Here is a 142,778-nt window from a genome sequence, read left to right as displayed (position 1 = left end):
GGTGGCTGGGCGCTCCCTTAGAGATAGGGTGAGGAGTTCAGTCACCAGGGAGGAGCTCGGAGTAGAGCCGCTACTCCTCCACATCGACAGGGGCCAGCTGAACTGGCTCGGGCATCTGTTCAGGATGCCTCCTGGACGCCTCCCTAGGGAGGTGTTCCGGGCATGTTCACCGGGAGGAGACCCCGGGGAAGACCCAGGACACACTGGAGAGACTATGTCTCGCAGCTGGCTTGGGAACGTCTTGGGATCCTCCCAGAGGAGCTGGAGGAAGTGTCTGGGGACAGGGAAGTCTGGGCACCCCCACTGAGACTGCTGCCCCCGTGACCCAGCCCCAGATAAGCAGTAGAAAATGGATGGATGGATGGATGGATGGACTTGCTCATGTGATGACAGTACTGCCATATTTCCTCTAGAAAAATAGTTTCATCATGTTTTCTGATGATGTATTGTGTAAATACAATTCTCAGAAGAACAATGTGTGGCAGGATGGGTGTGTTTGTGGTTGTTCTCAGCCTATTGGCTGGGGGTGCTATAAAAACCCCTCCCACGTCTGCGTCGGCCTCTGGTTCTTGCACTTCCGGGTTGGTGCTGGCTGGTAGCGGTGGTTCGTGAGAGCAGGTAAAGGCTAACATCCCTCATGAAATGTATCGTATTGGTTTTGATGAAAGTTACGCCCTGCAGTGTCGCGATGGCTCCGGGGGGAGCGCGTCAAGCGCATGCCGCAGCAGCTGTAGATCGGGCGCGTGGGTCCCGATGGTCCGGTGCTGGTCTGAGCATTTGCCCCGCTAACGGAAGTAGGAAGCGGTATGTTGTTGTGTAACTTTCTGGTAATCAACAGGTGTGCAGGCTGTAACAAATCCTTTTCTTATTAGGTTCTGCCCTGTTCGAGCCCCGTTTCCAGCGCAGACACACCACGGCTGTCTTTGTCCTTGTGTTTGTCCGTCCTGGAGCTGCTGTCATATGAACTGTTGATCCTGAATGGTGTCCTTGATATGGTGGCGTGTTGGTGTGGGCCAGCCCAACCGCGTCCGGGACTTTTTGACTGAAATGAAGCACTCGTCTGTAAATTAAAGCTAGGGTTGGCGATTTGAATGAGATACATTTTTTTAAATACTGGTTAAAATGATCTTAATGACCCGATGGGAAACAATTCATAGCGTGTTCTTAAAGTAGTTTCGAAAATATCCGCTATCTACAGCAGGAGTGTTCTTTAAGTTTGTTAAATGGCTGTCCTAATTGTTTTATCTGTCACTTCCTCTGCAAATCCATTAATCTGTTTCAAGCTGTAATTCCACTGCGTGCGGTCCGCTCAGCTGCGCTCTGCTCCGCTCCGGTCCGACCGCCGCAGCAAATACATTGCTATTTTAATGACTGTAGCTGATTCCACAGCCTGCGATCGGCTCCGTCTGGGTCCGCCCCGCTCCGCTCCGTCAGTCCAAAATAGAGCCAAGGTCTATTTTTCTCTCCGGTCCGGTCCGTCCAGGTCTCCGTACGCATAAATTTCCATAACAAATTTTCTTTGTTAAAAACTTTAAACTGTTTAAAGACGTTTTATTTGTCCTCACATTAATTTTCAGATATATCACGAATAGACATACCATACTGATTAAAATGTACACTTTAAAAAGCGGGCAAACAAAAACTGAAACACACTTTCAAGTTTTATATGACAAACTTCTATTTTGTCTGTAATCAAGTTGAACGTTTCTAAATGTTTACACAGTTGCATATATGGCCCATTTGCAGGCTATTGTCCATAAATTTCGTATTTTCTACAAAATACATATTCAGGACCATGTATGCATTTTATTCTGAATGGCCCGAATGTCAGCATCCTGTCGCACGAAATTCAGCGTGTTGAAGCACAACAGCCAGGATGAAGAGACACTGATTTTGGAAGTGTAGAATCATAAAATTTTATATGACCTCAGTCATCCTTTCTACAAGGATGTACAGAGAAAGATGCCAGTGTGGCCCAGATTGCTCAACTTTTGGAGGTCGATGGTAAGTAGCACATGGGCTTCTCTGCTTCTCCAGCTGCGCGGAACAGAGACGCAGCGGAGCAAAGCGCACGCTGTGGGTTTTGACAAAATGGAGCAGAGCTGAGCGGAGTGGTCCGGAGCAGAGCGGAGCGCCGCACAAACGCACGCAGTGGAATTTAGGGGTCATGGTCAGTTTAGGAAGAAAATGTCTTCTCAAAAATTCTTCCATTTTTGTCCTATCAAACATTGAGACATTGAGAGTGTAGTTTTTGCTATGTCTCTGAGCTCTCATCATTTTAGTGCTTACTGCACCACAAATTGCTCCTCGGAATAATAAAGTTTAATTTGACCTTGAAAAATAGGTTTGGGATGCACCACAATATCTTTTCTTTTTGATAAAAATTTATTTAGTCTCTGCCAGTACATTACTTTGGTTTTTCCCATGCCCCGTTTAGAACCTGTCTCTAGATTCAGTGAAACTTTACAAACCCTGTTTTTCAAAACACTTTTTACTTTGGAGATTGAGAAGCCGTTTTTTAATCCATCCTGAGAACTTCATCGTGGGGTTGAAATTTTCAGTTACCAAGTATTTAAGGAGTGCCTCCTTAGGCATGACAGGATTTGACTCTAATCATTACTCCATATATAGTCAGACTGTGTCGTAAGAATCCTGCCTCACATTGTACCTGTATGTTTGAAAACGACTTGGATTCACTCACATCAGGGGTTAACCGTGTATTTAATGGTCTGATTGCAGAGGAAACTTTCAAAAAACACAGTTTATGCTAAAAGTCAAACACTATGTGCTTCAAAGGGACTCTCTGTTGGGAAAAGAAATATTAAAGGGAGGACGGGCAAAAACAAAAATAGGTGGTGGCATTAGATACTTCTCTCTTTTTCTCTGTGGAGTCAGCATGTGAAAGTCAAACAACAAGAGCCGCACAGCAGACTGGAGCTGGAACCAGATATTTTGGCTTTTTACATCTGCAACAATGGCTGTCTTGCCAACAAGGTATGCCTGTTTTTCTTTGCTGTCCCCTTATTTTACATTTGCAAAGGACATCTAGTGCTGAGCCAAAGTTTTATGATTTATGACTGTCTGGGAATGACATTACGCACATGTGGCATAAAGAAATAACCTTAAAACTCATAAAAAAAGCATCTTATGGTTAAAAAAATGTGCAGGATTTAATTCAAGCACATGTATTCATTTAACTTGTGGTATGTCTGAACTTCAGATATAGAAAAATATCTAAAAAGGAGGGTCAGTTTAGAAGGCAAATGTGGATGTATCTGGGGGTTGGATGTTCTTATTGTTACTACTTCAACTTCTATCACTAAAACTACTGGTAATAGTAATTGTGATAGAGTGAGACACTCTGGGTGACTTGCTGATTTGATAGATTCATTTGACGGAGCTCCGGTCAGAGAGAAGGGCACGGAAAGTGGGATTCCCGCCAAAACTTCATTCCAAATTTGGTATACAGGTGACTGTGTGTGTGTGTGTGTGTGTGTGTGTGTGTGTGTGTGTGTGTGTGTGTGTGTGTGTGTGTGTGTGTGTGTCCTGATCTGAGGAAGTCATTTGACAGTCAGGCATCCTGTCTAGGTGAAGAAAGTAGAGGAAGGTGTCTGAACAAAAGGATGAAACCATAAAAAACGGGGGTAACTTACACAAACAGGCCTACTATAAAGCCTTTAACAGATAGCAGACGGAGACAGCTTTGATTTATCAGACACTAACAGAACCAGTTCTTTGTCCAAGTGATGTCCTGCACATCTATGCTACAAACAAACAGGTAGATGCACACAACTCTGCAGGGCTGGCTGACCTGTTTGACCATATAATCACCATTGCTGTGGTAAGTGTCATCATAGTTTTTTACTAAGTCTGGCAGCACTTCCACGTATCGACGGGTGTTCTTAGCAGATCACTGGCTGTGGCAAAATGTATGATGTTGTGTTTCCTCATCAGAATCTCAAAACTTTTGTTGAAAAATTCTCTTCCCGCATTAGTCTGCAGTTTTTCAGGCGTCTGGCTCTCGCGAAAGACGGATTCAAAGACAGACACCACCTCCACCGCAGTCTTCTTTCTCAAAGCTCGCACATACGTAAATTTCGTAAAAACATCGATGACCGTGAGTAAATAACTATATCCATCATTTTCGTCGGCTAATGCTCGCATATCGCAAAGGTCTGCATGAAATTGTTTGAGAGGTCTTGTAACTGTTCCTTGGAAAATGTACCCTCGCCGGTTTATGCAGAGTATAGGTGTCTTGAGACGATAAAAAATCTTTCACATCTTCCACCCTAACTTTCTTTCCCGTCTCATCTTGAACCGCTTTATGAAGCCGCTCTACCCTGCCGAAACTACCAGGATGACTCGGCTTGTAATATAATCTCTTCATAACACGCTTCTCCACCATCTCTAGGTACAATATAAATTCACCCCCCTCTATCCGTCTGTCTTGCTCCTAGTCATCTCCTCAACACCTGACCCATCATAAAAACTTCAAAAGACCTTAGAAGGAAGGAAGTGTGGGGGGGGGTGGGGGGGTGTGGACAAACGGTGGACAAATGGTGGACAAATGGCGAGGGTCGGAAGTAGGGGAGGGGTTTATTGGGGGTCATAAATCTTTCAGTTTGATATATAACATCGTATAAGGTTTTTTGAGATTTAATGCTTACTGCACCACAAATTGCTCCTGGGGATAATAAAGTTTAATTTGACCTTGAAAAACAGGTTTGGGAAGCGCCACTCTATAGTTTCTTTTCATAAAAGTTTATTTAGTCTCTGCCAGCACATTACATGTGTTTTTCCTGAGCTCCTGTTGGAACCTGTCTCTCGATTCGATCATAGTTTAGAAACCCTGTATGTCAAAACAATTTTTACTTTGGAAATTGGGAAACCGTTTTTGACTCCTTCCTGAGAATTTCATCATGGGATTGAAATTTTCTGTTACCAAGTATTTAAGGAGTGCCTCCTTAGGCATGACGGGATTTGATTCTAATCACTTCTCCATATATAGTCAGACCGTGGCGTAAGAATTCTGCCTCACAGTGTACCTGTTTCTATGAAAACTACTTGGATTCACACACATCAGAGGTTAACTACATATTTCATGGTCTGATTGCAGAGGAAACTTTCAATGAACACAGTTTATGCCAAAAGTCAAACACTCTATGCTTCACAGGGACGCTCTATTGGGAAAGAAATACTAAAGGAAGGAGGAGCCAAGAGAAAAAGGGGCGGTGACATTACATATTCCCCTCTTTTTCTCTGTGGAGTCGGCGAGTGAGAGTCAAACAACAACAGCCACACCACAGACTGGAGCTGGAACCAGATATTTTGGCTTTTTACATCTGCAACAATGACTGTCTTGCCGACAAGGTATGCCTGTTTTTCTTTGCTCTCCCCTTAGTTTACATTTGCAAAGGACATCTAGTGCGAAGCCAGTGTTTTATGATTTATGACTGTCTGAGAATGACATTATGCACACCTGGCGTAAAGAAATAAAATCCTTAAAACTCAGGGAAAAAAAAAACATCAGATAGGTTATCAAATGTGCAAGATTTAACTCAAGTAGATTTTATTCATTTAACTTGTGGCATGTTTGAAGTTTAGATCCACAAAAATATCTGGAATCACCTGGAGGCACAGTTTAGAATGCAGGTGGGGATATGTCTGGAGTTTGACTGTTCTCCCTGTGCATGTTCAGGTTTTCAGAATTAGATTTATACAGAATGAAAACCATGAATTGGACATTTTTAAGAAATGGAATAGGAACCATGTGATGAGGATAAAAAATATAATTCTAAAAGAAGGCCAGATTTTAGTACATTATTGCATCACATCATGCATGTTTAAAAAAAAAAAATTAAATAATTGTAAATTGAATTTATTGAATCCAACTGGACACATTTGATCATTTTCAATTTGAAAAATATTTAGTTTTCCAAATTTTTGAGAACACCTGCAATTTTGAGATTTTGAGCTTAGAGTAAACATGAAGAAAGTGGTCTTCGTGTCCATTTTTAAGATTTCTGCTTTAGTATGTTGGTTGGACTGGATGTGTCCAACTGCATTTGCCTTCACTATAATACACTACAATTGTTTGGCAAATAGAAACTGAGACACAAGTCCACAGACTTTCATTGAGGCAACACCAGGTGTTCCAGGGAAGAAAGGTTTGGGAATATCGTTTTTATTACTCTATGGGCTCTAAATTGGTGAACTGCGCCCGGTCTATGCGCGGTCTAGGCGGGCTGTGGCGAGCTTTCGGCGCAAGAAGTCAACGGGGCGTGTCCACAACATTTTGCTAATTTCGTGAACGGGTGCAGAGCAGGCGTGTCCACAACATTTTGCTAATTTCGTGAACGGGTGCAGAGCAGGGGCAGTCACGCCTCCGTCCCGCCCACCGGCGCAGGTGGCGCAAGAGGGAGGAGAGAAAGTGGGTTTAACCCAGCTGAGCACAATTTGACCAATCAAATGAAAACCTCTCCTCATTTTTGATTGCACTGCAGCAAAGCTCACTGCTAAATTAACATGATGAAATACATTTTATTTCCTGGCTGCTCTGCTACATCCCAGACCATCTGAGAGGAATTAAACTTATTTCTGCTTCTTTGTGTCACAAGTCAGGTTCAGATGCACATAAATATTAAATGAATCTGTCTTGTACCTCTAAAGACTTACCGACTTTATTGTATGCACATGTGTATACAGATTACTTATTGATTAAATATGAATATGAACCCCCGAACCCCAGCAGAACAGAATGCCTTCTCTGTAATGCACGACATCCCTTCACCAACATGAACAGTCCGCCAGCTCTGCCAGAAGAGTGTCAACCTTTGTGATTTGAAAATTGAAGTTTGAGGCTATGAGTCACAGACAACTGACTCTCAACACACTTACTGTAGTTCCTTTATTTTATTCTATTTATTTATTTATTTATTTATTTATTGTCTGGAGAAGACCAACAGCGGTCAAAACGTAGTGCTACAGAACGTTTTTGGGTTACTTTATTTGTTTTTCAGTTGGCCTCCTTTTCGTCGTTTCTTTCGTTTCCTTATTATTTTATTTTCCCTTGATTTCGGCTTAGGTCATGGGCGAAAATGGTTAGAAGTGCAGCCCTCTCTGTGTAACGCTGTCTGTAAACACTAGAACAGCCAGCATTCTTAAACCCCCTCCAAAGGCCGCAACGCTCAGCCAGACCGTCACACATTTTGCAGTGTTTTTGCGCAGGAGCATACCAACAGGTTGTTTTTCTGTTATCTAATGTATTAGAAATTAAGATAAATAATCAAAATATTAAGTCAAGAGAATCAGCAAACCTTTTAATGCCTCATTTCTGCTTTATTAATGCCTCAAATCAGGTTTTAAAATGTTTTTAAAACTTTCTACACCACTCACTCACACTCTGTGCAGTCCTTTCCCTGATAAACACACACACACACACACCAACACACACAAAACGGTTGTATTATTAACCGTCAATAATAATCAAGAACATATTAAAATTAGTAAAATAAGTCTCCCCGGCTGCGCATCAGGACGGAAACCTTCCCACACGGTCCGTCCTCACCCTGCTCATTTGATTCTGGGACTCATTTGCCCACCTGCACACACTTAGAAATCTTTGTTAAATTAAAACAAAAAAAAAGTTGAACCCATCACCAACAGCTGAAAAAAAAAGTATTAAATAAATAAAGAAGCCAAATGGGATGGAGAAGGACTGACGGCTAAATGTTTGAACACTGGGAGATTGTGTTGGGTCTGAGTTGCCCTTGCAGGTGTGGGTGGGGCTGGAGCACACATCTGCTTATGCTTTTTCATCATATGCTTCCTCACCACAGGTGACCACATGAATTCACCTGGGCAAGTAATGCAGTGCCCACGACTCCCTGTGTCATTTGAACCCCACATGATATTAGGATTTGTGAAAAACTGCAGCAAAGACTCACTGCAATCACTTCCTCCTTGTGCCCCGGGTCTGACTGTTCTCTGCAGAGGGCGTGCTGCTGCAGGAGCAGAGCTTTACCTGTCTGAAGGTAGAGGAGACATTCCACAATATGTAGAAAGGGGGGAACTGTTTGTATAACCTATCTAGCTACATTTTCGGTAACCGGTGGTGGGTGAATGTATATATTGTACATATTTGAAACAATATGATCATTTTGCCTTCATTCATACCAAGTTCTTCTCTTAAAATTTAATGAAGAATAATTTATGGTATTATAGCCACCCCTTGGTTTTTGGTACAGTCCGGCCAGTCCTGATTGGTTGATTTTGGTCTAACAGTCTGACTGGCAGGAGAAAGAAAGGCAGAGAGTGTGATTCTGCCATTCTGTTGTGAGGCTGAACTGAATGGTTTTTGGTGGATTTGGGAAATGGGAAATGCCCAATAAATGTATGTTGTTTCTGAGAAACTTGAAACATCCACCTTCATTTTCCATTCGGATCCCTCCAAGGTCTGTGTGCAGAACTGAAGCATGTCCAGGGAAGGAACAGACAGTCACATGGTCACATGAAACAGCTTACTGATCGCTATTTACGAGTTTTTCAAACTGCTTTTGCAGCTTTCTGTGTTTGAATGTGCTCTTAGCAGGGCGGAGAGTGGATTTGTGAGTGTCGGCCAATGGCCTGTATGGGTTCGGTAGGCAGCACTTACAGAGTACTTCTCCTTGGCTGGTCTGTCCGAGCAAACGTCTGGTTTAATAAATGGAGAGGAAAAACTTTCTGAGAAAAAATGTTCGGGCTCAGAGGTGCAGCTTTCTGCACACACTGCAAGTGTGCAGTAAATACAAGTAAATCCAATCGACTAGAAAGACATTTATCCATTCACATTTAATTTATTTCAAGGAATACTAATGCATTAGTTAATAATCGATGGGCCACATGGTGGTGCAGTGGTTAGCGCTTGTGCCTCACAGCAAGAAGGTCCTGGGTTCAAATACCGGCCGGGGCTCAGGGCCTTTCTGCGTGGAATTCGCATGTTCTCCCCATGTGTGCGTGGGTACTCCAGCTTCCTCCCACGGTCCAAAAACATGCATGTCAGGTTAATTGAGTCACCCTAAATTGTCCCTAGGTATGAATGTGTGAGTGAATGGTTGTATGTCTGGGGGGTACCCAAAAGAAACCGGAATTAGGTCATGAAATACTAATAATAAGGAGTTTCGACTTCTGGCCTTGTGCATATCTGTGAAAAAGCTGAGCTCCCAGAGTTACACTGACGCCTGTCAGGCGCTATTTATAGTAACAGAGTGCAGCAGCGGTCTGTGATTTTTTTCCAAAATGGCGACATTGGAAGCCAGAGCAGCGCGCATTAAATTCTGCTTTTTGCTGGGAAAAAACAGCAGCGGAAACACTCACCTTGCAAGCCTACAAGGATGATGCTCTGGGGAAGAGTCAGGTCCATGAGTGGTTCGGGCGGTTTAAAAAGGGCCAGATGTCCGCGCGTCAGGTCCGCTCAGCCATGAAAACAATGCTGAGCTGCTTTTCCGCTGTCCAGGGTATCGTCCACAGCAAGTTTGTCCCTCCAGGTCAAACTGTAAATCAGGACTACTGCATCGAAGTCCTCAGACTGCTCCGTGAGGATGTGAGGAGGAAGCGGCCCGCGTAGTGGCAGAGAGGAGCCCGGTTGATCCACCACCACAGAGCGCCAGCGGACACAGCGCCGCGCTTCATGCAGTTTCTGGCGAAGAATGAAATGAATCTCCTCTCCCATCCGCCTTATTCGCCAGAATGAATGAATGAATGAATGAATGAATGAATAGTTAATAATCAGTAGCCTAGAGTGACTTTTTCTTGTTTCCCAAGTTGAAGAAAGAGCTGAAGGGACAGCGGTTTGCAGATGTGGAGGAGGTGACAGAAAAATCGCAGCCGGCCCAAAATGGTACAATTACGCACGGGTGTCACGACACATTGGTGAAGTGGGAGACACGGCTGGAGCGCTGCATTAATGCGGATGGAGATTATTTTGAAGGTGACGGTGATGTTTTATTTTGAAATGTCAGAAATAAAAAGTTACAGTCGAATTCCGGGAACTTTTGGGTACGCCCTCGTATATGACAGCCCTGCGACAAACTGCCGACCTGTCCAGGGTCTACCCCGCCTTCGCCCACAGCAGCTGGGATCGGCTCCAGCCACCCGCGACCCCGAAAGTTAGAAGCGGTAGAAAATGAATGAATGAATGAATGAATGAATAGTTAATAATCAATAATTAATCCCAGAGGGAAATTCTTTGTAATGTTGCTCAAAACAGAATAAATAGAAGTTAAAATATTGACAGGAAAACATACAGATCAAGTATCATTCCATTAATGTATACAGGGCTAAGTGGAGACACTTTTCAGGATGGCGCTCAGTTTGAACCAGATTCTCCTTCCAGACAGCACATGAACAGAGTCCATCTCCAGCCCCACCATGTCACTGGTGTTACTGATGAGTGTGTTCAGTCAGTTGGTCATGGGTTGGCCAAACTTAGCAAAAGGATGACAATCACTGCCACAGGCTTGTAAAACACCTGCATAGTGTGGAGGACATCAGCCACCTAAAAAAACAGAGCCGGCTTTGGCTCGTTATGCAAAGGGCTTTAGTGTTCCTAAACCAGTTCAGTTTAATGTTTGTCTCTTCCTCAGATATTTGTATTTGTACCACAAAGTTCACTGAGACTTTCTGTATGGAAATCGGGTACACGGACACCCTGTTTCTCCTCAGGTTCAACACCTCTTTCGTCTTTGTCACATTGAACTATAGATATGTCTGCTCACACCAAGTGACACAGTTATCACCTGTTGCCCTGTATGTGGTCTCACACCCCTGCTGATACACCCCTACTACTGCAGATTGATCAAAGAACTTCTGGAGCGGACAGGTCTCAGCACAATAGCTGAAGTTTGCTTTTGATTTATAGGAAATATTTATTTCTATATATTTCTTTATAAAGAAAAGAAAGAAACAGATCATTCAATTACATAGACATAGTTACTCCAACAGCACCACAATAATCACCATCAAACCGTGTTGTGAGGAAAAAGGGAGAGAGGACGGTTCCCTGAGTGGGTCCTAAATATTAATCACTCTTCCTGACACACAAAGAATATTTTAACTCGACAAGACATATCTGGATTGATTAAAAGAAAAAAGACATCATTAAGCTAAAATTCTGTTTCACTTTTTTATGAGTACTACAAATATCTTGTTTGTTAAAAAAGTGTTGATTGTCTGATTCACCTTTTCTCTATTTTCTCTGCAGCGATCCTGGGAACTTCAGCAGTGAGACAACAAATAACTCTTCCTGTTATTACAATGACCCCATGATTTTCACTGTGTTTCAAGTGCATGTCATGGTCATCAGTGTGCTGGGAATAATCATGAATGTGTTTGTGCTGCTGGTTTTCTGGCTCCACAAGAAGGCCTGCACCGTGCCTGAGATATACCTGTGCAACCTGGCTGCTGCAGACCTCCTCCTGACCGCCTTCTTGTCCTTCTGGGCAAAGATTATAGCAAATCAATACAAATGGCAATTCAGTGATCACCTGTGCAAAGTTTTCCATGCTGCCATCGTGATGAATGCTTTCAGTAGTATCTACTTCCTTGTCATGATCAGCATCGACCGTTACCTGGCGCTGGTGCACCCGCTTTCTCATCAAAGTCTGCGTAGGCCGCGTACCGCAAAGCTTGTGTGTTTTGTGGTCTGGAGTCTGGCCCTGGTTTTCACCTGTCCTACGATCATCTATAGGGAAGTGGAACATTACCACCAGACAAGTATATGTGTGTTAAACATCCCACATTCTCTTCTTTACAGTGGAATAATGATCATTTTCACCTTCATCATCCCCACTGGCTTCATTTTATACTTCACTGTAAAAATCCTGAAGGCTTTGAGGAACAGGTTATCAACGAAAATGAACTCAAACTCTCAGGCACAGGAGCAGAAGGCCACCACACTGGTCCTATCCGTCCTTCTGGCATTTTTGATTTGCTGGGTGCCATACCACGTCGTTAATATAATAACCATGCTTGTCAAACTTTATAAAGTGGAAGGATGTCGGTTTGTCATCAACCTGAGCATCTGCATAAACATGTTCACCTATTTAGCCTTCTTTAATAGTGTATTGAACCCTATTCTCTATGTCATTGTAGGCAAAAAATTCCAGAAGAAAGCTAAGGAACTTTTCACACTTCGGTGTGACAATAAATACCCAGTGAGCTTTAGTCTCATTTCTCAATGCCAATCAAGAAGTGATACCACAAGAGTTACTCCAGACTGATCAGATCTGATCAAATGTTTAGGATTTGTCGCTGTTGAGTACCGCGGCAATGATGAACAACTAACTCACGAAAAGTTAGGGACAGTGAGCTTTTGGCTGAAATTTCACGATCTGTCACAGTGTTTCCTTTCTGTCTCTGAACTTTTGAATGCACTTGTCAAATTATTGACTGTTTTAATACTGTATGATTCATGGACCAACAAATTTCCTACTTCAATTAGAATTGGCATTGAAACAGTGTTTCTCATCATGCCGTTCATATTTTTTACACCATGAGACCACGACCACACTTTACATTTGATCAACAGTACCTCGTCGAAGCAGGGCTTCAAACAAAATGTTGTCAAAAAGAAGAGAGCACTATTCATCAGCCACTGTAGTCACTAGACGAGGGTTTGGTGATGCTGGTGTAGAGATGTGAACAAGTGTGTGTAATCCAGCGATGTCAAACCCATTTTAGTTCAGTGGCCAAATTCAGTCCAGTATCATCTTGAGTCTGCTGAACAGGAAAACTAGTGGCATGATAACCTGAAAATGTAAAGTTTTCTTTGTTGTTCAAATGTTAAAAAGTCACAAAACAAAACAATTACTGTGAAAATTACTACAATTTGAACATGCAGACAATTTTAATATCTTCTGGTGCAAAACACTGTGTAATTACAGATAGAGTTCTTCTGTTACATTCTCCTTTTATATTTGGTAGCTGGGCATCAAGGCAGCATCACTGATATCTCAGCTCCCAACAAAACTGTCCAAAGTGGATGGTTTCTTTGGAATTTTTTTCATTTTTATTTTTTATTTGGAGCCTCTTCCATACTGGCTCTGACCCATGGGCCTTATGTTAAGTTCATCTTTAAGAAGGACAATGGCCCGGCCCTCGGCTCATCGGGATGAAATCATTAGGGAAATGCTGCTGGAAACTGGGAGTGCCATAGAAAATCTCTGAGAACTGCTGAGTCTCCATGTCGAGGCTCGTACCCCTGTACCCCAGAACCTCAAAGACCTGGGGGCCAGCTGTACAAGAAGATTAGGACGCCACGCCTCAGAAGACAATAAGTCGACTTGGGAACAGCAGGAGACGTCATCATCAAGCGGTAACTGAGGCACAAGACACAAAAACTGACTGAATAAAACGTGGACTGATAGACCCTTTTCCACATGCTTCCTGTTATGATGATGCTGCATATTTATACTGCACTGATGTTGAGTTTCATGTTACAGGTTTAATGGGCACAATCACAGTGGCATTAATGTACAAAAAACCTGAATGTAAAATCTGTGTTTCAGTTAGGTCAGTCTTAATGAATCATTTTGTGAGATATCGCACATGTCTATTTGTGCATTTCTGTGGATCTCCATCTGTGTTGTTGTCAGTTTTACACACATTAGACTTCTAGTTATTCTTTTTTTTTTTCTCCATCATAGTAGAATGTTCGATGAAATGTGTTCTGATTTTTCCTGGCGCCGACAGATTGCCTTTAAACAATATTATAAGAAACATATTAAACATTGGCTCTGGTCTCTGGTCCATCTCTATTCATTTCTATCCAGGTCTCCCTGCTGCACTCAGCATCAATTCAGTGTAGTGCTGTATCCTACTTTGCCATTAGGGGGCACTACAAGCTTCAGGACTGTGTGAGATGCAGACATGTTTCACAATCAGGGGCCAACATCGCCCTCACTTGGAAACTCATGGGACACATTTTCTTCATCAAGGCATGTTTCCAGTCACTCAGAGCACTTCCTTTTTTTTTCCTTTTTTCTCCACCACACTGTTTTTCCGCTGAGGACTTTACTGGAGACTGAGCTCAACTTGAGGCTAAATAATGCAATGGAGGAAAGATGCAGTGATGGATTATGGAAAGCAAGATCATCTGTAGAAGATTCATTGTTCTACTTGCAACTTAAAATAGCAAACATTTATTTTACTGTCTCACATTAGATATATATAATCTCCACTGGTTTATACTCAGCTCCAAAAATGGATTATTAATACTTGTTGTAACCTTTACACCGTTCATATACAGGACTGGACTGGGATAAAAATGGGACGGCATTTTGAGCCGTGACTGATCCACCAGGTATTGATGGAAAGATGAAGCCTATGGATGCTAACAAACTGTCTTGTGACAGAGCTTGTGCACGCTCTTGTTAGTGTATCTGTATTTGTCTAATAAACTTAAACCTACACCATCTCCCCTGTCTCATTTTTTAAGTACTGGGCAGAAACAAAAAGGCTGCTTGGTAAAGAAATAATTCATTTACCACTTTAATAAACTTCCCAGCATCACAAAATATTTCTAAAAATGTGACCTTTAAAAGGTGAAATGAGAAAGGAAAATAAAGATGGGAAAGAATGACACTTAATGCACTCAATTTTATGATCAAAGTTCTGCTAGCTGTAAAAACGTGGGGAAAATAGTTGCATCGGCTACGCTGTGCAGTACTTACTGAGAGGAAACTCCTGAACAAACACTGAACAATGATGGGATCTGAAAAAATAAGAGACAGAGGAACAGAGATGAGGCAAATATTAAAATATATAAATGACAGATTGTGACTGACTGGTATTTCCACAATCTTTGCACTCACCACAACAATAAAAAAAAGTTACCCATGACCAGTGTTGAATAAAGGATTTGAAAGTCATATTTGAGTAAAAGTACAGATATTTTGCTTGAAATTTTTTTTGGTAAAAGTGAAAGCCACCTTTCAAATAACGATTTCAGTAAAAGTCCTAAAGTACCTAATATGAAATTTACTTAACTATCAAAAGGAAAAGTACACACATAAATAAATTGCAGATATATTTCTTTTCTCTCAAAGGCTTTAATGAGCTTATTTCTCCCTCCATTCATCATTCCCCTTCACTTTATTCTCCCTCTCCCCCTTCCTCCCTTAAAGTCTACAAATGTGCTGTTCATCTTCAGTATGACAACACATCATCAGTTGGGTTAAACCAACCTGTGTCACGTTCCCATTAGTAGGTAAACAACCCAACACTTTGTGAATTCAGCTTCACAGACAGGAAGAGTACATATTGAAGATGATATGAACGTTTGGCTACCACAAACTATCTTGTGGTTTCTTGAACTCTTCCCTTCGTAACACCAAACGCAGATTCTTTGTAAACACTGTCCACCACATAGTAACTTTCATGTTTTGGAGGTGAACATCTCTTTCTCAGTCACTTCTTAGAGCAGCCGTCATATTTTTTACTCAAGTGAAGTACTGATTCGTTAAAAAAATATACTTAAGTGCAGTAACAAACTATTTGCATTTAGTGACTTTAGTGACACCACAGACGATGACCTGCACAGCAGCAACACATTTCCTCAAACATGGAAATCTTTAAGAAGTAAAAAGAGACAGAGGACAGAGGGAGGTGAGAAATATCACTTGATGGACTTGCTCACAGTACTGCCATATTTCCTCTAGAAAAATAGTTTCATCATGTTTTCTGATGACGTATTGTGTAAATACAATTTTCAGAAGAACAATGGCTCAAAAAAGTTACACCAATGCAATTTATTTTGTATCCAAATGTAGATACAAGCTGAAAAGACACACAAGAGGAGGCAGAGTGGTCATATAATGAAATTTTACTTAATTGCAACTAAAAATGTTTTTATTCTGATTCTATTCCACTTTTTACCCACCTGACGATGTGTTTTTTTCTGTTTTTATAGTCTTATGAGAGAAACAAAAAGGCCTTGGCATCCGGTTTGGTTCAGTTATTTCCCAGTTTAAAAAACTCATCAAGCAGTGACAAGCTTGAAAGGTCATTAAGATATTTACTTGGAGGTGTCGTGACTCTCAAGCCAGGTAATTTTGATTTTTAAGGCCACAATCCAATTCGATTTTTAATTTAAATTTCAATTAAGGCACGTTTACATGGGCCCAAAATTCCTCTTTATAATTGGTTTCTAAGGTAAAGCGGATTATAAATGTGCCATTTAAACACCTGAATGGATCCGCTTCACACAGAGAATAAATTCCTCTTGAATGCTAAAAGTCAGTTAACAGACCTCATACAGCTCACTCCTCCCAGAACACTTCCGTGCTGTTTGATGCCAGGTGCCACGCAAAAAGCAGCAAGACCAAGAATCTGTCGACTTTTGAGGACATACGTACAAACAAACCCTGTTCAAATTGTAATTGGAACAGGATTAGAACAGGGTCTAACCATAGAACAGTCCCAATGGGACAATGGCCAGTTTAACGGAGAACACAGCCCCTGTTTCCATCTGTGCTGCATTAACCCTGCCCTTCCCGGTGGTAAATATGAAGAAAACCTGTCTGGGCCTGGGACCTTTCTTGATTTAAGATGGACAATGGCTGTCCTAATTGTTTTATCTGTCACTTCCTCTGCAAATCCATTAATCTGTTTCATGTTTAGGAGGAAAAAGTCTTCTCAAAAATTCTTCCATTTTTGTCCTGTCAACATGACATTGAGAGCGTAGTTTCTGATGTGTCTCTGAGCTCTCATCATTTTAGTGTTTACTGCACCACAAATTGCTCCTGGGGGTAATATAGTTTAATTTGACCTTGAAAAATAGGTTTGGGAAGCACCACAATATCAGTTCTTTCTGATAAAAGTTTATTTAGTCTCTGCCAGTACATTACTTTGGTTTTTCCCATGCCCCGTTTGGAACCTGTCTCTAGATTCAGTGAAACTTTACAAACCCTGTTTTTCAAAATACTTTTTACTTTGGAGATTGAGAAGCCGTTTTTTAATCCATCCTGAGAACTTCATTGTGGGATTGAAATTTTCTGTTACCAAGTATTTAAGGAGTGCCTCCTTAGGCATGACAGGATTTGACTCTAATCTAACTCCATATATAGCCAGACTGTGTCGTAAGAATCCTGCCTCACAGTGTACCTGTATGTTTGAAAACGACTTGGATTCACACACATCAGGGGTTAACCATGTATTTAATGGTCTGATTGCAGAGGAAACTTTCAAAAAACACAGTTTATGCTAAAAGTCAAACACTATGTGCTTCAAAGGGACTCTCTGTTGGGAAAAGAAATATTAAAGGGAGGAGGGGCAAAGACAAAAATAGGTGGTGGCATTAGATATTTCTCTCTTTTTCTCTGTGGAGTCAGCATGTGAAAGTCAAACAACAAGAGCCGCACAGCAGACTGGAGCTGGAACCAGATATTTTGGCTTTTCACATCTGCAACAATGACTGTCTTGCCGACAAGGTATGCCTGTTTTTCTTTGCTCTCCCCTTATTTTACACTTGCAAAGGACATCTAGTGCTGAGCCAATGTTTTATAATTTATGACTGTCTGGGAATGACATTATGCACATGTGGCATAAAGAAATAACCTTAAAACTCATAAAAAAGCATCTGATGGTTAAAAAAATATGCAGGATTTAATTCAAGCACATCTATTCATTTAACTTGTGGTATGTCTGAACTTCAGATATAGAAAAATATCTGAAATCTAAAAAGGAGGGTCGGTTTAGAAGGCAGATGTGGATGTATCTGGGGGTTGGATGTTCTTATTGTTACTACTTCAACTTCTATCACTAAAACTACTGGTAATAGTAATTGTGATAGAGTGAGACACTCTGGGTGACTTGCTGATTTGATAGATTCATTTGACGGAGCTCCGGTCAGAGAGAAGGGCACGGAGAGTGGGATTCCCGCCAAAACTTCATTCCAAATTTGGTATACAGGTGACTGTGTGTGTGTGTGTGTGTGTGTGTGTGTGTGTGTGTGTGTGTGGTCAAGAATGGAAACGAATTACAAATATTACTGTCAAATTAAGTGGAAAGGCATCACATAATAAACATGGAAAATATACCACTATAAGTAAGAATTTTAGTCATAAACGCCACATACAGGATAAATTACACAAGTGCAGTCATGCAAAGGGTGACATGAAGCAAAAAGCAAATATGAATGAAAGACGGACACAAGACACTTAACCCACTGCCCTGGAGATGGCGATTTTCAAGGGTTACAAGCCACCCTTCCCTCTTCCTTCAACCAATCAAAACTATGGCAGACACAAAGCCTGCCCCCCCCAACCAATCACAAACACACAAACCTGGCCATTACCTTGACTGACAGCCAGGCATCCAATTACTGTTCAGTTGATTTTAGGTTCCCTCAATAAGTTTTTTTTTCACTGTATATTTCTCTTTTTGGGGGCTGCGCCAACTCGAATGGAAGGTTTAAGTTCAAGTGTGCAGGTTGAACATGCTCCACCGAAAGGGGCCGTCGTAGGGGGGCTGTAGGGGACCGCAATGTGTGTCATGGTGAATAAACATATGACGTGCTGAGTAACGGTCTGCTGGCACTCTGGACACAGGTGTGCCATGTTGATTCGTGGGCACCGGGGCGAAAGCTCGGGCGTTATCCTGTAGTGAGGCATGCTGAACAGACACTGACCAGGGGGCAGCAGTGTGAGGCAGGAAATCCCTGGAGACCCGCAGTGGCTGACCGTACACTAACTCAGCCGAGGAGGACTGGAGGTCTTCTTTGGGAGCCATTCTGAGGCCCAGCATGACCCATGGGAGTTTGTTGACCCAGTTACTGTCAGTTAGCGCAGCTGGGAGGGCGGCTTTGAGGGAGCGATGAAACCTCTTGCAGAGGCCGTTGGCCTGGAGGTGGTACGCTGTGGTATGATGGAGTTTGACCCCTAAACTCTCTGCCACGGTATTCCAGAGGTTGGACTTGAACTGCGAACTAGGCCTGTGCGGTATACCGGTTCGTACCGAAAATCGGTCTTTATTTTCGTTATGATATGAATTTTTTATATACCGCAATACCGGTCAATAGCCCAAACAACGTCCGGAACGTGCGTGGTGGTAAAGTGTTTCAGCGGAGACCCATTTCACTGCTGCACAACCAACAACAGCGTGTATTTTGAGCCGAGAATGGCTGCCGACGAGAGCCCTCAAAGTGAAGCACACGTTGTATCAACCGTGATATGAAATTTTTGCCATACCGGCCAGCCCTACTGCGAACTGCGGTCAGAGAAAAGGTCGAGCTACGTCAGCTGCAGATGTGGACGTGAAGGGGACGGCCTCGGGCCAGCGTTGTGGTTCTGTTCGCCACGGTGAAGAGGTGCGTGAAACCATGCAACTGACGCAGGGGACCCATCGAGTCCATGTTCACATAATCAAAACGTCTCTCAGGAACAGAGAAACACCCCGGGGAAGTCATTGTGTGTCAGTGCACTTTAGCGCGCTGGCAGGCTACGCACGTATCTGACCAGGCTCTCACATCCTTTTTCAGCCCCTGCTGGAACTTAGGCCCAGTCCCATTTCTCTTTCTGGCCCTCCCCCTTGGCCCTACCCCTTAGCCCTGCCCCTATGAAATGGAGTGCTAAGGGGTAGGGCTGAAAGTAAATCCCTCTGAATTGGTACACCCCTCCGACAATCGCGTACGTCATCAGTAGTCGCCGCTGCCGATGACGTAGATAGATGCGACAATTGTTTGCTGAAGAAGAATTTTTTTCTTACATTTTAAAACTTTATTAATTGACAAAATACTGACATTTATGAACTTCTTTCATTGTGGACGCCGCCATCTTGCTGATCTTGGAAGGCTTTGTGAGAAATCTGTCATCCAGTGGCGGCCGGTGGCGAGGGGCGCTTGTTTTGTTCGTCTGGACCGTGACTGGCGGGCGGGGTTAGTTCACTTCCGCATTGGCGGGGGCGCTCATTTCCCCACCTGCGCATTCCAGGCGGGCAGTGTTGAAGAAACCAGTTTATTGAAAATAATCGTCTATCTGTTGTGTTTGGAATGCGCCTGGAATGCACGGGTGTGGAAACGATCGCTCCCACCAATGCGGAAGAGAATTAACCCCACCCGCCAGTCATGGTCTAGGCTGACAGAACAAGAAGAGCTGACAGTAAAAATAAAGGAAATCTGGGCTTCTATAACTCCCAGACAATGCCATAGACTGATCGTTTTAATGCCACAGTGTATCGAGGCAGTGATTAAGGCAAAGAGATTGACGTATCCTTTTGAAAATACGATGTTTTGATGATTTTGAGGTGAGGTAATATTTTTTCTTGGTTTGTTTGTTTTTTAAATTATGTAGAAATAAACAAATAAATACTTAAAGCTAGGGTAGACGATGTTGTCCAAAAGCACTTTTTATCATACTGAGTGAAATGCTCCTTGCCCCCTTGAAGAAGTCAATGCATTATGTGTACGGAAAAAGGTGCGGAAAAAATCTGACAACTGTAGCGGCCACAGGACAGTAAAAACTCCGACCAATCGGAAGGCGCGGACCGCTCTTAAGAAACCAATCAAATCCCTTCGCCATTCTACCAGCCCCCTGCGCCTACATTTCAATGGCGTGCACTGACCCTGGTTCAGTGCACGCGCGTTGCCAAGGTGCTGTCGGCCCTCGCGGCTCGCGTGAAAAATAGAACGAAGCGGAGCGTGCGCGCTGCGCTCCTATGCGCCTTTGTGTGGGCAGTTACAAAGGTTCATAACACTGGAGGCGATCACAAACTCCACGCACGCGGCGCTTCCGTCCAGTTTGGTCCCAACGAGAGCTCCTCCAATGGGGTGGGAGCTAGGCGGAGCCTTGGGGAGATGCTACATTCGTGCTACATTCAAGATTCAAGAGTTTGTCACATACACAGTAAAAAACACATAGGCTTAATGCCATGCAGTGAAATTCTTTGATCGCATGCTTCCCGGCAGCATAAAAGAGAAGTAACAATAACTTAAGATATATAAAAGGAAGAGCAAAAAGAAAGAAAAAAAACTGTGCAAGAATTTTTAAAGAAGGACAATCTGCATGCAATCCAAACAAAAAGTTTATATGCAGTTGTATACAAAACAATAAAATCTATACACAACACAATGCAAAAACGAAATAATAAAAAGAAACTTTCATATTTAGCAGCATAATGTATAATGTGTTATAAAGATTTAACACTTGTTCAGGAGACGAATAGCTTGTGGAAAGAAACTGTTGGCGAATTGGGTGGTTCGAGATTTCATATTCCCGAAGTGCCTTCCTGAGGGAAGGAGCTCAAAAAGTGAGTGCTGTGGGTGTGTATTGTCCTTTATGATGTTGTGGGCCCTCCTGATGACCCTACCATTGTAAATGTCCTGCAGGGACGGGAAGATCGCTCCAGAGATTTGCTGTGCACTTTTTATCACACGCTGGAGTGACTTCCTGTCCTGCAGAGTACAATTTCCATACCAAACAGTGATGGCACTGGTGAGCACACTCTCAACTGCTCCTCTATAGAAGTTGCTGAGGATCTTAGGAGACATTCCAAATTTCCTCAGCCTCCTAAGGAAGTACAGACGCTTGTGAGCCCGTTTAGTTATTTGTGTTATGTTGTGTGTCCAGGTCAAGTCATTACTGATGTGAGTCCCCAAGAATTTAAATGTATCCACCCTCTCCACCTCAGCCTCCCCGATGGTAATGGGAGAGTGCTGGACCCTCCTCCTCCTCGGGTCAATAATCATCTCCCTGGTTTTCTTTATGTTCAAGGAGAGGTTGTTTTTCTGACTCCACGCCACCAGACTGTTCACCTCTGCCCTGTAGTCGTCCTCCAATCCCCCGGTAATCAGTCCCATGACCGTGGTGTCATCTGCAAACTTAACAATGCTGGTGTTTTTCCGAGTGACCCCAGAGTCATAGGTGAAAAGGGAGTAGAGCATTGGACTCAGCACACAACCCTGGGGGCATCCCATACTGACCTGAATGATGCTGGATGTCCGGCCCCCGACCCTGACAGACTGCGACCTGTCAGAGAGGAAGTCCAACACCCAGCCGCACAGGGATGGCGTCAGTCCAAGGGTGAGAAGTTTCTCACACAGCCTCAGAGGGGGGACAGTGTTAAATGCTAGTTTTCCAAGATCGCCGACCCGAGCTTTAAACTGTAAATTGTGGGCCCTCAATCGAAAATCTATGAAAGTTTAACTTTTGGAATGGAATCATGGAAAAAACAAATTTTTACATGTTATTCAAATTTTTGGAAATGGTCTGAATAGCAAGTGATCAGGTCTAGGTGATGACTGACCAACTTGATATTTGTTGAAAGTTTTCTGAAAAGAAAAAAAATGCAGCAAATCCAACAAATGCAACTTTTAAGTCTGGTTCAATAAATGGAGAGGAAAAACTTTCTGAGAAAAAAATGTTTGGGCTCAGAGGTGCAGCTTTCTGCACACACTACAGTTCTAAAATGAAATACAATAGACTAGAAATACATTTATCCATTCACATTTAATTTATTTCAAGGAATAGCACATTAGTTAATAATCAATAAATAATCCCAGAGGGAAATTCTTTGTAATGTTGCTCAAAACAGAATAAATAGAAGTTAAAATATTGACAGGAAAAAATACAGATGAAGTATCATTCCGTATTAATGTATACAGGGCTAAGTGGTGACTCTTTTCAGGATGGCGCTCAGTTTGAACCAGATTCTCCTTCCAGACAGCACATGAACAGAGTCCATCTCCAGCCCCACCATGTCACTGGTGTTACTGATGAGTGTGTTCAGTCAGTTGGTCATGGGTTGGCCAAACTTAGCAAAAGGATTACAATCACTGCCACAGGCTTGTAAAACACCTTCTGCATAGTGTGGAGGACATCAGCCACCTAAAAAAACAGAGCCAAAACAGAGACGGCTTTGGCTCGTCATGTAAACGGCTTTAGTGTTCCTTAACCAGTTCAGTTTAATGTTTGTCTCTTCCTCAGATATTTGTATTTGTCCAGAAAGTCCACTGAGGTCTCCTGGGTGGAAATCAGGGACACAGACACTGTGTTTCTCCTCAGGTTTAACACCTCTTTCATCTTTGTCACATTTAACTATAGCAGGGTTTCCGCTATAAAAAAAAATGGCACCGGACAACATGACCGGAAGGTTTTCAGTTTACCGGACAAGTGTTTGATTTCCCGGTCAAGTATTATCTGAATTTATTGAGCTTAAAGCTAGGGTTGGCGATCTTGGAAAACTAGCATGTAGCACGAATGTAGCATCTCCCCAAGGCTCTGCGTAGCTCCGCCCAGCTCCCATCCCATTGGAGGAACTCGTTGGGAGCTCGGACGCACCCGCTTACGGATACTTGTTCAAAGGGCCCCTCCCTCGCCTGTCAAATTTCGTGCGGATTAAATTTCAATAGAGTGGTAGGGGAATTTATTCAAAGATATACCCACAGTTCAGGACATATACATAGTCTACTCACCTGCAAAGCAAGCATGTAAAAAAAAAAAAAAAATCTATTCCTGTTATTAAGTGGGGGTGTATTTTCAATCAATGTAAACTTTGTTGCTCTACGTGACAAAGTGATTAAAAACAAATAATTTGGCCCTCGAAACATTTGTTCTATCTTCAAAGTTATGTGACAAGCTGAGTGGACTGTTTACAAAAAACTGATTATAAAACCCTGCACTGTGTGTCAATGAGTAATGAGGAGTCAAACAGTCCCACGGACAGCGCCCGAATGATGACAGTCAGGATCCGCACCTTGACAGCGACTATGACATTTGGGCTCTATAGGGCTCTAACCCTTTCTCCTCCGAACTATTTTGTTTAGTGAAAAAGTCTTTAAGTTTCGATATGTGTCTCCCGCTGTATTGTTGTTGTACTGCACGCTTTGTCGGAGTAAATGAAACACGTGCTACAAGTTTAGTTCCGCCTGAAAAAAATAAGTTTTGTTCCACATCGACCACGCCTATTCATAAAAGATAAGATTCGGGGTTTTATTGTTGTTTTTTAATAAAATGACGTGGCAATTGCCTTTTTTAATTAAAACTTTGCTTGGAGGGAATATCCAAAATAAAAATTGAGCTTGGAGGGAATATTTTTCACCGGACATTTTGACCAGCGGTGTTAAAATATGTCGGACTTCGGCAGATTTTACCGGTCAAAGTCCGGTAATTACCGGATAACGGAAACCGTGCTATAGATATGTCTGTCCACACCAAGTGACACAGTGATCACCTGTTGCCCTGTATGTGGTCTCACACCCCTGCTGATACACCCCTACTACTGCAGATTGATCAAAGAACTTCTGGAGCGGGCAGGTCTCAGCATAATAGCTGAAGTTTGCTTTTGATTTATATGAAATATTTATTTCTATATATTTCTTTATAAAGAAAAGAAAGAAAACAGATCATTCAATTACATAGACATAGTTACTCCAACAGCACCATAATAATCACCATCAAACCGTGTTTTGAGGAAAAAGGGAGAGAGGACGGTTCCCTGAATGGGTCCTAAATATTAATCACTCTTCCTGACACACAAAGAATATTTTAACTCGACAAGACATACCTGGATTGATTAAAAGAAAAAAGACATCATTAAGCTAAAATTCTGTTTCACTTTTTTATGAGTACTACAAATATCTTGTTTGTTAAAAAAGAGTTGATTGTCTGATTCACCTTTTCTTTATTTTCTCTGCAGCGATCCTGGGAACTTCAGCAGTGAGACAACAAATAACTCTTCCTGTTATTACGATGACTCCATGCTTTTCACTGTGCTTCCAGTGTATGTCATGGTCATCAGCGTGCTGGGAATAATCATGAATGTGTTTGTGCTGCTGGTTTTCTGGCTCCACAAGACGGCCTGCACCGTGCCTGAGATATACCTGTGCAACCTGGCTGCTGCAGACTTCCTCCTGACCGCCTTCTTGTCCTTCCCGGCAAAGCTTATAGCAAATCAATACAACTGGCCATTCCATGACCACCTGTGCAAAGTTGTCAACACTGCCATCGAGATGAATGCTTTCAGTAGTATCTACTTCCTCGTCATGATCAGCATCGACCGTTACCTGGCGCTGGTGCACCCGCTTTCTCATCAAAGTCTGCGTAGGCCGCGTACCGCAAAGCTTGTGTGCTTTGTGGTCTGGAGTCTGGCCCTGGTTTTCACCTGTCCTACGATCATCTATAGGGAAGTGGAACATTACCACCAGACAAGTATATGTGTGTTCAACATCCCAAATTTTGTTCTTTACGATGGACTAAACATCATTATCACCTTCATCATCCCCACTGGCTTCATTTTATACTTCACTGTAAAAATCCTGAAGGCTTTGGGGAACAGGTTATCAATGAAAATGAACTCGAACTCTCAGGCACAGGAGCAGAAGGCCACCACACTGGTCCTGGCTGTCCTTCTGGCATTTTTGATTTGCTGGCTGCCATACCACATCATTAACATAATAACCATGCTCGTCGATCTAGAGATAGTTGGAGGATGTCAGTTTATCATCAAACTGGGCATCTGCATAAATGTTTTCACCTATTTTGCTTTCTTTAACAGTGTATTGAACCCTATTCTCTATGTCATTGTGGGCAAAAAATTCCAGAAGAAAGCTAAGGAACTTTTCACACTTCGGTGTGACAACAAAAACCCAGTGACCTTTAGTCTCATTTCTCAATGCCAATCAAGAAGTGATACCACAAGAGTTACTCTGGACTGATCAGCAGCTTGGCAAATATTTAGGATTTGTTGCTGTTGAGTACCATGGCAAGGATGAACAGCTAACTCACAAAAAGTCAATGACAGTTATGGAAAGCCTGAAATGCACTTATAACCTTTCCAGGTGAACCTAAAGTGACTGTCTTAGAACTTTGAATGCACTCGTCCAATTGTTCAATGTTTCAATACTGTATGATCCAGGAATGGACCAACACATTTCCTATTCAAATTAGAATTGGCATTTAAACAGTCTTTGTCATCATGCTGTTCACATTTTTACACCATGAGACCACGCCTTACATTTGATCAACGGCACCTTGTCGAACCAGGGCTTCAAACAAAATGTTCTCAAAAAGAAGAGAGCGCCCCAAGTTCATCTTTAAGAAGGACAATGCCCCGGCTCATCGGGAGCAATGCTGCTGGAAACTGGGAGTGCCATAGAAAATCTCTGAGAACTGCTGAGTCTCCATGTCGAGGCTCGTACCCCTGTACCCCAGAACCTCAAAGGCCTGGGGGCCAGCTGTCCAAGAAGATTGGGATGCCACGCCTCAGAAGACAATAAGTCGACTTGGGAACAGCAGGAGACGTCATCATCAAGCTGTAACTGAGGCACAAGACACAAAAACTGACTGAATAAAATGTGGACTCATAGACCCTTGTCCCTTAACAGTAAGGGAAATACACAGCCAGCTTTCAAAGATCTTATTTGTCAGTTCACTTCATAGATTGGCATAAATCATTCATTGTCCTTTTTTTTTTTTTTTGTTAATGATATGATATCCTGTTGAGATTTCTACTTCTGCTCCAGATTGCCATAACATGAGTTTCCAATAACAATTCTCCATCCTCCACATGCTTCGTGTTATGATGATGCTGCATATTTATACTGCACTGATGTTGAGTTTCATGTTACAGGTTTAATGGGCACAATCACAGTGGCATTAAAGGAATACTCTGAAGATTTTGGTCCCATGCCCTTTCCCTATCATTGACAAAGTGAGACAAGCTCAATCATACCTTTTTTGTGTCTCTGCGTCCAGTGGCTGGCTTCCAGCTGTTAGCATCGTAGTTAGCTTAGCTCAATCGCTGGAGGTCAATCGGAGTCAGAGCCGGACTGACGAAAGTGGACAAAATACTCCTTACAGTGGTCCAGGGCATGGTGTATTTGCACGTGAAGTAAATCTGAAAGGTTATAAAACATTTTAAAAGAAGTGTTTTCTTTTCAACCGGTTAAAATAACGTTTTGATACACACAGAGCCGCACATGCGCAGTGCTCCGCAGAAGGACCCGGCGCACAGCAGCAGCAGCTGGGAGGAGGTGAAAAAATTCACCGGGTGCACTTTTCTTACTTCTGCTTCTTCCGGCTGCTGCTGCTGTGTATGTTTGAGCTTGTCTCACTTTGTCAATGACAGGGAAAGGGCGAGCGTCCAAAATCTTCGGAGTATTGCTTGAAAGAAAAAGTATGGTTTAAATAGTTTTCACGTTGTTTATAGAATAAAGTAGAACAATATACTCACCCAGAAGGCTTTTCTGATCCAAACAGTGCTTCGGGAGAAATTTAGATCCAAAATCGAGCGGCGGACATCCGTATAGGGCTAGCAGACGGGGCATGTGTAACACCGCTCCTAAAACGGTTTTAATCCTCCAAAATCTCATTAGTTTCATCATGGTCCGCTCATGCCTAGCGCTGGGTACCGTTTAACGGTACCTCAGTGGTACCGACCGAAAAACTTCGGTATATACCGGTACCGAACAAGAGACGTGCGTACGGGTATCAGTTTCGGTTCTTAAAGTGGCTGCGCGGTCAATAAAAAAGCGCGGAAACGATGGTTCAGTTCTTCTCTTTTACTGAAAAAACGCTGCATCGCATCATTGAACATATTACCACGTCTTACCGGCTCACACTCTTTTTCTAACAACATGAAGAGAGCCTCAGAGAGAGCCTGCAGCGGCTGCAGCGCCATTCTTCCTCTGTGGTGTCTGTGTAAAATAAGGTTGAACATGCGAACAGCGCACCTAGTGGCATGAAGTGCAAATGCAATCATGGCGTCGTCTGTGCGCCGTGAAGGCAGGGACCGAAAAAAGTACCGTTCAGGAACCGGTACCGTACGTGAGGTATCGAAAAAGTACTTGTACCCGAAAAATATCTAATGGTACCCAGCCCTACTCGTGCCGCTCCTCCACGACAGCCCGGTGTCGCGAGATACATGTTGCTGTGGTGCTGCTGGTGACCTCTATTTAGCAAAAGCACCGTGTGTAGCCTCCGGTAGCCCCTGAAACAGTGAGCCGTACTGCGCATGCGCACGGCAGCCGTAAACAAAGCTTACAATTCAGAGGTCAGCGAAACAAAAAAACCTGAATATAAAATTTGGTAACACTTTACTTTAAGCACCCGGTATAACACATTAGAAGTAGTTAGAAACACTCCTACATGATCGCAATGCTTTATAACTCACTATACAGCACTATACAACATAGGATTAGGGTTAGGGTTAGGGTTAGGGTTAGGTCCTGGCATTGTGATCATCTGTGAATGTTTATAACTATAGCTACACGTGTTATAATGGGATTATAATGCTTTATAAATGTACTTATAACGTGTTATACGGGGGCTTCAAATAAAGTGTTACCTAAAATTTGTGCTTCAGTTAGGTCAGTCTTATTGAATCGTTTTGTGATATATCGTACATGTCTGTTTGTGCAATTCTGTGGATCTCTATCTCTGTTGTTGTCAGCTTTACACACGCTGGATTTCGAGTTATTCGTTATTAGTTTTTTTCTCCATCATAGTAGAATGTTCAATGAAATGTGTTCTCTTTTTGCCTAACAGCTTGTCTTGACACAATATTATCAGAAACATATTTAACATTGGCTCTGGGCTCTGGTCCATCTCTGTTCATTTCTATCCAGGTCTCCCTGCTGCACTCAGCATCAATTCAGTGTAGTGCTGTATGCCACAGTGTAGTGCCACTTTACCACAGGGGGGCACTACAAGCTTCAGGATTGTGAGAAATGCAGACAGGTTTCACAGTCAGGGGCCAACATCGCCCTCACTTGGAAAATCTTGGGATGCATTTTCTTCATCATGGCATGTTTCCAGTCACTCAGAGCACTTCCCTATTTTTCCAATACAACACTGTTTTTCTGCTGAGGACTTTACTGGAGACGGAACTTGAGGCTGAATAAAGTGCTGTAAAGGGAAGATAATCTATTGAAGAATCAATGTTTTACTGTATATGTATTTGAAAATAGCAAACATTTATTTTTCTGTCTCACATTAAGCATAAATAATCTCCACTGGCTTATGCTCAGCTCATAAATGAATTCATTATACCTGTTGTAACCTTTAGACCATTCATATATCTAAATTATCCTTTTCACATACTAACATGTTGCTTCAGTCCTCAAATCAATACATATTAGTGGTTTATGACTTAAAACTTGTGATAGTGTTACCGGTGCACAGTGATGACAAGATTTATCCAGATACCAGTGACAGAAACAGTCTGCAATAGGGATGTGCGATATGAGCAACAGCAAAAGGTTTTCCCCTCGGACACTACCATGTGCAGTGCGAGCAATCTCGGCAGTGCGCGACACGTCGCCGTACACGTCACACCGGCAGAGCGCGTGACATAGGTGCTGCTGCTCTGTACCCCGCAGGTTTGATGTTTGTAACTGTGCAAAATCAAGTAAATGCTCCCAAATCAGCAACCTGCATGGCGCTCTCTGAGGGGGTGGAGGGGAGAACACCATGAGGCAATGTTACTTATTAAATTGTGTGTAATCACTCTGAGTCAATAAAAAAAACTGCTTTCACAAGAGTCATCCATTATTTCTACTTCTGCTCACGTGATTAGTGAGTAGTGAGTGTTGACAGACAGGGGCGTCACTCGGTTTTGAGGGGGGGGCTTAGAACCCAGGACATGCTAAAGATGTGAGCAAATGTAGCGCATAAGCACAAAACTTAAACGGCTAACAAAGACCAAGAAATTATTCACTATTATTTCATTTTGTTTTTTAGTTTTTTTTTTAAATTGGACAAGAAAAATAGCTTTGCGCAGTAACAGCATGTTTACAGCAGCATTTCTGAAAATGGGGTCCCCAGACCCCTGTCCCCCCATGGCGGTTGCTCGGCAGCACGGACCCGCCATCAAAAATCAATGCACCGCCACTTTGCTATTTCTGCCTAAAATCTCAGACACAGGTGTCCCCTGGCATGTGGAAAACAAGCGATTTAGAGCTCATTGCTGAAAATAAATGGTCAAAAATACCAGTGGACACATGCAAAAAGCTGCTCAGTAATTATAGGAAGAGTTTGATAAAACATTTCTGGTTGAATAAAAGTAACGAAGCCTTACTTTAGATGGCGCTGTACCTTTGCCACAGAAACACACCAAAGCGGAGAAGACATGGAGCTCATTCCACTTGCACTCTATAAACAAACAACACAAGAAGACATCATCTTATTAAACCGAATCAGGAGTTTCTGCAGTACACTGGGAAGATGGATTTGAAAATATGACAGAATCTTGGCTGTTTTCCCATCTGCTTGGACTTTAATTTGCCAGAAAACCAAGTCCGGAGTGATCCCATATAGAAAATTAACATTTCAGGACCTGTTCTGAAACGCTATGATCCTGCCTGTTTGCAGTGGTCAAAGATCACCCCTTTGGGATTCATAGCTCAATGACCAGGAGCAATGCACAAGAAGCAGCTGACTGGACTGAATGGACTGACACAACTAATACTCCATAATGTAAAATTTCAAGACAACATTTGCGATACGATCATAGACGATATATATCGCACTCCTCTAATGTGCCGATACAAAATAAAATCAATGTTGAACATTGGCACACTTCCCTTCATCTGAGTCCGTCTCTGGGCTGAATTGTTCATTTGTTTTTTTCTAATATTACACTAATACAAAAATACAAAAAATACAAAACAATAACGTAAAGCATGGTATGTGCAGCCTCTACTATTAAGTATTTGCACTTTAAACCAGTCGCTGAACACATAGTATGAACTCTAACACCTCAGTGGTGGTTTATATCTACTGAAATATACTTACATAACATAAATGTAAAGAACTGCTACACATCACTTGCTGACTCAAGGCAAATGTTAGCATTTGATGGGAGCGATAGTTAGCTTCCTCCTAGAATCTCTACCACATTACAAACTCAAAACACGGCACTGAGAAACAAGCATACACGTCACCAAATCATATACATGGCGTTTGTGCACTTGACTCACCTGCAAACACAAAATAAACAAAATAAATGAAGAATATTGTGCACCACTCTCCATTTGGAGTCCGTCTCTGCGCTGACTTCTTCATTCGTTTGAGAACAGCACCAGTTTCTCATAGACAACGCCAATAGTGACCTCTACAGGCGGAGATGAGTATCGCACCAAAATTGCTAAAAGCAGGTGAATAGCGACATAAACCCTTTAATTCCAATAATAACAAAAAAAAGTGTGTGTGCGTGTGTGTGTGTGTGTGTGTGTGTGTGTGTGTGTGCCTAATAAATCTAGATTTTAAATGAATTAAATGAGTGTCCAGGGTGCCACACATTTCTTACGGCGGCGATTTGAATGAACGTCAACATATGAACACTGTGACAGCAAAAAAAGAAAACAAAATATAATGTCATGGATGCTTTTAAGTTTCAGAAAATGGTGGCTAGTTCTACTGAGCTCTGTTGCGTTCCACTTTACATCGATTCAAGTCGCTATCACTTGAAGATATTTTCAGTCACTAAGCAAACCAGGGTTCACCATGTTACAGCAACAGTTGACTGATGGCAGACATTAGCATACTATGCTAGCGGTAGGTAATTTCCTTCTTTTATACCTTTAGCACATTGCAAATACACGGCAAAGACAAATGTCACCAAAGCATGTTTATGGCGCATTTGCACTTCACTCACCTGCAAATAAACACCATATATGCTTAATATTCATTTTGGGTCGTCCCTCGGCTGACTTCTTTGTTTTTTAGGAAACAAAAGAAGATAACCAATGCAATTAATCAATCTGGACATTAAATTAACTAAAAACCACAGGGTGCCACACCTGGCACAAACTATTGAACTGAGCAGCAGAGAGGAATCAAAAAAGGTACATCATTGTGGTGCGTTCACACCGGACGCGAGTAGCGCTGTGCGATTTGCGCGATTCGCCCCTGGTTGGCCGCATGTGCATTTTGTGACCAAACAGTGGCTGCCACTGAATTCGCATCTCTGTCGCCAGCGGTTTGCTTAATTGCTTGATAAAGCCCGACAACATCGTCGTCGCGAGTCCAGCCGACGTGTCTGGATTCATAATATTTTGCAGAGGCGTTCAGAGCATGGTGAGTTTCACCATTTACTCCAGGAGCTGCGCCAGGATGAAGGACGCTTTCAGCGGTACTTCCATCTCTCCCAGGCCCAGTTTGACGAGCTGCTGTCCCGCATCGGCGCTGTATTCCACTGGGGACCCGACCTCTCAGTAAACTCACTGTTTAACTAACAGTAAACACTGTTTCACCACAATCTCTTTACTCACTTTACCCGGGGACCCGACCTCCTCACTAATCTTCCTCCAAGAAAGCTCCATTTTATTCCTGTCCCTATAAAAATACGACGATGGGAGCTCAGGGCGAGTGCAGAGCGCTGTCATCAGTTTCTCATCCATTTCGGGTGCTTCCCGGGGGCTCCGGTACGTCATAATTAACGACATGTGGAGCGGCTCTGTGATTGGTTCGCCGCTCACGAATTCGCTCAAAAGTTCAACATTCCCAACTTTCGGCGGCACGAGTAGAGCGGTTCGCGCGGCCACCGCGCGGTTCACACGAGTAGAGCAGCGGAGCGGCTGCCGCTAAATTCACTGAATTCGCGCCGCGTGACCGCTCGCCGCTTCCTGGCCGCGTGAAAACTATAGTTTCTATGAAATAAATCGGCCGCTCTCGCCGCGCTATTCGCGTCCAGTGTGAACGCACCATTACAGACTGTGCTTCCCAGGGAAACAAAGTTAGGATGGCGAACCAAAAAAACAATCCAACACACACACAAATATAGCAATGACATAAGACAGTTGCTTCAGTTCAGCAGATCAGCTGTCGCAGCTTCCTCAGCACGCCAGGTCATCACAACTGTTCGTCAGCTGAAGAGTTGGGGAGGCATTGGAGTTGGGGGCAGGAACGTCATGGATGCACCGTGTGTAGCTTTCAGTTCATCAGTCCAGTGTATGTGTGTGTAGTTTGGCCTGTCCCCTCCAAAGGAGGGAAATAGATAAGCAATCCTTCAGCCTTAGGCCTTTCAGGGGGTTGTTTTGATTTCCAAAGGGTTCCAAATGCAATCAGTAGGCATCTTGTTTTGGTGTGGAAGGAGCCGTTGACCTTCCTCTGCCTGGTTCTCAACTTGTCAAAGAGCAGCTGTGTTAACCCACTCGGAGATGACGTCCAACACGCGTCTCGAATCGACCACAACCCCAGCCAAATTGCCCATCCTTCGAAAGAGTTCACACAGTTAGAATCAGCTTTTGCCCGTTGATTTGAAAAGACCATCATCCCTTGGACGTCTTTTAAGGTGGCGGTCTTCTTAATTCTCCAGAAGATCAGGCACAAGCCGATCAGCAGCAAGCCAGTCATCATAAATCCAAAAATGTAAACATTCTTCTATGTCCTCCACAAAGGGGGTGCAAGGCATGTGACCCCCCTCCACTTGCCCTGGGTGTCGATCACATACCCAGCATGCCAGGTCCTGTCCAGGTAGGAAGGATCCCCCACTCCTGTGCTCTTCGTTGAAATGATCATATCAATTGCATTGAGAGACCAGCTGATCAATTCCATGGTTGAGGTTTTGGTTTGTTCGAAAACACCAAGTCAAGTGATTGCTCCAGTCAAACAGATGAGAAAGTGCAGCAGCAAGCAGAGACACGAAGGGAGGGAGAAGCAAGTTGGGAGCAATAGAAAAAGCGTCCGCCTCCTCCGAGGACCAAGCAAGAAGGGGATACACATTCAAAACAATAGATTCAATTTCAAATTAAACCATACAAATTCACTTCCTACTGGCACAAGACTGATCCCATACGTTTAACCTGGTTTAAAACTATATGAACCCTCTAAAGATAAACCTAAAGCGTAAAATACAAATCTTTATCATTCACAATTTGGGAATCATTGGTTTTCCATATAAACACAATTGCAATTTATCAGAACGAGTTAATGTCTGTTGGTTTATATTATTCAGTTTATTGATCCAGCTTGCAATTATTTCTTATCAAACTGGCAAGCATCTTTTGTTGTTTAAAGCAAAAAAAGCCAAGACATGTGTTTGCATGCTCAAAAATAGGCCCCAGGAAAAGGTGACTTTTTTTTCTTTTTTTTTTTTTTATCTACCTTTTAAAAGCACAGATTTCACATCCAGCAACCAAGAAACACAATGTTACCCTACGGAAATAATTTCTTAGGCCGGGATGTGGTTATCAATTCCGCTCTGGCTGATCACACAGCCACATATTGACACAATAAACATGCAGACACAGACAAACTGCAGCGTCCAGGTTGAGTTTCTTTTGACTTATCACCCAGTAAATGACACACGGCACAGAGGATACAGCTGCAGACTTGTCCTGTTTCTTTAAAGTCTGATATATGAAACAGGAGAGGACAAGATGATTCCTTAATTCAGCTCTTTTATGTTTCTACTTCAACTCCATGATTTCTATTGACATAGTTTGGAGTGGAAATACATCTACATGAAGAGTAAGTAGAGGCATTATTCTTCTTTAGATTGTTGGTTATTTGTTTCAGATAAAATGGTATGAAGTGAGACAATTCGCAAAATAAATATAGTCAGTGAAAGATGCAAAATGTGTGGCTTTTTTAGTCTATTAAAAGTTTTACACTTCTAAAAGTACATCTGATATTATAGGAGGGAATATTTGTTGGTGGGGTAAAGGAAGTAGTTTGTGTACAAAAACAATTAGAAAAAAACATTATCAGCAAAGGGCTTTGACTAAATGTCTTGCAGTGTCAAAAACATTGCCAAATTGTTCACTGTGTGAATACTATGATCTCTTATTGCATGTGCAATTTTAGTTTTATTTCTTTGAAAATTTTCATTTTTACTGCTCAGCTTTAAACTTTATTTGTGTATTTATGACTTTGTACAGCACTTTGTGCCAGCAGCAGTTGTTTTAAAGTGTTATAGAAATAAAGTTGAGTTGGGTTTGAGTATCTACTATCAGAAGTAGTCAACAATTAGTCAATGACTAATTGTACCCAACCAGTCAACTTATTTAGTCGCTCCAACCTCACAGTAAATTGTGGATTTTCAGTTTTGTTCCATGAACATACATTTGGCAGTTTTTTATTGCACAGCTGCCTCAAAGACCAACTTCAAAGAACTTAAAAGATAACATGTTCAGGTTTTCAGGAATAGAAAAAAAAAACATGTTCCTCACATTAATGTCAGTGTGTAGTATTATGGCTTACAGTTATGAGGTTTTTTTTTTAAACATGTGACTTCACTCTCACTCAATTACAGCTTACACAGTGTATTCTACTTCACCATAACCAAATATTAAACCTGTTGATCTGGATTTTTGTAGCCATCATTGAAGGAATCCAGCTTTCTGACTACGCTATTCAAAACAGATAACTATCGCATAACTTATAGATACATGATACATCCATTTATCAGATAAATTGCATTAGACAGCTGATATTTTATTAATTGAATCAAATTCTCAAATTTTGACAATGCACTTGAATTTAGTTATTATGGAAAATTTTGACTTTATTTTCAACAAAATATATTTAGTGCAGTGTTTTTAATTAGGTATAAATTAGACAATATAGCAACAATAGTACTGCTACTCATTGCTAGTTTGAAAAGCTTTAAGTTTTTGTGACACTTTAAAGGTTTAAACACTAATATGGATTGCTTTTTACTTTTTCCACAAGGTTCAGAGATATGGACGCTCTGGCGACAATGGAAAACCTGAGCCTGGCCGCTAATCTGTCTGATTGCTTCTTGGTCCAACACATAACTGGATCGACACCATCTCTGTTCTTCTACCTGACTATCATCGTCATTGCGATCCCGTCTAACACGTTCTCGCTCTACGTGTCCTGGCAGCACATCAGACAGAAGAACGAGCTCGGCGTGTTCCTGTTCAACCTGGCTCTGTGTGACATGATCTTCACACTGGGCCTCACTCTGTGGGTGGACTTCCTGTGGCGGGGAGTCTGGACCCACGGAAGCCGCCTCTGTGTGATATGTGTCTGCTTTGTCCACACCAACTTCTACACGAGTGAGGCCCTCCTCTGCTGCATCGCCGTGAACCGCTACCTGGCCGTGGTCCACCCATTGAAATATGTCAAGTTTCGGAAGATGGGAACTGCCGTCGCGGTGTCTGTGGCCATCTGGGTGCTGGTGCTCTGTTTCAGCGCCGCCACCATAAAATGGAGGGACTTGTACAACGAAGACACTATGACTTCTCTGTGCTTCGACCTCTTCCTCCCCATGTCAGAGAGTCAGATTTGTGGAAACCTGACTCGCTTCTTCCTGGGGTTTATTGCCCCAGTAGCCGTGGTGTTGTTCACCACGTGGGGCACGTGCGCGGCTGTGAACACCAACCAGGCCACGAAGGAGCAGGAACGAAAACGGATCTCCAAGCTTCTGGCATTAGTTCTGTTCAGCCTGATGCTCTGCTTTGGACCCCTCCACGTCTTGATGCTCGTCCGCACGTTCTTGAGCGACTGCAGCAGTTTTCAGTGGCTCTTCTATCCGTACAGGATCAGCATTGCTATTTCAAGCCTGAACTGCCTTGCAGACCCGCTTCTTTATTGTTTTGTCACTAGAACCGGGCAGGCAAACGTCAGTCAAGTCATTCTATTCTTGCAGGGAAAGAAAAGAAGCAATGATGAGAGTATTGCATAATTGCAGTACGACACAAAGAACTGTGTTCACTCTGAATTTGCCCTTAATTGATGTAGAGAGAAACTCATTCACTTTAGTTGAGTCGTATTTACTGTTTCTTTTTTCTTTTTTCTTTTTTTTCTCCCCTTGTCCTGTTCGGCAGCTGGGGCGTGCAATATTGTATGATTGTAGCCTTTTACTATCCAAACAGATTTTAATGTTAGCAGCAGGACGAGACTGAATCTCCTCCTGCTGCTGCCTTTATTTAAAGCTGGCGTCCGGCATGGCTGCCGGATAGGACCGGGACGGAAACGCTCAGAGAGCGAGAGACAGAAAGAGAGAAAGATAAAGGGGGGGGGGGCACAACCTATGTACAAATTCACAACAAATGCAAAACAGTGTTGTCAACGCACCACACGCAACCAAGAACAATCCCAAACCCCAATCTGGACAACACCAAAACAGAGCCGACAACCAACACAAAAACTGACAGAACCATACATATATAATTTTTTTTTTTTTTTCCCCCCTGACGAACCATAGTAGTGAACAGACTAGTAACTAGTAGTAAACTTGGGGTGTGCATCAAGAGAGGGCTACTACAGATCACCATTATTCTAACCACCACAAGAAGACAAGGTAACCGAGTATGTGAAGAGTGATTAAAGATCAGCGTGATCATGAAAATATGATGGTGAGTGGGTTTTCATAACCACCAACTCTACGTAAATTACGCCTGTGTTTATGAGGCAATAACAAAATAGTAACGCGCAGTCACTTAGGAAACTAACTTTAATCAGATTACTGGTTTGGAAAAATGAATGCGTTAGATTGCTCGCTACTGAAAGAAAGTAATCAGATTAAAATAAAGCGTGAATTAGTAGCGCGTTAGTGACAACGCTGTCCAGCACGACACAAAGAACTGTGTTCACTCTGAATTTGCCCTTGATGTTAGACATTTGATGTGGAGAGAAACAACTTATTCAGTTCAATTCAGTCGTATTTATTGAAAAACAAGCTAGATGTCTCCAGGCTGCCTCCCATTCAAATCTGGAGAAAGACCTAGCAACATAGGAGAAAATTCAAATTCAAATTCAAATTCAAATTAAAAAAAAACTTTATTTGTCCCCAAGGGGCAATCCAGAAGGCACGCTGAGCAATCAGTGCAATAAATGGCATAATAAAATATGTACAAATTAAATTCAAATTAAGTTTAAAGTGACAAATACCTAAATATCATACTACTACTATAGTTGTGCAAATATGCAAATACTGTCGACAATCCCGAACAGAGTGAAATAAGGCAGAGAGGGAGCTACAGTAACATGTATGATATGTCAGTGCAGATATAAGATTCGGAGTGCAAAGTGGCAGAGATGAGAGGGTCCATGATAAGTTCCATGTAAAAAAATCTGGGAGGGGTTATGAGTTGAGGAGTAAGACTGTCTTGGCTACGAAGGTAGCCCCTCTCCTCTGTGTCCTGCATGTGGGGCAGCGAAGCCTTCGACCAGAAGGGAGCCAATCGAATGCAGAGAAGCGAGCATGTGAGGGGTCACTGATGATCCGGTTTGCCAGTCTGCATGTTAAATGTTCATACACTGCAGACAGGCTTTTGAGGGGCAGTCCTATGATTTTAGAGCAGACAGTGACAGTCCTTTGCAGATGGTTTCTATTCTGGAGGCTGATGGAGTAGAACCAACAGGTGATGGAGAAAGTGATGGTGCTCTCTATGAAGGAGTAGTAGAATGTTCTGAGAATGTTCGGACTCACACCAAAAGAGCTGAGCTTCTTTAGGAGATACTGTCTCTGGTGACATTTCCTTAAAATCTCCTCTGTGTTAGATCAGAATTTCAGCTGTCTGTCGAAGATGGTACCCGGATATTTATACTCCTCCACCAGCTCAACAGGCAGTCCATGGATGGTGGTGGTGACAGCTCTAGCCAGCGCCAACTGCCTGTTGGAGAAGGTCACTACCATCTCCTTCGTTTTTTTGATGTTCAGCTCCAGACAGGAATCATCACACCAGACCATGAACTCCTGGAGGACTGAGCCGTGGGACTGAGATGGTGCTGTCAGCAGTGTCAGGAGGACCGTGTCGTCTGCATATTTGACCAGGTGGGAATTTGGCTGTGTGGATCTGCAGACATCCGTGTAAAGGATGAAGAGAAGCGGAGAGAGGACACAGCCTTGGGGGGAACCAGTGGAGGTGTGACGCACGTCAGAGAAGGTGTTGTTGATCCGCACTCTCTGTGACCTGTGGGTTAAAAAGTCCAGGATCCACAGGATGAGCTGATCCTCCAGGTGGAAGCGGGAGGAAAGTTTGTGAGCCAAGATGTGCGGCTGGAGGGTGTTAAATGCCGAGGAGAAGTCAGCGAACAGGAGTCTTGCTGAAGTGTTTGGGTGTCCCAGGTGATGGTGTATAGAGTCCAGAATGAATATTTTAGCATCATCAACATCTCTGCTCGGGCGATATGCAAATTGGAGAGGGTCAGGCAGAAAAGGGTGTCCTTTTACCATGACCAAACTTCGAGTGGCAGATATACTTACATTTTTTGGGGTTCCTAAAATTTCGTAATGAGTAACAGTGAAAATCAGTAACCCTAACCCTACATCACAGTAAAGAAGTCAATATTCCAAAATGCCAACACATCCTGTTTGGCATAATACTGTTAGTTAGGACCACAAACTCTTTGATTGCTTATTCATAGGGCTTTGTCCTTGATTTGTCTGCTTAACTGAAGAGACTATTCCTTACTTTCCAGCCTCTTTATGATAAAGAGATGCACTCTCATATGAAAATAGACAGACAAGTGACTTTAAAATCCCAGGACTCAGATGATGAGCTGCCTTGAAAAGATCTTCTCCAGGCATGTTTTAGGACACGAAAACATGTTAAACAGCAACGAGCAATATATTGGCGTTAAACTGTATTCCATCGGAAATCCTGATTATTTGGGTTGCTTTTTTAAACGATGCCACATTTGTGAGAAAGATTCAGTTGTGGGCAGCAATGTGCAGTTTGAACAATATTTTTCATGGGAGCAATCCAATGCTGCTCATCCCACAAATTCACAAATTCATGTTCTTTGCAGTCCTGCAGCATTTGGTTGGGAAAACAGAGTTCGCTCACATGGAGAAGCTGGGCATCATTCACCGCTCTGACAGCCCGTGGGCTGCACATCGTCCCCAAACCCAATGGCGGCTGGCAGCTGTGCGGAGACTACCGCCACCTCAACAACAAAACAATACCCAACCGCACAATACCCAACTGCTACCCAGTCCCTCACATCCAGGACTTTTCAGCACACCTATCTGGCAAGTGGGTTTTCTCCAAGGTGGACCTGGTGCACAGGTATCATCAGGTACCGTGCCAGTGCACCCGGCGGATAGTCCCAAGACAGCTGTCATCACCCCTTTCGGACTGTTTGAGTACCTGCGCATGCCATTCAGGTTGAAAAACGCAGCCCACTGGTTTCAGCGTTTGATGGACTCAGTCCTCCGGGACATGCCTTTCATTTTTGTCTACCTGGACGACATCCTCGTAGCAAGCTCCTCCAAGGTGGAACATCTCACACACCTGCGTGCTCTTTTTACAAGGCTCAGTGAACAAGGGTTAGTTATAAACCCAGCCAAGTGTGTTTTTGGCTGTTCTGCCATTGATTTCCTCGGGCACCACATCACTGCGGAAGGAGTGACTCCCCTGCCATCAAAAGTGGAAGCGGTAGCGGCTTTTCCACGCCCTCAGTCTGCGCGCTCCCTCAAGGAATTCCTTGGCATGGTAACGTTTTATCACTGCTTCATCCCGCGTGCAGCCCACATCATACGTCCATTGTATGATGTGCTTAAAGGTAAATTGCCGAGCCAGGCCATCAGCTGTACTGAGGGGAGCAACTCGGCTTTCACAGCAGTCAAAACTGCACTAGCTCGAGCTACGCTTCAAGTGCACCCATCACCCACAGCGCCTATCGCCATCACCACAGATGCGTCAGACTACGCCATTGGGGCTGTGCACGAGCAGTGGGTGGGAGGCACCTGTCAGCCGCTCGCTTTCTTCAGCCGCCAGTTGACGCCCAGAGAGCATAAGTACAGCGCATTTGACAGGGAGCTTTTCGGGCTTTTCCTCGCGGTGTGGCACTTCAGGTTTTCTCTTGAGAGACGTGACTTTACAGCGTTCATTGATCACAAGCCGCTGACATTTGCCATGTCTAAAGTGACAGAGCCGTGGTCTGCGCATCAGCAGCGGCAACTCGCATTCATTTCGAAGTTCACTGCAGATGTCCGGCACGTCGCCGGTAAGTCCAATGTTGTCGCGGACTGCCTCTCCAGAGCCTCGGTCGGGACTGTACAGCTGGGCCTCGATTACATCTGCATAGCGCAAGACCAAGCCTTGGATCACAGCGTGCTGGCTCTGAAAACGTCAGACACAGGGTTGCGCCTGGAGGACGTATGCTTCGGTGACGTGAGCGCGGTGCTCTTGTGAGACACATCCACCGGCCAGCCACAACCGGTCGTTCCCGTCGGCTGGAGGTTTTCTTTTTTTTATTCGAGGCAGTGCACAACCTCTCACACCTGGGGAGAAAGCCGTTGGTGTGCTTAGTGGCCGCTAACTTTGTTTGGCAGGAGTTGAAAAAAGATGTGAATCGGCTGCCGACCTCTGGAACGCCGTGGCTGAGAGTTTAGGAGTCAAGCTCCATCATACCACCGCGTACCAGCCCCAGGCCAACGGCCTGTGCGAGAGGTTTCATCGGTCCCTCAAAGCAGCCCTCTGAGCTGTGCTAACTGACAGTAACTGGGTCGACAAACTCCCATGGGTCATGTTGGATCTCAGGACGGCACCCAAAGAGGACCTCCAGTCCTCCTCGACTGAGGTAGTCTATGGTCAGCCGCTGTGGGTATCCAGGGATTTCCTGCCTCGCGCTACTGCCCCCTGGTCGGTGTCCGTTCAGCACGCCTCACTCCAGGATAGCGCCAGAACTTTCACCTCAGTTCCCACTACTCTAGATGGCATGTGTAGCACTCTTATGGATGAGTATAAAAGTAGAGCTACTGGACCAGATCTAGGCTCTAAGAGTGGGATAACAGTGCAGAAAGAGACCAAAGACCAGACACTTTCAGGTCAAGAAATCCCAATTTATCAAACAGTTTGAACATGAAAACACAACAATTGCAATGAAATAATAAACAATTACCCTGCAGGGATTTAAAGAAAATGAATTAATGAAAATTGATTTTTAAGAAAATGAAATCTACTCTCTCAGTTTCGTTTTTTCAGCTTAAATGTATTTAATCTTCTAGTTTGATTTGACCGGTCAAACTAAGATTTAATTCAGATAAATAGGTTTCTCCTATTTTAGTTTCTTTATCTCTGAGTTAACTCTTTTTTTCTTCAACAGGTGAAATACCTTCTTAGATCAACCATGAATTATATTGCAACACTTCACAATCATGACAATTATGAAAAAGTTCAACATAAAACATCAATCAAAATCAAATGAAAGTCTTTCAAATTCAGTTCAAATTACTTCCAGATCAAATCAAGGATTTCCAGTCCAAAAAGGGAGAAGAAGAAACAGTTCGTTCGATCCAATGTGAAACCAAAAATCCAGTTCTAGTCCTCAAATTGCTTTGAAAAAAAAGGTTTTGATACTCCTACCACTCTGGCAGCAGTTTACCCCAGTCTGTCCACTGGTGTGTAGTGATGGTTTCACCAGCACAACGCAGGTTCTCCAATCTAGTGGTTCTTGGGTGGCTCGCCTACTCTGTTGTCCAGTGTGCTCACTCCCCACACATCATGGGCAAGATCCTTTCCTTAGTTTGGCTTGCATGAAGCCATGTGGGCAAAGGGAAAAGGTGGGGGGAGGGGGGAAAAAAAAACCTGACCTGTATAACAGGCCATGAACAAAATAAATCAGTCTCACATTAAACATTTCTGCTACACAATCAGATCCATCACATGCTCAAAACTGTAACATAACATCTCTTTTTGCATCTTCCATATCAATTAAAGAAAATAAAACAACTCTTAACAAGGTGAGGGAAAAAGAGGGGCTCAGCGGCGGCCATGCTTCGCTCTGCAGCGTGGCCGTCACAACGGTGAATAAAACCAGAAAAACCAAAGTTTTAACTCACCAAAGCCGCTGAAGTTCACAATCCTAGGCTCTCAAGAATCACAGACCCTGTGAATATCCCTTCACTAGTCTTTTTTCATTTGTTTGTCCTCCTTTTCTTAACTAGCTGCTCTCGCGTCTTCTCCGGCTTTCGGCTCCGTGCACTGAGCTTCCTGCTTCCGAAGAGCGCACCGCAACTCTAAAGGGGCAGCGTCACATTTTATTTTTTGTCTGACAACTCCAAATTAATACACATAAGGGAGGCTACAACAATTTTTAAACATCCAAAATAATCATATACACACATTTTTAAACCTCACATGAATTTATACATTTTTAAATTACATTTTTAATCAACTATTTACACCATGATGTCATTTTTTAATGTGGGTTACACATGCCCGTATCCAGGGTGCCAACGGACCTTCACTTGGCACGTCACGTGTTTGTTCGGCATGACACCCATCCCCTGCAGCCCCACTACGACGGCCCCTTCTGCGTCTTTGAAAACGGGGCTAAACATCTGGTTGCAGATGTAGGGGGCAGACCTGAAGATGTTTCAGTGGACCGTGTTAAACCTGCACACTTGGACTTGAACCTGCCACTCGAGTTGGTGCAGCCCACGCGAAGGGGCCGCCCCCCTGCAGTGACGCGATCATCCGATCGCTTGTTTCTTCCCCCTGGCCCGACCCCCTGTACCCTTGCCCCTGCTGGAGAAGAACCTGCGTCGCCCTGCCCCTCCTCCCCCTCTCTGGTTCCCCGAAGTCGCAGGCACCAACCCATTGTGTCCCCTGGCCACACTGACTTTGTGTATGGGTGAATTCTGAGGGGGCTCATGTGGTGATCAGTTCATACACAATTCACCCATGGACTGTGGGGTGGTGGGGAATGTTTATCGAGAGAGAAGACGTGGTTTCTGCCGGGACTGAGTTGGTGTTATTCCCATTCATTTTACACGTGTTTTGAAGAGTTATGGAAAAATAAAGCATGGAGTTCTTTACTGAACACGTCGCCTCCGACTCCCATTCTTCGGCACCACAGTGTCAAAGGTTCCACACATTAATTACGGCGGCGATATGAATGAACGTCAACACATGAACACTGTTACTGCAAAAAAAAAAAAAAAAAAAAAAAAAAAAATCATGTTCAGGATGCTTTAAAGTTTCAGAAAACGGTGGGTAGTTCTACTGAGTGTGTGTGTTCCACTTTGTCGTTTCAAGTCGCTATCACAGCAGACTGAGCTCCGCGGAGGACACCAGAGTGAGGCCAGCAGCTGCATGAATATAGGACGAGATTTTTAGTCACAAAGCAAACCAGAGTTCACCATGTCACAGCAACAGTTGACTGATGACAGACATTAGCATCCGATGCTAGCAGTAGTTAGCTTCCTTCTTTTATACCTTGAACACATTGCAAATACACAGCAAAGATAAATGTCACCAAAGCATATATATATATATATATATATATATGTATATGGCACATGTGCACATCACTCACCTGCAAATAAACACAATATATGTTGAATATTCATTTGAAGTCGTCTCGGGGCTGAGCTTTCACATGAAACCAGTTGGGGAGTGCTAGAGCAACAGTTGCATAGTTCACCTTTGAAGGGTTGCCAATTTATCAGAAATGGTTAGTGTCTGTTGGTTTATATTACTCAGCTTATTGATCCAGTTTGCAATTATTTCTTATCAAACTGGCGAGCATCTTTTTGTTTAAAATAAAAAAAAGCCAATAGCTTCATGTTTTCATGCTCAAAAATAGGCCCCAGGAAAAAGGTTTTTTATGTTTTTTGTTTTTTTTTGTTAATCTGCCTTTTAAAAGCACAGATTTCACACCCAGCAATCAGGAAATACAATGTCACCCTATGGAAACAATTTCTTAGGCAGGGATGTGGTTATCAATTCCACTCTGGCTGATCAAACAGCCACATATTGACACAATAAACATGCAGACACAGACATACTACAGCGTCCAGGCTGAGTTTGTTTTGACTTACTCAGTAAACGACACACGGCAAAGAGGATGCAGCTGCAGACTTTTCCTGTTTCTTAAAAGCCTTCTTGAGAGGATAAGATGATTCCTTAATTCGGCTCTTTTATGTGTCTACTTCAACTCCATGATTTTTATTGACATAGTTTGGAGTGGAAATACATCTACATGAAGAGTAAGTAGAAGCACTATTCTTCTTTGGGTTGTTGGTTTTTTGTTTCAGATAGAAAAGTATGAAACGAGACAATTCGCAAAATAGTCAGTGAAAGATGCAAAATATGCAGCTTTTTTAGTCTGTCAAAAGCTTTACACTTCTAAAAGTAAATCTCATATTATAGGAAAGGGATTATTTGTTGGTGGGGTGAAGGAAGTAGTTTGTGTACTCGAACAAGCCTCTTAGAAAAGCATTATCAGCATTGCCATCACTAAAGGGCTTTGACTAAATGTCTTGCAGTGTCACAAACATTGCCAAATTGTTCACTGTGTAAATACTATGATCTCTTACTGCATGTGCAATTTTAGCTTTATTCCTTTCAAAAAGTTCATTTGTCAGCTTCACTGCTCAGTTTTAAACTTCATTTATCTTTCCAACCTCACAGTAAATTGTAAATTTTCAATTCTTGTACCATGAATATACATTTGGCAGTTTTTTTTTTTTTGTTTTTTTGTTTTTTTTGTAAAGCTCAAAGACCAACTTCAAACACCTTGAAAGATAACATGTTCAGGTTTTCAGGGATGGAAAAAAAAAACATGTTGCATAAACTCACATTAATGTAAGTATGTAGTATTTTGGTTTACAATTATGAGTTTTTTTAAAACGTGATTTCACTCTCACTCAATTACAGGCTAAACAGTGTTCTACTTCACCATAACCAAATATTAAACCTGTTGATCTGGATTTCTGTAGCCATCATTGAACGAATCCAAAACAGATAACTATTGCAGAACTTTTAGATACACGATACATCCATTTGTCAGAGAAATTGCATTAGATTGTTGATATTTAAGTTCAATCAAATTGACAAATTTTGACAATGCAATTAAATTTAGTTATAAAAGAAAATTGACTGTATTTCAACAAAATATATTTAGTGCAGTGTTTTTAATTAGGTATAAATTAGACAATATAGCAACAATTTACCAAACTCATTGCAAGTTTGAAAAGCTTTAAGTTTTTGTGACACTGTAAAGGTTTAAACACTAATATGGATTACTTTTTACCTTTTCCACAAGGTTCAGAGATATGGACGCTCTAGTGACAATGGAAAACGTGAGCCTGGCCGCTAATCTGTCTGATTGCTTCTTGGTCCAACACATAACTGGATCGACGCCATTTCTGCTCTTCTACCTGACTATCATTGTCATTGCGATCCCGTCCAACACGTTCTCGCTCTACGTGTCCTGGCAGCACATCAGACAGAAGAACGAGCTCGGCGTGTTCCTGTTCAACCTGGCTCTGTGTGACCTGACCTTCACCCTGGGCCTCACTCTGTGGGTGGACTTCCTGTGGCGGGGGGTCTGGATCCACGGAAGCCACCTCTGTGTGATATGCGTCCGCTTTGTCTACACCAACTTCTACATGAGTGAGGCCCTCCTCTGCTGCATCGCCGTGAACCGCTACCTGGCCGTGGTCCACCCGTTGAAGTGTGTGAAGTTTCGGAAAGTGGGAACTGCCGTCGCGGTCTCTGTGGCCATCTGGGTGCTGGTGCTCTGTTTCAGCACTGCCACCATCAAATGGGGGGACTCGTACAACGAAGACATCACGTTTTCTCTGTGCTTTGATGTCTTCCTCCCCATGACAGAGAGTCAGATTTGTGGAAACCTGACTCGCTTCTTCGTGGGGTTTGTTGCCCCAGTAGCCGTGGTGTTGTTCACCACATGGGGCACGTGCGTGGCTGTGAACACCAACCAGGCCACGAAGGAGCAGGAACGAAAACGGATCTCCAAGCTTCTGGCGTTAGTTCTGTTCAGCCTTGTGCTCTGCTTTGGACCCCTCCACGTCTTGATGCTCGTGCGCACGTTCTTGAGCGACTGCAGCAGTTTTCAGTGGCTCCTCCACCCGTACAGGATCAGCATTGCTATGTCAAGCCTGAACTGCCTCGCAGACCCGCTTCTTTATTGTTTTGTCACTAGAACTGGGCAGGCAAACGTCAGTCAAGTCATTCTATTCTTGCAGGGAAAGAAAAGAAGCAATGATGAGAGTATTGCATAATTCCAGCACTACACATGGAGCTGTGTTCACACAGAATTGGCCCTTAATGTTAGAAAATTTGATGTAGAGAGAAACAACACATTCACTTTAATTCAGTCGTTTTCATTGAGCTCGATGTCTCCAGGCTGCCTTACATTCAAATCTGGAGAAAGACCTACCTTCCTAGCAACATAGGAGAAAATGAAAGGGTGTCCTTGTACCATGACCAAACTTCCAGTGGCAGATGTACTTGTATTTTTTGGGGTTAGTAAAATTCCATAATAAGAAACAATGAAAATGAGTTGTAATGTTCCTAAATGCCAACACATCCTGTTTGTCATACTTAACACTGTTAGTTAGGACCACAAACTCTTTGATTGCTTGTTCGTAGAGCTTTGTCTTTGATTTGTCTGCTTAACTGAAGAGACTATTCCCTGCACTCTCATTCGAAAACAGACAAACAAGTGAAGTCAAAATCCCAGGATTCAGAAGGTGAGCTGGCTTGAAAGGATCTTCTCCGAACATGTTTTGGGACACGAAAACATTTTAAATCACAACTCGCAATGTATTGGCTTTAAATTGTATTCCATTGGAAATCCTGATTATTTGGGTTGTTTTTTTTAAACGGTGCCACATTTGTGAGAAAGATGCAGTTGTGGGCAGCAATGCACAATATGAACAATACTTTTCATGGGCACAATCCTATGCTGCTCATCCCACAAATTCATGTTCTTTACAGTTGTGCTGCATTTGGTTGGGAAAACATCAGGTTTTCAAACTGCTTCCAAAGAGAAACCAAAAAAATCTAACATGATTTCTTTTTTCCACTCGTCGTAAATACAGAGCCAGAAACTTTCAACTGTGGTTGATGAAAGACAATATATAACATCAATGTAACAGTGAAGTGACTGCAAATCAAGATGTTTCTGTGTGATGATGGATGTGCAGATAGTTAATTAACTTTTTGCTCCAGTGCTATCTTTATTTATGAGATTAATTTGTTTCCACAGTTTGAAATATATAGCTAAATCCTTTAGAGTTGTTGTCCTTTCCTGCAGCCGGGATCAGTTATAATGAAGCACCCTTTATGGTTGTTTAACATGAGATTTTTGGGATTAATGCTTGCCTAGCAGTACAATTTGTATACAGGCTTTGTCATTAAATTATCAAGTTTATGAGAGCTAAATTACCCCCTTGAAGGTCAGATCAGATTCAAATCACCATTGGATTACATTAAGCAAACTCAATTATTGCCACATAAAGCAAAGACTGAGAATGACCATGGAAGGTAAATGTTTACAGTATCTTTATGATCCCCCTCTAAATCTACATTGACAGGGTACATTACGTGTAATGTTGTGATCTTTTATTAAAATCTGTTTTTTATCAGCTGAGGGTTATATGAAGCAGATGTTCTGAGACAATTTGTTCCATTACGTGAATTCGTGAAAAAGGTACCTAGAAAAAAAACTGCATTTGACACTTTTCATCTGAATACGGTGCGAGTTGAGAGAAATAATTATTTTCAACCAACTGTGACTTCCATCGCAAATGAGGTGACACATTTGACTACTTTCACTTCAGCTTTTTTCCTTGTCTTGCACTGTCTTTTTTTTAGTTAGGCAAGTGTGTGGGTGCATTTCATCTAAAATAATGTTAAACCTACACTAAGGAACTTTTCAACCTTAATAAAACATTTTAATATCTTTTGTGATGATACTTCGACTTACAACTAGTTGAATGACCCCTCTGTCACGGCCTGAGGGCGTCAGTATTGCTTTCACTTGGATTAAGCAACTGTGAGGAGGGTGGTAAGAACCCTGCACACTAAAAAGCTCCAAATGTGCGGACTGCTTTACGGCATGCGTCACATCTTGATATAACATTGTTTAGCCACCATTAGATTAATTTAGATTCATTACCTCGTTGCTATCCATCCTTCACACAGCCACTGGAAACAAATGTAGACGAGTTCAGTCCGACAGCATGCCACCGGGAGCAGCATTTTAGACATCACGCGCTAGTCCTCATGGGAACTGTAGTATTCCTTCAGGCAAAGCACTACCGCTTTTGTCCACTGGCGCCGCCAAAATCAACAAAAATTGAAAGTTCCTTAATGTTGCTTTAAAATTGATGTTGCAGTGTTAAACCTCCAGCTATCACAGACATGCATTTCTGGTGCCTCCTGGTGGATAATTGTGCAAGTGCATGAAGTTGTTGGCCCTTCTGTTCTGTACTGCCTGTGCATGAGTTCGTGAGCTCTGTAATTTGTTGGAGTTTTGCAGGAAATGCATCTAATATAGAAATTCAAACACATCTTAAACATGGACTTTATCAACATTTGATACAAACTACAGTTTGACTCAGAAAAAGCAATAAGGATTAACCAATCTAACTTCCAACAACATCTAAGTAGTCATAACCAGAAAATCCAGATTCCAGTCGTTTAAAGATGCACCAGTCTGTGTATGCAGGAAAACCACCAGACAAAGATTAACCTTGTGAATCAGCTTCATGTTCTCGGGAGGGAGATGAGTCTGCAACATGTGATACGTGTGACTGGACAGAGCATATAGATTCATGACCTTGCGAGATTTCTTTAATCGTTCGATTAACAATGCATGACTCTTCCTGTGCGGCCATAGTAACCACAGAGGGATGAGAGAGACATGTGCTCCTCCATGTGAGTGTTTGTCCTGCCTCCCTCTCCCAGCCATTCATCCATGTCAAATGATATACTCCACCTCACATCTGAATAACCTGCATCAGCAGAACCGAGCGGCGATAAAGCCCCTCTGAATACCCCCTGATTCTCACCTTCACACGCCCTTGACAGCGTAACAGACGTGCTTCTTTACATGTGAAGCGCAAGCCTATGGGGACAAAGCGGAGATCAATAGGTTTTGTCAGTAATGCCTGGTCTTCACCTGGACGTCGGCAGAGTTTCAGCAGCCTCACATGCGACGAGGCCTGCTCTGATGAATGAACACAAGACAAATGTAAACGCAGATCATTCTCAGACATGAAGGTGAAAACCGAACCGGAGCGGAAACTGCGAAGATTATAGATGATCTGGGGAGGGACTGTTGCTCTTATCCAAGTTTCCATCGCATGCAACAAGCATCTGAATCAGGTGGCAGCGCCGCGTTTCGACCAATCCCGGCCGCGGCAGCTGCGACTTGCACTAGACGCTCGCAGGCTGTGGGAATACTCAGTGCAACGTAGACAAACACGTGTCGAGGAGAAAATCTGCACCAAACGCACGCGTGTGTTAAAACAAACAGATGGATAAACAGCAATCAAGAGCTGTGCGGTAATGACATTACATAAGCAAATTTTAATGTAAACGAGTGGAATTGTAGAAACTGCAAAGATGCAACAACAGTTCAGTACACAGAAGGTAAAGTATAAAATTATGCCTCTCTGTAGTCTTTAATTTTTTTGAAAGCTGGTTTTTCCGCTCCTGTCTCCACTGATAGTGTTTTCTTCACCACTCTGCAGATGTGCACAGTCGGGATAATTGTTGTCTCTTGTCATTAAGAGAGTTGAGGAGCAGAAAGCATCAGGGCTCCTGACTCTAAAAGTCCAATTATGAAACACATTTCAAGGTAATGGAACAAAATTAAGCTTAAAAAAAAATAAAAGAAAAAGGGCTTGTTTTTGTAATTAAGGTGGCGATCCAACTGAAATCCTTTCTAACATCATGCAGAAGCATGACTAGTCAAAGGGGGTCAAACATGTGACCCGTGGGCCAAAACTAGCCTGCAGACCAAACTTTGAAAGTGTACAGACAACAGAAATGAACTTGTATTTAACAATAAAGTGACTGTTATTTTTTTGTTTTTTTTTAATGAAATCTAAAAGAGAGATTGGACTGTTGACTAAAACCTTGTTGCTTTGTGGCTTTGGGGGATAGGAAGTTGAAATTTGTGTTTGCGGTCCCTGTACCTGCTGGGTCGACCCCGTCCCTGAAGAATTAAATGAATTTTCCGACACACTGCGCTCATTTTGTACTCTAGAGGCAACATATTGAATGTTCACAATGTGGAAGGTGGCGAGGAAAGAGCAGCTGCATGAGTTAGACACAGTTATGGTTCATATTCAGCGAGTCTGCGTGACCCCAGAAATCCCTTTTTAACATGAACGTCAATCACATCAAACTATACATGACACGCGTCAGGGCAGCATGATGTTTTTCGCTCCTTCCCGTTAACATCACATTACATCTCTCTTCACTTAAGTATCTCAGCTGTCAGGCGCGTCAGGCGCTTTTCACATGTCTCCGATGTGGAGCCTGCCGAGCTCCTCCAGGCCACCGTCTGGCACTCCCTCCAACCTCTCCTCTCCTCTGCATCATCCCTCCTGTCGCTCTCAGCACTTTCACACTTCCTCTCCTCACTCGTCTTCACAGCGACTCCTCGTTCTGGCAGCGAACTCTCAAAGGCTCGCGGGGGCAAGTCTGATAAGATGTTCAAGTGGGATGCGAGCTTTTGAAGTTGAAGCAGAGTTATATTTGATTAGCAACTTTTAGGTTAAGTTCCTTCTGCTTGTTCCAGTTTTGTAATGATAACATGTTTGTTTGCTTTGAGTGGTTTTTAAAAGGATCAAAAGAAGAGGAAGTACTTGTGTTTGGCAGATCTCTAAAATTTTGACCTCTGCTTCAAAGAAATCTAAAAATTGACCAACATATCAGCCAGAGTCCGAGATTCTTCCACTAAAGAATGAAATGCAGAAAAAAAAAAAACAGCAAGCATTAAATCAGCCAAATCAAGCTCGCCTGAGAAAAAGAAGACAGTTTTAGACAGATTTAGCTTTTTAGGTGAAATAGTTTGCTTAAAGCTTCTGATCATAACGGCACTCAAACAGGGGTGAATCTAACCACTGAGCTTTTCTAGACTCCCAGGAGAGGCGCTCAGGTGAGACCAGTCTGACTGATTACTGATCACACTGAAGACACTGACAGCAGGAGCAAAAATAGAAAGAAAGAAAAAAGAAAAGCACATTTTGTTCACTTCTCCAGTGAATTATCATCCTCATATCTACCGCATGTTTGTAACTATTTCAATAAATGTTTGAAGTTTCTTTTCTTTTTTTTACCAGAGACTCTGTGCAACACCGATATGAGAGTACATGCTTGATTGCTCCACTGAGGTGGAGTTGCAACATTGTTATGATGTTGGATATCTGGAGGGAAGAGTCGCTCTCTAGAGGTTAAAGTCGGCACAGAAATTGTCTGAAATATTCTGCATCTACTTGTTGTTTTGTGTTTCTTCTGTTCTGCCAGTTTAAGCCTCCAAAAGCTTTATTTGGATGGAAAGAAAGATGCATGTTTTAACCTCATCGTTACAAGTGTGCAGAAACTTCCACAAGAAGCCCGTTCTGTTGAACGAACTTGTTGGAAAACAAATCTAATTTACAAGCGCAAATTCAAACTGCACCAAAGAAAGTGCCAATAAAATCATTAACGGTTTGAAAATGTCACATCCTGTGTAACCTCGTGATTAAAATCACCTGTTTGCAGTTAATCACCCCCCCGGTTGACAGAGTGTCTCTGCAGATCCTGGTGTCAGCATTGTTTTCCAGCTACTCTCTGTACGAAGGCTCTTTTCTGTTTATTCTGCTGGACTGTTTTCTTCAGTCCAGTTTGATTAGTCAGATCTGTCATTTTTACTGCAGGATACATTTTGATCCTTGGCAGACATGTTCAGCAACAGATTTCCTGAGCTGATCGGGATATTCTCTGCCAGCCTCGTCCACACATATGACACCGATTATCTAATTATCTATTACAGGAGCATGTAGGCTAATAAAAGAATGCAGATGCAAAACACACACGTGTAGAAAGGTGCAGGTTTAAAAATAGAAAGAGAGAGGGAGGCGGAGCAGGTTAAGGTCACGTTCACCTTGAAGGAAAGCCACACACACACACACACACACACACACACGCCATGACATGCCATGAATACCCCCCCTTTACTGTCCTGCCTCCCTGGTGAATTTCTTTTCTGATGCCGTCAGCGTCACCTTTTTATTGGGTGCCATGCACACTTGGATGCACGTGACTCAGAGGTAGACGTGCACGGATGGAGACCTTGGGCTTCTGCGCTCAGCAACACGCCATGAAGCGGTTACGTAATGCCTGTCTGTCTTGTAATTACCTAAAAGCTGCTTCGAGCCAGATGCTCGATTATATAGTTTTTTATTTAGAAATGGCTTGGTGTCAAATTTGAAAGGATTGTGAAGAGTTATGGGATGGTTGTGCAGTGTTTGAAAATATGCCATGTTTATTTAGATTTTTTTGTTACTTAATATTTATAATGTGTAGTCACTTTATAAGTTTTTTGCTTGCATTAAACTGTGACAACATGATGAGTTGAGGTGCTGCTCTGGTTTACTGGGAATGCTTCAACAAAAAGTGCAATCTAGATGGAATGATCTCTTCAGTGGTTTCACAAGACCCACCGTTACTCGTGGGCAACTATGATCAACCAACGCTGATCGCTGCTTGTATAGGCAGAGAAAAAGAAAGATATCATTGAGTTGACCTGGATATGTGAAGCGTGGGCTGTTTGCATACACATTTTGCCACTTTTATCTCTTTTCTTCCATTATCCTGCCAAAATCGAGTATCTGTTGTGTAGTTCAGCTTGTTTCCATGGCATCACTTAGTATTTAAAAAAAAAAGTCCTTGTGTTGTTCAGAACGTGTGAATAGGTTTATTATTGATTTAGAGTTTTTTTTACTAAAGGAATGTAGGGCATCTCTGGGTATCAGAGCTGAATAACCATTACAAAAATAACCCCAAACCTAAAATACATGAGTGTTCATATAACTCTTTATTCTATCGCCACCTGTCACAGCGACTTGAACCATTACTCTAAAAAAAATCCATAAAGATAGTGTAAATATAAGGGACACCAGATTGCAAACCTTCCTTTTCAGCACTATTTTGAATTATATTGAATTTGAAAGAAAAAACAGACTTGAGTATCCTTTAATGTCAGTCAGCTGCACCTGCTTTGATTAGACTTTATTCAAGTATTGGTGGTTTTCACTTGTTTTCAGAGTGTCAGAGCAGCTGGCTGAGGGCGGTCGACACCAAAAGACTGGACGGATTCATTTAAAGGCCAGCAACAGTTGGTCTCAGAGACAACATGGTCAGAAAGAGGTTTTTCTGTCCGTACGGAGAAGGCATACTTTGAATAAATTATAATTATGAGGCATCTTTGAGTAATCATTGAGTGTGGCTTCAAAGCTGCCAGTCAGTAGATAACATACTGGACTGAATGCGAGTGATTGCAGAAGAAAATTTGCCCTACTTAATCCTGAAAAGACTCCGTGTTGTTGTTGATTTCAGATGCTTTTTCTTCCTGCTCTTATGGAAAGTTTGTGTGCAGCGACATGACCATCAAACCATCCGGCGCCTCAGGAGGGAAAAGCAGGCCTCCACACTGTTTACAGGGGAGGAGGGAAGCTGCTGACCTCAACTGGAGTTATTATTGGACAGAGGAAGGAATACTTTGAGGACCTCCTCAATCCCATCACCACATCTTCCGTGGAGGAGGCTGAGGTCTCAGAGGTGGACTCGTCCATCACCCAAGCTAAAGTCACAGAGGTGGTTGGTGGCAAGGCGGATGAGATTTACCCTGAGTACCTTAAGTCTCTGGATGTGCAGGGACTGTCTTGGTTGACACGTCTCTGCAACATCGCGTGGTGGTCGGGGACGGTGCCTCTGGATTGGCAGACTGGGGTGGTGACTCCCCTTTTTAAAAAGGGGGGCCGGAGGGTGTGCTCCAGTGATAGGAGGGTCACGCTCCTCAGCCTCCCTGGGAAAGCATATTCCAGGGTGCTGGAGAGGAGGATTCCATTGATAGTCGAACCTCGGATCCAGGAGGAACAACATGGTTTTCGTCCTGGTTGCATGACACTGCACCAGCTCTATACCCTCTGTAAGGTGCTCAAGAATTCATGGGAGTTTGCCTGACCAGTTCACATGTGTTTTGTGAACTTGGAGAAGGCATTGGACCGCATCCCTCGAGGTTCCTTGTTGGGGGTGCTTCGGGAATATGGAGTCTAGGGCCCCTTGTTAAAGGCCGTCCGGTCTCTGTGTGACCAGAGCAGGACTCTGCATTGCCGGCAGTAAGTCGGACCTGTTCCCGGTGCATGTTGGACTCCAGCAGTGCTGCCCTTTGTCACCGGTTCTGTTCATAATCTTTATGGACAGAATTTCTAGGTGCAGCCAGGGGCCGGAGGGGGTCCGGTTTAGGGACCACAGCTTTGCTTTTTGCAGATGATGTTGTCCTGTTGGCTCCATCGAACCTGGACCTGCAGTATGCACTGGGGCGGTTCGCAGCCGAGTGCGAAGCAGCGGGGATGAGGATCAGCACTTCCAAATCCGACGTCATGTTCCTCGCCAGGTGTGCAGAGAGACCCTGGCTCAAGTGGAGGAGTTTAAGTCTCTCGGTATCCTCCGTAGAGTGGCAAGACACCACCCTAGTATTTTCATTCCATTATCATAACATATTCTCCCACCACACATCTCTTGATTATCTTTCAAGTCCACATTTTACATTATAGAACTTAACTTGTTCTGTTGGATTGTTGAAGGAAGCAAAGAAAACCCACACAGGGAGAACATGATAACTCACTCTTTAAATGTTAACTCTGAACCACCGAGAAAACAATTATAAATCACTGCCGGTGACGTAAGTCAGTATGATAAGCAGTTCCCTTCATATAATACAATAAAATACGTGTGTGTGGCATCAATAAGTTAATGCTGCTCGTCTTTATCCGCTTGGATCATTCTTGAATCATATTTATTACCTGGAAAAGGCACTCACTACATTTATTGTGATCGTTTTCAGAAAATAAACTGTACATAACAAACAATCGCTTGACATGTCACAGGTCATGGTCATGGACAGAGTAATGCCGTCAGAGAAGCGGGTGTGTGGAACAATCGACGTGTGTGTTATTCACCTTGGGAAATGCATTCAAAGCATGCCAGTGATACACTGAAAAACCCTGCAAAACTAATAAAAATATAATCTTTCAGTTGTCAGTACCAGATTGTAAACGTAAATCGTGATGAGGTGTGTGTGGGTAAAACCTCTAGGAGCTACAAGAAAACACTAAGTGAGAAGAAGATATCCATCGCTAGAATGTCAGTCTTTGAAAAACCAAAAAAGAGAAAAAATTAAGTTATTCAAGTTATTTTACAGTTCACCTTGGCTGATGTTAAAAAAAAAATAATAAGCAAACATAACTGCAAACATGTTTGGTGAATCCAAAACAACATTATCACATTCATGAAACGGCAAAACGTTGGTGGTAATGTAAATATAATGTACAAAAATTGAGAAAATGTGAAAGTTTTGTTCAACGTGACTGACAATCTTTGTGTGCCGCCTTGTGTGTGTATCCCTCTGTTAATACACAATTAAGGAAATGCGACAGAAGCACACGTATTGACCTGCAAATGAGCAAGAATATGAATGAAAGCCCTACGATTCATTCTACTGAGTAAGAAACAGAGTTACAGCGATGACTCCAAGCTGTCCGGTGGGTTTACAGCAGATATCTGCAATGGCCGTGTCCCGAAAAACCATGCGTCGTGAAAAGCCTGTTTAGATAATCCGTGCCACATACATTGTAGGGAATAGTTGTACATGTCGTCTAGGTAAATACTGCCGTTGTTTATATCGATCCAGCAGGAAACGCATCCTCCCACTCTCCATTCATTATATGTCGAGGTCCTCTCAGAGCAGCCTGCCGGGCTGAAAATAGCTCCGGCAGTATGAGATGACAAATGGATAATCGATGACGCTTCTGAACAGGAGTGACATGAGCGCGGCTCTCTGGCTGTCCTGCCCGCATTGTTAAAAAATAAGATTCGGCATGAACAGATGGCCGCCGCCCGAGCGCCTCACGAGAGCCTCACGAGAGCCTCGAGGTTCTGAGATCCTAACGAGCAACATCTGCAATGAGGTATTTTGACGACGGTCTCGTCTCCATCTTCAGTTTTTTTAATTCGTTTTTGGCAACATGTTCTCTTCCCATGGCTATGGCACGATGAATGAGTTTCCCGGGAAGGGTTCCAGTCCAAGCATAGGAAGCAGAAAGGCACATGTCTTGACATCTCTGAGGACGAGCACTCGTGTCTGAGGATCTCTCTCTCTCTCTCCCTCTGCAGTCCTCGTCTGTCCGTGGCTTTTCTTCCGTTCGGCTCCTTAATCGCTCTCTCTGTCTTTTCCCTGTTCTGGAATGAACCCGTTCAGCTTGGTGCGCTCCGTGGCGTACTGCGACAGGTTCGTCAGACTGGTGTTCCCCTCTTTTCTCTCCCCGCTCTCCTCATCGGGCTCGCCGTCCTCCTCCTCCTCCGTCCTCTCCTCCCCCAGCATCGTGCCGCCGTTGTTCAGGCCCACGCTGGCCCGCCGAGCGTCCTCGGTGATGTTCCTCCTCAGCTCGCGGTTCCTGTTGCGCCGGGCCAGTTTGGTGAGGGATCCGAAGCGGAGGTTAAAGAGGTTCTCCTCCGACGAGGAGGCGGTCTCCGGGGTCTGTTCGCTGCCCTGGTGGTCGTACGGCTCGCACGCCCCCTTCAGCCTCAGGTTGTTGAGCTTGGTGTCGATGCTCTCCTGGGAGGAGGTTTTGAAGCGGCCGGCATCCAGGCTGGCGAACATGGCCCGCTTCTCGGGCGACAGCATGTCGAGGGAGTGAGCCCGCTGCTCCAGGCCCAGCTGACGGCGCTCCATGCTGCGGATGGTGGCGGCCCTCTGGAGCTTGTCATGGATCTCCACGCTCAGGCGCCGGCGAGTTTCACGGAACTCTGCCCGCACGTTCGCCTTCCACTCCACTGCGTGAGCTTTAAACTCCCCCACCTGCAAGAAAAATTCAGTGAATAAAGCATAAGGCGCGAGGCACGACACCGCCATGTGGCTCACACATAGCAGCTCTCACATGTTTTATAAATTATGATTATTATGGCAAAAAAAAAAAAAAAACCTGATCTCATGAATATTTTGTGGTAATTTTTATAACTTCAAAGCAAAAAATTGAAAAATAAATTGAAAAATAAACACAAAAAAATTTGTAACATTTAAATGTGTGTGCAATAAGTTCAAAATGTATGGAATCTTATCAGGAAAATTAGCTTTTCTCCCATTATTTTTATTTTTGCACCTGTACATAATCACAAAATAAGACTCTTATCCGAACTGTAAACTAATAGAAAATATTTCTCAACCTGTCATTTACTGCTTTGAAACATTTCTAATTTGCAGGTAAAAGTCAGGACTTATTTAAAAAAATAATTTCATGACATAAAAAAATTTGATATTCTTCAAAGAAGACTGATAAACTGCTAACTTCATGACACACTGATATACGTTAAGCATTTAAAGCGATGGCACACTGCGACAGAGCCTTCTAACACGGTCCAGAAATCACTTAACAACTAAAAACAAAGAGAAGCAGGCAGACGGGAAAGCAGAGGGAACATCTGAGTGACATTTTATTTAGTTGTCTTCTAATATAATCCTCTCCGGTTTAATCAAATGAAGCCCACCTCCTCTTTGGTCTTCTTGGACAGCGCTCGAAGCCAGTCTCCAATCATGCTGAGGACAGCTGCAAAGTACGCTAAGCCCACCAGGATCCAGAACCACACCAGAGGTTTGTACCACTTCATGTAGTCGATGGTGCGATTCCCACCTGGAGATGAGCAGCACAGTCAGAAATATGCAATGTCTTTTCAAAAAAAACCGTTGATTACACCAAGTGTAGCTGTACCTGCCACATAGTCTCCTATCCCCACGGTGGTGAGCGTGATCACAACAAAGTAGATGGCGTCCAGGGTGGTCCAGCCCTCGATGTGTTTGAAGATGACAGCAGGGATGGTGACGAAGACGATGCAGCCGGCCAGGATGAACAGGATGACGGAGGTCACCCGGATCTTTGTTTGGCTGATCTGTTTGTGTTTTTGCTGAGTAAATAAACAGGAGGACAAATGACTCATGGAGATCAGGAAAACTGTGACAGCGTGAGGAAACAGTGACAATCCACTCTCAGTGATGTCTGTCAAGCAGATAGAAAAATGAACAAAGACACATGAAATGGAGCTGTTTTTTTCTCACAAATCCTTATATCTGGGACTTTCGCGATATAAGATATTGTTTCAAAGACTGATTCATAAAATTTAAATGACATTATCAGTCTCTGCCATCAACATGGCTGTCACTTTTGTCACAATTGATTATGATCCTACACTTAATTTTATATTATCACATTTATTACACATGTTTTCAAATGAAAAAGTTATGAAACTTTGTGTTTTAATGAAATTAGCATTTTCCCCTCGTGGTTTCTTTCTATATTTAGCCTTCCCCTCATCCCCAAGTCCATCTGTTCACCAAAACTACCCCCCTTCTTTCATTACATGTCCCACTCTGAATATATTGTCAGTCGTATTTGAAAGAATAACAAAATCCTCATAATTCTTAAATCTCTTAACAATGCAGTGTAATATTTGTGACTCACTCTGAATATCCTCTCAACCCTCAAGATGCTTTTCACAAATATGGTCCCCAACTGGTCTCCGATCCCCGCCAACAGGAAGCCGAAAAGAGGGATGCCAAATATGGCATAAAGGATGCAGAAGATTTTCCCGCCTTCCGTGCTCGGAGCTATGTTTCCATAACCTGTTGAGACATGTGACGCAGGATGAGGAGAGGAGAAGGGGGGAATGGATGCGAGAACATGAGATTAGCGACAAAAATAAAGACACAGAGCGGTGCCACGTCGAGGTGGTGAGTAAGACGAGAAGCAGAGGGCAGTCAGGGCTCCCTTATGCAACATAATCAATTGAGGTCCTTATGCAATACTCTTCAGTTTCTCGGGAAGGGGGTCCGAGGTAAACAAACCCATGCGGAGACAGTAATTGGGTTCCCTGTAAAGAAAATTGCATTTATACTGACAATATAGTAGCATAAATTGTTTGATGCGACTAAGAGAAAAAGCTGAGGAGACATGAGACGCGGCCAGCAGAATATTTTATCATTAGTCCTTTCGCTAGCATGTTCACTTTCATTTCTCTCTCGCTCGCTCATGATGTTCTTGCGGTTTTGTCACATCATTAAAAAGTTGGATCATGAATATCGCATCAGCTTAAATTTTCATCCAAATCACTTGATTCACACGAATTGTAACATTGTGATTTTTCTGCGTCTCTCATTAATTCTTCACTCAAGAAGTTAATAAAACCACTTTGAAACCTCGCCACTCTGCACTAATGAGACGCCGGGAACATTGTGTTTATCCGGGCTTTTACATGAAGGTACACGCCGCTCGCAGGAGGAACGGAAGCCTTGACTCCACAGCACTGATGTGGCATTCATGCCTCCTAAATGAAGGTGAATCCACTGGTCTCGGATGATCAAAGCTTCGGTGAACCAAACGTCTCTCCGCTTTCGTTTCTCAAAGAAGCGCCGCCAGTCACACATGATTAATTACACAACCCTGCTGCAGAGGCAACAAAGGCTTTTACAGAGGGAACGCGGCATTTTGAGGCAGGTTGAAGAAAAATGACATGACTGATTGATAATATACACTGTTATTACATAATAATTAATGTCAGAATTTTCACTTCATTTATTCGGTACAAACACGACAGTTCAGACCTGTAAACTGAGCAATTTTAGGTAATTTCCACTAATCAGCATGAGACTAAATTTAAATGATCTGACTCCGCCTGCTCAGTTATGTAACACAATAAATGGAAGTTTCCTCGTCCGTGTCTTCCAGTGTATTTTATCACATCCAGGCAACACAATCTCCTGATCTCTTTGGAAACGTCACATCTGTCTATGTAAAGGAAGACTTTTTAAGTTATGTGACGGTGGGTTTGTTCATGGATCAAACAGGAGACGAGGAGTTGAAACAAACGGTTCAACATCTCCGTGATCTGAGAAAAGCCCGTCTGTTCAGATCCAACAAAAAAGTGCTCAAAATCTGCTGTTAAATGGTTCTCATTATTCCTCCCTCCCACACGGCCAGCATCAGCCGAGCTGTAACACTCACGTCACTGCATTTGTCCAATTATATTTCCGCCTTCGTCTTTCCAGCAGGGATCAATCTGTACTTTCTGCTCTTTAAATATTCATTCCAGATTTGTCCATCATCTGCTTTCTTCATCTGGATGATGGCTCTGTGTTGTTTCCTCTCATCTCCAGAGTCTAATCCTCAAAACTTTTACATCTAATTTATATCATTTGATCATATGATCAGGATGAACAGTGATACTTTATTACTTGCAATGTACATATTTAAATGAAAAGTGTACAATCAACATTATAACTGACTTCAAGAGTAACTAAATTACTTTAAACAGAGCTTTACCCTGTTTCCCACTGTGGGAACCGCTGGATGATATTTACCTATGGTTGTGATGACCGTTCCCGCGAAGAAGAAGGAGCTGCCCAGGTCCCAGTAACTGGAATTGTAGGACGTGTCCCCAATAGGCCTCACTCCTGCACTGACAGTGTCCATAGCATGCTGGAAACACAAACATTCATGAGTTATACAGGGGGGAAAAAAAACTTGATTTAGCAGTAAACAGGCTAATAGCACCTGACTCATATGTGCAGAAATTCAAACATTTGCTTGGACGCCAGCTTGGCTGATGCCAACATGTCTGCTCTGATCTCAGAGAGACCGATAAATAAACCTTTCACCAACACTTCTGTGTATATCAGAGTGTCGTGTGTGTGTGTTCATGTGTGTCCCCTGCCGCTGATTGTGTAACACTCATGAGATAACCGAGGATATGGAGAGAGACGATACGCAACATCAACCACGGCGTCAACCACCGGAATACAAAGACGGTGAAGAATCAAAAGGACTGAGACACTGCCGAACATCTGCAAGGAGCTGAAAGAATAACACAGTGATGGGAGTTATATTCTATTTCCTCACTCTTATGGCTAAAATTGAACATGTTACACTTTGACAAAATGCAGTTGGACTTATATAACTTCCTCCTTTTGACTTGGCCCAATATGCAGAGCTGTATTGTCAATGGTTTTATTATTTGATCATTTCTGTATTTCTTCCAAATTTCATGTTATCACGTAGTCGGACTCAGTCATATACAATATCACAACACATGATTCTCTTATGGAAAATGGTTACAAATGTGCGATTTTGATGAGTTTCATGCATTTAAATAGATTTCACTTGCACGAATTTAAAAAGCCGCCAACTGAGAACAAAATGTAAAATATACCATGTACTTTAATGTTTTCTCTATGAAGTGCATGTTTTCTTCTTGTTATGATGCATAAAAGCTATCCACTACATCACTGAGGAGGGCGTAGCCTATTATGCCTATTATGAAATAAATCATGGTGATCACCTTAACCAATTTTTTTGGTTAAAAGACAAAATTTTTCATTTCCAACTGGAGATCATTTCCCTCTAAATAATGGTACATTATCTGTAAACATATTTAAATTTGAATCTGGGCTCATTTAGTATGTATATGTATTCTCTTGCAACTTAAATAAACTATCTGACGGTTTGAAGACACCAGCTACACCAGATGGTCTTTTTATGTTCTCTAAAAATTTTATTATTATTAAGATTTTTAGATCTGAATAAACGTTTTCACTCATCCTGAAGACGAGTGTGGTTCACAGAGCTTTAGCTCTCTTCTTCCTCATGTCAGCTTTTTTCTTTGGTCCCCCAGCCGTTCTTTAGTCGCAGCTTGTCTGATGATGAGAAAACATTTACGGCATCGTTATCCTCACCGATGCACCCCTGCGCTCCATTATGCAGCTGTTAATGCACTTGCTTGTGTTGTCTTCTAATTTCCGTGTTTATGAGCCTTTCAATGGAAAAAAAAATATACTTATTTTCTGATCAACACTGAAATTTTGTCACATCGGTTTGACTGGCATGCAATGACTGAATGAATCCCGCAGATAAATAAATAAACACTCCGGCTTCTACCAACATCTTTGAGGACGGAAGGTTTAGATTTAATGGATCTTCCCCCTACTTCTCCTCCTGGCAGGCTCGTTTGATAAAATATGTATCAGCTCTCGTGACACACATTTCAAAGCAGACGGGGTAGCCGGACCACTTCGAAACCCATCGCTGCACATGCCTACTCACAATCTTACATGTGATTACCTCAGCTCCATCCAGCCCGGTCCCCCCTCCCTCCCTCCTACCCCCCCGAATGGGACTGAGTGCTGTGTCTAAAATTAGCTGATTACAATAATGCTATTTCATAGGTTTTAGCGGACACAACTAATTTATAGGGGCAATATCAAAGTGGTAATTATATAATAAACTGCAAATAACCTAATTCTGGAGCCAGGGGAGGGCTATATTTAGCTGCACAATGTATCTGAATTCTTTATGAGGGGATCTATTTTTGTCTCGTGCCTCTTTCACAGCCAAGTTCATGCTGCATTAGAGATGTGAAAAATCCTGCTTTCACACGTGCAGATTCGAGACACGAGTCTGGTGACTTTGCAACGCTTGTTAGCAAGGCAAGTGGTGTTTTTTTTTCTTCTTCTTCTTCTTCTTTTGTTTCACACATTGATTTCTCCTCTATTTCGAATCCGACTTTGCCTTAAGAATCGGCTTGCAGACATTCCTGGAGACGTGCAGCCATGCCAAGCGATCAGAGCTCTTAGCTAATGTGTTTTTCGCCCTCTTCACTGCAGGATCATTAGAGAGAAGGCAAACCCACTGCAGATCTTTATCCTCTCAGTGTGTCTTTCTGCCCCATAGCAGGTGGCGGCACTGATCCAGCCAGCAGGGCGCTTCCCTCTCTCCTTCACCCAACCTCACCGCGAGTCCAGTGCCAAGCGCCCCTCTCTGCAGCACTTCAGTAATATCCCTATTTACCCCTATAACCACCTTGAAGCCCTAAAGCTTGCCATATAACAAGACTGAAGTGCATTATTACAGAGGCAAAGCAGCAAGACAGGAAAATACCCCGGTGGATTGAGCTGGAAGAACTGTCTACAACAATAACAATACAGTATGTTGGGAATCCCCCGAATGCAGCCGCCTGCTTGATATTGCTGCGGTGCGGCTTGAAATATTTATACATTATGTTTACTGAATCATCTTTTTTACATATAGTTACTGTTTAGTTGATTTAACTTCTTACCGCTAAGAAACCAGATTGAAGTATTCAGTCACATTCAAAGAAAGGACACGTACAGAATGAAACAATATATAGATAAATTACATCAATTCAAGTAGGAGTAGGAACATTCTGGTCTGAATACAGACTCAAGACTTTTCTGTGCAGCGTTTGCATGATCAGAGCTCGTACATAGGTTTTTTTTTTTAATAATCTAGCTTCTCCCCACAACAGAAATAAATTCTCTGGACTCTGCCTGTCATCTGATGTCACTTGGGATCAGTTCCAGCTTTCTTTCACCCCTGGTTGGATAAAGCAGCTCTAAGAGATGGATGGAGTTAATAAATAATAGTTGTGTAAATTGTGTGTTCTGTATTTTTTTTTTTAAATCACTTGAGAAAATTGTTCTTTTGTGACAAAGAAGTCATTCTCCCTTGATGCTGACACTCAAAAATACAATCTAAATGAGAACGATGCTTCAAACACAACATACAGCCAAGCTATCTTGGCACAGATCCATTTATCTTATATACTGTTTTTTTTTTTTTTTTTACATTTGAGTGGTGCCGTTCCTAGAGAAAGGTGATTATGGGGACGGTACGGTTCACCCTGGACAGGTCACCAGGCCATCACCGAGACAAACAACAAAGCACTGTGGGAGGAGACTGGAGCATCCACAGAAAGCTTACACATTGAAAATGCAAACTCCTCACAGGTGACACTGATTGAAGAGTGCAAACCAAAACACCACTGTTCAGCTCCCTGGTTTATTATAATCACATACTTTGATCTAATTAAACTTAAAATTAAGTCATAGAAATCTGTTTTCATTAAAAAAGAGAGACTCCATCTCACAAAAGGCATCCCATAGTGCTTTACTATTTAAATACAGTCATGATATTTTTGTTCCAGCGCTGCGGTTTGCATGTTCTTACATCAGTCCACTGCAGGCAGCTCAGGGAATACTAAAGTTTAATTGTGCACGAGCGAGTCCTCAACAAATGAGGCTGCACGGGTGTCGGTAACAGCACGGCTTCACATCTCGCCACGGCGTGAGTCATCATAAAGACCCCAGGAAAGCCAATTAGGTCTGCCGTCGCAGCGGGTGGGCGGACGGCAGCCGAGGTCAGCAGACGAGCGTGGACATACATGGAGTCGGCACACGCTGAGCGGCAAGCCCGAACAACAGCTCTCAACGCACACATGCCTCCCAAGGTTGCCATTTTTCCGTCAACTCCTCCACCGAACAGTTTGACAACAGTGAGTCACCACTGCTGCGTCCTCGCAGAAGACCCTCCGCTGAGCGGCGGCTCCACGCAGCAGGAACAGACCGATAATGGAACCCGTTAACGGCCCAGACAGACTTTTTGATGCAGTGTTCGAGAAGCAGCGTGTCCTGAAGGCCTTATTCTTTTCAGTTTTTTTTTTTGTGATGAGAAATCGTGTTGTTTGTCCATGTGGGATTTACACATGGCGTGGTATTTGTTATGTCTGTTTACTTACTGCAAAGATGCCTCCATAACTCAGTGGGATGATAGATCAGCGTTGTCTTTTTTTTTTTTTTTTTTTTTTTTTTGGGAGGACACCAATTCATTTTCTTGAAAAGGCTCGGCTGAGAAAAATGCCACTCTAAAATATGGATGGTAATTATGACGCTGCCCCCACAGCTTATCACCAAGACAGGAAGCAACAATACAGGCTCCATTTTCCATTTAAAATCTGAAAATAACAAGTTATATAATGTCTGGTTAACACTCTCCTCATTGAGAATCCCAGTTTGAATCCAGGCTCTGGGCCTTTCTACGCAGAGTTTGCATGATTTCTTTGTATATCAGATGCTTAAGTTTTCTCCAGGTAACAAAAACATGGTACAGATAAGGGACGGTGGATAAAAACTGGATCGTAACCCTGCTAACGTTTAGCTCTTTGGCTTTTCACGTCTAATATCTCCCAGCATGCAATCAAATGTATTCAATCTGAATGTGATCATTCATCCAGTGGCCGTGATTCAGTTGCTGCTGCTGGTGTTTCTGCTCGGAGCGGCAGGAGGTGTGTGTCTGCTGGCCTGCGAGATGAATAATTGACTCCCTCCGGACCCCCCGGCACACCGTGCTAAAGGTTTTAATTCCCCTTCTTCTTCTCCTCAAGAAAAACAGCAATTGATTTTGAAAAACTCATGACAGGACTCATGTGGCTTTAAGGTTGAGGGGAAAAAACCAATGTGTTTCAGAGGAAGGTTGAAAAAAGCAGCATGAATATGTGTGGAGATGAGGAGGAATAGCAATGTCGAAGATGAAACCGTCAAATAAAAGCACTCGATCAGAAAAAAAGCACACAAGTGGCAAATGTTTGGGGTTAGATGCACATTAGATAATCACTGTGGCCCACTAACATGAATTTGTCTCCATTACTCTAAAAAACATGGAAAGCAAGGTTTTATAATTATAACAAGGTTATTTTTATCCTGTAGAACTCTGAAGGTCCCCACTATTTACAGTGCTCCTCTGATTCCTGCTAATTTCACAAACTGTTTGTACCTTGAGTCTTAGGCCACTGAAATCTTTTGATCTGATGGGTTTTTTTTTTTTTCTCTAAAATAAATTTAAAATAAATCTCCACCAGTGACTGAGCGGTCTTGCTTGCAGATTTTTTTTCTTTTTTATCATTGTATCTCCTCCCAAATCAAGCTCTGCTCTCAGCCGGCTGCATGCTGGTACATCTCAAATCGTTTCCCCATCCCGCTTCCAGTTGTCCGTGTCAGATTGATGTAGTGACCTTAAATCTTGACCCATAATTCGAGGTGGGATGCCGGAGACGAGGCGTCGCCGCACTCTTTGCTGTAAAGCAGCTGACTCCATAAAAAGAAATTGTAAAATGTGCAGTTAAGCTGCAATGTGATGGTCCTTTTGTGTCATTCTGCTAGTTCAAAGCAGTAAAAAAAACATTACGAGCTCTGTTGTTAAAATACAGAAAACTGCAAACAATGTGTCACACAGCTGAGGCTCAATGTTGCACGTCACAAAATGATCCTTTTCTGTTTCACAGAATAAAAACTAGAGCAGATTTTCACTTTCATGCCTATATACTAAGGTTTAACAGAGTTTCTAAATGTTTTCTGAAACCCTGTTTGTTTGGTGCTTTTTGTGTGTGTTAAAATAAAGACAGCATAGCAGACCACATGGTAAAGTAACACATACAAATTTTGGCAGTGAATATTTCTGACTGTAAGAGCAACAGTGCTGTTATGGCCATGAGCTAGTTTCCTTATTTAAAGTGTGTGGGTGTTGTCGAAGCTGCACTCTGGAAGTTCACACCATCCTAATGCATCTTTGATGGCTGTGATATTTCGATTTTTTTAATACTAATCCCTACAAAACTTACATATATACACATACTCTTTATATGCAAAAGCAATAACTCTCAGATCTCCAATTTGGACAGAAGCATTAATTCCATTTTGACTGATTTTATATTCACTGAGTATCAAGATATTCTTTTAAAGACAACCCACACACATAAATATGTATAAAGGGCATCCATAGATATCAGCTGAAGGGGTAACATTTAGAATATGTGCAAACACGCATAGAGGACATAAAGATAAAATCAGGGACACAACCTCCTGACACAACTGCAATCCCTTGAAGAGACACCTTTTGTTGGTGATTGTATTAAAGCACCTTTCTGTGCAAAAATGGTTACTTTAACTTCAGCAGTTGCAGAGATGACTGATAGCGATGCTCTTCTCGGCCCAGAGATAATTCAGTGTCACTTTCTTCCACATGATGGCAAAAATATTGTTTAAAATGCGGTTTTAGATCAATTGAATTCAAACAGGAATTTTTAGCGTTCCTTTTCGGCCTGTTAAGATCACAAGACTTGCAAATGAAACCAGAATGAATTACCTCCTGAACTAATAATTACCTATGATTGCAGTCATTATCCATAAAGCTGCTGTTAAAAAGGTCACTCCTGACTTTTTCCTGTTATGGACTGATTAAAATGACACTCCTTAATGCTATTCCTCACTTTCCTTTTCTCACCCCATTTTTCTTATGTAACTGATTCTTTTACAAGCTAAAGTGTCGGTGATAATTAGATACATGAAATGCAATATGCTGTTCCGAGGCTGCGAGAGTCTGCAACAGACACCAAGCTCTCACCTTGATGATGGCGTCCAGGTCTTCAGGAGCGACGCACGGATGCTTGTCCAGGAAGGACGCCTTCTCCAGAGTGATGCTGGTCTTCTTGCTGCTTTCGAACGGCTGCTCCAGGGCCCGGAACGCCAGCGCGCCGCACACCAGGTAGAGGACCACCACCACGAACACGGCCAGCACCGTCTTCCACTTCATCACCGAGTGGAGCGCGGCGGTGGAGCCGTCGCAGCTCGTGTCCATGCTGGCCACCATGCTGGCGGAGCGGGACGAGATGGACAGGCGGGGCAGCGGGCAGTGGCCGTTGGCCTTGGGGTCGCAGCCCATGGGGTTCTGCATGGTGGCCACACTGGCCTGGACCAGGGTGGACTTCACCATGCCGGGCTGGGCCTTCTTGGGAGGGACCAAGTTGGTCTGAACCGCCACTGGAGGAGACAACAAAGAAAATATACCATTGAGTTAAGTTCTTTGATTTATTTCCTTAACTATAACAGTGTGTTCTGACACACCAGACAGACTGCCAGTCCAAATGAGACCAACAGCTGCATACTTTCTCACCTCTGATCAATCTAAAGAGCTCAGTTTAACCTAATACACATATCTTCGGAGTGTAAGAGGAAACCAGATGTAACAGATTAGGGGTTATTCTTACAGTATCAAATACATCAATTCTTCCTACAATATCACAAGGATGTGGGACCCACCAAAAAAGGTAGTCACGACAAAAGTCTGTAAGTGATTTATACATACAGTGTGTTCTTTTATAACAAACAACATGAGTGTTACAGCAGGCCAGCCCTGGAGCAAACTGTACCAAGGAGGAAGCCAAATTTAGATTCTTTTAATGTATATAAAGCGCTGCATCGGCTTTTCAGAGCTCTGGGCTTCACCTCTTCCACCACAGCTCCCCTCAGATGTGATCTCTCTCTGCTGAGGAGATGAAAAATGGGTTGGATTAAAGGTGAAACGCTTTTGTTTTAATAAGATAGAATCATTTATGATATAAGCTCGACCAAATGTAAATACCCTCCCCACACACACACACACACACACACACACACACACACACACACTTGCACGCCTGCTCCGCCCTGATGAGTCAAGGACATCCAGGAAATGCCTCACGCTCTGATCGAGGAGCTATGAATCTTGTTAGTTAATCCCTATATCATGAGTGAATCAATAACAGCAGAGTGATACAAGCGCGGGAAGGTGCAAAACAGCCACTTTCAATTAGCTCTGTCAGGACAGAGGATGTTATTCTTAGAACATGAAGGGAATTAAAAAGAGCTGTGACCAGGATTTCGTGTCGGATTTGTTGTTTTGACATTCATGAACGCATGAGAGCATCTTAATACATTTCAGATTGGTCGCATAGTTTTGTTAATATTGATTGTTTTTCATTTCATGCGGCGATTAAGTGAAATGAACTGTGTAGCTGAATAGTAGCTGCTCCACTAATTCAAAAACAACTGTGAAAAAAAAAACTACAGTAAAAAAAGATTTATTATCTTTGGCCAAAACAAAACTGTGATGAGCACGATTTGATTTTCATTTTCACATTTCTGAGGCTGTGCGCCATTAATACAAAATCCCTCTCAAACCACTGAAACAGCTTCACATTGATTTTTTTTTTTTTTTTTTTTTTTTGCAAATTAAATAAGGCCTGAGTGAAAAGCAATGCTTTTTATCTGATAGTATCTAATGCTCTCACTCAGCCCTCTCTTCTTCCTCTCTGCTTCCATTACGTCTGCCCATAGCAGAGGAAATGTTTGTGGTCCATCAGGGTTAGGTGTCCCTTAAAGATACATGGTTAAAAGCAAGGTGATGGGTTTGATGACTGCAACAGAATTGCACCACAGCTGTGTGAAGTGATGGGAAGGCACTTGCTTCTGTTGTGGTTTTTGGTTTATCATCTGGTAAAAACACATTTTCTACATGCTGGTGAACACACCTAAACTACTCTATGTCTAGTAAAAGTAAACATTGAATGTATTGACTTGGGTTGGCTCTTGGTCCAGTTTTTCCTCATGGCACTGGACAGGTTGCAGACTTTGATTCACCAGCTGAGCCCACAAATGAAGCGTCAAGTCAGCCTGAATATGTCCTGAAGGCAGCTGCTGGGAAACAAATTCCACAATAAAATTGCATAGAAAGGACTTGCAAGGCTGTTAATGTATTTTAACCAAAAAGATAATCTGAACATTTTGTTTCAGCGTGAACTTAAAGAGCATGTATTTTCCCCAAGTGGGGCAGAGAGGGCAGAGAGGAATTGGCTTCGTCATGAGATGAGCAAAAATCAATCTGCGTCATCGCTGATCAATATTTCAAATGGCTTACTGACACAGTCAGGAATGACCTATTGAATATGAAAAGATGGTCAATTTGAGCTTTATCAAAGCGTGAAAACTTTGTGCTACTTTCTTCTTCTTCTTCTTCTTCTTCTTTTTTTTTTGTAGAGAATGTCCATGAATGCTTTTATTTTGACCACTTTACATCCGTGCACCGGTGATTTGTGCGCGCCTGACGCGCAGAGAGCGCAGCTGAGCACACGGAGGAGGATGGAGAGGCGAAATACCCCAACCTCTTTGTCTTCTTTCAAGAATCTTTTAACAACGCAGGAAAAAAATATGCGCCATAAATATAGAACATTTTCTAAAATCCCGAAATGATTAAGCCGGAGTCAGTGAATCACGAACAAAACGTGATATGATGAGATTGCTTATGCTTCAGGTTTCCACGGCAATCAGAGTACTACTCTGAATTAAATGTATCACAAGTTAATAAACAATAAGAAAGCAGGAATCACTGACCTTGTTCCGGGTCCCAGTTAACTTGTTTTCTCGGTGTTTCTATTGGAAATTTCATCTTTGAATTTGTTCTCAATCAAATCGCTGATAAATAGAATCTTCGAGATTTAAAATCAAAAAACAAAAATAAAGCAAAACACAGTGAGTTTAGAAATCAGGTAAAATTCCACCCGATCCTCCTGCGTGTCATTTTGTTTCTGGAAGTGGGTGTTAGTTGTAGAGAAAGGCATCGTGAAGCCGCATTGTCTGCCCTTCTGGCACCCCCTCCTTTCCCCCCTCCGCCTCGCGGAGACGCGTGATGCTCGTCTGAAGGACTGAGGGACTTGTGACACCTTTCACGGAGCTACCGCACCACTCAGCGGCCCAAACCACATCCCAGCTCACGCTCAGCCACGCGCACGCGAGTGGTCCGGTCCAGTCGCGCGAACGGAGAAGGTCCAACTTTACGCACGCGGTACGCCGGCAGCGAGAACAACGGCGAAGGATGCTCTCCTCCCTTTATACTCCAGGAAAGCGGACTGCCTCACCTGCGATTACTATAAATACCCATCTAAGTATAAACTACGCATTTACTCGATCGAATAATTCAATTTTTCTATACTTACTCTTGGATTTCGTTTTTCCCCCTAAATACAGAATTTTCCTCCCATCATTTGGCAGCCGGCGAATGAGCACATGGCGCAGGATGGCAAGTCAAAGATCCTCACCAAACCATTGGCAGACTTAAAGCATTACATCATTCACATTTGTGGGAAACTGCATTATTTATGGGATCCGATGGTTAAAGTCAGGTCTCCACCTCTTAATTAGGATACGTTTATTTCATTCATGGATTTATGTTTGAATGAATTAATGGATGCATGAATAATAATAATAATAATAATAATAATAATAATAATAATAATAATAATAATAATAATAACAATAACAATAACAATAACAATAATAATAATAATAAGAAGAATAAGAATAATAATAAGTGCCACACCATTGTGCCTTCCCCCACTTTAAGGTCAAAGGTTCAAATATACTGGCCTTTCTGTGTGGAGTTTGCATGTTCTCCCTGTGTGTATGTTTGTGGGTTTCCTCTAGTTTTCTGCCCAAAAACATGCACGTGAGGGAGTACATTGCCTCTCTTTTTTTGTGTTATGGACTGGTGACCTTTCCAGGGTGTGTCTTGCTCTCACCTGTAGTAAACTGGAATTGGCTCCAGCACCTGGCAACCCTGCACTGCATGAAGCAGTATGGATGGATAATAATAACAACAGTAACTATTTACACACAAACATCCACACATATGCAATTTAGAACCCCAAATTACCTTCATCACTCAAAGCTGTGAATGTCTGTGTGTGTCACCGCCTGTCTCTCCATGTTTGTCCTCTGCAGACCATGACTATGTACCAGCACAAGTAATTCACAACTTTTCAATGGTAACTGATGCAAGCGGTGAAATGGTCTATCTGAGAATGCAAGGAACATGGCAGACCCAAAAATACTGTGTTGACAGAAGGATTTTATGTTCAACATACCCAGCTGAATCACGATTTATATTTACTGCCCTGCACTGATTTCCAAAATTAGCCAGTTTTTATTGTAAATGAAGGCAGAAAGGGGTTGTGGTTTTCATGATAACAGAAAACCTAGTTTATGTTGCTATAAAGAAGGATAGCCACCATCACCATCATGGTTATTCATGGACTTGGCACATCTGTGGTAGGGATTAGGACCTCAGGGAGCATGAATGGAAAAGAACTTGAATTAATAATGTCATGCGTTGCTTTTGATTGGCACATTTAAAATCATGGTGTTTAATTCAAGGTTTAGACCAGTCCAAATGGGTGATTTGTCATGTTAAGCTGAAATTGCAGCTGTATAAATTGTTTTCCAAAATTAGTCTCACATTGGATATATTTCCAAAAAGCGTGCATGATTTGGTCTTTTTTATAGTCCCTGATTGCAGGTAGTTGTCCTGAATGAATGGTAAATCTGTGTAGCTGGAGAACATTACCTGTAATTCCAGGTAATGTTCATGATTTACATGTGAAATAGCAGGTATACTTTCTGGCAGTGCATGCGGTAGAATCAGTAATGCAACATCTTCATTCCATTTGACAGTAAGTCATATTATCTATAAACAAAACACAGTAATTCTCAATATCCCGTAAATATCCTTTCCCATGAAGTAATTCTAAAAATCTCTTTTCCAATGATGAGAGGACTTTTGATTGTGTTTCTGCTTGCTTTTAGCATATCTGTTTGCAGATGAGCCTGAATATTTAATAAGACTCATGTCTTCTCCTATTAAGAAGACATTTATATAAATACCAGTAGAATTACAACCGTATATCTTGCTTCTAGTGGCTCCAACACATATGACAAATTTGAATGTGTTGGTTTTTCCTGAGTTGTATGGGTTTCACACTGGCTCCACCTGCCTCACCCTGCTGTCTAATGTGGAAACTGTAGCTCTAAAAATACAAGTCCACACCCAGAAATCCCAGAGCTCCATCACATATTCACATGGAAGTCTCTTTGTGTCTGTTTCACTTCAGTTTATCTGTTGCATAGTCAGCCGTGAGGCTTTATTGCATGACTAATAGATGCAATAACCTCTCCTACTTTCAAGAATTGTGTGTAAATCAACCTTCACAGATATTAAAAGCGTTTTCCTTTCCTGGAAATGTGCTCGTCTCCCTTTACGCACCAGCGTGATGACGTAACAAGCATAGCAACCAGCATGGCGACGGAGAAGCTTTGCTTCGTCTGCTTAACCTAGCTAGCTAGCTAGCTAGCTTCTGAGTTGCATGATTATTACACAGCATTATGATGTTTGCAGCCAGGTGCAGTTCAGTTTCTGAATGCGTCCCGCTGCTGTCGTTTCATATTTCACGTGGAAATGGGATACGCTAGGTGCAACGTTATTATGGAGTCGAGAACAGGTATGTGGATGCTGTTAGCATTTGTTAGCTGTGTAGCTAATGATAAGAAGGAGCATTTTCTTTATGTTTGTGCCTCAGCTGCTGCTTAAACATGAACGCGAGCTGACTGTGCACGCACTCATTAATGTGATTTAAGGTTTACACAGGCAATGGCTACACCACTTTGTAGTGTACTTCTGTCTAATTTTCCCGCACTGCAACAAATGCCCCGTTAATCAACTTGTTTGTTTGTTTTATACACCATTTCAGCACAGCTGCTATGTTTCATGACTGCATAAAATTATTGTTATAACTGTTGATTAACTCATGTATTCCATCTGAATGTGATGTAAATGAAGGCAGTGTGTCATCTGGACTGGGCAGCAGCACGGGTGTGAGGGGGCAGACTCTGAAAAGTAGCCGTAAGTATACATAAATGCACTCATGCATACATACATACAATAGAATTATATCATTAATCCCAGATGGAAATTCTTTTAGAGCGTTGTTTCACGCGGTGGAAAAGAAAGTTAAAATTCAAATACAGAATAGAAATTAAATAATATTCAATATTAATATGCTGAAGCTTTATGGTGGATATAAGATCTATATAAGCATAGAAAGGATCAAATTTACCAAATCACAGCAAACACTATTTACAAGGAAGCGCTAGAGTGTTATGGTCACACGAATGGATGTCTTGTGATGCTCTGAAGCTGCTGCTGCTGCTGACCAGGAAATCATGGAGGGTGTGTGAGACATTTTTAGTTATGTATATTAGTTACTATATATAGCCCATAATATGTTACTTATATATTAAAAATGGAGCAGATCCTCCTCTCTGAGACCATCTGCACAGTCAGTCTCCACCCCCACCACGCCCCTGGCCTTTCTGATGAGTGTGTTGAGCCTGTTGGTGTGTCTGGTGGTGTGAGCCACCCTCAGCCTGCTGCCACAGCATGCAGCAGTATAGGTGTCAGATATGTTTTTATCATCTTAAGAACACAGCCAGAGTCCATTCTTTTCTCTGTCCTCCTGTAAAAGGCTCTGAGGCTCCCCATCCACTCCAGTTTTTAGTCTATGCATACCGCCAGATATTTACTCCTCCCACGTCCCAAGTATTTGTCATTTCAAAAATTAGGAGCTTGGTTTTTTTTTCAGCCTGCTGTGTGTTTTTGTTCTCTTTTTAGCTTTCTGTCCTCGCTCTTCCAGCAAGTTGACACAGTCCATCATTAAAGACCACATGGTGTCTCATTACAAAAAAGTTTACTCAGCAAAAGGTGAGCCACATATCTCACAATTTGCTACAATCCTTTCATTATGGCAGTTTTTCAAAATGTTTAAAACATATTTTTGTTGCATAATTATATTTAAAATGTTATTTGTTCCACAGCTGCCATTGATGCCTCAGTACCCAAAAGTATGCTCTGTAGTGTGAAATGTGAGTATCACAGTTTCAGATAATCCATGAAATATTGATATAACAGAATGCGTTGCTTTTTGATGTTTGAAAGTGTCTTCACATGTTTTTGGTATAATACACCTGTTATACTCTGCCTTTTTTAATTACCCAAGTTAAGGCTTTTAAGTTTTTCAGTCAAAATTGAAGATGAACTTTGTGTTGCTGAACTTGACATCATACAAGAACAGACAGATTGCTGCATCAACACTAGACCCATTACATCTGAGTACAAGATGCCAGTCACCCTCATTTATTATCTCTAATGGTAATAGTCCTATGACTGTGCAAATCCAATTCCTCTTTTGACTCATACACATCCCACAGTGAAGTGCAATGACAATTGTCTTTTCCTTGAGTCTGCCGAACGTCGCATTCCACCTTGAACAAAATTCCACACAAATGCTTTAAATCAGACCATCTTTTATTTTATATTTTTCTATTTACAGACAATGACCGAATCAGGCAGGAGCGACTAAGGAAAGGAAGTCGTCCTCAGTCTGCTCACTCTCTCTCCCACAGAAACAGCAGAACATCGTGCTCATCAGCTCCGGTAAGAATCCAACACAGGGCCTCTGCTATGTGTGATTCTCTTGTGGAAAATGTAGTTGACATTACATGTTTGCTTTTCAGAGTAGATCATCGGTCCAGTACGACGACAGCCCCTACTACTGTTCAAGGAGCTCCTCGGTCTCCAGCCCAAGGCTCACCACCAGCTTTAATGTCAAGGACATTGCTTATCCATCATGTAAAATCAATTCTCATCCCACACGTCCTGCATCGGAAATAAAATACCGGAGCCCAGAGGCAACGTTGCAGAGGAAGCAGTCGACTTGTTCTCTCGGGGCTTTGGGAGATCAGAGTTCATTCAGGACTTTCCAGGACCCCGTTCAGAAGACATACAGCGGCGACTTACTCCAGAAGCATTCACAGCACTTTACCCAGCACAAGCCGTTCACTCCGAAGACCCTGATATCAGATAAGAGCTCCTACCTGTCTAAATATCGCTTCTACAGAGCACCACAACGGAAAATCACTCAGGACTACAGCAATACAAAGCTGGCCAAAGGTCACGCCTACCATGGAAGGTATCCATCTGGGTTTCCATTTATGTTCATTTGAAGCATCAGAAACTAGTGATTCAGCCCTTAAATATCTTTTTTTTTTATCTCAAAATATCTTTTACAGCACAAAAAACAAGGGATGCACACAGGACTTTGATGAACCATCTCAGGTAATTGTTTTGTTTGTGTCAGGAATACTTTAATATTTATTATTCCTGCACATTTCACGAAAGTTCTGTATTTGATCATGGGGAAGTCATTTAGTTTCCATTTTCTGGTGTTTCTTGTTTTCAGGAATTGGTTACAGAGCACGAGTGGTCTGAGGACGACTTCAATGACACTTATTTCTCATCATCCAGACAACAGAGTCGAGTCACCAAGAGCAGAAACCAAACCTTCTTGGACTTTTCACCCGGGTGAGATCATGAAATGAAAATAGCATGATAATATTTTGTGGGGTAGATAAATATGTAATAGTATTGACGTTTCATCCTGTAGATTATCACCAGAAGGAGGAAAGTTTTCCAGGATGAGGAGTGTCTCTGCAGAGTAAGTTGAATTAGTTGAAAATGTGCGGAAATTTGACAGTTATGTCTCACAAAATCTCAAGAATGGCAAAATAGTGTGTTTTCTGTTAAATGTTGTGTCTGATTTCACCAATAGGGAAGAAGAATTATTGTACCTGGAATTCATTTCTGCTGTAACAGAAGATATCCTATCAAGAGGCCACTTTTCTGACAGGTTTGTTTTTCTAATTCACTTCTTTCAATCTGCTTGAAATGTTTTGCTCTTTATGTTATTTTGGATGAAGTTGGTTCTGCTCTTGGCTGTGCCATAAAGCAAACTGATATAGTGGTTTTCATGGCTGTAGAGCCAAATCACTGATTGTCTTTATCCTGCTCTAGGGTCATAGAGCGCGTGATGGAGCGTCATATTGACATGAATCTCCACAAGCTCGATGAGGTCAGTATTCAACTTTATGCATTTGAATAAGTACAGAAAATAAGTCTCATTAAGATAATCAAAACAAGAATTTACCCCTGGGGATAAATACAGTACTTCTATATCTCACTGCAAAATGAAATGTGTGTTTTCAGGGTAAAATGCGCCACCTTCTGGAAGTGATGCGTAAAGATTTAGAACAGCCGACCAACATACCCAACTCGGAGCTTGATAAAAAAGACACATATCACCTTGATTCACTCCCAGGGATGAAGGATTCACAAGTGAAGAGTAAAGAAGACAGTGACATGTTCCCTTATGTGTCACTGATCAAATCCTGCAATTCATCTCATTATGATGAACCAATAATGGCTTCTACACCCACCTGCTCTCCTGAAAGATTCACTCCAACTGAAATTAAAGAAGACAGGAAGGAGGAGGAGGAAGCGGAGACTGGCCCTCTTTTGCTCAGTGAGCATCTTCACAATGATGCAGGAGCCGGTGAAGAAGACGCTCATCAGACCGACACAGTGGCAACAAATGAAGTCAGCAGTGAAAACCATGAGTACACCAGTGATAAAGACCAAGCCGACGTCCAGTTTCGTGGCCAGTCTGAAGCAGTGGAGGATCTGGGAAGGAATTTGTCAGAGTTGTTGCACGTGTCCAGCGGCCCACACCGTGAACAGGCGGCGGCAGCCACAGAAAATACAAACACTGCTGATTCTGTCACTGATGACGAATTCTAACTTTGGTTGTTCTCAGGGATTTTGGATCTACTGGATGTTTTTGTTACTAAGTGAGTGTTGTTCCAGTGAGATTTGTAATAATTTCATATAACTGGGAAGTTTAGTTTTGTAAAAAAAAAAAGAAGAATTTATATTTGACACTGGATGTGTTTTCCATGTTTCCAACTTCCTTAAAGAGGTGTTACTCACTTGGATTGCCTTTTTAACCATTTTTACAAGAGCATGTTGAGAATGTAAATCAGAGACTTGAACCTGTTCAACTGAAACACTGTAAAATGGGACGTATTTGATCAATAGTAGCTGAGCCACAGCTGACCGCATCTCACTGTAAATGTAGAAAGGTATTTTCCAATAGCAACGACAAAGATTTTAGTATTTTCAAAGTTTAGATGCATGACGATGAAAATAACCATTTGTGTTCTTGGCTAGGCTGAGTGTGCTGCAGAGTATGCAGTTGGTTTTCAGTGTGTAGCTGCAGTTAAATGTGTGTATTTTGACATGCCTCTGAGAGTGAACTGTCACCAGAGTGTCTTTCTTGCATTTGCAATAATTTTTTTTTCTACTGTGTTCTTCTGAAAGCTTCCACTTTTTTCCCCCACTGTGACAAAAAGCTACCATTTAGCCTAGAACCATCAGCAGAACATGTGCTTGTGCTATTAGTTGAAGGAAGTCAGAGGGGACAGAGATGTCTGTTCTGTTTTGCTCTACACATTTTCACTGCTGCATTTGGATTTATAAAAAGATGAATGAATACTTGTTGAGCTTGAAAAATATGGCTTCATTTTTGTTTTGTTTTGTTTTTCTTTTCGGTACAGCTGCATCAAGTACAGAAGATGAAAGGAAATAAGGCTTTAGATTTTGATGCACTTACTCTTACATATGTATGTCTACAATTACAACAACACAAAACTGAATAGGCTAAGAAGTGATCCCTATTATTACTTTAAAGCATCCACAACTGTCAAACAACTATGTCTGAAATTATGATCATCACAATTTAAGAGAAATTGGACCCATTCACAAATTTTATATCATTAAATCATATTTTGTATTCCCTCAATAATTTAAAATTATTTTTCATAAATGATGATGTAATGTATTTCAGTTCATTTAGGTTGTTTATGGGGTCAAAATCGTAAGTGTTGCTGTCCAGAGTTGTCATTTCACCACCGGAAAAATAAACAAATATTGTTCAGCGACTGATCCAGCAGCTGTGGGTTGAGCGGAGAGTGTGTGTAGCAGGTAAACAGAAGGCGTGAAGGTGTGCAGTCTTCCTGACAGCTGTCTCGTTTCTGGCATTTTCACCGCTCTGCATTCCAGCTGTCTGATGTCATACCTCCGAAAACACCGTGGTATCCCTCCGCCGCGGACAGGGGACTATAAACGGCGTTTGCGCGGCATCTCTGCAAAAATTCACGTCTAGAAATGTTTGAAATGCAGTTATATGACGCAGCACACACTTTGATCATTTAACACGTATTTTGAAGCGCAAATGCTGCAGTAATAGAGCTGGCGGATGTAGACGGAGAGCACTTGTTGCTCTTCCAATCCCAGGAAGCGAAACACGCTGCGGAGGCATGGAGAGGAGAACTGCGTTATTCTGGATCCCGAAACAAACTACAACCTAATGAACTGTTTCTAACTTCAGCGAAAATCTATCCCCAGCTGTCCTCCATGGCGGAATCACCGGAGACTGACATATTTGGATTATTGAAAGTGCAACTAGTGACTAACGGTAAAGTTAATGTTTTTTTTTCTCTTGCAAAATATTGACTGGCGACGTCAGCTTCCAGAGGGAGCAGTTTAATTCCTGGAGCGCATGTTGGGAACGCTGTCGTTAGAATAAAGGCAATAGTTCTGTTTATTGTGGTCATAGTTTCATCAGGATGAAGCTACACACTTGGAGCAAACTGTCAGCGTTGTCAGCACAACTTGTAGCATTATGGGATGCATGGCGTAGACTTTATCTGTGGCGTGTTGAATCAAGTTGCTTCTGTCGGGTTGGGAGGAGACTATTCTCTGGAAGCGACTACAAACTTGGGACATGACAGGAAAAGTCTGAAAAACTGCACGAATTATGCTCGTTTCAAATAGATCCCAGACTAACTTTACATTCCGTCTTTAGATTTGTTTTTAAATATCCACGCATTTGCAGTAAAAATTGAAATATTTATTTATTGTAAAATCTGCCAAAATACTGCATTTAAGAGTCTTGTGTTTGTCATGTTTGACATGTTTCCTCAAGTCAGATCACGTACAAATATAGTGTTTATACACTGAATTTGTGATTGAACCTTTTGCTGTCTCCGTTTCTGAAAGTTAATTTCGTTTAATATATTTGTGGACGTGTTTACGAGATGTGTTTGTCTCACTTTTCAGGTCAACAGTGGTGATGATGAACTTCAAGACTTTTCACACTTTCATAAATTCAGAGTGGATTGAAGGAAGGTGGACTAAGTGAAGAACCCCCCCTCATCCACCCTCTCCCAGCAGTGTGAAACATGCCCTTGCCATTTGGCTTAAAACTCAAAAGGACTCGCCGGTATACTGTTTCAAGCAAGAGCTGTCTGGTCACACGAATTCAGCTCCTCAATGGAGAGTTTGTTGAGTTTACTCTGTCAGTGGAGAGCACTGGGCAGGAATGTTTGGAGGCTGTTGCACAGAGACTGGAGTTAAGAGAGGTATGTATATGACTGAGTGTTTGCGTCTGTTTTCGTGCAGTACAAGTGCTGATTGTTCCCCCTTGCAGACTGTTTTTTAGACTTGCCGTGTCAGCAAGAATGTATTTTTGTTAGGCCATTTGCACCTGGTTGTAGCTGACCCACGGAAACCAAGATAACCCAGTGACTCGTATTATGTAATTTCTCACAGGCTTTGAGAATCTTATGGCAGCGCAGGGAGATTTGTCAGTTATCTGCTCTTCTTACTTTTGCATCTCACACAGATCAGCTGTTGTATGTAGCCCACACCTTTCAGTCCAGCACAAGCCTCATCTGAAACAGAGCGCGGACGACAAGGTCAAGAAAAGTAGCTCTGAGTTTCTACAGAAGTCCTTTTCTACATGTGGTCATCATTGAGTCACATGATGACGCCATCTCCTAGTCATGAAACAGATCCCGCTGTTTGTGCTGTCACGCCCAGTCATACCTTAAATCGGTCGTAGAGATTCCTGTATAAACATAAAATCTGGAATAGGAGCTTGCGTGATAGGAAAGTTGGTATTTTTGTTGCTCGGTGAAACAAGACTTCATTTGTCACTGAAATTGGCTCGCTGTGGCGGCGACAGGTCCCCACCCTAAGTCTGGTTTTTACCACATTCTTTGTGTTTGAAGTCAGTGGGGTAAACTGTGTAATCATATGTTTCTGTCAGATGTTGGTCTTTAATGGAAAGGCTGTTTGGATTCTACCACATTTCATTGAGAAATGACATGGATTGGTGCTGCCACAAGAGATTTGGTGAATAATTATCTAGTTTCAGTCTGGTTTTGCTGAAAATTGAAAACCACAGTTTGCTTTACATCTGGAGGCAAATTCGTCTGGATCTTATAGAATGAATGTTAAGCTGTTTGACTAGAGCTGCAGTGATTTACAGTTTTTTAATATTAGAAAATAATGAAGGTACAATGTCTTTGGAAAAAAAAACAGAGTGGTTTGGGACTAACTAAATCACAGTAGCGCCTTTCTTTAAGTTGTTCTGACTGAAGAAACCTCCTGCAGCTGTTGCTCCTCTCATTCAGAGTCACAAGACGGTGACCTAAAGAAGTGTTTAGCTGTTTAGGTCTGTGTGTTTAGAACTTTATCTTCATAAATACCACAAGAAGGGGAGTGGGGGATGTCAGGGAATGCAGATCTGTGCTTTCTTGTAGTTCATGCTAAATTGTCAAAACTCATCAAACCACACATTTTTCCAATCTTCCATTGTCTAATGCTGCAACGTCTGTTCAAATTGATCTTTTTTTGGATAATTCTCGGTCAACCCAATAGGTCGTTCTCTGTGTTAAACCTCAGTAGATCAGCAGTTTCGGCAATACTTTAGCCAGAACTGGTCACCAGTCATTGAGAAGGTGTGCCAGCTTAAGTGGCCAGCGGTCACATATTTTCCGTCTTTGCTTTTCAGATCACCTACTTCAGCCTGTGGTACTTCAACAAGCAGAACCAGCAGAGATGGATCGACTTGGAAAAGCCCCTGAAGAAGCAGCTGGACAAGTACGGGCTGGAGCCCACCGTTTACTTTGGAGTCGTGTTTTACATACCCAGCGTTGCCCAACTGCAACAGGAGATCACAAGGTGATTGGGAGCAGAAATCGACTTGAATAATAAGCATAGTCATTTCAAATAATTTAATCGATTGATTTGTTAGCTGCATTTTTTTTTTCAGTCTTTGCCCCTGACTCTTCACCCCGGTCTCCACAGATATCAGTATTACCTCCAGCTGAAGAAGGATGTTCTGGAGGGCAAGATCTCTTGCTCATTGGAGCAGGCGATACGTCTGGCTAGCCTGGCTGTGCAGGGTAAGAAAAAAAAAGCATAGATTTTAATAATATGTCAGCTTTTCAGGCCTGGTGCTGCTTTAAACAGCCTTTCTGCAGTTCAGGTGCAGTGACAGAGAAATAAATCCTGATCTCAAAAACACTTCATTGTTACAGCATGCAGCGTTGTTGAAACCTCATTGCCGAACTTTGGGTATTGTAACGCAAAACTTCATTACTCTTCAACAGATCTGTACATATATACACACACGTCTAACAGATGCGTGTGTGGATGAATGTGAACGCGGTCGCACGAGCTCCGAAATGTCCTCCAACGTTGGTCCAGCTGGAAGAATCTCAAACGCTGCTGGCAAAGTTATATCAGGCTCTGCGTCTTATTGGTCTGGATGCTGGCATAGCAGAGCCACTGAGATCACTTACTGTTGTAGCCGTGGTCAAATACCTTGAGCACCATTCAATATGCCCCCCCCCCCCCCCCCCCCCCCCAAAGAAAAGCCTTGTGTCATGTCTTTTAAGTCCTCTCAGTATTCAGTCGGCCCCTCATTAGTTAAAAAAACCAGGAAGCTGTGCCGTAAATAAAGCAGCTGAGCTGTTTTGGGTCACGGGCGGGCCGCGCCTGCAGTGAAGGGCAGTTGTAGCCTTTAGACGCTGCTGATGCTCGGGATACTCAGCATAGTTGTAAATGTTGCCAGAAGGCGAGCCTAAAGCTGCAACACATTGGGACCTCCACGTTGCCAGAGCCATAACAAACGGCCCCGGCTCACTAAAATTAGCCCATCAAGTCATCGTACGCTGCAGCATTACACCATTCTGCAATCCCTGGGTGCTTCTGTTGGCTTGTGCTCGATGCGGGAATGGACATGCAACGAGATGCATTTAGAAAGCAGTGTCGTGAATTAAATTCCGTTTTATTAATACCACGGCAATTACCACACGGCCACATTGTTGCACAATCCCGCACAAGCATCAGGGGAGAAGTCAGGTGAAAAGGATACAGAAATGGACAGCCATCAACGAACAGCATAATTTATCATACCAGTTATCGTCACATACTTACACTGAAGTCGATTTGGTTACCTTAATTTTCTTCATAATTCCATAATGTCCTTTCTTTTTTGTGCACAGCTGACTTTGGAGACTTCAATCGATATGATTCTCAGGAGTTCCTACAGAAGTTTGCACTATTTCCTATTGTAAGTGATTGTGTTTTAATACACGCGTCATGTAAAGAAATGTTTCAGATGCTTTGAGTTTGTTTATGTGATTGTCAATCTTCTCTCTGTCTTTGCAGGACTGGATACAGGATGAGCGAGTGCTGGAGGAGGCCACTCAGAAAGTGGCGCTTCTCTATCAGTCTTTCAGGTGAGCGTCACCTGTTCTGCACCCTGATTTCACCCGGAGTTAGCTGGGATCGGTTTCAGCGTCCTTGCAACTCTGAACCGCTTGATGCAGAAAAGATGGAGGAATTAAGGTTTTCCTGTCTTGTTTTCCTCATTTCCAGAGGGTTGTCGGCCCCGGAGGCGGAGATGTTGTACATGCAGGAGGTGGAGAAGATGGAAGGCTATGGCCAGGAAAGCTATCAAGCCAAGGTTTGTCAACAAGGTTTTCCTTAACTGTAACAAACATGTCATCAGCTCAGTGGAGTTCAGATTAAAACAAACCTCTGTTTTCTGAATCTCCCAATAGGACAGCACAGGCACCGATGTTACCCTTGGATCCTGTCTTGATGGCATTTTTGTCAAGCACAAAAACACACGGCCGCTCCTTCTATTTAGGTAAGTCCAGGAAGAAACGAACAAACTGCTGCAGCAGCATACGACGTGCCTTTGAATGTGAGGAAACCCATGATTCTCAGCAGTAATTAATGAAATCCGTCAGAGTAGATTAATTTTTGTGGCAAAGCTCACAGCGAGTCCGAGTTCAGATCGTCTCCTGAATGCTTTTTTGGAAAACAGTTGGCAAAGTTGGTATCTCCTCCATGTCACCATGTTTTGTTTTTTCCACCTTTCTCTCCCTTCTCCGTGCCACTGCACTGAACCGACTGTGTAGGTGGCCTGAAATTAACAACATGAGTCACAACAGGTCCTTCTTCGCCCTGGAGCTAACCAGCAGAGAGGAGAGCGTTCAGTTCCAGACCGTAAGTCTGGCCTCGCCAAACCGCCGTCTGTGATTGGATTTAACAAAAATTAGGGATGACATTCAGCAGAGAGGTTATCATGAGCCAGGCTGAACAATACACCTGTGTGTGTGTCTTGTTTGGACATCCACATGCCATTAAAGAGGAACAATGCACCACAGTTTGAAAGCACACGGAGGAATGCTTCAGCTGGTACATAAGTGAACAAACACCACCTCTCCACCAACTGTCTCGCCGCCTAATGTTCTTTTTCTTTCTTCTTGTGTGTAGGAAGACATGGAAACCTCCAAATATGTGTGCCGGATGTGTCTGGCCAGACTCAAGTTTTATAAGATCAACAAGAGTAGCCTGTGAGTGTGTGTGTGTGTGTGTGTGTGTTTTTTCCAGCCGTGTCTCGCCCGGTTCCTGTCTCTTTGTTCCTTGTTGTCTCCTGCATGTGTCTCTCCCGTGGCGTATCCTCATGTGTGTCCTCCTCTCTCTTCAGAGAGGAGTGTGACCCCCTGCCTTCTGAGGGCTCCCAGAAGTCCCTCCTCACTCTTTCCTTTCCTCGTTTTCCAATGCTCTCTCGTCCCTCTCTGCCTTCTAATAAGGGGTGAGCAACACAGTCGGCCACCGCCTGCTGACTGGCGAGCAGGCGCCGCCGTCTCTGCTGGTGGAGCCTGGAGATCAAACTGCTTTCACAGAGAAACCCTTTTCATAATTTTGAATAACTTTATCTATGAATCAGTGGTATACTGCCTAATGCTTGTTGATAGGACCAGTACTGACTCAACAGTTTACACAAAGTATGAGGGATAAATAATTGGTATCATTAGTGGTAAACCACATTAAATTATGTCCAATTTATTGGGTTAATGGGAGGTTTAACTTTTTTTCTTGGGATAATAAGTATTAATGAATAAAGCATCTCGAAATATTAAAGTATGCAGTTAGATCAGATGTGTCAGAGGTTGCGGGACGCTGGAGACTCTGACTGTAGGTGAAGGCAAACCCAGTGAGAGACAGTAACACACACACACACTCGCATCTACGGGTAATTTAATCAACCTCAGACATCAAACAAATGTCTTTGGACTGTGGGAGAAAACCGGAGTACTGGCGTGGGAGCACACACATTCAAACTCTCATGAAGACACAAAATTCAAGAAAAAGTCCTTTGACTCCAACCAGATTTGATCTGAACCTTCTTCCTCTGATGAGAGAATGTTCTTCACTGCTCTCTGATATTCAGATCTTTTGAGCTTCACCTGTTCTACTAAAGAGTTATGTTGTCTGCCTGGTGTGTTTTCAGTATTATTACCAGAGAGAAAAACAAATATCAGCAAACATATTCTGAACAGTTTCATGATAAGGTCTGATTATCTGTTTGTTTATTCCTCTCCAGTCAATCCCAGCCGACAGTCGTGAACCCCGTCAGACGAAGGTCCTCCACTCGAATCTCTCTGGTAACGTCTGTCTTCTCTTTCGCTGCACTTGTTCAACTCTGAACGCCACTATTTTTTTTTTTTTTTTTTTTTATGTGCTTCCATAATTCCCCGCTGAACGCCTGTATGGTGTTGCAGCACATGATATGTGTTGAAGCGGTTATCTAACAGCAGTTTATTGACACACGGTTATGAGAGGCTCTTTGCTCTCAGACCGTATTGGATCAGATGACTGAATCCCTCCTGTTGTTGATTTACAGCCAAAGCCACAGGCCTACATGATGCCCCCTCCGCAGATGCACTACAATGGGCATTTCACAGAGCCTTACACATCGTCACAGGGTCAGTGCTGCATGGGAAACTGCCTGCAACGGCAAACTTGAAAAATGAGTGCATTGGGATATCTGTTCTTGCGTAACACCGCCGATGTAACGCATTCTTTGTCTTCAGCTAAATATAACAGTTGCTCCATATTTACGATGCGTCGTCCGGCATGTTCTCTCTCTCTCTCGTAGATAATCTCTATATGAACAGTCAGAACGGTTTCTACTACCACTCCCAGACCAGCCTGGACTGCCCCCCTCTGGAATACGGCAGCGGGAGGTTAAGAAACGGCAGCGTGTACAGCGCCCACAGCACCAGCTCCCTGACCAACCCGCAGCACTACCTGCAGCCCTCGCCCATGTCCTCCAACCCCTCCATCACCAGCGACGTGGCCCGGCCGGACTACGTGCCCTCCCACCGCCACAGCGCCCTCATCCCGCCGTCCTACCGGGCCACCCCGGACTACGAGACGGTGATGCGTCAGAAGAACCGGGGGGCGGGCGGCGGGCTCCTCCTGTCCCAGGAGCACCGGCAGAGCCACTCCATGAGAAACCTCAACATCGGGAACTCGTACGCCTACAGCAGGCCCGACCCGCTCGTCTACAGCCAGCCGGAGATCAGAGGGGAGCACGGCGGCGGGGCGGCCCAGCACCACCACTACCCCTTCCACCTGGGCTCCAGCTTCCACAGCCCGTCCCCGTACCCCTACCCTCCAGAGCGGAGGTCCGTGGTGGGCGCCGTCAGCGTCCCAGAGCTCACCAACGTCCAGCTGCAGCAGGCGCAGGAGTACCCGGCCCCCAACATCATGAGAACTCAGGTCTACAGACCGCCCCCGCCTTACCCCTACGCCCACCCGCGGCCCGCCAACAGCACGCCCGACCTGTCGCGCCACCTGTACGTCAGCAGCAGCAATCCGGACCTGATCATCACGCGGCGCGTGCATCACTCGGTCCAGACCTTCCAGGAGGACAGCCTGCCCGTGGCGCACTCGCTACAGGAAGTTTCCGAGCCTCTCTTCAGCGGGCCGCCCCACAGACACCCGTACCTGGCTCAGAAGCGAAACTCCATTGAAATAGCGGGACTGGCACACAGCTTCGAGGGGGTGAGGGTCAAAGAGAGGACCGTGTCGTCGTCCTCTGCCGCCGAGGCGGCCACGCCCCCTCCGGCGATCCGCGGCGTTCACTCCCAGGGCTCCCAGCTCAACGTGTTTCTGGAGCGAACCAAGACGGAAGACAGGGGGGACGTCCGGGAGGACGTGCAGTACGGACACAAAAAGTCCCTCTCGGACGCCACCATGCTGGTTCACAGCAGCGGTGAGGAGGAGGAGTTCGAGGACGACAGCGGCCGCCACACTCCGCTGTCTCAGGACGCTGCGGGGGCCGCCGCCATTTCCGAGCAGCCGCCGCCACCACCGCAGCAGCATCGCAGTCTGACGTCTCTGGCCTCGCTCTCCAGCCAGCAGCAGATGCCCATCGAGCCGCCGCCCGCCTACCCCATCGGCTCCGCCCTGGAACCCTCCATCTCCGGTCCTCTGGCCTACAAGATTCACCCGCTGATCCAGGAGAGCGAGCCGCTGTACCTGCTGTCGGAGCTGCGCCAGCCCAGGATCATGCCCTCGGTGTCGGAGGGGGACCTGAGCGGCCAGGCCAAGCAGAAGACCAAGAAGGACTTCAAGAAGCGGCCGGTGTCCGACGTGCCGCCGGGGAAGAAAGCCGTGGAAGGTCTGCCGCCCCCGGTGAGTCCTGCTCCCGAAATCCGTGGCGTGAGCCTGTCAGATAATACACACCAGGAAAACATTTCACTTCAGTCTTAAAACAGAAGAGAGGTTAATCTCTTCAGAGCTCAGTTAGATCATTACCAGCACTGAAAGTCAAACATGCATCTGCCTTAAAGACTTCAGAAAGTAGGTGTCAGACTTTGTTTATAATTTCAAAGCTAATTACTTTTTGTCCTCATCAAGTAACTGGATAATATTCAAAGTTTTATTAGTTTTTTTAGGCTAAGTGGCAATGTTGGCTTTAATTGCTTGTTTAATTGAGCTATCAGTCATTCGCTCTTACATTTAGTTCAGTTCTGTCTGCAGTTGTTCGGAGGTGGAAGTTTCCTCCGTTCTGCCTCTTTATGTGCCTCTGTTTAATTATACACACTAAACTGCAGTTCTGCTGTTTATGCAATAGTCCGACTGTCAATAGACGTTTATATTGACTGTGTATACTCTAAAGTTCAGGCAGCGGCTAAAGGTGCAAACTTGTCTCATGGAAATGGACCCAGAAGGAGCGAAGAACCGCTGTCTTATGAGATTTACACCTTCAAATGAGGGTTGAAAACAAGTTTCTTGTCGCAGTCAGTTATGGTGTTAACAGAGATTATATAATACAAAAAAAAGTCTTTTGTTTTCAACCAGCGTTGTAGTTGGCACTAGGTAACAGCATTTTGTCCATGTTAACACTGTAACTGCCTTCTTCAATTCAGTGTTTGTAATAATTTACCCTTTGATATCGTTTGTCAGTCAGTTACTCTCCGACCAGGACAGAAATGTAGGATTAAAAGAAGAAGGTTAAAACCTGCAGGATCACATGGCACGGCTGTGGACGGAGATATGCATCATCAATATCTGGTCTCTGTCATATGGATCAGTGCCTTTCATTATGCAATAAGTTTAAGTTGCCATTTCAGTTTGAACTTTTCATCTCCGAGGAGGTTTCGTAACTCTCATTGACATTTTTATTTGATTGTTTCAAAATTCCAGCATGTGCTGTATCTAAATGACTGCACTGAAATGCCACACACCTCCTTCAGAAATACAGATTGCCCTCAGAAAACCGGTTTGTTTGTTTAACCGTGTTTAGACGGCGTTCGCTTTCACTCCCGATTCCGGAGTCTCACCTGCTGCAGTTTCAGTGTCAGGTGACGCAAACCGGCCGACTCTGGCACACGGCGGAGGAATGTAGCCGCTCTGCCTCGGAGAACCGGACGGATGACATTCTCCCGGGAAGCAGCCGGCGCGGCTGCGCCGTCCCTCCCCTCCGGTCCACCTCCGCGCTCCGAGGCTCTTACACACACACACACACACACACACACACACACACACACACATACACAGTGTAACCTGTGTTCTCCCTCTGTGGTCACACCAGGGCATGAAGAAAGGAGCCAGGTCGGAGGTGAAGAAGATGGGCCCGCTGAAGGTGGCCCATCTCAACGGGCTGTCTGTGTCCCGGCAGCCCGTCCACAGCCAGGTCAAGGATGAGCCGGAGCGAGCCTCCAATGACGAGAGGGTAGGGATCTGCTCTTTGAAAAGCATCGGCTGACTTTGTGTTGGGTTAAATACCGCAGCGGTGTGTGTTTAACGTCTGTGTTTGAGGCGCATGAAATAAGTTTCGTTGTTGCGACTCTTATCAAGTCCCAGATCGTCAGAAGTCATGTGTGCACATGTCTTCCAATCCCAAACGTGCAGCTTTCACACAAGACTTGTCAGGCATCGATAACAGCTTCTGCCCATTGTTGTCATGCATTAAATATCTGCCGTGGCTCCTCCCGCTCAGTTTACAGTAAACCCTTCCCTTTATTCAAACACAGGAGAGTGAAGCTCAAGCGGTTGTGTGGAGTTTTATTTTCTTGTTCTCTGCACGTCAGTGTAAGGCGCTGGAGCAGCACATGGAGATGGGCGAGCTGATGAAGGAGTACGAGAGCATCCCCAAGCGCCACCCCGGCGCCGAGTGCAGCGTCGCTCAGCTGCAGGAGAGCGGCGACAAGAACCGCTTCCAGGACGTCCTGCCGTACGACGACACCCGGGTGGAGCTGGTGCCCACCAAGGAGAACAACACGGGCTACATCAACGCCTCGCACGTTCGAGTGAGTAGCTGCAGCCAGAAGAACGCCTAGTTTTCTTTTTCCTCTTTCTTTCTTTTGATGGTTTTTTTACATGTAAACGAGGCAAACTGTGAGGACACAGTGCTTCTACTTACAATGAAATCCTGCTCATTAATGTTCCGGCTGGTTTCATTGTTCACACGCAGCAGTCGAGCGCGACCAGGGAGAACAAACCCTGTTTTATTTCCAGTATCGCTTCATCAACCTGCATCTGATTTGGTTATGTTAGTCCAGCCAAGTAGGAAATATCAAACCACACAAACTGAAAATGAACCTAAAACTGAAAATGAACCTAAAATTGGAACATAGTGTTTAAATATTGATGTTTTTAATACTAGAATTGATCTTAAGGTGGCTACATTCAGTAATGCTAAATATGTTTTGATCAGTCTTTCTGCTTTGAACACAGTTTGACTGGAAAGTGATCATAATTAAAGCAGAAAAACAAAACCATAGAAATCTGTTGAAGCCAATTTAAAGGGTCTGCAGAAACAAAATAATTCAATGTCTACAAAGTTTGAATACTACTGACAAGTTAATAGTATTTTCAGGTATTTCCTTTGTCTGTTTCAAAATATAAATGAAGAAAAAGTGTTAGTTATGGCCTCTAGTTGCAAAAAATGACATGAATATTTGATCTTTACAGATACTTTTTGATTTTAAATGACTTAAAATCTAAAAATACAGACAATAAAACTAATCCAATATATAGAAGTTGGGGAAAATCTAGTTTTATATTGGTTAGGTGGATTTGTATGGCGTCATTTTAGTGCCAAAATTCCGCGCGCAAAAAAATCATAATCGCGCACAGTTAAACCACTCTCTGTGCGCTCGCGATGCCTCTCCGCGCGCGCGTGGTCTCTTTCTGCGTGCGCGCGGTCACTTTTTACGCGCGCGACATCACTTTTTGTTTGCGTGCGAGCTCTTTCTGCGTGCGCGGTGACATGTCTGAGCTGTCTGCTCGCGCGGTGGTGTTGAGTTTTGGCACTCAGGGGGCGGGCTTTGAGTTGACGCCACTCAACCCCCTCTCCTTTGTGATTGGTTGCTCTAAACGTCTACTGTCTTCAAAAGGGTCTATTACTTTTGTGACTTATGAAACTTATCAACATATCACCTGCTCAAAACAAAGGAAAAAAAAAAGCAAAAGTACTTCACTGATCCTGGCATAACATCAAATGAAATCTGAGAGAGAGGGAAAAAGACAGGAAAAAAAGGAGAAAAAATTAACTATAAATGTAGGATAGGTATAATTGAATAACAGATATAAACTAAATAACATAATTAGAGTTTAAATATCATTTTAAGACAGATATAATCAAATAACAAATATAAACTAACAGATATGAATTAGATAATTTACATATAAATCTAAGACACATATACTTAAATAAATAACAGATATACACTAGCAGATACAAATTAAATGTAATTAAAAAAATCTAAGACAGATTTATAATTAGATGAATAACAGATATACACTAACAGATATAAATCAAATATAATTTACATATACATTTCAGACAGATAGCCTTGATGGCTCCATGAAAACGTTTTTATTCCTTCTTTCTCCTCCCAGGAAACAGCCAGGTCTCCTCCACAGTAATCAAATCACTGTATGGAGGTCATGTTGTGTGAATTTTACTCCTCAATTTTCCAATTCTGCCGCCAAACGATGACTACCCGCCCTACTTAACCTCTGATTGGCTCTGACCGGAAGACAGTAGACGTTTAGAGGAACCAATCACAAAGGAGACGGGGGTTGAGTGGCGTCAACTCAAAGCCCGCCCCCTGAGTGCCAAAACTCAACACCACCGCGCGAGCAGACAGCTCAGACATGTCACCGCGCGAGCAGAAAGAGATCGCGCGCGCACAGAAAGTGATGTCGCGCACGTAGAAAGTGACCGCGCGCGCGCAGAAAGGCATCGCGAGCGCACAGAGAGTGGTTTAACTGTGCGCGATTTTTATTTTTTTGCGCGCGGAATTTTGGCACTAAAATGACGCCATAGATTTACTTTTTATATTTGCATGTTTGTAATCGTCATGCAGAACTTGCACTAATTTTCAGACGTTTAAAAACTATCCGGGAGTCTCGCTTCTCCTGAGAATTCCTCGCGTCTCCCACAGAGGCTGCTCCAGTTTCCAGTTTTTAAAAGGAGCAGCGGAAACAAACAGCGACGCTGAAACCTTCCCTCGCCCTGCAGTGTATGTGCTTTTTAGTTTTTGGCTGGTTTACAGTCTGTAGCTGTGCGGCCTAAACAGATTTTGACATTTTATGGTGAAGCATTAAAACCGGTCAGTGAACGCCTCACTCAAGAATCCTGGAGCTCTTCCACCTCTTTAAAAGAGCAGAAGCAAACAAGAGGCTTCAGTCGAAAGTGTTTATGTTCGGTCGAGTTTATGACTCGTGGTTTTATCACTTCCTCGTATTTTCACACCTCTGAGGGAAAAGCGGCGGTTTTATTGAATCGAATTCTAGAACTGAAGTTGTCAGTCAGTGATTTTAATTGGAAAGTTCATCCCAAAGTGTGAATCCTGAGCTCTCACACCATCTTGTTTGTGTAGATAACAGTCAGCGGACAGGAGTGGAGCTACATCGCCACGCAGGGTCCGCTGTCCAGCACGTGCCAGGACTTCTGGCAGATGGTGTGGGAACAGGGAGTCTCCATCATCGCCATGGTTACAGCAGAGGAGGTATTGTCTGTTTTTCAACATTCAGTGTTTTTTTTTCTTCATCCCATCCGGCGCTGAAATGTGTGTTTTTTTTTCCCCCCGCAGGAGAGCGGCCGGGAGAAGAGCTACCGGTACTGGCCCCGGCTGGGCTCGCGCCACAACACGGTGACGTACGGCCGCTTTAAGATCACCACGCGCTTCCGCACCGAGTCCGGCTGCTACGCCACCACGGGGCTGAAGATCAAACACCTCCTGACGGGCCAGGAGAGGACCGTGTGGCACCTGCAGTACACCGACTGGCCCGACCACGGCTGTCCGGAGGACTTCAAAGGCTTCCTCAGTGAGTGGGATCAGTGGCGCGTCGTCCTTTAAACATCAGAAGACCTCCACCCCCGGCCGGCGCTCCGTTTCTACTGCTCTCCTCTCTTTCAGCGTACCTGGAGGAGATCCAGTCTGTTAGGAGACACACCAACAGCATCAGCGACCCGAAGAACACCAACCTGCCGGTGCTGGTGCACTGCAGCGCCGGCGTGGGCCGCACCGGGGTCGTCATCCTGTCAGAGGTCATGATCGCGTGTCTGGAGCACAACGAGGTACCGTCGTCAAAATAAAAGCCTTTCTTTTTTTTTTTCTTAATCCAAATAATTCACCGAACCGAACGCGTCTTCGTCTTCCTTCCTCCAGCCGCTGAACGTCCCCAAGTTCCTGATGAAGCTGCGCGCTCAGAGGATGCTGATGGTTCAGACTTTGTCTCAGTACACCTTCGTCTACAAAGTCCTCATCGAGTACCTCCGCAACTCCAGACTCATCTGATCCGGCTCCCGTGCCTTTGATGCCAAGTTGCACTGGAACAATGCAGCTGCCTTAAATGTGGTTTAAAACAAAGAGAGGGTGGGGAGGGGCGCCATTCACGAAGACCTGCCTCTAATCAGTATTATTGAGATTTAAAGCAGAGCACTTTGATAGTATCTGGCTGTACAGATGAACCAACATGAAGCTTCATTCAGTTCTGTGTAATGATGTGTTATCAAAACAAAAAACCAGCTGATTTCTCTTCCTCTTTCAGAGTGCTGTTGCAGTTATTACTGGTTCTCACCATGAAGGACGTTTCTGTAGTTATGAAGTGAACTAAAGCTTGTGAAAGCACGGTTTGATATGAAGGTGTGAGTGAGAATTCATATTGAAGGAGACCTGCTGAAAGACGGGCGGGGGGGCCGCGGCGGCCCCGTCTCTCAGACACTGGATCCACGGATCACGATCGACGAGGACGAAATGAAGTCTGCAGGTTTTCTGGGTTTATAGAACAACTGGAAATCTTATTTTATACTTTAGTTTTTTTTTTTTTATCTTAATTTTTGGATTGATTGCTGTATTTGAACATCCATTGAAGACAAAGTGCCTCTGAGTGTGTGTGTGTGTGTGTGTGCGTGCGTGTGTGTCGACGCTGCAGCTGATGGAAAAACATGAAGTGTCCTTCGTTACCAAATGGCCCGACACAATCGTGTCCCACTGCGATCAGAAACTAATGTTTACAGGCACTGCACGAGTGAAACTTTCTTTCTTCCCCTCGTTATTGGAGTGTTTCCAACTGAAGGTGCCAACGAACCATGTAGCCAGAGTGATCCAAATATGACTTAACCTGATGCTTTGGGGGTTTTTTAATGTACAAATCTGATTTTATTTGAAGAAAAATAAACCTGTTTCTGATGCTGTTGATTGTTTTCACTGAGATTTCAGTGTCAGATTTGTTTTTTGTTTTTTTTTTGGTTTTGATTATAAACGAGTCTTAGTTTGGAGACTGAAGAGCTTTTTTTTTTTGTCCATGTACAGCCATGTGCATAATGTACACAATGTAAAATTCTTCTTTAATGAATATTGGTTATTGTACAAACTGTATAGACTGTATCTACTGAACGACACGCGGTATGCCATTGGAGAAAAAAAAATGTGTAGAGAATATTTTCAAACAAGAATAAATATTTGGAAGAAATAAGTTGTTTCTCTTGTGTGTTTTCTGCCACCTTGTGGTCGGAAAAAGTGTTTTGTTTGATCAGAAGAGGAAAACAAGACTGTTCACATCACTGGAGGGGATTTATTTTTCACCTGAAATGTAAAATACACATTTCGATAGTTCTTTTATTTGTATTTGAGAAAATTCAGATGATCAGATTAAAACTTTGAGAAACCTGAAAGCGGGTGAGTCTGTGGGTTCACAGCCTGTAACGGAGGCCAACTGGAGGAAGGGGCGAGAAAACAATCATTTACTCAGTGGTAAATAAATGATAAAAAAAAATCCATATAAACCTCTAACCATCTCATTAAAAAAATGGAGTTTGACTTCATGATGCAGTTCATTAATGTCAGCATGAAGGTTCCAAGTGTAGAATTTCCGTGTCTGATCCTCTGCAACCGCTTCAGATCAGATCTTCACACTTCGGGGTTAAAAAACAGAGCTGCACAGGAGGAAAATCCCCAGTTTGGGTCCGGCCTGCGCAGAGCTTTCCTATCTCCAGAAACATGCATTAGAGGTAAACCTGCGGCTCTAAGTTCACCGTTTTCCTAGTAGTAGCTCTTCAGCTTCAGCCGCCGCTGCACTAAAATGGAAGAGGAGCTGCAAAAAAATTAGCCTGGCACGCCAGACTGTCTCTCCATGCTCACGGATACATGGGGAAACATGTCTTTATACGTGTGTAACACATAAATAAAGTCAGTCTGGCATGCCAGGCTAGTAAAAAATTGGATGCATCACTTTCCAAACATGTCTGGACTCCTTTTATGAACTGCTTTTCAGTCAGAAAAGCACAGTTTGTAGTGTATTTATCATGATATCCGGTGATTCTTCAACAGTCCAGATGCCTCCAGAACTACAGCGAAAGACACAAAGCCATTTGTTTCTGCTTTCTGCTAGTTTCTAGATGTGTTTAAGGGAACTACTTCCACTTATTGATCGCATTGGTTTCATTGATTTCCAGTTCGTAGCAGCTCGTTCACTTCCTTTAGTACAAACAGGTAAGCTTCTCCAGCCTGTGATCAGGACGACGCGGTCCGTCTTCAGTTCATTCGTTCCTATGAGAGAATTGTCATATAAACACGGCAGCGCCTCAAGAATTAAACACTGGGGAGACGAAAGTCAAACCAAACACTGATTAGAGTAAAAGCAGAAGCTTGAGGAAGAGCCAGTCAGTCTGAGAAAAATGTGATTCCTCCGTTCACATAAAACTTAAAAAAAAAAAACAATTGAGGTCATGTATTAAAAGAAAAACACTTTTTGATAAAAACACACAAGTTAAAACAATACTTTTTAAAAGTAAAACAGCAGGAGCTAATACTGGTACCGCCCCCTCTTCCCTCCGTGTCCTCCATAATCTCCATGTCTGCTGTGTCCTCCTTGTTGCCATCTACCTCCTCCTCCACCACCTCCTTTCCATCCTCCGCCGCCGCCGCCTCCTCCTCCTCCCCAGCCTCCTCCTCCACCGCCTCCCCAGTTTCCTCCTCCTCCTCTGCCCCCCCAGCCTCCTCCTCCTCCCCGTCCTCCTCCTCCTCGTCCTCCCCAGCCTCCTCCGCCATCCTGTCGTTTCTGCCATGGCGGCATCTCGGGAGGCGGAGCCTGTATCTCTGAGGGTCGACCTCCTCGGTCCGGCACTCGTCCCATCAGGATCTGTGGAAGTCGGGGAAAGAAAGAAGGTGTAATTTCTCATCTCGAGGCGACGGCTTCTTCACACACAGACGTGTTTACTTGTTTGTTTGTTACCTTGTTGACTGCGCACACAGTCTTCTCCCTGCTGGAGCCGCTGCTCGTCTTCACCACGTTGCAGACGTCCTCCCGGGCGGCCAGCAGCTCGGCCACGCCCACCGACGGCTGCGGCCTCAGCGAGTGTCTCTTGGGCTGGTAGGCTCTGGCCATGCTGTCCACCTTCACCTGCGCGGCAGACAACAAACACAAGCGCAGTGAGGTAAACAGGTAAACCGTGGGTCGACTGCTCCCAGGCGGCGGCTTGCCTTGGCTCTGTCGGACCACCCGAACGACTGAACCGTGACGTCCAGCCTCTTGATCAGCATCCTGCGGCGGCACTCGTACTCCGACGACAGAGCCGCGTTGATGCTGTGCAGCTTCTCCTGCAGAGTCAAAGAGATTCATGTTCCGACTGCAGAAAGCATCACGTCGAGGACTGAGTGAGACGGACGCTCAGCTACGTACCCACTGGTCGCTACTGAGAGGCGTCTTCAGCACCGGGTTTCCAACAGAGCCGCCGGGGAGGAGCTGGAGCTGTTTTTCAACCTGTATAAAGACACATTTTATTTCTTTAACATCTGTTTGGAAAAGATAAAAAAAGGGCATTTCACATTTAAAACTGGCTACATTTTGAGTTGATCTTAAGTTGTTAACAACTTCACCTTGTTTTGAACCTGAGATAAAACTTCGGCAGCATCTCCTCCTCCTCCAGGGTCGGCCAGCTTCAGAGTCTCACAGATGGCTCCCAGCTCCTGATAAACTGGACTCTTGTCTTGTTGTTGATCTGAGACTTGTTTGGTCCTCATCATCTGAGTGGCCTGAAGCTCCGAGCTGAGGAACACTTGAGAGAAGAAAACAGGCTATAGAGCCACAAACAGAGTTTGTAAGGAAATCACAGCATTAAAGAGGCTGATTGCTCACATAAGAACTTGAGGTGATCCTTTGTGTTTCGCGTGCTGCCTTTAAGGAGCCCTGAAACGGCCTCTTCGTAGGGGCAGTGCAGCTCCTTCATCAAGCCGCTCATCTCCACCTGAAGACTGTCCAAGTCATCTGGAGGGATGAGAGAGAAAGAAGAAAATTACTCCACTGAAAATCAAGCTCAAACTCAGTAGTTAAGTCATAGTAAAGCCTGATATCCCAGACAAATCTGAGCTGTAGTCTGGGATCCACTGCCTCACCTGGACCAGAGGTGATGCTCTCCTCCAGGTCGCACAGCGGCTGTAACCTGGACGCCAGCCACCGGCACAGGTCCACGTACCCCGGGGAGGACAGGCCGCCCTCAGCGGCTCCGAGCAGCGCCTTCTCCTCCAGCAGAGGACCGTCGTATCTGCGGTTCGCCACATGGAAGAGAAAATAAACGGAGAATAATAAACACAGAGTGTAAACACAACCGTTAGCTCAGCGTGCTAACGGCGATTAGCTCACCCCAGCTGCTCCAGACTGTCTAAAATGTCACTCTCCATGACGTAATCCGCGGGGTTGATAATTTTACGTTTTAAGCAGCTTAGAAAATACAGTCAAGGTAAGAGTTGAACTTTGTCAACATTTTTAGATCGAACACTCATTCATTTTACACAACGAAAGCATGGTGTTCCGCTGATCCGGTCGCGAAAGTGGACCGGGTGGAAACTGACTCTGTGGTGACTTTGGTTCCGCGGCAAAGCGGTTCCAAAAAAAAAAAAGAAAAGAAAAGAAAAATATCCACTAAAATATATTTTGATGTCAGAAATTTAGGGATGCTATACAGTGGGAAAAACATAATGACTCGGAAAAGATTTAGGAGAAAGTGATGTGGTCAGTTTAAACTAAAGTTGAGCTTGTTTGGAGGATGAAACAATGTGATTGTTGATCTAAAGAACACCAGAAACACAGTCCAGCATGGAGGTGGAAACATTATGTTTTGGGGCTGTTTTTCTGCAAAAGTTACAGGGCAACTTCAGCCACGTCCTGTCTTCAGACTGGATGTGTCCCTGCGTTGTGGAAGACTTCATGCCTTGTCCCAGTGCCCAAGGTGGCAAGGCCTGCAGGGATGAAGGACTACAGACCAGTGGCCCTAACATCCGTGGTAATGAAGACTTTTGAGAGGCTACTGCTCCGGCTGCTCAAACCTCAAGTGGAGGGGGCGCTGGACTCCCTTCAGTTCGCCTATCAGGACAGCATGGGAGTGGACGATGCGGTCTTGTTTATGGTCCATCGAGCGCTCTCCTTTCTGGAGGGAGCTGGAGGCTATGTGAGGTTGATGTTTTTCAACTTTACAAGCGCCTGTGATACCATCCAGCCTCAGCTACTGAAAGGGAAGCTTGAGAGGATGGGAGTGGATCCTCTCTTTGTTCGCTGCATCCACAACTATCTGACTCTGAGGTCACAATATGTCCACAATAGGGGTGTATCTGGGACCCTGATGAGCAACACCGGTGCACTGCAGGGGACTGTACTATCTCCCTTTCTCTTCACACTGTACACTGCTGACTTTGCTCATAGATCTGCTGTGTGTCATGTGCAGAAGTATTCAGATGACACTGCAATTGTCGCATATGTGAAGGGTAGGGATGAAAAAGAGTACAGGGAGCTCATCGCGGGATTCACCACCTGGAGCAGGGACAATGGTCTTATTCTGGACACCTCTAAGATGAAGGAGTTGATCATTGACTTTGGCAGGAAGCCCTCTCATCAACCTGTTATCATCAACGGAGAGAGTATTGAGGTTGTTCACACCTACAAATACTTGGGTGTGCACCTTGACTACAAACTGGACTGGTCAGAGCAGGCTCGGGCCCTGTATAAGACAGGACAGAGCAGGCTGTTTTTCCTGAGGAAACTTAAATCCTTTGACGTGTGTGGTGACATGCTGAACATTTTCTACCAGTCTGTTGTTGCAAGTGCTGTTTTCTTTGGGGTTGTCTGTTGGGGTGGCAGTATGACAAAAAGAGACAGCAATCGGCTGGACAGACTGATCAGGAAGTGTGCATCTGTGATGGGGAGGAAGGTGGACTCTGTTGGTGCAGTCTTGGAGAGGAGGATGAGGCTCTAGTGCAGGGTATCTTGAGGAACCCCAAACATCCACTGCATGACACAGTTGCAGCTCAAAAGAGTGACCGGAGTAACAGGCTCCTGTCATTGTGCTGTAGAACTGAGCGCTTCAAGAGGTCGCTCATCCCCTCGGCAATCAGGCTGTATAACAGATGTGCCTGAGTACACTATGAGCACTTTATTGTACTGTTGTTATTTATTTATTTGCGTGTGAATGATTTGTGTGTGCTGCTGGACACCTGAATTTCTCCCTTGGGAGATTAATAAAGTTTTTATCTATCTATCTATCTATCTAACATCTGGATGAAAATCTCTTTTCCACTCTGAAGATGCGTTGTGGTGCGTCCTCCGGCTTGGACAAGGGAGTGGCTCAAAGCTTTTAAGGTCATGGAGTGGCCAAGTCAGTATCCAGACCTCAACCCACCTGGAAACCTGTGGAGGGAGCCCACACTTCTAGTTTCCAAGGAACATGAAGGATTTAAAGACTGACTGTAAAGAGAAAAGGGTCAAAATCCCTCCTGTGAGCAAATCTGGTGACCAACTATAAGAAACGTCTGACTGAGGTACTAACTAATGTTCTGCCTGGGGATCAAATATACATTATATATAAGATATAAAACTCACTCGATGAAATGCATAATATTTAAAAACTTTTGTATTTTATTATATTTCATACCCTCTTTGTGTCCTCACCAACACAAAGAGTTGGAGCACATCACACCCGAGCTTCAATACATGCACTGACTGCCTGTGTGTCAGAGGACCAACTTTAAAATCTTACTTCCTGTCTATAAAGCTTTGAATGGTCTCGAGTCTAAATACAGCTCAGATTTACTAGTAGAATATAAAACATCCAGACCTCTGAGGTCTTCAGAAAGAGGTTCATCCACATATTACCTCACACTTCTATTAAATCAGGACAAACATTATTTGCACAGGCTTTCTAATAAACAAACTTTATATACTTACTTATACCTTCATTATCCTAACCAAGTTCTTACCATTTATTCTCCTTTTCTAAGCCTGTATTTTACCCCTTTAACTGACATTTGGATCAGTGATTAGGCTGAAAATTGAAATTAATCCTGGATTCATTTTTAAAGTGACACACTGAAGCGCCTCTCCAGCTCATGTAAGATTTCTATGTTGGATGTGGAAAGTGAGTTTATTTTTTGCGAAGGTTTTTGGGGCATTTTGGGGTTCTCCGACAAGTGATTTAGAAAGTCAAATACCAACATGGGGAAAATTGCAACCACACTATTCTGAATGCATTTTAATTAGCTTCATTTTAACTACTCATTCAACATCTTTTATCATTTCTATGGTTTTAATGTGTATCTTTGCGAAGCACGTTCAGAGTATGAATGGTGCTATACACAAATCCACTGCCTGCTGTGATCGGCTCCAGATCCTCTGAACTGTTCAGAAGAGAAGCTGATCCATCTGGAAATCCTTTTATTTCCAGCGTTATCCAAAATCCAGACATGTGATTTATCTGAAACATTCAGGACTGATGATTTGACCGTGCGGATTTGACAAATCCAGTTTATTTCACTGTGAACCATCGAGACACGCTGTGATTTATGAATGACTGTCCATAAAAACACAACAGATTCCACACAACAGATTTAAAACTCACCATTTTATTATGATAATGTTATTTGATATGTCAAATTACAAGTGTATGATGTAACATAAAAACAGTTACAAACATATGTATGCATATTTACATTATATATTTATGAAAAGTAACAAGCTACATCTGTATAAAGAAAATACAACTATGACATGAGTTATTGGTACTATAAATTTTACATCAGATACTTGGTATTCTCGAACCGTGATAAGAAATACCTAGATGTGTAGAAACCAATAAAACCAGAACGAGAGATGTTAAGTCGTAAGATGGAAACTAGGATGGACGTGAGGCACTTTTTTGAGGTTGTCAGGATGTGAAAGCCGATGGCACTAAGAAACTTAAAGAAAAAAAACAAAAAAAAAAACAACAACAAACAGAAAAAAGATGGGACAGGAAAAGAAATATGCACAAAGAGTGAAAGAAAGAAAACAGGCAGTGTTTACAGAATAGTTAATAGTACCATTTATACTGCAAGTTTCAAAACACAAATGTCTTCCACTATTTAGAACTAATCACATAAATGTTACATCAAGCGCTGTAAGATGAAAAAAAGCGTACATATAGTATCATCAGTGCACCAAAGCATCGGAGAATCGAAACATAACCACTCAACTGCTGTGAAAAGTAATCTTTTTTTTTTCTTTTAAAACAATACACTGAAGAGAAACTGGTTTATATAGCTTTTTTTCTTCTTTTTTTTCTTTTTTTTTTTTAAATCTACACAATGTCAAGAATGTACACTTGTATGCATTCCCAAAGATATGCACAATTTCCAAGATTGAAAGAGGATAAAAGACTAGCAGCAAAGTGGTTAAAACTGAAGTCTTATATAATGCAGGTCAAAAAAATATATATATTAAAGCGGACAGACACATGTTGCATATATAATACAGTACATGACAGGAAGTTGCACTGTGCTGGTTAATGCAGAATGAGAAGTGTTATTTTCAGCATTCTCTACACTTTGTATAAATGCACGTCCTACATTTTTTTTTGCTTCTCAGCCAGCAAGTTTTTAAATCAGGTTCGTCAAACCTTGGTTCAGCTCGCAAATAATGCAGGGCAATCCGATTACAAAGGGAGATTATGACAACCAACCAAAACATTTGGTTACACCCCAACCCCGCACACGCACGCACACACACACACGCACGCACGCACGCACACACTTCATCACGCAGAGCAATCAAACGTTTAAAAACTGACCGTCATCGTAAATATGCTGTTGGAGAATTAGGATTTAACAGTCGTTCATAGCTGATTTTCTCTGTCAACACAATAAAATTAGTGATTGTATCTAGCAGCTTTATATGTATGTATATATTTATATTTATATATATATATATATGTATTTATATATCAAACTTTAGAAACAAGTGGACTGCCACTACTGTACCGTGTTAGCACTATCCTCCCTTCTACCGTACAAAACTAGAGAGAAACTCTATTAGAAGCTCAATAGTCATTTCCATCAAAAGCCCTCTACTTTTCAATGTGAAATAATACTAAAAGGTGACTTATGTACAAAATGCTGTCATTTGAAGCTACAGTATATGCTGACAGCAACGATAAATACAACTCTATCTTTAAAATCTCAAAGACAAAAAAAAAAACAAAACAAAAACAAACAAAAACTGGGATTATTATCAGTACTTAAATATAGTGTTAGGTATTTACAGGTGTTTGGAGTTTGGTACGGGGGGGTGGGGGGGTTGTTAAAGTGTCCCGTCTCGTCACTGACTCAGCTTGCAGAGAGGTCAATGTGTTTCCCACGTTAGAAAGTTTGCATAGAAAGTAAAGGGAGGGATCGGTCGGGGCGGATTAGGAAAATAACTGCTTTTCCTGTACACTTTATTTTTTATTTTTTTGTTAAACAGGAAGTGACAAAAGATGCATATCTGTCGGCGGCGGCGTTTGGACGCCGCACCGAGTCTGCTATTAAAAATCGAGGTGTGTTGCAGTTAGCGCTAACTGGAAACGAGTCGATGCCGTGGGCTGGGGAGCGTTTCTGTTATTGCAGCCAGACTTCGTGGATCTCGGTGTTGCTCAGAGGAGTTTCAGTCAGTAGAGGTTCGATTTCAAACTTTCTGCTTTTCTGGGCGGGGAGTGACGCTCCAGCAGGGTGAAACGGAGCTCGCCTGCACCCTGTTTACCAAGACACACACTCAAATCACTTTTTTCTTTTCGCAGAGATTTGAAGGAAATGACGTGAGACTTTTAAAGTCTATTTGCTAAATGTGAAGATAAACTAGTTTCCTGAAGTCTTTTCAGTTTAGCAAAAAACAAATCTTCTTCATAAAGTCTATTTCTGTTTGACTTTCATCAATTTGAAGCCGATGAGCAACTCTTCTGATAAACAGGATGCCGGTCAGCGGGATCAGCGGTCCAGAACCCTCTCGCGGTGCGGTCAGCGGCGATGTTACCTGGCGTGACGCCACCCGTGCACAGGTACAAGCTAAGATACTCAGCATTCCTATAAACAGTGCTTTCATCCATTCACCCAGGGCCTGTTAACACGAAGACACACAGGAGGACCAGACATGATAAAAACACAGCATGTGCAGGGAAGGAAAACAAAACCAAAAAAAAAAAAAAAAAAAGAAGAAACGACTGATTCAGGGGACAAACAGGGAGATTTGGAGGGGGTGCTGCAACCAAAAGCTTGGAGAGCAGTGCTTTTAAACCGGGGGGGGGGGGGGGGGTTTCCTCCTCCCCGCTATCCCAAAACTGGATGTTAAATTAGTTTAATTTATGTACAAAATCTCAGGGTTTCCCCAATGAAAGAACGGCCTAATTTAAGTGCCTCATCGTGTGACCACGGAGCAGCGGAACCCCTGTACCTAACTGAAACAAAACTTGCTGGTTGAGCAACATTTCAACCTCTGATTCAAAACTAATCATACGAATGAGCAGGAAAATAACGATGAAGAAACAAAACCCACCAATTTCACGACAGCAGTAAATAATTGGACAAAAAAAAAAAAAAAAAAAGAAGAGAGATTCATCAAAAGAAATGAAAAAAAAAAACTTATGTGTGGTTTTCAGTTTAAATAGTTGGAGAGGTTTGAATCTGTAGTTGAGGCGGGGATCCGTTTTGGGGAAGTCACCATGGCGAACTGGTCACCGGCCTTTTTCCCTTGTCGTCGTGGAATCAATCCCTTTCTTATGGAATGCAATCAAATGGTCTGATTCACCTCAAACAGACTCGCTCGTGGTTTTTTTCAAATGAATGTCAGAAGCTGCGCCGTGCCGTACCGTCCGTCGCCATTTGGCTTTCTACGAAACATTCGATGCAAAATTAAAACCAGGAAGTCGGATTGGCCGAACGTCCACCACGGCAACATCTCTCACGTGTTAAAATTACACTAAACATGGCGGTTAAGAGACCAAAAGAATTGGGGGAGATTACCTGTACTCGGGGAGGGGGGGGATTACAACTTCCAGTGCACTTGTCTCTGTCTAGTAATTACATTGTCGTCAGATGCTTAAGCCATTGAAGGAAAGGCCACTGTTACCCAACTGCAGATTCACAAAAAAAGCAAGAACAGATCCCTTTTAGCATACTCAAACAGCAAGTACGGGTGTTTTTTTTTTTTTATATACTCAACGTCTGTTTTCTTCTCGTCGTTAAGTTGTCGCTCTCTGTACAAAAGACAAAAATTCCTTCATAAAGATGCACGTTACTTGTACTGGAGTCCGGCTGTTTTGTGGCCTGGCTTCGCCAACGTATGGATGAGGATGTGTGTGTGTGTGAGAGAGAGAGAGAGAGAGAGGTGTGTGTGTACAAGGTGTGTGTGTAAGTAACATCTCCAAGTCTGTTAATCGTGGCGTCTCCTCCACGTCTTCACCTCGGATTAAGCTCCTGAACGTAGCTTGGCGCTCGGAGCCCCCACAAAGCATTTACGGTTTGTCCTCCGCTGCTGCTGCTGCTGCTTGTCGGCGACAAACACAAACTGAAATCTCCAAAAGCCCTCGGAGCTGGGGATCAAGAACGTACCGCCCCCGTCTGGGAGGGGAATGAAAAAAGGATGCCGGCTTTTTGAATTTTCCGCTTTTATCCACTTCCTTTGTTAGCTAGCTTGGAGGGTTGTCCCAGGGGTCTCGGGCGCGGGGTCACCCCGCGGCCTTGTGCTTGCCGCCGCAGCAGCGGCAGGCCTCGCCGCAGTGCTGGCAGGCGCGCAGCGGCAGGTAGCAGCACATGCACGGCGCGATGAAGGAGAGCGCCACCAGGGCCAGCCAGCGCAGGCAGAACTGCTCGTCGGACGTGTCGCACGAGCAGGGGTCCGAGAAGTCGCCCTCCGAGTCGGACATGCAGTGGTACAGCATGCTCTCGGCGCACAGCATGCAGCTGACTTTGTAGATGCACTGCTTGATGGGGTCGGGGGCGTCCTGGCACTGCCCCCGCCAGTTGTCCTCGTGGTTGAACATCTCCCGGCAGTAGATGCAGCGCGAGCGCTCGCCGTCCTCCCGCCGCCGCCGCCCCTTCTGGGACTTGAGCAGCGGCGAGGGCTGGGTCTTGATGGCCGTGTCCTTCCCCAGGCCCAGCCCCATGCCCGTGCCCAGGCCCATGCCGGGGCCGGAGTGGGGGTCGCCGCCGGGGCCGTCGGGGAACAGGTACTCGCACTTCTTGCTGTCCAGTTTGTGAAAGGCGGCGGGGAAGTCCAGGTCCTCGCGGTCGGCCTCCTGCTTCCACATGACGGGGTGGCGGTAGTCCTCGTAGCCGCGGATCAGCACGTCCTTGCGCGGGTTGATGCGGACGATCTCCTCCTCGTCCATGCGAAAACTGACGCGGCGAGTCGACTTTGGAAGAGGAGAGATTGAGAATTAGCTGCATTCTTGAGCACAGAACCCTCGCAGTGTATAGAACTGAAAACCGAGTGTGTGTGTGTGTGTGTAGAACAGAAGAGAGGAGGAGAGGCAAACCTGTGGAGGCAGGTAGCGGCGGTTACTCGAAGGGAACTCGTCGAAGGGCTGGGCGCGCACGTAGCAGCCCCTGAACGGCTCGGTGGACACAACATTGTTGAGAGGAGAGAAGGGCTCTTTCATTGGAGTGCAGATGGAGGGAGGCTCGTCACACACCTGGAATCACACAAACACACTTCGATAAGCCAACAGTACAAACAAAAACAAAGGAAAATCTTCTGATTAAAGGAAATGAGTAACAATCGTTATTTTTAAATTAACTATTTTAAATCCTGAAAAATAGCTTACACCATAAAATAAACAACAACACTCGAGCGTCTCGACTTTCTGCATTACAATCAATTCAGCATTCTGGACCGCAAACAGCTTTGACTCAGGGGTGTGTAGGCTGCGTGTTTCAGTTTAACCACCAGGGGGCATCCCGCACCCACGCTCCGGCCAAACGGCTGCTCAGTGTGGTGATGACTCAAGGCCCTTCTGTTAAGAACTCTGAGTTCCCATCAGCTTTGCATGTGTTGCCACAAACATTTTTACTGAAGCAGAATCTACACACGCAGGCCTCGAAAGAGAGGCTCTTTAAACATCCACATTAAAAAAAGAAAAAGAAAAAAAGTGGAAACTGCAAAGCGATCGCAACCAAAAGAGGTCAAACGCTTCTATAATTGTCAGAAAAGTTCTTGCTGTTGAAGAGAGTGACGCGTCTATAAATAACATCCTGTGACAGCTTTCGTAGAAAATAGTTTGTTTTTTTTTCTCCCTCTAACCAATCTCTGGAAGTCAAGAGAAGAGCCAATTAAAAACAGGACCGACGGCGTGACGGCTTCAGTCCTCGTGGCGAGAAAAATCAAAAGCAATGGCGGTTTTGTGATTCATGCGTGCAGAGGTGATGGGAGACGGAGGAGGATCGTCGCTTATTACATTAAGAGCCTTGTGATATTTTGAGCTACATTATTTCGCCGCAACACTCCTCACTACTTCCAGTGTGTGTTTTTGCATGTCAGCCGCGATTGTACGAGAGAAAGCAATGAAAATACGCAGAACTACTGTTGGATAATTAAATCTACTATTTAAAGACTCGCCTGTAACTGAAAACTTATTTGGTGTCTATAAATGTTTCCCAAAAAAGATGCTTTTTTTTTTCTTGCTTTATGTCCATTAGAAAAAAAAACAACAACACAGAATTAGAAATGTGTATGAACACATGCCGAGGGATCTTCACACAAGTTTGATCCAAGCATATTGGAGCGTTGTACACACTGGCTCGCTGTCCCTCTTTTCCCACACACACACACACACACACAAACACACACACATCCCGACCTCATCAAGGCAGGGTTAGTCCTCCTCTCTTCTCCTTCTCCCACCCTTTCTCCCTCTCTCTGTCTCTCCTCTGTGTGTGTGTGTGTGTGTGTGTGTGTGTGTGTGTGTGTGTGTGTGTGTGTGTGTGTGTGTGTGTGTGTGTGTGTGTGTGTGTGTGGAGGAGGCTGCTGGCTCTGGTTAGTCAGTGCCGTGTGTAAAGTAGCCCACGCCAGTGCTTTAACGCACAGCGGAAATCTGGTTTGCTCCCAGCTGCTGCTACAGTAATTACTGTCCTGTGGTTGCTAAGAGATGCTTCCTTTGACTTCTTTTTTTTTTTTTCCCCCTCTCCCCCCACCACCTCCACTTGCCTGCCTGCCCCCCCCTCCTTCCAGACTGCTAACACATGGTGTGTGTATGTGTGTGAATTATTTGCCTCCAAACATACCAAGTGGTGTAACACACATCCACAGCGGCTGCAGGGGGAATGTGAGGAAGAGGAGACGGTGGAGGGAGAGAGGAGAGAAAGAACAGAGCAGGAAAAAATGAGATTGTCTTGTATTTGTGAGTGTGTGAGAGAGAGAGCGAGAGAGAGAGAGAGAGGGAGAGAAATAAAGGGAGAAACAGAGAGCGAGCGAGAGGCCAAAGAGTCTGCCGAGGGAATGTCATAAACCAGCTCCAGCTGGAGAAATGCAGCGCAGAACTTAAAAAGCCAGATGACAGCTGTGTGTGTATGTGAGGGAAAGAGAGAAAGGAGCACGGGGTGGAGAGGTGGGGGGGCCAAATGGGAAACAGACTTGGGCTTCCTTTTAAAGCGCTTGCCTAAGCCCCACCATTCAAAGGCATGCGTGGGGGCCAATCTGGAGCTGATCTGACCCCAGAGATGTGGCTTGGTGAGCGAGAGAGAGAGAGAGAGCGAGAGAGAGGGAGAGAGAGGGAGAGAGAGAGAGAGGAGGGGGTGGGTGGGAGCCAGGGGCAACCTGGCTCCACACCAACATCAGGGATCCGTGCACTTCCGCCCTAAAAGGCACAGGGGTTCAAGACGGGGAAGGCTGGGGTCGGGCCTCGTGCTCAAACCTCATTTGACACACTGGAGCTGCCTCCAACACAAGACTGGAGGAGAGGGAACGTGCACATATGAGTGTCAACTTTCTAAAGAAACTAGTATTTTTTGAATACAGTTGTCACTGAAACGTCAAGCGCATGAGCCATTTTAAATTGCTAATGAAGCAGTTGCACCAATCAGAGGGCCAGAGACGGTGCTGTTCTTCAAACTGTGTGTTATCGGGGAAAACTGGAGCCACATTAATATCGTCAGGAAAGGGAAAGCTACTTCCGCACTCAGAAACCGGAACCAGGTCTGAAGATTTCGCGTTATTTTGCAAGGTGAAGAGAATGATGTGCCACAGATGCACGACTCACAGCGTTCACACACAAACTCTCCTTGTTATTACACAAATACACTTTGTTAAAATATTGCCGGCAGCTGGAGCGTCTCCGGGTTGATTAAATACTTGCAACATCAGGCAACAGCTGGATCAAGACGAACATCTCCAAGTGTGACATGCATGCACAATTATGCACAACAACTTAATTATTGACAGATAGAAATAATGAATGATATCATGAAGTGTGTTTCTCTATACTCCAATTATGCTGCAAAATTAAACATGGACATTTTCCAGTGTTTCCATGAAGTTCAGATTGTGTTTACATCTCTATAAAAGTGTTTTTTTCATTCCCATCTTCATGTCTGTAAGCCGTGGCTCAGTGAACTATTTAGCATAGAATAGGTTCACTGCAAACTATTTCTCTGAATCACTCGTCTTCCATGAGAGCAACCAAATCAAACCAGTCAGAGAATTTCTGCTCTGTGAATGAGGCTGTAAAAGTCAACTGACCCACAAAACCTGTGTGTACCAAACTGATAAGAGAAAACTTCCTGCCGGCGCTAAATTAGATGCGGATGTTTTTCTGAAGCATTCGGGGGGGTTGGGGGGGGGTTGTTATTTTATTTTCTACTAGCGGAAGGACTGGTGGTGGAGGGACATAATTCCTGGCAGTGGGTCATCACAGCTGAGGAGGGTGTTGTGCAACCACTTTTCTTTATGGCTAAAATATGTTGCATGTGCTTTGTGTGTGTGTGTGCGTGTGCGTGTCTGTGTTTCTGAGTGAGAGGAAGAATGTGGTGAAGCTTGTGAAGGGCATACATGTGGGTGCTCGGCCTCAGTGGGCAGGATGTGGGTGGAGAGGACCGTCTTTAACGCACGTACGTTCACACGCGCGCACGCACGCACACTTCTAACAATGCAAGGCTGTCATGAATTCCGGCAAGTTTTAATGTCCAGAGGCGTCTGAGTCTAATCAAGGAAGTAAACAGAGCTTGATGGTGACCTCCCATACAGATGAGACACTGCTGTTTGTTTTGTTTGTAATGTCACAGCTATTCTACACAGATCTGCTGCTTGGAAAAGGACCCGACAATAACAAACGCCTGATCTCAATTTGAGTACGGTTTGGTCTTGATAATGAGCCTTTAAGCAGCACCACTTGATGTCACACATTTTTATGTGTGTCGGTATTTGCTGGTTCTCTAGCTGCGGCGCTTGCCTCTGGTTCACTTCTCTTTCTCTAGAGCCCAGGTCTTCGACCGCAACATTCGGATGCCAAATCACCATGGTGACACCCTCGGTGGCTCACTGAAACTTATGAACACCCCCTTCTAACCCCTCTCTAGCTACATACACCCCCACCTCTCCTACTGCCTAGCAACAGTGGTGCCATTGGATTTCCTGTACGTTCGGGCCGATTCCTTAAAGAGGAACCTCACCGCGGGGACAGGAGCGCAGCTCGAGCCGTCCACATCATGCAGGGTGTCAAGACACCATGCAGGTCAAAAGTAGTGACAACAGTCAAAGACTGGTGGTCTTCCACACTGATCACTGACTGTGACCGCCTGCCTACCGCTGTGTGAGGCCACCTTTCCTGCCAAAACAGCACTCACTTCTGCAGTGATTTCAGTAACTCCACTGTTGGATCACACCATACTGGTCAGTCTGGGTATCGATGAGCCATGGGCACCCCGACCCCGGATCCTGCTGCTAGTTCAGTGTTACTTTCATGTTACACTTTTGAAGATGCTGTCACCTCGTTGCCTAACCGTAATGACTGAGCTCCTAACACATTTTTTTTTTCTGCTCTTAGCACTTCAACCTTTAATGCATGTTCAACTGCTGTCTATTGCATCCCATCCAATAAACAGATCACCAGTGTTACCCAGTACGGTGAAGATCTCATCATGTTATAATTGATTGGTCTAAATGTACAATAAATATTACTATATTGGTGTCTAATTTATTTTGTAGCACCAAATGCATAGCCAGAGCAGGAGAGACCTGTCTTCAGGGACAAGAAGTACAAGGAATCCTGCAAACAGATGGCGTGCACCCCACACACAGCTGATATCAGCCTTACAGACAGTCTGAGGTTACTTGGTGAGACAGAAGCAAGTGAGACAGACCGAATGCACAGAAGATCGGTGGCAAGTCATCCAAATACCTTCGTGCTAAACACCTTGGAAAAAAGAAAGCGTCTTAGATAACCGGTGTTGTTTTGGAGACTCCCGGAAAGCATGTTCCTTCAGGTAATTGAACATCAAAATCACAAAGCATTTGAAAATGCCCTTAAAAACCAGCTCCTGAGGCATCATATCATCCTCAATGCTACCACGACAGACAGCTAAGAATTTGAAATTTTAGAGAAAAGCTAAGCTTGCTCTATCACATTTGCTGGCCAACACCCAGCTTCACCACAGAGTCTGTCTGGCGTGGATTTAACACCTGTAAATCGATGAGAAAAACAAAGGCAGGTGTCATCACCTGGCTGGAACATGTGGCCCGGGTTTCGAGCTGCGACCTGCCTTCTGTTTAAACAAAACAGGCCCTTCTCTAAGTCCTAAAGACAAACATACCGCTACAGACACAAAACACATTTTTTATCTGGTAAAGAATCTTTTCAGACACTTTTGTTTTTGAGTTCACTCACCGGTAGCCCGTCCTCTGGAGTATCCGCCTCCCCAAACGGCCGACAACCTGAAAGAGAGATAAGAAGATTAGAGGATTGACGTATTTATGCCAAGCACTCTGTCCAAGAAACGAAAAATTTACTTTGTAAATTACAAAGCTGTTAAACAAAAAAAACAACACACCCCCGTTACTATCACAATAATAAATACGATTCACAAAAGCATGCAAAGACTTGTTTGTGGGAATTTGCCACTCGATGGTAAAAGCTAAAAGAAATTCATTCATCTACTTATTGTGGGCGACCAGCAGGATAGTTGTGTGGATACTGATTAGCAGACACACATTAGTGATCCTGTTTATTATTTCGTTTGCAACCATTGCTGCAATTTTCATAATATATGCAGTTTATCATTTATACAGCTATTTCCCTCTCTGTGGAGGACATGTCTCCTGCTCAGCATGTTTCAGATTTACAATGGAGACTCTTGTCAGGCCAGAAAAGGTCAAGACTTCTGCTTTTTGCAGCCCATCACTTAATGGGGAAATGAAAGCTGCCTTGCGTTAGCGGAGTGCACAGAAGTCAATTGAACACGCATGCCGAGAAGAATGTAAAGTCGGCCTGGGCTGAAATGCCATGTGCCATTTCCAAATCCAAAGCGCCTTGTTCAAGCCGGAGCGGGTGTTTAAGGAAAAGACCGGCTCAGTGTCATTACCACACAGAAGTCATCAAACTGCTTCTCTGAATGTTACAATTCAAAGAAAGACAAATGTTCCCACTACGCTCACACATCGTAGCCATACTTTTGCAATATTCATGTTTTCTCCACTTCCCTGTTTTCTGTTCTTTTTTTAAAAGAGTTTATAAGTCAACATTTGGACATATCTGACCACGTATTCTGTAATCTGAATTCTTTTCAAATTTTAACAAATGCAATCTGAATGAGTGGCTGTTATCGTGAGTTAAAGTAGCATTTTGAATAATACTTTTCAAATGGTGTTGGCTCTAAATTTAGCTGCAAATGTTAATTCCTTTTGCTTTGCTTTTGGAGGTATTCAAGCCACAACCTGGAGGATATTTTTAGGCAGAGAGTTTCAATTTTCTCCATAATGCAGATGACTGAGCAGCTCAACAGTGTCACTAAAAAGTTAGACTGCAGCAGTTCTTCTAGATTTTGCAAAAATCAAAACAGGACTGAGATCAGTTCTACTACCACAAAGGCAGGAAAACAGGGATTTAACTACGTCCAACGGAATGAGGTGGAAACTACTTGTACCTGGTGTATTATAACGTTCTTTTTTGAATTTGGTTCACTAAGATCTCATTTAGAGCACAGAGGAAGTAGCCTTCCTGTCTGCCTTTAACGACACAATCCTGAGATACATGGTAATGTCATCTCCGTCACTGAGACGACAGAAGAATTTACTGGGCGTGTGTTAGACACCGTGTGTCCATCAGTCAGTCGGTCAGTCTGTCTCTGAATCACATTTGCAAAAGGTGTGTGTGTGTGTACATTTCGCCACTACTGAGAAAAAGAGGCCTCCTGCAGCACGACTCTGGCAGAGCTGGGCCACGAAGCTGCCTGAGCCATGTGCCCGGCGTTGCCATGGCAACAGAGGACTGCAAGACTGATACACACACGTGCGCTCACATACACACGGGCAAAAACATATTCTCTCCCTCTCTCTCTGCCTCTTCTCTCCCCACACACATTCACACAGCAGTCCAGCAGCAGCGGCGGCGGCGGCGGCAGAACGATGCAACAGGAATACAGAAGGACTCGCCTGCCTGTGCTGAGGAGAGGCATTACACAACACTGGCAGAATACAGAAAATGCCAGGAGAGAGACAGAGAGAGAGAGAGACAGAGAACAAGAGGGAGGCGAGGACAGCAGGGGTGAGAGAAAGAAAGGAGTGATGGAGGCAGTAGGGACTTGAAACCTTCCATCACCTGCTGCAGCTCACATTCAATATAAAGAGTCTGAATTTGTACAACATCTACGCAATGGTTAAACACAAAGATAACAGATGTTTAACCGTCTTTCCAATACAATGTATTTAGTGTGCCAAAGCAGCAAGTCTTCATCAGCAATTCTTTTATTGACTGAAAGATAAAATAGCGGAAACATGGCTGTACATGAGCAACATGACCTGCCAGTTCAAGGTGACTCCTTCAAAACACACCAGGAGGAGTTCTACTGCATTTCTGTGGCAAGTTCACATCATCTTTACCAGGACTGTCATGTATAGTCAATTCTATAATCTGGTATCAAGCCTTTAAATCCTAACATGAAAGAGTAAATCCCTGTTACTAGAAATACAGATAACATACACACACATCACACAGGTTATATTCTGTTCCAGGTTACTGTTGTAGAATTTCTATGTTCTTCCTCTGCAGTTTCTCTGAAGTTTCTGGCTTTGTCTAACAAACTAAAAACATGATTATTAGGTTTGCTGGTGACGTTGGGATACCAACAAATGATTGTTGCCTTTTTTTTCCCCTTCCATTTTAATACACCGTCGGGTTATGTTAACAGTAATCCATTATGCCTTTTTTGGCTTTCTGCTTCCTCTACTACGTCCATGATTAACTTTTACACAGACACTGTGTGGACTTGTGCCCAGGAAGTACAAATCTCAGATAAACGCTTGCGGGCAAGAGGCAACTGATGCCCAGCGGTGATAAGCCTTTACGATATGTTCTGCTGCGCCTCCTCTACGCTCCCCAGGGTTCCCAGGTCTAGAGAGTAAAGGAGATTATAGCTCCCGAGCCAGTCACCCAGCCAGCCAGCTAGCCTCTTGTGTAATATAGGGCTGGATAGCAGATTGCTGAGTTGGCAATTCTCCTACTAATTGGATGACTTTGCAACCTCTGGCACTGTACGGGAAAATAATGCTTATTGAGACCCAAAGCTGCCAACTCAACTAAGAGACTCAACTCCACACAAAGTAATATGCAGTTTAGCTTTGAAATAAAAGAAAACAGGTATAATTGTGACACTGTACACAGCCAGAACAAACACGGCCTCTTCTTTTAGACTCGTCTAGCCAGTCTCAAACTTCGTTGCCAAGAGAGGAAGACACAAAAGCTGAGCCTGGTCATGTTTCCTCTGACTGAAGTTCAGCCCCAATCTCAGGTTGCCGGCTTTTCAGTAAGCGTCTCCTCTTGCCCCTCTCTTCACTACATATCCTATCCTGTCCCGTATCGCCCACCGTCTGCATGCAGCGTCACACTGCCAGTCTCTCCAGGAAGTACCAAGCTTATCTGGGTAGCTGGAGCTGATAAGATAACACGGGAGAGGTCACGCCTGGGTGAGGGAGCAGGTAAAAGTGGTGATGGGGGGGGGGGGGGGGGGGGGGGGAGTCATCAGCGCTAATCAACGCTACTCATCTCTCCTGGAACAGACGCCAGGTCAACCATTACAAGTGAAAGATAAACTAGCAGATAAGCTGTGTGGGTGGGTGCCCACCTACAGAATGCATGTCGCTTTCATGCGCATACACCTACAAGACTGTATTGAAACGCTACGAACACACCGAATACAGAGCAATTCTTGGAAATTCAAAAGAAATTCTGATGTTGAGTTGAAAGGATGAGAGAGAAGGGCGGGCTGAGGGTAGTCAAAGAATGCTGTGGGCTGCTCAGATTGTTTCGATAAGAGAATAGCTGATGCTGGTTGATTGATTTTCAAGTCTGATGAGCGGCTAGTGACTTTGATATTGCCTTGAACTTTCAAAAACATGCACAGACAGCATGACAACGCAAACATCCCCACCTTGGTTGATGTCCTCAATGGCCCGGCGGATGCCCCGGTCGAAGGCTCGGGCGTCAGCAGGACTCTGGAAGGTCAGGCCAAACTTCTTGTCATTGATCCTCCAGTGGTGGAAGATGGGGTTGACCTTGTTGTAGACGAGGTCTTTCTGAAGAACGCATTCCAGGACCACCTGACGACAGAAACACAGTTCAACAGTTAAATAATTTACATTCCGTAATTTTGAACTGCACGCTGGCATTTAACTGTGTAGTTTATTGGTGTGTGGATAAAATTTACTGGGGAACACACATGTAAATCCTCACATCTGACTCCTTAAGCTGTTTAAATGTGTCGCATTCAATCATCCCAACGCAACACGAGTCAGGGGAAAAAGAGGGCCAGAGGGCTCGAGAGAAGAATCTCGCAAGTGGAACTATACTGTATATATAGTAACTCTAGAGTTCCTAAAATAGAAGGGGGGGAAAAAAATAAGCGCCTGAAAACCAATAGATTCTCAAAGTTTTTGGGATAATTTGTAAAACACATTCTAAATGACGGGGTTTTCATTACAGATGATTTTAAAGTTGAAGAGCAGCGGTGGCGGGAGGGTGGGGGTGTGTGGAGGTGTTCTGGAGCCACGAAGCCCAAGTGTGAGGCAGAGAGAGCCCGTGTTTCCAAAGCCTATTATTAATCAGGGCTAGTGGGCCGCCTCCCGGCCTTCCTCTAGGCAGATTAAATGAAATGAGAGACGGCCATTACAGTCTTTGAGGTTTTTCCCGACGTGCACGGGAGGTGGCTTAATGGAGTGTGAATGTGTGAGCGTGCGCACGGCGATCTGCATGCGAGCGCCGGTGGCTGGTGTGACGAAAAGCTCGATGACCCAAGCGCTGCACCGTGTGTCTTGGGGGGGGGGGGATATCACGGTCGCAAACCAATCCCCGATTGCTGAAAGCAGATGGTGTCGTTCTCCACCGCCAGATATGGACGACGGCGGCGCTTCGAGATTCCGATATGTGGCGACCGTGCCGGTTTTCGTTGCTATTCAATACGAGCGTGTCAGTGAGGGCGCGCAGAGGTCTGCGTTTCAGTCTGTCTGTGTGAGATGGTTGTTGCACTTAGTGCAAGTGCACTGCAACATAACCCACATTATGTGTTCGCATGTCACTACTGCCTTCAAAGAAAACAAAACAAAAAGAGAGATGGAGGGAAGGGTTGAGCACGTATGTTTACCCAGAGAGGAAAGAGGAGAGAAAGAGAGGGATGTGAGAAGATAGGGTGGCAAAAAAAAGGAAAAAAAAAAAAAGGGGGGGGGGGGGTCCATGGTGCCGCTGGGGGTGATTGTGGAGGCGAGACTTAATGGAGCCGGAGCAGGTAAGGTGAGCGTGCGGCGAGGCCGACAGAGGAGGAAGTATCACAGTTGCATGGAAGGATGATATTCAACACCACATTCCACAAAAAGAGGAGGGGGGAGGAGCCACACAGACAGAAAAACAGACAGAAAGGGAGCAGAGGCAGGAGATGTGGTAGGAGGAGAAGGACAAAGACAGATGGAGGTGAGAAATGCACAGGGCAGCGGAGACAAAAGATTATGTTTACATGCACGCTACGAAACCGCAAAGGGCTTCATCGCCATCTTCAAGCTTTTCGAAGACATTGCAATAAAAATGCATGAGATAAACAGTCCCGGAATACAACTGCGTTTGCTTTGTGGGCTGAAAACTACAACATATATGTGTGCATTTATTAATATTCAAATAATTGCTATTCCATCTCCTATGTGAGACTAAAAGCTTATAAACCACATTTTTTTGACTTGAGGATAAGTCAAAACGATCAGATCACAAGGCTAACAGCAAAAACCAACAATATCCAATCGGCTCACGCAACAAGACCCAGCTATTCTAAGGAAAGCAGGACTCCAACACATTCGCTGCCGTATCAATCACAGAGAATCGCAGGGTATGGACGACAGGAAGCAAGGTGGCGTGGCAGAAATGTTAGCCAGAGATCTGTCATAATCTGAGCACCGGTATGGTGAGTAATCGCCAACCAATTAGATCTGTACGTTTAAGAGAGCCGGAGAATAAGAGTGAACTAGAAAGAGACGGAGAGCGGGAGAGTGGGGAGGGAGGGGGGCCAGGAGGAGAGTGATTGGTAGCTATATGGAGAGCCAGCTGAGTCATCACCAGCACACTCTGTGCCGCATCACTGCGCTTATAGACAGATCCCCTCCACCTCTCTTCTTCCGTCTCCCATCTATCTGGCACCACCTCCATTTCCTGCTCTTTGACTACATGCTACACTTTCTCCAATTCCTCTCCTGTCTTGCCGATCCCAAATGTTTTTTTGATTTAAAGCGACTGCATCGCCGCCTCCCCTCTGTCTCCCTCATGCTTTGGTCGAAGACGGGAGACGCTGAAACACTGAAAACAAACACTGAAATATATTTTTCAAAATGCGTATCTAAAACAGGACCGCTTAGTGGTTAGCATTCCTGTCTCACATGGAATTTGCATGATATCCCTGTGCATGAATGATTCATTATATTTCCGTGGACTGTGCTTTTATACTTCTTGTGATTCATTCACAAAAGCTGTCCAGTCAAGTACTAAATACTTAAATGACTGACAGAAGAAGTTTTTTTTTTTTTTTTTTTTTTTTTTTTTTAAATCTTAGTTTTCAGATTGCTATTGCAAAACATTTTGGTATACTGTATGCTCACTTAATATTGTGCAGTCCCACCTTTGTGGCGAATTACTTGAAAAATTGCCTGGAGGTGGAAACGTGAGTGCAAGCGATTACTCTTCTCTTTGTATTTAGCCTGTGATGACCTGGAAACCTGACCAGCCTTCCCCTGTAGTCAGCTTGGATCGGATCATTAGGTTGGAGAAAGTGGGATGGAGGATGGACAGATGTAAAACACGGTAGAGCAATCCTGTTTCCTGTGTTTCAGATGCAACTCTAACCAAAAGCTCTCTCCTGGGCCTTCATTCATAAAACATAATTATAGCCTTTCATTTACCTCTGGAAGCAAAACACTGAAGACACTGTTTTAAAACATACATTCAGTATTGCCCAGTGTTTTTTTTTCTTTTAAACCATGGCTAACGTATTCTTATGTGGTTGTGTTTGTTGCTGTTGTTCCCTTTGACTCATCCCTCTCTGCCTTTTCTTCTGGTGTCCTAAGATTGTCAGTAGCACTCTGGCTGACACCGACACCCTGGCACTGGGTGGCATCCCGACAGGCCCGCATATGGCCGGGTGTTTGTTGTGGTGGCTTGGGACTCTGGCTCGCGATAAGGGTGTTTTACCGCATCCCACAACAGTCGCCGAGGTCTCTGAACCTTGACTATACCCTGTCTGAGCGGCGGCGCTCCCGTCACACCCTTTCCTGTGCCACACACACGCTTGGATAGCAACGCATAAAGCACAAACACGCCATAAACACTAAACACACATAAAATGTATTATAGTCAGACTTTTTTTTTTTTTTTTTTAAGTGATTTAAACGCCCTGCTAATGCCAAATTGTTAGGAACCACCAGATTCTGTGCGTCGTGGTGGCCTCTTCTTTCTTCTGGCATGTGACACACAAATAGATTTACACTCTCATTACCACAGATGCAGGATTATCCCAGTGCATCTACTGGATCTGTTTTACATCCACAGCACAGAATGAGAGGATGACTAGAAGGTCATGAGCTTTACAGCAACTAAACCAAAAGCCCTACAGATTACAGTCAAAGGCTTGATCTTTTGGAGCCTCATTGCTACTTTGCTGCAGAAGAAAAGGACTAAACACAGTCCATGAATTTAAAATTTTCATGTGGATAGTTTGAGCACTAGAACAAAATGGCAAAGCTGAATTGATAATTTTGGTTAAATATATAAATTCATACAATGTTTGAATAGTAAAAAATACAGATCAGATTCATCAACTGTATTTTGAGTAGGACCCATTCCGGTTTCTGTTTCGACTGTACCTGTGGAGAACATGAGCTAAATAACAATGGTAGCACTGATAATGCTCATTGATTTAGTCTAGTCTTTTTGGTTTTTATTGTATGGGATTTAAACCAGAAAACAACCAGGTACTTTTGTTATTTGAGTCACTCATCTTTGGTGATATTAAATACACATCTTTACTCTGAAGCAGTAGTTTTGGACACGACAAGTTGTCTGCTGCAAAACTGAGTTTGGCAAAAAACATTTTCTGACGAGAAGTCAAAAAAGAAATCGGGATGTCATGGTGAACGCAGTTCTTTCGCGATAGATTTTGGACTGGGCTTTGGGGCCTTTCAGGTGGAGCTTGCATGTTCTGCCTGGGTACTCTGAATTCCACACAGCCAAAAAAACGTGCATTCAAAGTCAATTAACCCCCATCCATCCCGTCAATAAGTTATCCAGAGCTCTGTGTGTGTGTGCGTGTGTCCTGGGGTGGACTGGCATCCTGTACAGTGAAGCCCTGCCTTCACCCAGACTCAACCCCCTGACCCTGTGTAGAATAAAGCAGCGTTGAAGATGGATGTTGGTGAAAGCCAAACGCAGAAAAAGAAATAATCAATTGCATTAATTTCTGGTTTACATTGGCTCGGCGATTAAATATATTTTGGCGGATTTTGATTTAGTGTCTCCAAGCCATTTCCACTTTGAAAATATTTGAGGAGTCACACACAAACATGAGATGGATCATTATTTTATGTTTATACTCCAATAACTAGAAACATGTCCTCCTGCCGTAATGTACCACTGACAAACGCTGTCTTTGATTCACTCTTCATGGAGGAGGAAGTGCTCATAAAACGGGAGGAAAATACTTGTGTACTCATGGAAAACCGGAGTGAGTGTGAATTTCCAGCCCCTATTCCATCCTAGCAGTCTGGTCGTGCTCTTTTGTGCGTGTCCCACATCCCTCATCCCTCATCCCACATTCCCCGCTCTTGAGTAATCTGCCGGATGATGTCATCGTGCATCACAGCATCACGCAGTTGGCTCCTATTTTCAGATACCTGCGCTATGGAGGAAAGCCAAACAACAACTTCCTGTGTGAGTGTGTGTGTGTGTGTGTGTGAGCGTGTGTGAGTGAGACACTGGGAGGGGGAGTCTGGGAAAGCGGGGGACTCATAGTGATTTCATTTCTTCCTGGTTTCAACACATGAATTCACATCACAGGGAATAGCAGTGTAGCAGAAGGTGGTTTTCACACTAAACTAGAGGCTCACTCACCAATTTGTCTTTGAGTCTCTCGCCCTTGATGTGGAACTCCACCGCGGTGGGACTGGGACTAGGACTGGGAGTGGGACTAGGACTGGGACTACAGGGACTGAGGTTGCTGCTGCTCCCAGCGCTGCCTCCACTGTGGGTACTGCCGCTGTCCTCCGCCCGGCTGACCTTATAGACGGTGACACAGCTGAGGCCTCCGCCCCCCAGAGGAAGCCACCCACCACTGGAGTCATCCCGAGTCATGACCACTGCTCTCACACGCGCATAACTGTCACTGTGGAAGAGAATGGGAGGAAGACAGGATGGAGAAGAGAAGAAGAAGAGGGGGGAAAAAATTGATGCTGTTAGTTAAGATAATATGTAACAACAATTTTTGTCATTTCTTTGGTGATATCACAGTCGCTAAATCCTCTATGTGCCCCAAGTCCATATCAGTACCAACATATCTAATCGTAACAAGTGTTTCATTACAAGGAAGACGAGAATTAAGAAAGTTATCCACTGAAGCATCATTGTTCACTGAACACATGTAATCCAGTGGCCCTCCAGGACCAGGACACATCTGGTCTGTGTGAAATATCAGTCCATAAAATACACCATAAACAAGGTGAAATGTTGTACATAAAACCGACACAAAATGTGAAAGAAACGAGAGGCGTGAATGAAAAAGTCCAGACAAATAAATTAGAGATGAAATTGATACTATTATACATTTATCCAACAATTCAACATGAGCAAGGCATTTAAAAAAATATATAATTCAAATCTGTAGTGGTAGTCTTGGACTCATATCAGTTTGTTGTGAAACTGCAGTCTGGCAGAATCAAACTTGTAACTCGACATTTGCTGGTTTGAATCCCACTGTCCACACGTCACTGCTGTGGGTCCTTTGAGCAAGGCCCTTAACCCCCAGGTTGAGTCAGGAAGGCCATTTTACATAAAGCTTCTACAAAAAAAAATCAAGTTGGGGATCACATGATCTGCTGTAATGACTGTGGAGAGAAGCAGCCAAAACCCATTCTGTCTTATTACACCTCCGACTAAAAAATCTGGCTTGATGCTGAAGAAAGGTGACAATATAGCAGCAACAGCCAAAAAGTTGTCTGTAGCCACTGAATGAGCAAGCAGTTCTCCCCGGCCAAAGCTGTGTGTGAAAATATTTTCCATTTAAGTGATCCCATCAACAAAGGTGTCGCGGTTCATATTGCATAAAGTTAGAAGGCACATTAACCCTTGACATGGATCTCAGAGATACAGTCATATCTTTAAATGTATGCCGAAATGTTTCCATTTGTTTTAGTAACGTTCCAGTCCCAGTTTTCGCCCCTGCTAACATTGGCACGTTCACAGCTAGCATAACGTCGCAAGGAGTCGTGACACCAGCTGGGCGCTGCTCATGAAGTTAATCGACGAAACAGACCGTACTGTTCGATATTCAGAGGGGAAGGTTTGGAAGCAGCGCCCGACGACTACAGTCTCCTCACAGTCACGGCGTGAAGCAAGAAAGACACATTCACTCTGGAAATATGACAAAAATTCACAAGAAGCAAGAAAACCTGATGAGTGACTTCTGTAACAGGCGAGGGTGAAAATTCCCTGTCATTGTTAGAGAAGGGGAAATGAAGAGAACACAATTCTCCAGAGCAGTTCCTGAGGGGGTGCCAGGCTGGGGTCCGGGAATCCCTTGGAGAGGGGCCAGAGATCACAGTGGGGATCAGGGCTTTGCTTGCTTGTTTATATTGAAAATAATAATAATAATAATAAATTTCTAAATGCCAAAAAAGCCAGAAACTCCTTAGAAAAAAAACAACAAAAAAAAACGCTCTCATATGTTTGAATGGCCATGCGTGAAACGCATTTATAAATAAAAATTTATAAGTAATAAGTCATGTCAGAATACCAAACAACCTCAACAAACGCTATACTGGCACAACAAAAATAAAAAGTGGTAAATGGATATCACTAGTATAGCGCTTTCCCACTGCTTCAGCAGTCTCCACAACGCTTTACATTGTAAATCATATTCACCCATTCACACATCAACGGTGATGGCCGCCATGCAAAGCTTAAACTGACAAGAAAAGAAAATAAATCACTATGTTTTGATTGTTTTATGAATAAAATACCACATAAAACATGATATTACGCTGACTATCAATCCCACACCCTAACTCTTAATCTGCTGGTCCCTCATTGCACGTCTTTACAGGCTCCTTCACCTTCACTTGGAGTCAGATGTTTCCCTGATTAGATAACGCCGCATCAGGCCACCGGAAATTACAAAGGTCAGGGCGTGCTGAGGGCAGCATTTTGCACAAGCTGCTGGTAACATATTAAAGACTGGGAAAGATCCGAGAGCTGACAGAAATGGGCAAAAGGGGATGGAAAAGAAAAAAAAAAAAAAAGGACATTGTCGGACGTGTTCTCGTGAGACATTGCTCTCTAACCAGAAGGATGGCATCACCGAGTTTGAAACCTTTCTGATGAATGTGTTCTCGTCCAGCGGGCAAATCTGAAGCTGTGACCGAGTGCGAGAAACGTCACCAAGAGGACGTTGTGTGAAAAAACACTTAACTTGTAACACTTCATTCAAAAGAAGAACAGCTGCCCCGGCACCACCGCCCCTTTTCGCTGTCTATCCTCTTAGCCAACTCAACAAGGCTAACCTTTAGTCTCCTTCCTTCCACACCCTTGGCAAACCTTGGCGTTCGCGATATTGGTTAGTAATTAATCCAAGAGGCAGCAAGCATTAAATCTGGACCTATCTTTGTTGACATGTGGGAGCTGTGATATCCTGGCAGCTGGAAGATTTGACGTTTCTTTATGGGACTGATAGGAATCATAACTTTGAAATAAAGTAAAGTTCATAACAGACTGCGAAAAGGACATGTTCATACTCACTAATCGCAAATTGGAAGCATTTCAGAAAAACATACAGGGTGATTTCCTGTTTTTATCATTTTCATCAACACCTAGTACAAAACTTTTTAAATTGTTGACAAGAAACCCTCTTCGACTTCATATGAATGCAAATCTCCTCCACATATACTCTGTATGTGTGCCAATTCCTAAAGAAATATCAATTGAACAACAAAAGAATATTAAAAAATATCACTCTACTTTAAAATTCTTCATTCTGGTGTGATAGAATACACTGGTTTTTATTCCTCCATTGTGGAATTATCTATAACCAATCAGATCGTTCTCAGCCAATCGTGACAGTCGAGCCGAGTCAGTGTAGCTGAAGCACATCACTTTTAATCACCGTTTGTCCACAGATCTCACTTTACAGCACAAGCTGAACAAGTCAGAAGTTTTTCAAAATGACATTCAAGTATATTTTGCACGTCGGCACCGATTAGCAAATACTGTGTCTGTCAGTATTCTTTTAAACTCTGGTTTTCCTCATTTGCACAGCTGTGTGTGCAGTTGACGTACAATCCATTACTGGGTTTGGGGAGCTTTTCTTACAGAAACTAACAAGTCAGAATGCAAACATGACGCCAGCTGTATGTGCTAACATGTATACAAAATATTTACTGAATGTCACATCCCCGGATAGAGCAGATTTGGATTTTCTTCGACAAAAACACTAGAAAACTACACACATTTAAAATAGAAAAAGTTTCATGACTCAGATTATATTTCTACATAGACAACAACTATCTGGCTTGAAAAACATTAAAAAAAATACCTCAATTAAATCGGTGTTAAAATGTACAAATGGAACACTTCAATGCCACTTAATGAAGTAAACTGCAGGCAAACATTCTCTGGCTTGTTTACTTGGAGCTGTCACACAATGGCTTCAGATACACACTGTGGTTATAGTGCCCCGTGACCACATCAGAACCATGATCCTCACAACTAAACTCATGTAATTATATGAAAAGACTTCTGATTGGCTACAGAGAATTCCAGGTTGAAGAAAACGCATGTGGATCAGACCATGCCAGAGATATTTAAATAATCCACAAATAAATCCCAATCAATATAATCCACTTTGTGTGCATAAAAAAAAATACATTTTTGAACCATGTATTTTTCTGTGCATATCAAACCTATGTTTATATGGATTTAAAAAGATAATAGCAATCCTAGCATCGCCTCCTTTCCAAAAACCAGATACATGAAGGTGATCATGGTGAAACAGCAGGGTGGACACCAGAGAAATATTTCCACTAAAAACATTAGTATGAAAGTCTTTCCCCCGTCTGCTAACATGAAGCCTCAAGCTTATAAACAGTAACCACAGGAGGACTGACACACATGCCAAAGTAACTTCCTCCTTTGTCCATCCAGAAAAACATCCACTCTAATGACATCTTCCAACGGTGCCACAGAAGTCACACCAGTCCCCCCCAAAAAATGCATTTTTGTGCAGTATAGCTGGCAGTAAAAGAGGAAAGTACTATTGCCGTTACACCCCTCTATGGCCCCCAATAAAGGATGCGGGTGATGGGTGCAGAAGGGGCTGTCAGTCAGGCAGGGGTCCCTGGGGTGAACAGAAGGCAGGCGGTGGTGTCGCTCAGCCATGACCAGGGCACAATGACCAGGGCCTGACCCTTCAGACCTACCATCACACACATGCCAGCAACCGTGACACTCACAGGGAGGGGGGCCGGGCTCAGAGAGGAAGTGGACGTGCATACGATCTTTATTGCATCAAATCTGAAAATGCCCCCCGCTCCAAAAACTAAAACAGATGATAGCGTCCTACATCACATCCTCAACGCTAAAACCTCAACTCAACCAAAAAGTGAGAGAGGCCCTTGAGAAAATCTTAATAAAAGCATAAAAGTTCCCATCCTTTCCTCCTCAACAATAAAACAATTCATTTTCCTTATCATCAAAAATCTAAAGAGATATTCCAAGGCAACCTGCACGCACGCACATGCGCGCACGCACACACTTCATCGTGGGATGGCGGAGACAAAGGCTGGCCTCCACGCCCCTTGCTGGGAGCACACAGTCGACTGGACACACAATTGGGAACGGAAGCAGATCAGCTGGCCTGGGCCTGCAGGGGAGGAGGCGGCGGCAGAAAGAAAGGAGCTCCCCCCTCCAAATCCAAATTATTCCAAGTTATTCTGCTGGATGACTGACTTCATTTCCGACCAAAGCAGGAGAGAAGAACAGAGGGAGGGGTGGGAGTGTAAACGTGGGGTGGGGGTCTGGCGCGTAGACCAAGATGACAGTCAAAAGATAGCACTATAATCAGCAGAAGAACCTCTTTTCACCACAAATATTAAGTAGATGTTCCTTAACAGAATTTACACAATTTCAAGTTTGACAGGAGAGAAAGCTTCATTTTAAAACAATATAAATCTGTTGAATGACAGATATTGTCTGTAAATAAGTTATGTGGCTGATGATAAAAGTGGAGGAAAATGTTGAGATTTAAATCAGATTACTGCATTATTTTGCAAATACCCAAGTAAAACAACTTATTTGACTCCCACTGACACGTCTGTACAACTCTTAGAATCTACAGATGTGTCAACAGAAGACACATTTGTAGATTTCACTTTGGTCTTTCACAAATGAGGCCACAGATTTTTTTTATGGTAACAAATCTGCATTAAGTTTCACAATCGCCCCCATGTATTTGTGGTTAAAGGTTCAAAGAGAAGAGAAGGCATGATGGGAGAACACGTGCAGGCCAGGCAGCGTTGGGCCTCAAGGCCGGCTGCTCCAGTGTGTGGTGGAGAAGGGGGATCCTGGGACAACCATTTCCTAAGTGGACAAAGTGGCCGTTTGTGTGCTGCTCCGGCCCATGGCTCGCTGAGCTACGGCCCAGGGCTCGCCGGGCTCCAGCATGCCATCATGCTTTGCTCCCGTCTCGGCCTTGGGTTTCCCACCCCAAAAGGGGAGTGGTGGAGAAGAGAGCAGGGATGTGGGGAGGGGGGCTACTGAAAGAAAGGCAGGAGGGGAGGAAGAGGGAGGAAAGAAGGAAGAAGAGAGCGAGGAGAGAGAGAAAGGATGTGGCCTGAGCCCTGGGTGCTCGCCAAGTCACCCTCCCTTTCCTCAGCTCTGTCTCCCCCTTCTACCCAGCCCCTCCCCGGCTGCCTCTCTCTACACAATGGCCGCTTCTCTGCTGAAATTTCACGTTATTGGATCCCGGGTCTGGAGTTTTGTCCTCCTACAATGTCCAGGCAGCGGAGCATGCTGCAGGGGAGACACACTCTGCAAGCTAAAAGCTGGAAAACCATTCCTCCTTTCATTAGCATCAAAAAAGGGGAGAAAAGCCCCCACCACCATCACTTTTTTTTTCATCTCCCCCTTTTCCTAGCCATCTCTCCCCTGTATTAAAACCGGAGGAAGGCTGTCAAGCTTGGTCAAGGTCCACTAGACCCCTTTGGCCAGTAGGACTTTTGAGAGAGTTACAAAAATCATTAAAATATCATTGAGGGAAATAAACACAAGCTACTTATCCAAATCCGATTCTATAGATTATCCTCTGAAAGGAAAGCAATCTTAGCAAAGTGAGTGGAAGGTAGTGTGAAAAGCCACTGAAAATCCAAGTGCGATTTAGACACTTTTTCCACTGAAATATATGTTTATCTTTCACAGCTGTTATCACAGATAAAGTCAGACTGAAATATCACATTTTAAGTTTGCAAATCCTGTTATTTTGTGTGGAAAGAGACCCAAAGGCCTCAATAAAACATGTAGCATGTCCACCAACCAAAAGAGATCTAGGTAAAGGTAAATCGGTTGTAAGAGGATAAATTGGCACAAGTCGGGTCGCCGTGATGGAGCCTCATTGAAGGAATAAGCAACATGCGATCTGGGACTCAGCCGTCGATTCCAGCAGTGCATCTAATCTGAACGGCGCAAAACTAGCTAGCCAATTAGCTACGGTTCAAATCTCCTAAATAACCAGAGGCAAACTCAAAGGCACGGACGTCCCCAAAACAAATACCAACATGGCCTAACATGGATGCAGAGCAAATTACAACATAAGGTCAGAGCCAAATAATTTTAACGGGGGATGTGTGTGAAATAATAATGGGACACCATGGCTTGAAGAAACACCAAACCGGCATCACAGGCCTGCTTACATTAGCTGCAGTGAAAACTAATACTCTGGCTATAGAAAAAGAAGTGAAAGAGAAATTTGCCCTATCTCCTTTGAACACCTCGGGCTGCTGGTGAGTCATCTCCCTCACAAGAACATTCAGCTTAGCTACCAACTGACTCAGGAAAAAAAAAAAAAGAAAGAAAGAAACAGAACAAGCCTACTCTGCTGCACCACACAGCGAATCTTGACATCAATTGTACCACCATCCTTTTATAGATATACTACCTAATATTACAGCAAATTAGCTGATCACAGCCACTTTTGGTGGTATCTGTCACATATGGCAGTTATGGGCCAAATTCGATTGTAGTCTAAATCAGAGATAGTTCTACTCGGTGCACACATGTCAGAACTACTCACTTAGACTGCATATCTAACACTGATCCTCAAACCAACCCCTCTATTACCAGCTTGGGCTTGAAACCCGAACGGCAATGTTCTAGGTACCGCTGCGCCGCGTCACCATAAATCAACAGAAACCCATATGCGTATCAAATGCCAAAAAATTATTCTCATACATCAATCAAAGCCACATATTGAGATGATCTTAATTTGAACCACAAGCATTTGGAAAATTAAAACCTTTTGCTTGCCATATGAAAAAAAAAAAAAAAAAAAAAAAAGAGGGAAAAAAATGGAACAACCACAGATTTCGAATGCTGCGGCGTCTCTGGTCTGCTTTGATGTAAGAGTAGTCCCCGGGGACCCAGCGTTTATTCGTCATTGCTTCTCTGAAGCTAAGGGGGGGAAACAGGAAGCTGCGGGGATACGGCAGCCATCTAAGCTGTGGGAGAAACCATCAATACATCTCAGGAGCAACTAGGGAAAGATAAACCACCAAACCAACACGATGGCCCATTGACGCTGAGTGAAACTGCACTGACAAGTTGTAATTCATCACAACATGGCCAGCCGTGGAGACGACCATAACAGGATGATCTCCAGAAGTGTCATAAACCAACCTATTAGGCCATCATGAAAACCAACTCGAGTGTCTTTGAACCTGTCTTGCAGAGTTTGAGAAATCCAGAGCCACTTTTGCCAACCAATAAAATTCTATTTTAAGTTCTAAATATAGCTGCAAGACAGGAGAAAATGATCAAAAAGATTAGCGAGCTGTTAAAAATACATGTTGCTACGACCCACTTGAAACCATGACTCAGAATCATGGAGATATTTGATAACATTACATTATATTTGCATAAATTCGATCATCTGGGATCTGGCCCATCTCTCCCAAAACAGCACATACACATGCCAAATGTTTCCAGAGAAATAAACACTCTGGAGTGTGTGTGTGTGTGTGTGTGTGTGTGTGTGTGTGTGTGTGTGTGTGTGTGTGTGTGTGTGTGCGCACACACAGAAACCCCTTCCTGTTTTCAAAGCGCTCGGAAACTCAATCAAAGACACAAGGTTTAGGATTTACATCTGTGCCCTTTTATGTCTGTGGCCTCACAGGAAAGAACCATCTTAGCCCAGCTGCAGCAAAGAGCTCACAACAAGGCGCAGCCTTCATGCTCCCGCATGCAGCACAACTGAAAACAATATCCACAATTCAGACACTTAGTGCTAAAAGCACTTCTTAAAGGCATTAAGATATGGTCTGTGAACATCAGAGACCCTCCTTAACAAAGAAATAAAGACGAGCCCTGCTATGTCGATACTGTGACACAGACACGGGAATCTTTAAGTTTACTGCGACTCACCAAACTACACACACACACACACACACACAGGGCAAAAAAAGATCTTATTAGTTTGAAATAATGCTGCAAATACACTTCTGACATTTACACCACTTTGTGCGTGCTCCTAAAATACTTGAAGAGGAAATGAAAATCATAAGAGGGAAGTGGCTCAGGTTTAAAATACACAGAATCCAGGCCCAAATGTGGCCATGGGAATGGAACAGTCCTCAGCTATACAAGGCTTGTTCAGTTTGCTGGCTTGTCTCAGTTTCAGACAGTTCAAACTCTCCGCTCGAACAGAGGATCGTTGTCATTAACGACATAAACGGCATAACAGCTTCTATTAAAAGACAAATGATTAAAAAAAAAAAAACACACTGAATCACATTGAGGACTACATAACATTCAGCCATCATTGAAGGAAAAACAGGTTAGCTGTGAAACAGAGATACTTTTTTTGATGTTCCTTTAACATTTATTTAATAACAGCAACATTCATTGCATGTACATAAACTATCAGGAAGAAAAAAAGTTGTTGCAAGTATGCTGATGTATATATGTGTCAAATAATGCATTCCATTTGCCTTTGTAAACCACAGCAGTCTTAAACACTTCCCCAAAATAATACAGAAGCAAAACCAAGGATATGGTCAGCTCAGCAGACTTTGTCAGAAGGTAAAATGATCTGTAACTTAGATCAGGCGAGCTAGTAAAGCTAAAGGTTTGTGGAGGTCATATCCAACAACTGGCTGTAACCCTAAATAATACTATCTATAAAAAGGGTCCAGGAAATTATTTAGCTTAACATAAGGGCCACAGGATATAGGCAATTACCCAGGCCATAAAGCATCGGCCCTAACAGCTGAAGTAGCTGCCTTCCTTTGTCGTTTCAGGACATGATGGGGGTTGTTTGGAAAGAATGTGTATGGTGAAGCTCCGCAACAGGAATGGGAGTCCAAAACAGCCTGCAGGTGATAAGATCACGACACCCACATTGGCAGATAAAACGCTCAACTGCCAAATCAATCACAAAGATAGGAAGAGGACATAGAGAGAGAGAAATCACCGAGGATCACCTGACTGGCAGCAGACAATGCCACACTGCTGCAGGAATTTAAAACAATGGGACCATTAAACATCCATGTTCAATGGAATACAAGGATCTCTGATTACAGGGGCTAAAATCAAAATTCATATGTTTAAAGTTCAATTGCAAGGAACAAGATGCAATGTCCAGTCTAATAGTGGCAATGTGTGAGTTTAAATACAAAACTTTTAAAGCAACATTTTATTTTAGCTGACATGAAGGCAGATTACTCAATTCCAATACACAGCATACATAAAAAAGAGTGCAGTAAATATGGCCAAGCTGTGAAATGATCTAAATATGTTGGATAAACCTGGCATCCAAAATCACACGATTTCATAAACCCCCAACTGCACAATTCACATTCTCCTTACGTGAGGCATCAGTCTCTCTCTCTGCACAACCCAGACAAGACGCAAACCAAAAATCTCACAAGGCTTCATGTGCGTTCTTGTCATTTCAGCCTTGCGAACATCGATGCACCAAGGCCAAGCAACATGTTCTCAGCTGAGGGCGTGCTGTGTGTACACCAGCTTGGTTGAACCACCTATCATTCAAACTAAACCACTTCAGGGCTATGTCTTCACAAATTTTGGAAATGTTTTCAAATTAAATGGCTTCTATGCCGATTACAGGATCAAAGCTATTTTCTCCTTTGTTATGTTAGAACACGCTGAAATAACCAATATTTATACAGTCTTTAACATAGGATTACCTCATGGAATTTTTTTTTTTTTTTTTTATCAATGAAAGGCAGATGTCTCAGTATTATGATGGAACACTAAAAGTGAAAATGTAACATTTTCCTAAAAACAGGAACAAAATCATAAAATACTACAAAAATGAGTGCAATGAAAAACAGCAATCTGAAGACGCGTTTTTCCCATCCAAAACAGACAGCTCAGGAAACGCTCAGTATTCTGTTCACTCCCATTACTATGAATCATACAACAGCCAGAAAGGTGGTGGAATCATAGCAACAATGTTTGGATCACTTCGCCATCTTAGCTGCTGCCATCATGCAGTGTGGAACATACCCAGCATACACTGTAGCCTCGCCACACGGATGATACGCAGCCCGTGGCAGTAGGTCCCAAAGTATGGTTTCGAGGCCTGGAGGAGTCCCTGAGGTTACTGCAGGGAGCCACCTCAGACTGAGAAATGCTTTGATTTCACCACAATTTCTTCCTCTGCAGGTTAACACGATGAGAAAATGTATCCGGGCGGCAGCTCAAATCAGAGCTTTTACCGTTCCTGCCTCACACATGCCAACTGATTTCATAATTTGAGCTAAATCAAGGCGAGAATAATCTCAGATGAATTCCCATAAAGTCAAATATCTGTTAGGTGTGGGGTGGTTGCATTGGTATAATGATATAACTTGATATGATGGGGGGAAAGGGCTCCATGACATATGTTACATAAAAAAAAGAAGAGTAGTTCAAGGACAAAACCTCCATGCATCAAATCAATCAACCTCACAAAAGCCTGGATGGGGGGAATGGGGGGGGAAACACGGGTGTTTTCAACATTATACCATGACACTGTAAATGGCTGAAAAGGGCATATGACTTCCTCTGTGACAAATACATTATCAAAGAAAATCCTCTCAGTCGGCGAAGAAATGTCGGTTAAACAACACACTCGTGAAAAATAAAGGCTCAATAGATTAGTGCTCGTGTTGTAATGTGCTTTGAATAAAAGAAAATGTGATCATTGTGTGATCGTCGGTGCAATGCGAAACGGAGTACAGTGCTGTGAATGGGCAGGCAGGTACTTTATGAATGGAGGGGATCATGTGACCGCAGCACCTCCCGAAGCAGATATTTCTCACTGACTGTCAACAAGCGCACACAAGGGATCAGCCCATTAAAACAATACCGAAACGCCACCCGAAATGGGCGCGACGTGGATGAAAACATGACACGCACGGATCACACTTCATCCCCACGGGTCGCGGTGGATCTGGGCGTGAATGTGACGCCGTTTTTAAGCGTTTTTATGAATGGGGATTGTGATATGTAAATGAGTGTGATTGAGAAAAAAATGGCATCTTCAGCCTTTCAATGCCGACATTGCCGCAATAAGGACGACGGGCTCTCAGTAAATAAAGGCTGGACTGAGATACAAACACGATCTGCACGATTTTTAATCGGTGATTATGTTGTGAAAATCATGGCGGACGGCAGTTACACAGAGATCGGGTTTGTCAATATATTACTATCAGATCGTGATGTACTGAACAAATAGATATAAGAAATTATATTTAACCTCGCTACACGTGACTCCGACTGATCCCTCATAAACTGTTTTATAGATATCATTCATTACAGGGTTAGTGAGTATATCACATATAAGTCACGTAAATATATTTCCACAGGATGAGCTTGTTAGCTGCTCACAGAGGCAAAAAGAGGAAGAATCATGATTCCTTCGCGATGGCTTTCTGAAATAGCTTCTACATAATCTCATAATGTCATCTCATGGATTTAGCCATATATAAAACACCTTGTCTAGTTTATCGTTGATAAAATGATGGAACATGGTTAGAAATGTCCCTGGATATTATGTTGGTGTGTGTGTGTGTTGATATCTAAAGACGTGCAACTGTGCGACAATGTTTATGTAAAGGGTGAAAAATACATGATTAATAAAAAAACGTAAACAGCACTCACTCGTTGTTTGGATTTGTTGAATCTTCACTCATTTTTTTCCTCACGGGGATCCAAATCCTAGCAATAGCATCGACGACGCAGTGACGGCGGGACAAAATACCACATATATCACCATTTTTCCTCCCCTCGCATACAGAAAATACCCCCTTATTTCGGATTGTAGGTGAACGTTGTGGACACGGGCATGCCTGACCAAAGCGTCCCTGTGGGAACCAAGTGAAGCTAGCTCGGCGTTAGCTCTGCTGGCCGGGGACTAACATTAAATCGCGAGGAGGAATGACAACCGTTGATTCATTTTATCCTCCCTGGAAGTAAAATCCGACCACAACAAATGAGCCATCATCGGCATCATCCTCTTCGACAAAAAAAAAGAAAAAGAAAAAAAGAAAAACGACAAATCCCCCCAATGGCTCGCGGAGAACGTGTGTAGATCCTTTTAAAAAATGAAGAAAGCGCTGCAGACTGTAACGCTTGGCAGGTTATTTATGGCTGGCTGTCGAGCATCCATTCGCCAACTTCAGGTCCAGGACAACACTTGAAAAAGCGCCGTGCAGCGTTGCTCCGTCAACGTGTCCGAGTAATTTGCAGTAAAGGCATCCAAAGCCAAAAAAGAGGGGCTCGGCTGTTTGCGGTATGAACGCTGGTACACGCAGGTGTCTTTTAAAAACGACAAGCAGGCTTGAGATTTCCTTGAGAAGTTGGTGGACATCTGCTTTAATCGAACTCCATTTTCAACTCGGGGGGAATGAAACGTCGGAAAACTGGGCGGATGTGTCGACCCTCGCATGAGAAAATTAGATCCTTCCGCGACGTAGTAAAAACATAACGCTCTCGCGCTTTAATAAGCGCACCCTGCACTGAATTTACAACGCCTGGTTAAGAAGTAACTAATATTGCGCTCGGATATAACCCCGTCCGAGCTTGCGTGGTGAATTTAGTGGCGTTTTGTTCCAAAGTTGACCTAAAGTAGTCCCCCCGCACTTCCAAAAAGAAGTTTCCCTTCAATCACGCATTGATACAAGAGGGAAGCGTCTGTGTGATAGCACGCAAAGTAGAAAATAATCTGGAGGAAGGACTTGGGCTGACACACACACAAGACTCCGGCCGATTAACAATTTCTGCCGCTTTCTTTCATTAAGCACTTTTATCGCGATCGACCGCCCCCGAGTCACTTCACTGAGCGCCAGATGCAGAAATTGTGCAGTTGGTGCTGTAGATGCACACAGGCGAGAGACTGCTGCAGCACGTGGAATTACATCAGACCCCTTTTCTTGGTATTTGTGTGCTTAAAGCAAGGCCAGCATTTCTATCTCACAGTATTTATTTCAATCAAGTTATACAGACATGAATGCATGCCTGCGTGTAAAGCGAGAAACTGAAAAAGAAGATTTTTTTTTTTTTTTTGAAATATTAGTAATTATCCCAGGGGCCATATAGGGACAGCAGACTGGTGCTGATTCATTAATGCAAGTATTGTTAATTAAAAAGAGGATAAAATTATCCTGCAAGGATGTGGAAAAAATGGTTTTTTTTTTTTTGTTTTTTTGTTTGCTATCTGTAGTTTATTTGAGCTGATAATATCAGTAGATACAAGCATCATATTGATTTAACCCTAATCCACCTTGCATCAACCCAAACTCTTACCAGCTGCAGCCCCCCTCAAAAATACACCCTCAAAAGTTACCAGGAGAAAAAAAAAGTAGCCTATGCCTCTGTGGATCTTATTTGCAAATGTGTTAAAAAGCCTCGCAGAGTGAATCGGTGGCCTGGTTGCGTAAGACTTAAATGCTATTGGATTTCTGTGCTGTGTGGAAAGGCAAGAGATCAGGCTAAATGATTCTGCCTGGTTGTCATAGTGACAGCATGTTGTGTGAGAAGTTTCTTTGTATTTCTCTGGCTTTCATACAGCTTGTGCCACAGCCTTATGTTGCAGCCATATAAAACATCCCTGTGTGTCACTGCATATAGACAGCTCATGCATGCATAGCCCTCACACATGCAGCCTTGACACATATTGTAGATTGCCTTTTCATTTATGAATAAAATTTTCTGTCTGAGGTGATGCTGTTATTGTTTTAACTGTCTGTGAGCAAATGTGAATGGTTTATGGTTTTAAAAACAAATTCAAAGCCAGATATTGTTATGAGAAATTACTTACTGAAGCAATCTACATTCCTTGTACTTGTAGTATTACAAAACTAAAAGAAGCACCCCTGGTTTTGAAAAGAGCAAGGAGGGGTGAAAAAAGAATCAATGGCCATGAATTTTCCCACTCGCATGCCTTTATCCTTCAGAGTATTCAGAGTTCAAGAAGTCAGCCTTCTTTCTCATCTCACAAATATGGATGACCCCGGTGCATTTCCTGTGTTTTTCACACAGTGAACGCAACACAATGCAGAGTACACTTAAACAAGGCAACAGGATGTTTAGCTAGCAGAGTCATCCCCTGACCTAACACACTGAGTGCAATCAGAGTCATTAGGATTCTCTTTAAGGCAGTAAACAAGCTAACAGTCCTGTATTGCCAACAGAGAAACAGCAGAATAAAAGATGCATTTAGCCCGGCCTCATTCAGAAGCTTCTCTTCACTTTCAGGAAAATGGCTGAAGTGACTTGCAGATCATCTTTGCAATTTTCTCTGTTGTGATTTTTTATTTCTTGTCACTACATTATGCAGTAGCATGAATTCAGCAGAAACATTTCATTGTGATTTAGTTTAGTTCTACTTTGATTTGAAAAAACTGATTTCTGTCTGGGGTTCTGAATGGAGGAAATGCAATTAAATCCAAAAAAAGTTATTGACATGTGTGTTTGTGATCCACTAACTAATTTGTGAGAACCTGTATAGGTTTGTAGTGATGTATTAAGCTAAATTGGTGACTTATTGAAATAATATAACTTCTGGACATAACAAGATGTTGAAAACAATCATGTTTGGTGACAAAAGAGAGACTTATTAAGTATATAAATGCATTCATATTTGCTGAAATACTTATTTTGGACATAGTACTTTAGGGATTTAACTGAGAGAACATTAAATTGTGTACTCCAATACTCATCTGCCCTTTTTTTCTCTTCGGTATGTTTAACTACGTTTAGACAAGCATGTTTTTAGATGAGCAGATTGGAGCTTTCATGGTGGTAAAGTGCTGTTTCCTCTTCTTTTAAATATGAAAAAAAGCCCTGTAGAGTTTCAAGAAAGGATCCTCTGCGGTTTATCTACCAGATGCATCAGACAACGACAGTCTGGCCAAGAGGTGTGGCTTAAACAAGAGGTGCTGATTTTTAAAGGCCTGGCAGCTGAACACAACAATGCATACCTATGATTAGTGTGGGCCTGGCCTCGGAAGCCTGCAACTTTTAGGCAAGCTAATTGTAGGTTGGTGAGTAAAAAAGGTGTAGTGGCTGGAGGGGAAGGAAGTGTGAGGGCCCTCAGGCATGTTTGATTCACTGTGAACTTGCTCCGTCTCTTTCTGTTTGTCACTCTCATGCATGAGCGGTGTAAAAAAAGAAAGCAAACAATCATTAAGTTGCTGAAGTTTGCCTGGAAAGCAGTTTACAAGTTTCTGATTATAGTTAAGCTGTATGAGGGGATTTTTAATAAAAAAAAAAGATCTCTTTCAGGATAGATGGATGCAGATAACTAGATGAGTAAAGTGTGTCAAGCTTAAAGGGACGGTCTTGTGACCGTGCACAAGGATGTCGGTTCACATCAGAGGTCATATGGGATGCAAAGTCCCAGAGAGAAACACGTGTGGAAGTTTAAAGATATGAACAATTTTACCTGTAGGGTTTCATGAACGAGTTTCCAGCAGGTAAAAGAGTCTCGCATAACTTGGAAACCTTCTCTGAGTTTGTCATTCTGCAATAGATTGTTCTTCAAAACTATCCTTGATTACAGTTAACACTCGAGCAAATTTAGGTCACCCTGCAACGTCTCAGCAACGAGAATGAGAAGCTAAACTGATTTCAGCTACAGTTGGCCTTTTTCTTGCTCAAGACTCTGTTACTTCCTATTGTTTGTATGTTGTGCGTGGGCTTGATTGAAACCTGATCTAGCTGGGGAAGCTGTGTTTAGGGTGAGGTGGACAGGCCTTTGTTAGTGCCTGAGGGGTGTTTATTTGGGCGGCTTGAGTTGGCTTCCCTGTAATCATCATCCAGCCCCACAGGATAGAGGGAATTAATGAATATGTTGGAGGGGAAGTTACAGATGACTATTTACCATTCTCATGGGGATGAGAAGGAATGGCATGGGAGACGGGAGAAGAAGTCTGGTGTGTGCAGAAAAACGTGTGCGTCTGAGGCGTGTGTGTGTGTGTATATAAATTCACAAGCAAAGACTAAAAAGTGAGACTGTTTCTCGTTCATTTTGTATTCATATGAAGAAAGTGTTTGCGTGTGATAGCATGTTAATTTTCTTTTATCATCACAAAGGTGAAAGTGCTGAATACAAAGTTATCAGCTTGCCGACAACACCGAGAACAAACCGATAGAAACGATATAGACGATCCCTTAAACAACCCTGTTATGACACATTACTAAATCACGATTTTGCCTTCGAGGTGCTAGCTGATAGATTTATTTGTACATATATAATCCAGCTGTATTGAGGAAAGTTGGCTGACATATAGAGCGTTTTTCAGTAAAAAAATCTATAGCTGTGTCTTTACAGAAAAAAACCCCAACATATATTCCTAATCTAGGGATACTCCAGAAAGTATTTGAATGGTCTGCATAGCTGCATGATGGACTTACACTGGGATCTTGTGTAACGCATTCCCATTAGCCATATCTACTGACCTCCTCAAGGCTCACAATAAACATGAATGAACCCAACTTCTTCCTTTAGATCAAAGTGTTCTTAGAAATATTTAGAATCTGGCAATAAGATAAGTGATTTGGTGGAATAAGTAACACAGTCTATCTTTTAGACATGATTATTTATGAGGGGAAATGCCTTTTGTGCCAGAGGCTGTCACATGATGAATGCAGAAGTTGTATTAACAAAATCTGACCTTTGCAGCAAAACGCTCCACATTACAGTTTTGGGGTCTTGGTTTCAAGTGTTTTGACTAATTTACACTAATTAGTGATTTAAAAGTGTTTCATGTTGTTATACTTTGCCTAACTTCAAGTAAAAAAAACAACATTTTCTTGAAAGTTTGTACTATACAACAGCATCACTAATTTTGAGAATGTAGGAATTCCTGGATCCAACCAAAACATATTACTGGATGTGAAGCGAACAGCAGGGTGTCAGTTTGAAGTTAATCATGTGACTTTCAATGCGTGAGAGGCGACAGCACTGCTTTGCTTAGAATATAAAACGAGATTGTTTTATGTGGTCTGCTGGTGAAGTGAACCAGACCAGCTGGAGGTAGACGTAGACTGGAAGTAGACTATATCCCTCTTTCCATACCCCAGCGAGCTCAACCCTGGATTTCACTCCTAATGACTGAAAAACTCGAGCGAAAATTTAATTCTTAAACTTACCACGAGAGCAAAAAAACCTTAGGTTAACTCTAACCCTGGCCTTAAGCAATTTGTAACTTTAGACCTTAAAATCCTTAGGTCCTTCAAGTATAGAGGGTTACTCGGTCCCCCCAAAAGCCCACGAAATGAGAAAAACAAAGAGTGCACACACACACACACACACACACACACACACACACACACACACACACACACACACACACACACACACACACACACGCATTACTATGAAAGTCTTGTAACAATAACTTCCCCCCAATGTCCCACCCGTCCTCAGCTGTGTAGCCCCCCACCTCATCCCCGTCTCTCCCCTTCTCTCCCCCATGGCCTCCTCCACCTAATCCTCCCGCTCATCTGGGAACCACCAGCACCCTTCCATAAAGAGACGTATTGTGCCCAGATTATTTGATTGTTTTCAGATGTTGGAGCATTCCTACACAAAAGGGGAAGAACAGGGTTCGTCCGAAAGCCCTAGGCGACTCGGCCAATAGATGGACACAGTGAGGAGGACTGGTGGTGGTGGTGGTGGTGGTGGTGGTGGGGGGTGCTGGGATCGGCGCGGGGCTCAGGGAGCCGACACGCGAGTCAGGAAGTGACCCCTGCAATGCCAGATTACAAACAATGTACTCTCTCAACTTCTGCAGTCCTCGCTGTGGAACATACCACTTCTGCGACAGCCAAAGGGGTGGTGCGCGCAGGAAGAATGAAAGACGGTCTCAGCCCTCTCCCTCGCTTTCCCTCTCCCTCCTTAATGCTGCATCCATTCAGTGAGTGGCAGTCGGAGTGGGTGGGGTGGGGGTAGTCAGGCCAGGAAGGCACTTCACTGATGAAAAGTCGCCACATGGAAATGGATGAGAAGAGGGCTGAGCAGGGGGGGTAGGGGTGAGTGGGAGAAGGGCGGGAATTGGCTGGCAACCAGCAGACATGAACCGGGATGTAAAGGGGAAAGAAAAGGAGGGAGGTGAAGGATGAGAGAGGTGGAAGGAGAAAAAGGATAAGGATAGCGACGGGGAAAAACAAGAATAGGGGAAGTAAGCGTAACGGTGAGGGAGGAATGACAAAGAGTAATGGTCTGATTCAGGGCTCGTCAAGCATTGGAGCCTTGTGCCTGTCAAATAGCATGTAACCAACAGACTCTTTCTCTGTCTCACGGAGGAAGATTGTGGAAAGGAAGCAGCCCGTTAGCACTGAATGGAGCTTTTGTTCTGGAGCTGTTGTGCCTTTACATTTGACCAAGCCCAAGGATGACACTGACTTTACATAAAGCAAGCGTCAACATAAGTTATCCTTTCTTCTCCTTAGTCCTTAAATCTCTTCATCCTATTTGTTTCACAGGAAATATTTTAACTCCTTAACTCCCCCACCTCGCTCTCGAGAAGAAGGTGACTCTTGGCATGTTTCTGTCCATCTTTTTTTTGTGGTCTGTTAATTGAAAAACAATCTAGCAGTTTTGCATTTTATTCTTGTCAAATGTAGCGAGAACAGAACCAAAGCAAATCTGTGAGAAATGAAAGGAAGGACCCGGATGAGGACATGCGCGTATACACACACACACACATACACATACACACACACACACTCTCCACCCCCGTCTGCACTGTCATGAGTGACTCACAGTGCATCGCAGCACCGTATGAACTTCAAAAAGAGGCTGGCTGTACATTCACAGTGTATTCAACTGCAGCTCTTTAAATAGCTCAGCCTCCTCCAAACAGAGAAAAAAAAATCCATGCATTTAAAATGATTGAATCATCGAAAAATTAAAGAGACAGAGATGTTTTCCGATCAAAATGTGCGGAAACTGCAACACAGCAGAGATGATGTTAGTTGTGGTTGAAGCGCACATTTCTTCACAGGTGTAAGATTCTATGTTTGTATGGATATGTGTGTGTATGTGTGTGTATGTGTGTGTGGTATGGACAATGGTGGTGTATCGGTTCGATCGGAAATTTTACAGGTTTGAATCCCACTGCTCACTGTTGCGACTCTGGCTCCTTGAGCAAGACGTTAGAAATAAGTTCTCTAAGGAAGACAATAAAATATCTTAGATGTGGATGGAGTCGTGCAACATTTCATTGTTTAAGAAAGTATACACAAAGTGGTAGTATTCCATTATTCCCTATAAGTGATGCACAAATGCTCTTGCCCACACATGCTGCATTAAGCATAGATGTGCACTGTCAAAGTGTGTATGTGTGTGTGTGTCTGTGTGTGTTGTGGAATGCACCTGGCCTGATATGCAGGCAGAGGAATGCTGAATACTGTCTCTCGCCCAGGGAGGCAGGGCTGGAATGTGGCCCAGGCCCTAATTCTTCTCTTCACTGCACAGCACAGGAGAGCTGCAGGTTCACACACACACACACACACACACACACACACACACACACACACACGGTTGCTGCACATCCCTTCCTCAGGCCTGTTTTCGCTCACAGCCGAGGTTCCACGTGCACCTCTGCGACTGTGCGCTCATGACTGTGTGTCGTGTGTCTGCATGCGCTCAAGTGCTTGAATGAACAACTTCTCCAGAGTGCAACCTGAGAGCAATTAATTTTTCCTTTCAAGCAGGAACTGTGTAATTGTCATTGCTTCACGCATTGTTATTAAGTCGTTCTCTGGGCGCCGCAAATTCCAACCGGCAAAGCGGGCTTACCACTTCTTTTAAAAGTTTCCAGATCGCCTGCTCCTTCACTTCAAACCCCCTTAACTTCCCAAAATGCTGCTAAAGAGGTGGAGTCCCTACATCAGTTGCATTACAGTTAAATGGCATTTAAATGTGGAATGCAAGTAAAATGTATACTTCAGTGCGTATTACAGAACAATACAGGACTTGAATGATGATGATAAAACTTTTTTATTTGGGTCAACATAGGACTAACTCAGCATTTCTATGTGTTGTACTGGACATGAAATCCCATCCACTCTTCATTTGGCTCTCAGTACTGCCTCCAGCCTGAGTTCACTACATAGCTCTCAGATCAAAGAGTTAATTAAAAACCTCAGCAACTCCGGGGGAAGCTTGCCTTTATGGTTTATGTCTGTCAACCGCCAGCACACATGCAGACTGGAAAAATAGGTCTCCTAATTGATCAATACTAATTAGTCTGCTTCCTACAGGGGGGTGTGGTTTCTCAACAGTTTGACATCCATGAGGAAGTACTGCCTTCTGAGCAGCCAAACTGTGTAAAAGAAAAAAAAAATCAGAGTGGAACTGGAAATATTATAAACCAGAAAAGCGTTGTTTGCTGTAAATATGTCCACAGGGAAACAGCATTACCACTAAACCAATCACGTGCGTCAAGCCAACAGTCTTCTGAAAAAAAGGCAACTGTGCCCTCAAAACTCACCTTTGCCCCCTTTTTTTTCCAGAAAGAGGAGCAAATAAAGGAGATCATATGGTGCTGTCATTCAGAGCCAATTTCCTGCATGGCAGTCTTGAGACTTGCAGAGCTAATTGATTTGTGCATTGCTTTTTTGATTTCCTACAGAGCGCTGGGATCTCTGAGCTGCTGCTGCTGCTGCTGCTGGGACAAATAAATAAGGTCTGTGTCCAGAGAATGGACATGGTTGAGGGTAAATGAAGGGAAGCGAGAGACGATGGGGGCGGATGTGGCTGGAATAATTCTAATCTTTAAGACGGTTGCAGTGACTGTAGCATGAAAACAGAAGCATTTCCATTCATAATAAACACGACTTTAAGTTCCATTAACATTTTTTTTTTCTGATGCCAGTTTTATTTTATGATTTTTACTCATCAAATATTTATTGCCATCCATGCATTCTAGATCCACAGTTGTGATCAATACGTACCTCATCGATATATTTGTCTGTGGATGCACTCGAGCCAACTGCACGCGCACTTGTGATGGATTGTTTGTGCATGTGAAAGTGGAAAAGGATCACGTGTAACCATGTAGGTGTGTGAATGAACAAGCAGCCACCCTGTTGCTAGGTGAAACTTCCACCGCGTCACGCGTGGTGATTTATTTTTAGCCTCTGCTGCCATCAAGTGGTCATACCAGTTATTGCAGGTAAATTTTCATTTAATTATTTTAAATAAATT

The 142,778-nt window shown here is 43.5% G+C and overlaps 9 protein-coding genes across 10 annotated transcripts; 6 read left to right on the top strand and 3 right to left on the bottom strand.

Moving 5' to 3' along the window:
• The first annotated feature begins 5,290 nt into the window (after positions 1–5,290).
• Positions 5,291–14,408, top strand: LOC115406836 (B2 bradykinin receptor-like). The gene is made up of 2 exons (XM_030117072.1): positions 5,291–5,370; positions 11,240–14,408. The coding sequence occupies exons 1-2, from the start codon at positions 5,351–5,353 to the stop codon at positions 12,255–12,257; spliced, it is 1,038 nt and encodes a 345-aa protein (XP_029972932.1). The 5' UTR covers positions 5,291–5,350; the 3' UTR covers positions 12,258–14,408.
• Positions 14,409–24,724: 10,316 nt separating this feature from the next.
• Positions 24,725–25,684, top strand: LOC115407118 (B2 bradykinin receptor-like). Its single transcript, XM_030117477.1, has one exon. The coding sequence runs from the start codon at positions 24,728–24,730 to the stop codon at positions 25,682–25,684; it is 957 nt and encodes a 318-aa protein (XP_029973337.1). The 5' UTR covers positions 24,725–24,727.
• A 9,968-nt stretch (positions 25,685–35,652) lies between these two features.
• On the top strand, positions 35,653–36,621 carry LOC115407117 (psychosine receptor-like). The gene has a single exon (XM_030117476.1). The coding sequence runs from the start codon at positions 35,653–35,655 to the stop codon at positions 36,619–36,621; it is 969 nt and encodes a 322-aa protein (XP_029973336.1).
• Positions 36,622–45,948: 9,327 nt separating this feature from the next.
• LOC115407116 (psychosine receptor-like) lies at positions 45,949–46,917 on the top strand. The gene has a single exon (XM_030117475.1). The coding sequence runs from the start codon at positions 45,949–45,951 to the stop codon at positions 46,915–46,917; it is 969 nt and encodes a 322-aa protein (XP_029973335.1).
• Positions 46,918–56,920: 10,003 nt separating this feature from the next.
• On the bottom strand, positions 56,921–71,240 carry kcnk10b (potassium channel, subfamily K, member 10b). The gene is made up of 7 exons (XM_030116697.1): positions 71,019–71,240; positions 68,215–68,630; positions 61,326–61,443; positions 59,431–59,591; positions 58,684–58,876; positions 58,463–58,605; positions 56,921–57,776 (listed from the first exon to the last, which is right to left on the bottom strand). The coding sequence occupies exons 1-7, from the start codon at positions 71,071–71,073 to the stop codon at positions 57,129–57,131; spliced, it is 1,734 nt and encodes a 577-aa protein (XP_029972557.1). The 5' UTR covers positions 71,074–71,240; the 3' UTR covers positions 56,921–57,128.
• Positions 71,241–73,747: 2,507 nt separating this feature from the next.
• On the top strand, positions 73,748–78,859 carry spata7 (spermatogenesis associated 7). 2 transcript variants are annotated; one of them, XM_030116936.1, is made up of 12 exons: positions 73,748–73,957; positions 74,296–74,358; positions 75,127–75,216; positions 75,330–75,377; positions 75,845–75,948; positions 76,029–76,483; positions 76,584–76,629; positions 76,754–76,875; positions 76,958–77,008; positions 77,123–77,200; positions 77,365–77,422; positions 77,557–78,859. In XM_030116936.1, exons 1-12 carry the CDS (start codon positions 73,915–73,917, stop codon positions 78,145–78,147), a joined length of 1,749 nt encoding a protein of 582 aa, XP_029972796.1. In that variant the 5' UTR covers positions 73,748–73,914; the 3' UTR covers positions 78,148–78,859. The 2 variants fall into 2 exon arrangements, with proteins under 2 accessions (XP_029972796.1, XP_029972797.1); XM_030116937.1 differs by lacking the exon at positions 76,958–77,008.
• Positions 78,860–79,724: 865 nt separating this feature from the next.
• ptpn21 (protein tyrosine phosphatase non-receptor type 21) lies at positions 79,725–95,001 on the top strand. Its single transcript, XM_030116155.1, has 19 exons — positions 79,725–79,882; positions 80,527–80,828; positions 82,265–82,434; positions 82,561–82,658; positions 83,763–83,830; positions 83,929–83,999; positions 84,139–84,226; positions 84,324–84,412; positions 84,687–84,774; positions 85,045–85,124; positions 86,159–86,219; positions 86,459–86,540; positions 86,714–88,257; positions 89,660–89,800; positions 90,159–90,377; positions 92,958–93,086; positions 93,171–93,405; positions 93,498–93,658; positions 93,750–95,001. The coding sequence occupies exons 2-19, from the start codon at positions 80,649–80,651 to the stop codon at positions 93,876–93,878; spliced, it is 3,633 nt and encodes a 1,210-aa protein (XP_029972015.1). The 5' UTR covers positions 79,725–79,882; positions 80,527–80,648; the 3' UTR covers positions 93,879–95,001.
• Positions 95,002–95,157: 156 nt separating this feature from the next.
• Positions 95,158–98,389, bottom strand: fam98b (family with sequence similarity 98 member B). Its single transcript, XM_030116157.1, has 8 exons — positions 98,224–98,389; positions 97,977–98,125; positions 97,720–97,848; positions 97,461–97,639; positions 97,264–97,344; positions 97,065–97,181; positions 96,817–96,984; positions 95,158–96,723 (listed from the first exon to the last, which is right to left on the bottom strand). Exons 1-8 carry the CDS (start codon positions 98,259–98,261, stop codon positions 96,388–96,390), a joined length of 1,197 nt encoding a protein of 398 aa, XP_029972017.1. The 5' UTR covers positions 98,262–98,389; the 3' UTR covers positions 95,158–96,387.
• A 3,781-nt stretch (positions 98,390–102,170) lies between these two features.
• spred1 (sprouty related EVH1 domain containing 1) lies at positions 102,171–134,141 on the bottom strand. Its single transcript, XM_030116156.1, has 6 exons — positions 133,223–134,141; positions 120,692–120,962; positions 115,488–115,656; positions 111,731–111,777; positions 106,391–106,546; positions 102,171–106,267 (listed from the first exon to the last, which is right to left on the bottom strand). Exons 1-6 carry the CDS (start codon positions 133,252–133,254, stop codon positions 105,581–105,583), a joined length of 1,362 nt encoding a protein of 453 aa, XP_029972016.1. The 5' UTR covers positions 133,255–134,141; the 3' UTR covers positions 102,171–105,580.
• Positions 134,142–142,778: the final 8,637 nt, after the last annotated feature.

Source organism: Salarias fasciatus, chromosome 19 (assembly GCF_902148845.1).
Source record: "Salarias fasciatus chromosome 19, fSalaFa1.1, whole genome shotgun sequence".
Taxonomy (NCBI): Eukaryota; Metazoa; Chordata; class Actinopteri; order Blenniiformes; family Blenniidae; genus Salarias; species Salarias fasciatus.
This window is presented reverse-complemented; position numbering and strand designations above follow the sequence as displayed.

Excerpts from the sequence above, each read along its gene's own strand:
- LOC115406836 (XM_030117072.1), top strand. The coding sequence starts at position 5,351 with ATGACTGTCTTGCCGACAAG. Across the intron at positions 5,371-11,239 it reads ATGACTGTCTTGCCGACAAG|CGATCCTGGGAACTTCAGCA; the intron begins GTATGCCTGTTT and ends TTTTCTCTGCAG.
- LOC115407118 (XM_030117477.1), top strand. The coding sequence starts at position 24,728 with ATGCTTTTCACTGTGCTTCCAGTGTATGTCATGGTCATCAGCGTGCTG.
- LOC115407117 (XM_030117476.1), top strand. The coding sequence starts at position 35,653 with ATGGACGCTCTGGCGACAATGGAAAACCTGAGCCTGGCCGCTAATCTG.
- LOC115407116 (XM_030117475.1), top strand. The coding sequence starts at position 45,949 with ATGGACGCTCTAGTGACAATGGAAAACGTGAGCCTGGCCGCTAATCTG.
- kcnk10b (XM_030116697.1), bottom strand. The coding sequence starts at position 71,073 with ATGAAATTTCCAATAGAAACACCGAGAAAACAAGTTAACTGGGACCCG. Across the intron at positions 68,631-71,018 it reads TAACTGGGACCCGGAACAAG|TGGCGGTTCAGACCAACTTG; the intron begins GTCAGTGATTCC and ends TGTCTCCTCCAG. Across the intron at positions 58,877-59,430 it reads GGGTTGAGAGGATATTCAGA|CAAAAACACAAACAGATCAG; the intron begins GTGAGTCACAAA and ends TTATTTACTCAG.
- spata7 (XM_030116936.1), top strand. The coding sequence starts at position 73,915 with ATGGGATACGCTAGGTGCAACGTTATTATGGAGTCGAGAACAG. Across the intron at positions 75,217-75,329 it reads AAAAGTTTACTCAGCAAAAG|CTGCCATTGATGCCTCAGTA; the intron begins GTGAGCCACATA and ends TTTGTTCCACAG. Across the intron at positions 77,423-77,556 it reads ATCTCCACAAGCTCGATGAG|GGTAAAATGCGCCACCTTCT; the intron begins GTCAGTATTCAA and ends GTGTGTTTTCAG.
- ptpn21 (XM_030116155.1), top strand. The coding sequence starts at position 80,649 with ATGCCCTTGCCATTTGGCTTAAAACTCAAAAGGACTCGCCGGTATACT. Across the intron at positions 88,258-89,659 it reads TGGAAGGTCTGCCGCCCCCG|GGCATGAAGAAAGGAGCCAG; the intron begins GTGAGTCCTGCT and ends TGGTCACACCAG. Across the intron at positions 89,801-90,158 it reads GAGCCTCCAATGACGAGAGG|TGTAAGGCGCTGGAGCAGCA; the intron begins GTAGGGATCTGC and ends TCTGCACGTCAG.
- fam98b (XM_030116157.1), bottom strand. The coding sequence starts at position 98,261 with ATGGAGAGTGACATTTTAGACAGTCTGGAGCAGCTGGG. Across the intron at positions 97,182-97,263 it reads CTCTCAGTAGCGACCAGTGG|GAGAAGCTGCACAGCATCAA; the intron begins GTACGTAGCTGA and ends TTGACTCTGCAG. Across the intron at positions 96,985-97,064 it reads GGTGGTCCGACAGAGCCAAG|GTGAAGGTGGACAGCATGGC; the intron begins GCAAGCCGCCGC and ends TCTGCCGCGCAG.
- spred1 (XM_030116156.1), bottom strand. The coding sequence starts at position 133,254 with ATGAGTGAAGATTCAACAAATCCAAACAACGA. Across the intron at positions 111,778-115,487 it reads CATTGAGGACATCAACCAAG|GTTGTCGGCCGTTTGGGGAG; the intron begins GTGGGGATGTTT and ends TCTCTCTTTCAG. Across the intron at positions 106,547-111,730 it reads CTCCAGAGGACGGGCTACCG|GTGTGTGACGAGCCTCCCTC; the intron begins GTGAGTGAACTC and ends GTGTGATTCCAG.